This window comes from Panthera onca, chromosome B4 (assembly GCF_046562875.1).
Source record: "Panthera onca isolate mPanOnc1 chromosome B4, mPanOnc1 haplotype 2, whole genome shotgun sequence".
NCBI lineage: Eukaryota > Metazoa > Chordata > Mammalia > Carnivora > Felidae > Panthera > Panthera onca.
In genome coordinates this window covers 43,241,622-43,363,807 of record NC_138345.1, presented here as the reverse complement: position 1 = coordinate 43,363,807, position 122,186 = coordinate 43,241,622, and the positions used below count along the sequence as shown (strand labels likewise).

At 39.2% G+C, this 122,186-nt stretch overlaps 1 protein-coding gene across 2 annotated transcripts; it reads left to right on the top strand.

Annotated features, from left to right (window-relative positions):
* The first annotated feature begins 30,208 nt into the window (after window positions 1-30,208).
* LOC132694753 (ovostatin homolog 2-like) lies at window positions 30,209-90,592 on the top strand. Of its 2 annotated transcripts, XM_060658437.3 has the most exons (36): window positions 30,210-30,507; window positions 30,825-31,008; window positions 32,015-32,171; window positions 33,684-33,736; window positions 34,193-34,213; window positions 36,829-36,997; window positions 37,489-37,573; window positions 41,383-41,500; window positions 45,437-45,548; window positions 46,835-46,944; window positions 47,287-47,445; window positions 48,327-48,554; window positions 49,308-49,362; window positions 49,798-49,943; window positions 50,324-50,473; window positions 58,940-59,110; window positions 60,103-60,247; window positions 63,253-63,358; window positions 63,778-64,006; window positions 64,576-64,705; window positions 67,010-67,128; window positions 68,070-68,121; window positions 68,898-68,981; window positions 71,346-71,522; window positions 72,313-72,394; window positions 73,017-73,173; window positions 75,645-75,719; window positions 76,447-76,612; window positions 77,621-77,832; window positions 84,748-84,957; window positions 85,624-85,748; window positions 86,858-86,948; window positions 87,539-87,607; window positions 89,102-89,204; window positions 89,910-89,985; window positions 90,440-90,592. In XM_060658437.3, the coding sequence occupies exons 1-35, from the start codon at window positions 30,443-30,445 to the stop codon at window positions 89,960-89,962; spliced, it is 4,368 nt and encodes a 1,455-aa protein (XP_060514420.2). In that variant the 5' UTR covers window positions 30,210-30,442; the 3' UTR covers window positions 89,963-89,985; window positions 90,440-90,592. The 2 variants fall into 2 exon arrangements, with proteins under 2 accessions (XP_078306232.1, XP_060514420.2); XM_078450106.2 differs by lacking the exons at window positions 87,539-87,607; window positions 89,102-89,204; window positions 89,910-89,985; window positions 90,440-90,592 and adding an exon at window positions 87,668-88,611 and having other exon boundaries at window positions 30,209-30,507.
* The last annotated feature ends 31,594 nt before the right edge of the window (window positions 90,593-122,186 follow it).

Genomic DNA, 122,186 nt, shown 5'->3' with positions numbered 1-122,186 from the left:
CTCCCTTTCACTCTGCCCCTCCCCATTCTCTCTCTCTCTCAAAATAAATAAACATTAAAAAAAAAAAAAGTCTTTGGGAATGCAAGCTGGTGCAGCCACTCTGGAAAACAGTATGGAGGTTCCTTCAAAAACTAAAAATAGAACTACCCTGCGACCCAGCAATTGCACCACTAGGTATTTATCCAAGGGATACAGGTGTGCTGTTTCAAAGGGACACATACATGCAGCCCCATGTTTATAGCAGCACGATCAACAATAGCCAAATTATGGAAAGAGCCTAAATGTCCATCAACTGATGAATGGATAAAGAAATTGTGGTTTATATACTCAATGGAATACTACGTGGCAATGAGAAAGAATGAAATATGGCCTATTGTAGCAACGTGGATGGAACTGGAGAGTGTTACACTAAGTGAAATAAGTCATACAGAGAAAGACAGGTACCGTATGTTATCATCTTATGTGGATCCCGAGAAACTTAACAGAAGTCCATGGGGGAGGGGAAGAAAAAAAAAAGGTTAGAGAGGGAGGGAGCCAAAACATAAGAGACTCTTAAAAACTGAGAACAAACTGAGGGTTGATGGGGGGTGGGAGGGAGGGGAGAGTGGGTGATGGGTATTGAGGAGGGCACCTTTTGGGATGAGCACTGGGTGTTGTATGGAAACCAATTTGACAATAAATTTCATGCTTAAAAAAAAAAAAAAAGAAAACCCAAAAATGAATAAACAGAAAAAAAAAAGATGTGGTATATATATACAATAAAGTATTACTCTGCAATCAGAAAGAATGAAATCTTGCCATTTGCAACTACCTGGATGGAACTAGAGGGTATTATGCTAAGTGAAATTAGTCAGTCAGAGAAAGACAAAAATCATGTGACTTCACTCATATGAGGACTTTAAGAGACAAAACAGATGAACATAAGGGAAGGGAAACAAAAATAATATAAAAACAGGGAGGGGGACAAAGCATAAGAGACTCATAAATATGGAGAACAAACAGAGGGTTACTGGACGGGGTGTGGGAGGGGGGATGGGCTAAATGGGTAAGGGGCACTAAGGAATCTCCTCCTGAAATCATTGTTGCACTATATGCTAACTAATTTGGATGTAAATTTAAAAAATAAAATCAAATTAAAAAAGAAAAAAAGTCCTGGTCTAAAGGAGCTCCTACCCAATCATTTAAGTCATTACAGTACATATGCATTCGGTTTTTACGTGTCTCAGCAAAATGTTTCAATCTGGAAAATATTGTCCCTCAGTGTTACATATGAGCACTGTCTGATTTTTAATATCAGTCCCAATTCATTTATTTTTAAAAAATTTTTTGTTTGCTTCAGAGATGAGATAGGAGTTCTGAGAGACTGTTGGTTAGCTATTATTTTGTTTTCCAAAAATCTTTTCTAAACAGAAATGTCATATAGGTTATGCAATGAGACAATAAATGGGTCCAAGTCCTAATCCAGCAAGAGGAACTGTATGATCTTGAGTGAGTAAACCTCTTGGATATTTAACTTGTTCATCAGTAATAAGAACACTCAAGACAATGACCGTCTTTCTGGGTAGGAACTTGGCCCCAATCCTACACTTGGCCCCTATCCCAGCAATGCTGTCAATATCATTTATTGTAAATACTCTGTAGTTATTGTTTGAAACTCTCTTCAGTTCAGGAATGATTTAAAAGAGTAATTTCCTTTTTCCAAGTATTGAATTTTTTGTTTAAAATCTTTTAGTGGTTTCTAAAATAATGACAATACATTTAACTTTATGCTTTGCATTTTTTGAAAAAGAAATGGTGTATTCTCTGAGGTACAGAACTTAAAGAGTACATAAATCTGCCTTAGTAGTTGTATTACAGTCTATTATATCCAAAGAAGTCTTTAGTCAAGTGAACCTAAAAACTACGAAGTCTGGTGGGTCAAAGCTTCCCAGTGTCATTCTGATTCTACACATTCCACACCTATTTTTAAACATTTCTGTAGGTAATCTGTATGGGGTCCATTAAAGTTCAGAATTAATTCTTCACTGAAAAAATACCGACTGACCTACGATGTCTGCCAGTTTTTGTCACTTGGGACATGTCAGTGAATACAGTGGAGAAACATCCCAGACCTTGTAGAGCTTACATCCCATAACGGTCAGATTAACAATAAATAATTGCTATAAGTAAATGCATAAAAGGCAATAAAATAAGAAAAAAGGAAACAAAGGGTGAAGGATTTGAGGGATGGTGGTGGTTCTAAATAAGATGGTCAAGGGGCGCCTGGGTGGCTCAGTTGGTTAAGCGTCCGACTTCAGCTCAGGTCTCACAGTCTGTGAGTTCGAGCCCCACGTCAGGCTCTGTGCTGACAGCTCAGAGACTGGAGCCTGCTTCAGATTCTGTGTCTCCCTCTCTCTCTGCCCCTTCCCCACTCATGCTCTGTCTCTCCCTGTCTCAAAAATAAGTAAAAACATTAAATAAATAAATAAATAAATAAATAAATAAATAAGATGGTCAAGGGCAGATATGTTGAGCAAAACTTTGGAGAGATGAGGAGATAAGACAGGCAATGGAATATCACAGCAAAAGCAGATCTAGGTGAAAGGAAGAGCCAATGAAAACCAAAAGTATGGCCAGCATATTCCAGGAACACCAAGAAGGTGAAAATGGCCGATCTATGTAAATGAAGGCACAGTAGCAGGAACTGATGTCAGGGAGATAACAAGGTGAGATCAGGTAAAACCTGTCGGTCACTGTGGAGACTTTGGCTTTTCCTCTGTGGAAAACGGGAAGCCATTGTGGGATTTCGAGCACAATAAGGGCTTGATTTGGTTCACGTTTTAGTTTTCGGTGTTCAACTGGATTTCTGTATTGACAAAAGACTATGGAGGGCAAAGACAGAAGCAAGGAGGCAGGTGAGGAGGCAGTTGTGATAACACAGGAAGGCAATGATGGTCGCTCAGAGCAGCGTGACAGCAGTGGGGATGGTGAGAGGTGTTTAGATTCTGGATATATTTTAAAGGTAAAAGTAAGGGGCACCCGGATGGCTCAGTCAGTTAAGCATCCGACTCTTGATTTCAGCTCAGGATATGTGGGCTTGGTGTGGAGCCTCCTCGGGATTCTCTCTCTCTCTCTCTCTCTCTCTCTCTCTCTCTCTGCCCCTCCCCTGCATGTGTACCCGTGTGTGCTCTCTCTCTCTCTCAAAAAATAAATTAACAAATAAATGAACTTTAAAAAATGAAGGTAAAATTAAAAGAGTTTTCAGACAGATTGGTATGGGACACGGAGAACAGTCCAGAATGGCTGCAGATTTTATGGCCCGAGCACGGCAAGGGGAGATTTGTTTTCAAGTGAAACAAGGGAAGGCTTTGGGTAGAAGCAGGTTTGGGGTAGATTGAGAGTTCTGTTTTGAACAAGTGGGACCAAGATGTTCATTAGATATACCACTAAAGATTCCCTGTAGGTAACTCAATACACAAATTTCAAATTAAGGTGAGGGCTCTGGGCTGCAAGCAGAAATATGGGGGTTATTGGCATCAAAAGCTAAGGAACTACATGAGGCCACTGAGAAAGGGAATGAAGGGTTATAGAGAAGAGAAGAGGGCTTAGCCCTGGTGGCACCCCACACTGAACAACGGAAACAGAGGACTCAACAAAGACTGTGGATAAGACGCTAATGAGAAGAAGGAAAACCACAGAGCGCGGTGCCCCAGTAGGCAAGTGAACAAGGGCATCAGGAAAGAGGAAGCGTGTCAAATGGTGACGTTTCTTTTCCACGAAAGATACCTTATGGTTTACGTTCTTAAATCGGTTAGGTAGAAACTAGATAAGACCCGGAGAAGGAACGTCCAGAGGCAGAGTCCCGAGTCCGTGAAGGGGAATGATGGAGACCTGAGCTGGGACGTAAGAATGGTGATAAATAAACTACACATTATAAGCCAGGGAGCTCAACATCCTGACCTTGTGGCTTCCCAGACCTTGGGCCTGACAGATCAAAAATGGCGGTGGGGAGCATGCGTACTCCTCTTCCACCCCTGCCCCAGGATAATCTCTAGGCTCCTTACGATGCATTTGCATTGCAAGAACAGCCCAGCCCCAAGGAGAGAGGCTGCCACTCCTGTTCGGTACCTTGTAGGGTCAAACCCCCCCCCCCCCCCAACCTGTGGGAGGGACTTCCCAAAAGATTGGAAGCAGCCTCCGTTAGAGTTAGAGACCACTTGGGTGAGCCCCCCTTATACAACCTGCCCCCTCTGCTACCTTGAGAATGTGCTTTCGCTTTAATAACCCCAGGTGTGATTGCTGCTTTCCCTCTGGCTGTCATTGTTCCCAGCCCGATCCCCATTCACACGCCGCGGACTCTCACCCCCCACAAATCCATGAATAATTTGATAACGCTCCGTGTAGTATTCTCAGGTCAAAATCTTAATACCAGCCTACACAAAACCTCTGTGGGGGTTCACTTGTAGACTTCTGGTTATTATAGCCTCGAAGTGGAGACCAGCCTTGTTTTTGTCCTTGGAAGCCAATCTGTGTGCTTCTCTGCTAGCCCCCAGTTTCCAGGCCCACCTGTACCCTTTTCTTAAAATAAAAAGGCAATTGTATAGTCTATGATTAGGCATCGATCTCTCTTAAGGGAGAGCTTTAACTGTATGCTGATTTTCAGTTTGTGTCAGCGAAATCCAAAGACGGACCTAATTGCTCTGTTTTGCGGATCTATACTTGATCCTAAAATAGAGCAGTATTAGTGGGATTATGGAAGAGTCTTCTAAACATTTCCCCTGGGTTTTACTGCTCTTCTAAATAGAGACCATCAGATCAAGGTCTTTTTTGCATCTTTTTTTTTTTTTTTTTTTTTTTTTTTTTTTTTTTTTTTGTCTTTCTCCACTGGATCTCATATACCTACAGAAGACAGTCTAGTGTCCACTACTCATGCAAGTTTTCTATTTTTGTTGTTCATTCTTCTTTATATTTGAGGGTTCTGGAAGAGAATAGTTCTGTGGCCACATTTACACTTCATCTCTATCCTCTAGCTAGCTAAATTGCTGCGTCATTTCCAGCTGTCCTATTTTACTATCCTTCAGGAAAAACCAAGAAAAAAATATCTTAAGTCTCTTTTTTCTTCCTTTTTTGTTTTTAGAGAGAGAGGGGGAGAGGGAAAGGGCCAGAGGGAGAGAGAGAATCTTAAGCAGACTCCACTGTTCAGTACAGAGCCCAAATCAGAGTTCAATCCCACACCCTGGGGTCATAACCTGAGCTGAAATCAAAGGTCAGTGCCCAACCGACTGAGCCACCGAGGCGCCCCTAACAGTCTTTTTTTTTTAAAACGCAGAGCAATTCAGTTCTCTTTAGCTGTCTCCACGAACATTTTTCTTTTATACATGCAATGATACATTAACGTTCTCTTCTAAACTCAGCCATATGCTACGGTTCCACCCGTTTTCTCTCCAAACACTTTGTTCAAAAAGTAAAATGTAGTATAGATATACGTTTTCCACTGATGTAACCTATGTCTGTCTACTTTAGTGCTGAGATTTCTACCCTTGATTTCCCACATTGACGTCTACCAGCTTCAGACAAGAACAAATCTGAGTTAGGGGCGCCTGGGTGGCTCAGTTGGTTGAGTGTCCGACTTCAGCTCAGGTTTGTGAGCTCGAGCCCCGCGTCGGGCTCCGTGCTGACAGCTCAGAGTCTGGAGCCTGCTTCGGATTCTGTGTCTACCTCTCTCTCTGCCCCTCCCCCACTCACGCTCTGTCTCTCTCTCTCTCTGTCAAAAATAAATAAACATTAAAAAAATTAAAAAAAAAAAAAAGAACAAATCTGAGTTAAAGCTGGGTTATTATGTGCTATTGCAAGGGATGCCCACACCATGGGTGCAAGATTTTGGACACTTTGAATAACTGAGCAATTATAAGACTCCACAGAGCATACGCATGTCGGTCTTTCACCTAAAAGCCACAGATATAGTGCAGCCAGAGAAAGAATGTGTAGGAAACATTTGGGGCCCTTGGAGACTTCCATGGTCAGTCACCCCAGGGTTCTCAGTCACACATGGTTTGCATTCCATTTCCAGATTGAACTACCAATATCTATGCAAGGGAATGTAACTCTGGGAAAGCTGAAAACGGAAGTTTCCACCTATTTCCCATCCCTACTCCATTGGTGACATTATCGTCAGGCTGCCTAATTGGTTGGACCAGTTGAAAACCATCAGTCAACACACTAGCCCTAGGGATCACCATGGACGTTTTGAAGTTTAAACAGCACATCACAAATCCTACTGAGCTTTTTTTTGCCAAGAGTCAAAGACGGACAATCAACAGTCGTCAGAGATAAGGCTACAGTTTTCTGTTCCAGTTCACCTGTGAGTCAACTTTATCCTTCACGGCAGACTATTTTAGTAGGAAAGTATTAGGAAGGGCTTGTTAAAGGACTTGGCGTTATGCTACGTGATTTGGGGGAGGGTTCCATAAAGTTGATCTTGCTCTATATTTGATGCTTTCAGAAACTAGCATTTGGGTCCACAAATTTGATTGTTGAGTGTTGATTTTGATTATTGAGGGATAGAGCTAACTTGCAGCTGTTTTGTGGTAGCTCTATCATTGTGTCCAGGGGTGCCTGAAGAAATTCACTAGTTTATAATTTATAATGTGAGGTTTAATGTGCCAAAAAGCACATGCATGTGCCCTCTATCAGCTCAAATACATTTTTTACTGAAAACGTACAGATTGATGTTCTGTGCTGGGTTTACTTGGTTTCACTGGTAGGTTTTGGCTATGTGACCAGTGGGAGATAAGACACCTCTCAATAGACTTGTCCCTTGATTTCCCTGAGACGGAAATATCATCCACATGTCATGGTGGTTCATGTTCCAGAGACAAAGCATGTTCTGTGTGGATGGAAGAGGACCCTGGAAGATGTGCACGGATATCTAGAATCTTCGGGGTATTTGCCTATGTTTTCTTTCTCCTGTAAGCATAGATCTTCTGTCTTTATCAAAACTTTATTTAAGTATGCTCTTTGGAGATTCTTTTCACTGCGTAATTCCTGAAGGTTTCTTAACAGTCTTAATGTAGGAGGCAGGAAGAACACAGCAAGGCGTGAGGTGTAATTGAGAAAGAAGCTGGAATCACGTATGTAGCTGAGAGAAGGAGATATGTGATCAGTTTGCCCAATGTGCTGATCTGTGTCGGTCCGAAATATGATTAGGCCTTGCTTTTGTCTTACTTTAACATGATCCCAGAGTGATCTTGTGTAATGTTTGTATTCTGTAAAATTATTATGTTCAGCAGGAACACCAGCTAAGAGCTGACAGGGATGTTTTTTTTTTCTATCTTAAGCCCCTGCTTTTGGTTAAAGGAAGATGAATTCAAACCAGAGGACATTAATCTGTGATATCCAGGTCTTTGCCATTGCTGAAATTCTGTGAATCTGGAGATTTTCTAGAGAATGTTGCTTGCACTCGTTCGTGCTGTTGTTAGAAGTTGTGGAATCACGTGATGTAATAATAACTATGCAGTAGCACCTAAGACCCAGGATAAAACGCAGTCAACCACAACACAGACTGCCAACAAAATGATATTAATCCTTGAAATAGATCACAGGGCAGGATCCTAGATAACTAAACCCAGACCATTAAAACATGTCTCAATATCCTTCTAGGTCGGTTTCAGAGAACCATGTGCCTTTTTCTGTTAGTTTAGTCATGCGCTGTTTACTGACTATATTCGTGAGGTACAGAAAGAAGATTTGCCAAGGCACAAACACCCCCCACCTTGGGAGTTCCTTAAGAGGAAATCATAGGCCATGCTAAATCTGGTTGTGAGTTTAAAATGGCGTGTTGGGTTTTAAGAGACGAAGTGGTATCGATGTTAAGCAGTGATGCCTTAGATGGGCACCGTCCCCGTTGGTAGTAGAAGTGTCATTCATTTTAACAGGAGTGAATCAATCATTGGTCCCTTAAGGTGGTCACATTTTCTGAGTAGAGTTCAATAATTCCTGCAAAGCCACCAGGGGTGTCTCTGAGAAAACAGAAGAGACGCTATTTTCCAATGATAGTTCTGAAATAAGCACACTTCTCATGGGCTGGATTTAGCTGATTAGAATGCAGTGACCTCAATAGAAGTATTCTGTTGGGGAATGGGAGAGTCAAGGCCCAATTTTTACAAGACTAAAGGTTACAATGAATAATGTAACGGTAATTTAAGTAGCGGACAAGTCCTGCAAAACAAAATCTACCTTTTGAAATCTTTTCACAATGTTTCCCAATCGTTCTTCAATTTTGTCCCCCTAAGGAGCCCTTTGAAGTGGTTTGTTTCTAATTGTCATACCCAAGAAATTTTAATACCATAAATTTAGATATGCTGTATATCTATTTATGCCCTGTATATATAATCATGCTTAAACTTAAAAAAGTAAGACATTTTCAACCCATTAGAACTATTTTTGCTCTCTTAGAGGTGATGTCACTCCTGTTGAGAATGTATACTTTAAAGAAACAGCTATTGGTTGTGTGACAGGAAAACAGATGGGGGATAATAGACCCGCCAATCAGTTCTTTGCTATGGTCTGCAGAAAATGCATAAGAAAATTTTGCTTTTCTTAATGACAGAAGGCCACAGCGTGTCAACAGTAAAAAGATGTAGAAAGACTCCCTTGGCTGAGCTTGTTGGGAAATCATTCAGCCAGTCAATATGGGGTGGTAAAATACAGTCGGAGGCAAGGTTAGAGAAGAGAAAACAGAAAGAAAGGAGATGGTGGGTAATCAAAAATTTTATTTTATTTTATCGCCTTGTGTGGGAATGTTTTACTCCGGGCAGCTGTCTCTTTTTAGAGGACTTGTAGGAATCTCCAACTTCAAGTCCCTCAATGAAGAGGACAGCAGTGATCAGACCAAGAGGATATCTGGTATAAAGAGAAGATGGCGTCTGTCTTCTTGGTTGGGAAACATGGATCCAGTGATCAACAGTTTGGAGCTTTACTGCTGTCCTAGTTGTTCCAATACCAGGTAAGATCCTTTTCTGGCGCTTAACCAGACCAGGATGAATTGTTTGTATAGCGTTTCTTTGAGAGGACTCAATGTCCATGTTCAAGTTATGAAGGGATGTGTTGAGTGGTTATTCGAAAAAAACTGTACCTATTTAATAACACTGGTTGTATCTTGTTATATCTGTTCATAATAGGGAAGTCACCTAATACATGGGGCGGCCTGTTATTAATCTATAAGAGAGAGTCTGTATCCTGCGTACCATCAAGGTTTGTGGCAATCCCTGAGGCAAAGGAAGTTCTAGACTCTCTAAGAGCTTTACCAATTTTTGGTGTTTTTTTTTTTTTAATTCCATTTGGTCTACTTTGCACTGAAGATGGAGGATAGAACAATGAAACTTTTTAAGCAAAAAGTAAAGCCTTACAGAGGGATTTAAGAATCTCTCAGTGAGGGGAGCCTGGGGGGCTCAGTCGGCATCCGACTTTGGCTCAGGTCATGACCTCACAGTTCGTGGGTTCAAGCCCGGCATCGGGCACTGTGCCGACAGCTTGGAGCCTGGAGCCTGCTTCGGATTCTGTGTCTTCTTCTCTCTCTGTTCCTCCCCTGCTCTCACTCTGTCTCTCTCTCTCTTAAAAATAAAGATTAAAAAAACAAAAACAAAAACAAAAAAATCTCTCAGTGAAAGGCATTTCTGAAAATAAGCAAATAATGGCCAGATATACGGGAACATGATCATTGTGTAAATGTTGATCTTTATCTTTTTTTTTTTTTTTTTTGACCTTGGAAAGCCCAGATGAAGATTATTAACTCCGTCAGGTGGATTGATTTAAATGCAGGAAGCGTATCAGGTTGCAAGATTGAATTTGAATCCTTAATGGATAGAGGATGATTTCAAGTTTTTGTTTTGAAGTGTAAACCACTATAAAATAAAATTAAATCAGGATTATCTAAGAGAACTACAAGAGGCCTGTGTACAGGATGGAACATTTTCTAGCGGAGATTAAACCACTGAGGAATTTCCTCAAGTAGAGAAAGGAACACTCCTGAATTCAGCATGCTACCATGGTGGATCTGATATGTAAGGAAGAATCAAATAAAATGGGGACTTGAATATAACTCCAAGTGCCTGCAACTAACAAGAGTATTTAAATCCAGAATCCTAGAAGCAAAAGCTTTTTGTAAATAATTATTATACCAGTCTTTGTGCTGAAACATGAGTGTCCTTTTTTTAATCTTTTGTTTTGTAATCCTTTTTTACAATCGCTGTTAATTCACATTAAGTTATTTGACTTTTATGTAATAAATCCAGAAAGCTGTACTTTCTTCTAGATTTACCAGGTCTTTTAAGTTCAGTAAATAAAGTGTTCTCACGGTACTATGAAATACTCAAATTTTGAGGCTGACAAACATATTTGATTATTTTTATTATTCCTGCCTTATCCCTTTCAATAAAATTAAGGAATAAATGTGTTACCCGGGGCATTGCCAGGACCCAAAAATTGATTATACATAAAAAGATATCTTAACAATTATATTATTATTCCAAATTTGGGACCTAAATTTGAGACAGGCAGATTGACTACAAGAGAGAAACAGCATACTGTGTTTTAAAAACACATCTCCACAGAAAGCAAAGATTAATAGGAACTTTTAATATTAAAAGAAAGAATTTTGTTAGAATACATCAAGATCAAGTTTAACAGAATAGATTGGTAAACAAACTGAGCATTTGTTATCTGGGCACAGAAAAATAATCATTTAAGGGGCGCCTGGGTGGGCTTAGTTGGTTGGGCATCTGACTTCGGCTCAGGTCATGATCTCACACTCTGTGAGTTCAAGCCCCATGTCGGGCTCTGTACTGACAGCTCAGAGCCTGGAACCTGTTTCAGATTCTGTGTCTCCCTCTCTCTCTGCTTCTCCCCTTCTTGCACTCAGTCTCTCTCTCTGGAAAATAAATAAACATTAAATATATATAACACAAAGTATATTAAATAGAACATTGTCTATAGTATATTACAATATAACAATGTTACACTGATAATTCATATTATACTGAAATCACCATCTTAATAAAGTGTAAAATGTCCTTGAGGAGCAGATAAATCATATCATCTTGTGTATAAATCCATGTTTCTCAGCAAACACTGGACCAAAAATATTTAATCACTTACATTAATAACCATGTTCAACCTCGCTGATAATTCTCTATATTATGGATAGGAGTTGAGTAACTAGTTTCTGGATTTCTCTCAGAGAGAAGTGATCCACCGCCTAACTGTAGATTTGGCACATCCACAGGAGCAGGAAATTCAGGAACTGCCTGTGTTTCCATCTTGGTGACATCTGTCTTCAGTGCATTACTTGAGCCAAGACTTTAGAGCAGCCTTTCTCAACTGGGTTATAAGAGAGAATTAAGTCCTGGGGTGCTTGACTGATGGGAATTATTTTATCAATACTTCCAAAGATGACACATACAAAGTACCATTCTGAGTGCATAGGAGGGAAGTTAACTCATTGCTTCCAGTAGGGATTTGGGGATGACTTCTGTTACAGACGTAACAGATGGGAAAGGTTGATTTATTAAAGTTCTGGACTTGTCATCCTTTTTCTTTAATTTTCTTAGCACTCTAAGAACTAGTCAGCCCAGTCTTATACCACAGTGGTGGAAATGTGGTCCTCACTTACTTGTTCTTGATGAGTACTTCATTAATGGGGAACAGGAGATTATTTAATTAGCTTTTTCACAAGCATGTGATACGGACTGCTGAATTTTTATCTAACAATAGCTACATGATTTTTACTAGTTTCCACCTCGGTTAGGGTGGATAAGCCATACCTATGATCTTCCTGCTAGCTTTCCCAAAGATAAGTGGCCTGATCAGAGCACAGATCTGTCTCCTGATTATAGATCCAGTTTCCAGATATGGTTATAACTGATAGGCCTAGCAGTGATTAGAACCCCCCGCCTTTGGCTCATCGGTCTGTGAAACAAACACATTGGACTAGACGTGAAAAGGTTCTTATCTGATCCTCAAGGAACTGGAAGTTGCCTCTCACATCACACGTTGCCCCACTCCCTTCTCATTTCACTCACTTTTGATTTCCAAGTCTCACAACAGTGCCTGTGATTGGTCAAATTTACATTACCTCCCTGCTCCCTGAATTCAAGCTAATCCAGGAATGGAGCTTTCTAACTTCTTTTTTGGAAGTGAACCACATGTGTTGGAAAATTACCCAAGTCTATGAAAAACCCAGCAAATGGCCCGAAGTAAAGGTCTACACCATGTTATGAGCCTTGACAAATGTGTTGCAAGATGATTATAGAATTAGAACAAGATTTATTGGGGGATTACTGCAATTGTGACTTAGGGATGAGAAATGTTGGAGGGCCTGTCCTTTATGCCAGAGATGGAATGTGGGGTGATTCTGGGAGCCAACGTGTGAATATGGCAGTAGCTATTGCAAAATGCTTGTTTTCCATTCTTTGGGAATATGAACTTTTCTGGTTTAGATGTTTTAGGACCCAGGAAAGAAACGTATTTAATGTTTATGTTTTGTTAATGTTTATTCATTTTTCTGAGAGGGAGAGAGAGAGAGACAGAGACAGAGCACAAGCAGGGGAGGGGCAGAGAGAGAGAGGGAGACACAGAATCCGAAGCAGGCTCCAGGCTCTGAACTGTCAGCACAGAGCCCGACGGGAGGCTCAAACTCACGAACCGTGAGATGATGACCTGAGCCCAAGTCGGACACTTAACCAACTGAGCTACCCAGGCACCCCTATTTTTGTTAATAGGCTTAAGAATTCCATTGTGTTGGAAGCTGTTATCTGGATATTTGTCCACGTCTCTGGTATAACACATACAAACTGTCAAAAAACAATAGATTTCCTGACACACAATGGGAGTAGGTGTATGAATGGAACCAAGATGATCTCAAGAAGCCCCCTCCATGTACCACCATGCAGTAATCACATTTAACATGTGCCCCTGGGTGCCCCTGAATCATCAATTTCAAATGCAATGTAATACAAAGGAGAAATCATAAGTAGTGCCATGGGTACAAATATTAATTAATTAATTAATTAATTAAAGGGGGGAATTATGCTAGTTTGAAGATTTAGTTTACTAATATATTATCTTAAACCTGATGTCTAGGATAGGTTTTCCAAGAAATGAAAAATAAAAGCATCTTTGTTATACAGCATAGCATGGGTAAAAACCATGTGGTGAAAAAGACTTTCCTATTTGAGGAATTGAAAGAATTCAGTTCCTTAAGGTTTTAAGAGTGGCAAATTTAAAAAACAAACAAACAAACAAACAAACACGTTTGCTGTGGGGCGCCTGGGTGGCTCAGTCGTTTAAGTGTCCAACTTCGGCTCAGGTCATGATCTCGTGGTTCGTGAGTTGACAGCTCAGAGCCTGGAGCCTGCTTCAGATTCTGTGTCTCCCTCTTTCTCTGCCCCTCCCCTACTCACACTCTGTTTCTCTCTCTCTCTCTCTCTCTCTCTCTCTCTCTCTCTCTCTCAAAAACAAATAAACATTAAAAAAAATTTTTTAAATAATAAAAACACATTTGCTTTTGTTCCAGACTTTTGTTGAGCTTGGACTGTGTTATTATAAATTGGAGATTGAAAACTAAAGGCAAATTTTACTAGAAAACTTATGTTATTCTAAAGCTATGTAAATGAAATCTGTATAAAGCAAAGAGTGCCAGTTCTCCGTAACTTCAAAGAAACAGACAACCTTTGTTTATTTAGGTCCTGACCTCCATCAGTTACACTGGGTTCATGCAAGGTCAGCTCCTCCTGTTCAGCACCTCAAGCCTCAGGGTTATTCTTGGTAATATTCATAAGTACAGTAAAGTCAATAGTCCAAGATATTATAAAAGTGAATGCGATTTCACTTAAATATTGAAACAGGAAGTATTTTCGTCTATTTTTGGCTAACATTTTTTGTTCAATTGCACATGCAAAGGCATTATCAAGACTGCATTCTTACAGATACGATGAGGCAAGACCTCGTTGAGTCAACATATTAGCTTTTTTCAACCATGGACCAATTGTTTAAGAAGTACAAGTTCAAAGACACGGACAGAATGGGATCCAAAATACAAGTAGAGGAATATTTAATCTTCTGACATCATAAAAAAAAAAAAAGGAATTGAGGAAAAACGAATTCAACTGTATTTGAAAGTTTGTGAGAGATGTGGAGTGATATCATATGCGATGTTCTCAACTTTACTGATGCAATGGGATAAAACTGAAAAAGTAGAAGAATTCACAGGTAATACTGAATGTCTTGCCTACCTCCACCATTACCAGTTTTGCTCTACAGAGGATTAATTTGTGTAGTTGTGTTATTTCTTCAGAACTAGGTCATGATTAAAAAGAATAACACACTTCTCTTGGTCTAGAATAATCAGTTTTCAATTAAAAAAAAAAAAGCTCCATTTCTTTCTTTTTGTTTAAGATAAGAGATTGGTGGCTTCTCTCTTTACTTCTTTATAATAAAGATATCACAGGTCAACAGACAAAAGAAAAAAATATATACACCATTCAGATCTTTAAGAGGCTTTCAACAAAGGCTTAGCGACTTGTGACTCTAGAATGTTTTCTCATTTACACAGTATTTAGTTTGCAAAGGAAAATGCTTGGCTTTCTGAAAACTCAGTTACCTTTAGATTTTTTTTTTTTTTTGTCCCAGTGGATGGATTGGTAAGGAAATCTGCCCATGTTTGTGTTGGACTAGATTAATCAAATATGGCTGTACTAATTTGCACAATTCCAGACCAACTAGGCTGAGCCCATGTCATAGCAAGCAGCTTATTCTCCTTCCTCCTTCCTGGAACAATGCAAATCACTGTCCTGGCACCAAGCAAATGACCACCTGCTGTCCTAAACAATTGATTCTATTTATTTCTTGGAATATCAATTAGTCTAACTTCAGAGATAGGATGTATAAACATAGAAGGAATGATAGACATTATGTATGGTTCAATGACCACATTCTACAAAAGCAGACATGAAGCCAGGTCAAAGAGTTTTACTTTGCTTACGCCAAATGTGTTAGCTCACCTTCTATGTCCTAATATTTACTGAGTTTTTATTATGTGACAAGGATTGTTCTAGGCACTGTATCTCTAATAACACATTTAATCTTCATAGGAACTCTAAAAGACTGATATTCTGTGCATTTTGTCAACGAGGATGTCAGTTTCCAAGAGGTTTCAACATGTCCAATATCGATCGGTTTGTAAGTGAAAGAGCCTAGATTTGAACCCTGTCAGGCTCCACGACCCATACTGTAAACACAATTATTCTACCTCTCTTAATACTAGCAATATTGTCTAAAGAATTTACTATATGTGTAAAATCATACACACGTATTTCCATTATTGTATCAATACAACATAGTCACATTTTACATAGCTTATTTTTCAATGGTAGGAACATCATTTAAACTATACTTACTTAAATCTACTTTAACATATATTGTTTTTATTTGTTAAGACAATCGTCAATCCCTATCCAATGTCTGTACTAATCACAAATGCATTTGTGAAATGTAGCAAGCTGTTTACACTAAATCCATTAAATCCATTATCCCACAAAAATGTGTCTTTAGCAATTTTACACTACAGAATTTTCTCCCTTTTCTAGTCAGTTAATACCAACAAATCTCAATTACAATGAATATGAATTTTTTTTTCCTAAGGCATAAACAAAACCCAGCTTTTGTTAAGTTTGTTTACTTATTTTGAGAGAGACAGAGACAGTACAAGTAGGGGAGGGCCAGACTGAGAGGGAGACAGAGAATCCCAAGCAGGCTCCGCGCTCCCGGCTATGTGGGGATTGAACCCACAAACTGTGAGATCATGACCTGAGCGGAAATCAAGAGTCGATCACCTAACCAACTGAGCCAACCCAGGCACCCTTAGAATACATTAAAAATTTTTATCATGTCAGTGGGTGCTTGTTAATTTTGCATAAGTGGATAGTTAGACCGAAGAAATGAAACAGCAAAACAAGAAATAAACCCATGTATATATGGAAGTTTAGAACTTGATATAAACAACATTCAAAAAAACAGTGAGGTAATGAATGATGTTTGAACAGCTAGATAGTCATGTGGAAGTGGAAAAAGTTGGAACTAAACCTGACACCGTACATCAAAATAAACCCCAAATTGATCAAAAATGTAGATATTAAGAAATACATATATATATATATATATATATATATATATATATATATATATATAATTCTAAAAGACAATAGAGGGTAATCTCTTCCTTACCTTGGGTTGGAGAGCTTTTTAGAGATAACTCAAGATCCAGAAGCCAAAAGAGAAAAGATTTTTAAAAAATTCATCTACGTAAAAATAAAGGTGGCTGCATCATTTAAAGAGGTCATTAGCAATGTCAAAAGACAAATGAAAAAATCTCAACATAAAGAGCTAATTCTGGTCCCCATATAAAAAAATTATGTGAGAGGTTATTGCAGCCCTGTTTCTAAGAGAAAAAGATTTGAATTAATCTAAGGGTCCACATAGTTATATCTCTGTTCCTGCAAAAGTCAACGACGGTGCACTCCATGTAATGATTCAGCAAGATTTCTAAGACAGATTAGCAAATGAAGAAAGAAAGAAGCAAGACAATGCATGGAATGTGCAAATATTATTGTTAGGTAATTCTCCACAGAGAATTACCTCTGTGCACATTTTGGGAACAGAGACACTAACGATATTTTCTTCTGGACTGTCTTTTCAAGGATACTTGTATAGCGAACAGCCTTGGATAATACAGACGGTACTTCTCTCTCTAGAGCAGAAAGCAGATTCATTTGCCATCCGATATAATAAAAAGAATGTCTCCTTTATTTTTTTGATTTTATTTATTATTATTATTTTATTTACTTTTTTTAGAGAGAGAGAAAGCATGAGCAGTAGAAGGAGAAAGAGAGAATCTCAAGCAGGCTCCATGCCCAGCACAGAAACTGATGCAGGGCTCAATCCCACGACAGTGAGATCATGACCTGAGCTGAAATCAAAAGTCAGATGCTTAACCGACCCTGCCACCCAGGCACCCCTCCATTATTTTTAAAATAATTTATTTAATCTATTTTTAGTATTTAAAAAGAATGACCTATGTCTGAAGTAAAGAACAGGTAGGCTTGTTCAAAGCCTACTGCACAAGATCAAGGTTTCTTAAGGTGGGGACTGCTGAGCTGTGACTCAAACCCACTACTTATGGAGAATATCTCTGGGTCACTCCTTGTTGGCCCCGTGGAGCTAGGAGGGACCACACAAAACAAAGTGAACATGTAATTTACACAGCTTATCACGAATAATAAAGTTGCTTTGTCTCTGCCCCACGAATCTAATGTCTTCTGCTAGCATTCCTGAAATAGATGGCTACCTTGTTCCCCTGGAAAATAGGATAAAATCTCAGATTCTTCACAGTTTTTGACACTTTTGGAGGTTGAAATGGGATACTGACAGAAGCGTGCCTTCCTAGAAGAGAAAGGACAAGAGTTCCATGCATCAGGCTAGGGAATATCAGAAAAGTCCCTAGGATCTGCTAGTGAATGCTCTCATTCAAGTGGTCAGTGAGTAGAAAGGAGCAAGGGTACTTCACCATCCTAAATGTTAATGAATGCTTAAAGGCTGAGGGGCTAAGAGGTAGAATTGAAACAAGTCGTTTGAATGGTACCTTACTTGTTGCTTACTCTCTTCCAGGTAAGAGGAGGAAGGGACGTGTGGTAAGCAGAGGTCTCCAGAGCAACAAAAACAGTAAGGGGTGTGTGTGTGTGTGTGTGTGTGTGTGTGTGTTTTAAATAATGATGCCAGATCATAGATAGATACATGGATCATATATAGATAAAGTAGAGATGTATTATGGGAATCGGTTCACTTGATTGTGGAGGCTGGGATATGCCACAATAGGTTGTCTCCATCTGGAGGACCAGGAAAGGCCAGTGGTAGAATTTAATTGGAGCCCAAAGACCTGAGAACCCAGAGCTCTGATGTCTGAGAACAGAAGAAGATGGATGGGCCAACTCAAGAAGAGAGAGAACTTGCCCTTGCTCTGCAGTTTTGTTCTGTTCTGGCCTTCATTGGATCGCATGATGCCTGTCCACACGGGCCAAGGCAGATATCTTCTTTACCCAGTCTACTGATTCAAATGCTAATCTCTTCCCAAAACACCCTCACAGACACGCCCAGAAATAATGTTTACTGCCCATCCTTTAGTCAGGCTGACACATAAAATTAACTATCCGGGATGCCATTATGAAAATAAGGCCTGAAGTCTTGTGATCCCAGCCAAACTCCAATGTGGTTGTAGCTGCTAAGTCAGAGTCCTTAAAGTTGAAACAAATGGTGTCGGCAATAAATATGTCTAGCTTTGGGTGGGTAGAAGTCACTAGTACTTCCTTTGGTTGAGCCAAGAGCATTCACCATCTTCTCAGAACGGAAAACAAATGTTCCTTCCTTACTAATACGGAACTTATTTCCTTCCATGCTCTCTGACCCCTGCCACACCTTTTACTGACCTCAGCGGCTCTAAGAGGAAAAGTGATGGGAGGTGGTGCAAAGGTCCCTCTGGCCCCACGAAGGACCAAAGACCATATGCACCTGTATGAGTATGCTGGGAACCTCTGGAGAGGGGAAGGACTCAAACTTTTTTGACAGCCCATTTGAAACCAGGCGGACACCCAGACCATCATCCTACCCAATCCTTTGGAGAGTGGGGACATCCAAAGTCAACTGATAAGGGTCGAGCCTAAGGGATTTAACCTTAATTGTGCTCCAGCCATGTGGATTGTCTTTTTGGACTGACAAGGTCCTGGATTGGAAGAATAATGACCACTTGGCTGAGGATATCGCTTGCTGAGTTCCCATACAATAGTCCATGTGGGCCAAAGTACAGCACATAATAGGTCTCTGTAAATTCTATTCTTAAAATGCCCTTATTTGTCTTGTACCTGACAGTTTGGAACAAAAGATCAGGGTACACCGAAGGGATGATTGAGAAAAATATATGAGGTTATAGCTACTCTAATGGGACACACTTTTTGGAAGCTGAAATAGAGTATGAATTCTAACTCCTAGGGAGAACATTTTGCAGACCCCAAGATGTATGGGGAAAGGAGGAATATTAGTGATCTTTGTCTTTCCAAACACCTAGGTGTTTCCTCATGAAGGAACACGCCCTGGGTGCAGCTCTCTCCAACTGCTTCAAATGCCCTACTTTTAAATCGGTGCCTCGCCTGTCATCCTCCACCAAATAGTTCTAACCACAATTGGTTGTCCTTTCCCTTAAGTTTTCTAGGAAGTCCATTGGAAATGAGAAGGGATGGCTTCAGCTCCTGTATCTCTCATGTAAAACTCCTGCCACCCCTCCAGTGTATTGCCCATGCCTGTCCGGTATCTTTTAGTAAGTGGCATCTATGCTGCCCAGCTGTCGGCTTGGACAAAGGGAAAGTTGGTATGACTTTCTTCGGGCAGTCCCTCCAAAAAGAAAGAGTAGCCTCAATTATTAGAACTCAACTAGGACTCTTAAGGTATGTCCGGGCACTGTCAGTCTATGCCTTAAGACTGATAGCAATCCCACTTGGGTGCACCAACAATGATAAATAATACTGTCTTCTTAGGCACACCCTTAGAATTATGCCCCCTGTGTGGAAATCGGGCATTAATTTGCCTTCCTCCCCAATACACGGTGACTGTCATAAGGGTAGTTAGATAGACTGAAATGTATGGGGTGCTAAGGGAAACTTTTGCTATTTCCTATTTAGTTAGAATTAGCCCAATTATTTTCCTCCCAGATATTCTAAGAATACTTCTGCTTTGATAAGATGGTCATTACATTTCCTCCATAGATGAGGACAGTTTGGATTTCATAGCTCAATAAAATAATATAAAATAAAATAAATAGGAAGTTGACAAAGGTGGCTGTTTTTTTAATTTTGCTGCTTAAGGAATGAAAAATTAAGAAGAACGATCATTTATTTTTACCATTATTCTGTAAAAGAAAGGACATATGATACCAAACATGCAGGAAGACCATAAGCTCAGAATAAAGAGCTTAATGTTCCGTCAGGTGTCCTTATCTCCCCAAAGATTAACGCACACTCCGTCCCCAACACCAGTATCTGATTTTCAGCTATTCTTGCATTATCATTTGACAAATACTGTTCCTGGTGGTTCTCAACTGGGGAAAATTTTGCCCCCAGGGGATACTTGGCAACGTCTGGAGACATTTTTGGTGGTCATGACGTACCAGCCGCTAGTCAGTAGAAATCACGGATTCTGCGTAACATCTTACAAGGCACAGGACAGCCCCTGCCACAAAGAATTATCCAGCCTCAAATGTCAGTAGTGCCGAGGCTAAGAAACCCTACTCCAGCGGATAAAAAGAGTGAAGAAATTCCTATAAAATTACTATAAAAATGGTAGCTCAGTTAGCACCACAAGGTAGCACTGTTTAGAAAGGAACGTTGATGTCTTGTTTCCTGGGATTTTATGACTCTAGTTAGGGACTGTTACCTGTCCCTGAAGCCACGTGGGTCAGAGCTAGTTATCATTGAATCCAGTTGCATTTCTTATTAGCCAACTTTCCTCAGGTTAAATTTGCAGGAGAAAGTATACCTGAAAGACTCCGGCACGATGTCTGGTAGGTAATTAAGTCTCAGTAAGTGTTGCTTTCCTTTTTTTTTTTTTTTTCTAAACCTTTTTTTCTAATAAACCTTTTTTTCATGTATAAATCCATTATGGAACTTAATAACCTATATGAAACAACTCATCAAACATCCCCTCTCCAAGGAAAAATGATCATCTTCCCTGCCGAAAAGATGAAGGATGGATGGACAGATGTAAATTTGTCCAGGTTTATCCGACACGTTCTGAATATTTTAATTAGCAAATTTGAATGCTAACCAGCCTTAGGACTTCTTTGAACACAATTTGAAACACCTGTTCCTGTCACTCCCACAAGGAAAACACTTTCACGGATTACAGTTGCCCTTTGAACAACATAAAAACAAAATGGCCACGTGATTTGGCCCCTCACTTTGCTGGCTGCCTCATATTTCACTACACCCTGTTCTCTCTTTCTGCGTTCCACCTACTCTGGACACTCTGAATCCTTGTACTTGACAGACTTTCCCTTACTTTTATGTTGTGCACACTTTTTACCTTCATTCGAGACCGACTACTTACCCCAACAACATATGTCTACATTACAAACATATACCTTTCACTTGTATCCTACGTTTAAGGAGGTAGACTTCCCTGATGCTCTGGTCTGTGGTGGGCACCTCTCTTACTTGCTCCCTGTACACCTTGCAATCCTATCAAGACACTTATCACACTATATTATAACTGCTTTTTAAAATGTCTTCCCCCACCCGGGGCACCTGGATGGCTCAGTCGGTTAAGCATCTGACTCTTGATTTCAGCTCAGGTCGTGATCTCACAGTTTGTAAGATCGAGCCCCGTGTCTGGCTCTGAGTGGACAGCATGGAGCCTGCTTGGGATTCTCTCTCTTCCCCTCCCTGACTCTCTCTCTCTCTCAATAAATAAATAAACATTAAAAAAATTTTAATACAAAATTAATAAAATAAAATGTCTCTCCCATTAAGTTGTAAAAGCTTTTACAGTGGGAATCACACCATGCCTTGTTAATTGTTAAATTCCCAATACATTTTTCAAGGTTTACCAGATAGTAAATGTCCAGTTATTATTCGTTAAATAAATGACAAATTCTCTTAAACAAATTAACCTGCTTTTTACAGTCTTCCTTAGTTAATTCTTTGGAGGACTTCTCGAGCAATACTTAACTGATAGGCATTGGCAGGAGTCCAAAGACAAGAGGGAAATGACAAACTCTCACACATTATACAGAAGTAGGAGTTTGGCAATCATGCCCCACAGGTATCCCTGAAAGTTCATGACCAGTTATGAATGGAGTGATTGTAGAATGGCATTTGAGCCAAATTACTGAAGTATGTCTTAATCTTGTTCCATGAATGTCAGGGTAGCAACTCAGCTTGTAGATTTATCATCAGAGACACAGAGTCAGAGTTAGAAAGATATTTGGACCAGCCTTGGGCCAAACAGACTGTTAGAAAATATATTTGAAATTATAACTCAGGCCGTACCAACATATATTTCCATTTAATGTATCTTTCCTGTATTCCTGTGATATTAGGAAAGAGTAGAAAGACTGATTCACAAAATTACATGACATAATGTGGCAAGAGTCATATATAAACCTATTCTTCTATCACCATGGTCATCACTATGAGCTAGGTGTCTAGACCAGAAAGGTCTACCAGAATCATCAAGGTAGCTCGATGATTGCCCAGATAGTCACAGTGAACTAGGTCAGATCCCCTCAGCTAAGGTTATTTTACTTTACTATCTCGTCATTTACCCACTAAGGAAAGCATACACAAGAAAATAAGGATACAGCCTCCCAGGGCCTCCCTTGTTCTTTGAAAACCTTATTTGGTTTTATCCATCTTGTTGATGATAGAAGGAGAAAGAGACTGCTAGTTCAGAGGAATCCAGAAACCTGGATTTTATACCCTTTTATTCTGGGGAAGAAAGAGAAAATCATACCTTATCCCTCATGCCTACCGTCCAGGTTCCCCTAGCCTTTCATAACCTAACTTCTTCCAGGTTCCATGTACTGCTACAACTTCCGGTCTATTCAAGTTAAAATGTAACAGCAGTTCTGGGTAAGGAGTACATCTAGTTGAGGCTTCTGATTTTTAGCTAATAATAAAATTAAAAGCCTGAAGATTCTTAAATGACCCCTCTTTGGTGGGATCCTCTTTGATCCTGCTCTCCTCCAGGCAGAAAGCTTCCTAAAACCCATGCTTCCTTATTATTCCATTTGCGTGATCTGGAGTTGATTTTGCATTTATCTCAACAATTCAATCACCATATTCTTGAAGAAAATAAGCTTTGTGGTATTATTATTACTATTTGATTCTACCCAATCACAAGACCTATTACTGATATGCAGTCATATGAAATGTATTCTGAATATTTTACAAAGCAATCAACAAGTCTCTGTGTTGAATAATGTTAGTTGGAGTCTAAATGTCTTGCTAAAGCCATGTTTCCCCAAGGACAGTCACAGAAATTTCCAGGCGGATGGTTGTTCCAGTGAAGAATAACGTAACTATGCATACTGTACTATATTGTTACCATCATTACACATCCTTTCTCCATCTCATCTACCCCTCACCGCAACCTTTTAATATTTTCTCTAGTAAAGAAAAGGGCTGTAGAACTAAAGATGTCTGAACCACAATATGGGTGATAGCATTTGGTAAAGACTCCATTTGACATTTGTCTGCTTGGATGGAGTGATATTATTTGAGATTGGTAGTGGGTGCTTAGGCAAACAGAAGGGCACAATTGACATTAAACAATCTTGGATAATCTTATCTTTGACACTGTTGAGTTTGGTTTGCAGAGTTGAAAAACGTGAAAAACGTGGCTTTGTAAACGTAGCCATGCCCTAAGTATTCAAGTGGTCATTCATCATCCATCTGGTTTTTTCCCCATTACTTTTTTTTTTTTTTTAATCACTCATCCACAGGTGGGTATTGTGTGGTTAGAAGTTTCTTGGCCACCTTCCCAACCAATCAGTGAGGCAGGAGATAAACATCTGAGAATAAGAAAGGCAGTTTCACTCGTCAAGTAGGTTGTTCCTTTAGGAGGGAAAGGTGACTTCCCTTTCAATGGATTGCAACATCGGGAACTGAACAGCTTTATTTTAAAACGGAATTAACTGCCTATATATTACGGGTCTTGGGCAATGCTCTTATTTCTAATGTTGACTTAAACGTTTCACAAAGGTGAACTAGACGTTCAAGACTTTCTCAGGAACGCTGAAATAGGCTTTACACTTTGCACACGTAAAATGCGCCGTTATTAGTTAGGTAGCTAAGAAAATCAAGAAGTTTTCTTGCTGTTGAAAGAATTCGTAAAACGCATCGTGTCAAAACATTTTAAGGCATTGCCTCAGATTCATCTCATTCCCGCCCAGGTGAGATATATGTGATATTCCTCGGACACTCGTGGCTGCCCAAGAACAAAAGAAAGGAAAGGAAGCAAATGGTTGGCTGATAGAGATCACAGTCATGCAGGACAGGAGTCTCCCTCAGTTCACGGATAACTCAGTAAACTGCAAGAAAAAGACAATCTTATCCATAGCCTAATCTCCAGAAACCTATAGACTCCGTTGCTGGGGGCCCTAGTCTTGTCCTCATCAAGATGTGAGGGGGTTTAAGTGCTTGCTATGGTGGTGTGGGAAACAAAGGCAAATGAAAAATGATATTCCCTTACTGCCTACAGGCAGATTGACCTTTCTCAAGGAGCTCAGCTGCCTCGATGATGACACTTTGCTCTGGGGCAAAAGGGAATCTTAGCTTAACACTATCTTGACCCCCCCCACCACAGCCCCAGGATCCTGTGAGTCTCCTTAAACACATAACAATTCCTTTGCAAACCTCTTTTATCTTTCACCCCCAAGTATATGTTGGCAATTATACTCCAAGCATATGGCCCCTGATATACATCTGAAGGGTCTCATGACTGAGGTTTTACTAAATGGTGATAAATGACGTCTTCCTAACAACAGCTAGCCTCTCAAGGTCCTGGAAACCTTACTTCCAAAATTCCTTGGAGATGTACACTGTCCCCAACCCCCTCCGGACCTAATCAGTCATTCTTCACAACTCAGGTGCAGCTCTTTCCGCCCACGTGTCCTGTCCCCGTGCTTTAATAAAATCACCTTTTTGCACCAAAGACATCTTCAAGAATTCTCTCTTGGCCATCACTTCTGAACCCCACCATCACCACAAGCCCCCATCAATCTCTACATTCATTTTGCCTTTCCTGTCTTGTCTAATTACAATGGCACTCACGCTTCGTGTCCATCTCGCCCTCTCCCATTCCTCATCTCCATGTCAAAACTCACCAAGTTCTAACACCTGCAGTATCGAAAATGTTTCTTGAGGAGATACTGTCATCGTTCAATCCCTTACCTGTGTAACTTAGAATAGTCTTTGAGCAGACTTCCACATGGTTCTCTTACCACTATTTTGCTCACTCCCGTTTTCCAAGGAGCCCAGTCATTACGTCCGTTACCCTCCAAAGTGACATTCAATCTCCTTGGCACAAGGAAAAGACTTCTCCTAAGCCAGCCACAACCTTTTTCAATCTCCTTATCGAATGTCATGTCATACCACCACCTTGTTTTCTCACCAAAACTGAACCTATTATTTTGAAAATATGCATAATATTTTATTACAGTCTTACAATTTTCTTCCAAAAGCTGTTGCTTCAGAAACAACAAATGTTGGTGAGGATGGGAGGAAAAAGGAGCTCTCAAGACAGTATGGAGGTTCCCGAACAATTTTTATTTATTTATTTATTTATTTTTTATTTTTTTATTTTTGAGACAGAGAGAGACAGAGCATGATCAGGGGAGGGGCAGAGAGAGAGGGAGACACAGAATCTGAAACAAGCTCCAGGCTCTGAGTGGTCAGCACAGAGCCCGACGCGGGGCTCGAACTCACAGACCGTGAGATCTTGACCTGAGCCGAAGTCGGACACCCAACCAACCAAGCCACCCAGGCGCCCCTCCCGAACAATTTTTAAATAGAATTAAAATATGATCCAGTAATTCCACTACTGGGTATTTGCCCAAAAAAAAACAAAAAAACAAAAAAAACTAATTTGAAAAGATATATGTACCCCTATGTGTTTTGCAGCATTCTTTGTGACAGCCAAAATATGGAGGCAACCCAAGTGTCTACTCACAGACAAATGGATACAGAACTTGTGGTGTCCATATATACGATGGCATATTCCTCAGCCATAAAGGAGAATAAAATCTTTCCATTTGCAACAACAATGATCGGGTCTACAGGGTATAATCCTAAAGGAAATAGGTCAGTCAGAGAAAAACAAATACCATATGATTTCACTCATATGTGAATTTAAGAAACAAAACAAGTGAGCTAAGAAAAAAAGGGACAAACAAACAACAGACTCTTAAGTATAGAGAACAAACAAGTGGTGGCCAGGAGGGAGTTGGGTGAGGGGATGGGTGAAATAGGTGAAGGGGATTAAGAGTACTCTTATCATGATGAGCCCTGAGTAATGTAGAGAACTGTTGAATCATTATATTGTACACCTGTTATAATCTAACACTGTACAGTAATTATACTTGAATTAAGAAAAAACTTTTTTTAAAGCTGTTATAACAGTTTCTTTAATTTCTACTATACCTGGAAAATTCATAATCATGTTAATATTTCCAACTCAAACCTTATTAAACTTGTTTCCAGCTTTCTAATTTATCATTTTAATATGATTCCACTGAGCATTGCTCATAGTTTCAGTATAGGATAGTCTTTGTGCCACATGGCATTGTAATTTATGTTTACATTTCCTGATGAGTGGACAGGGAACTCTTCTAGGAAAAGAAGTGATAGTACTCGGGGCGCCTGGGTGGCTCAGTCGGTTGAGCATCCGACTTCGGCTCAGGTCACGATCTCGCGGCTCGTGGGTTCAAGCCCCACGTCGGGCTCTGTGCTGACAGCTCAGAGCCTGGAGCCTGCTTCGGATTCTGTGCCTCCCTCTCTCTCTGACCCTAACCCACTCGCATTCTGTCTCTGTCTCTCTCAAAAATAAATAAACATTAAAAAAATTTTTTTTAATTAAAAAAAAAGAAGTGGTATTACTCATCTGTTTATCACCAGGACTTAGTTTAATACTAAGTACATCCCAACATACATTCTCATGGTGCCCTATAGTTGTTTCTCCTCTGTGAGACTTACCGTGATTTTAATGACTTATTAGTTGTTAAGCCTCTGCCCTTCCTGATAGAATGATAACTCCAAAACCTACATTCACCTCTTCCTTTCTACCATCTACCACAATTCTAGCAGATAGTAGTTACTTAATAAACATGTACTGAGTGAATGAGTCAATAGAGGTATTCCCACAGCAGTAAATACCAATAACTTAAATAGTATTGAATCTGCCAAAAGATGTTGATGTAATATCTGTTTTCTATTACATATGGCTTTGCTCAGCAGAAACCTACTGAGAGTTTAGAACAAAGTACACTAATCCATGTCCTTTCGTATTCTTACCTATGAACATATCCTTTGATCTCATTCAATTTATGATTGCTAAAAGAAATTCTTCCCTTGGGGCACCTGGGTGGCTCAGTCGGTTGAGCGACCGACTTCGGCTCAGGTCATGATCTCACGGTTTGTGAGTTTGAGCTCCACTTCAGGCTCTGGGCTGATGGCTCGGAGCCTGGAGCCTGTTTCCGATTCTGTGTCTCCCTCTCTCTCTGCCCCTCCCCCACTCATGCTCTGTCTCTCTCTCAGAAATAAATAAACATTAAAAAAAAAAAGAAATTCTTCCCAACCCCACTTAACTGTCCGGGAGACCCTATGAAAATTAATGATATTTTCCAATACTGTATTTTTCTTATCTGTACGATGAGAATAAGTGATACATTTAAAATTGTATTTTCTGAGGATTAAATGAGATACTGTCCATATCAGCACCTAGTACACTGCCTGCTATGTATCAAGTACTCAGGAAATACTCTCTCTTCTCTATCATATCCCTTCCTTCATCTTCACTCTGCCCCTTCCCTTCTCCCATGTCTTTCCCTCTCTCCTTCTCTCCCTTTCTGCCTCCATTCTTTTCTTTCTTCATTCTCTTCTTCTTTCCTCCCTTCTTCCCTTGTCTACTAGAAGGTAAACTGCTTTAGAGAATTGTGTCTTACTTATCTTTTTATTTCTAGAACTAGCACTTTTGCCCATATATAGCAAGTCTTCAGTAGATAAGTTTGAATCCATACCTGAATTCTCTGGAGGAAATGTTCATCAGATAAAATTATATTTGAGGAAAGAAATGTCGTAAAACCCTGCTAGTCTTAAGATGAATGAAAAGAATGCGAAAAACCCACATTCTTGTTAGCAGTAAATTCCCTCGATTAACGTTAAGATCAACAGGCATTTACCCAACATAAAGTTTTACATTTGGAGGGACGCCCAGATGGCTCAGTGGATTAAGCGTCCTAGTTTGGCTCAGGTCATGATCTCACAGTTCGTGGGTGTGAGCCCCACGTTGGGCTCTGTGCTGACAGCTCAGATCTGGAGCCTGCTTCAGATTTTGTGTCTCCTTCTCTCTGCCCCTCGCCAGCTCACACTCTGTCTCTATCCGTCCCCAAAATAAGTAAATGCGAAAAAGAATTTTTTACGTTTTACACTTGGAAAAATGCAAATATTTTAGAGAAGTTTCAAGCTCTTTGGATTTATCATCCTTGGGAATAAAGAATTCGTTGCTTTGATCTATCAACAATCTGGGAAGCTAGTGATTTAATTTATCTTATGATACCAGTATGGGGAGTGGAGTGGAAAGAGTGGTTCTAATAATAAGCCTAAGGGGCTATCAGAGGGAAGGGTGTTGGTCAAACACAGAGATTAACAGTCTGGGGTTCCAGTGGAAAAAAAATTAAATCTTAAAAATGATTGGACAGGTCAACAAGTGAGAATTAGTGCCGAAGCAGAGACTTTATTTTTTTTTTATTTTTATTTTTTAAATATTTATTTATTTATGAGAGACAAGGAGAGACAGCATGAGCAGGGGAGGGGCAGAGAGAGAGAGGAAGACACAAAATCATAAGCAGGCTCCAGGCTCCGAGCTGTCAACGCAGAGCCCGACACGGAGCTCGAACCAAGGAACCGTGAGATCATGACCTGGGCTGAAGTCGGGCGCTTAACCGACTGAGCCACTCAAGCCCCCCCACCCCCCTGCATGCAGAGACTTTAAAAGAGTTGGCTTCCTCTGCAGGAAGAGTTGGCTTCCTTTCTCTTCCTTTTAGAGAAAAGACAGACAAACACAAAAGTCTTAACGTAGAAATGAGGAAGGGAGCAAGGTCTCACTTGTACTGAGAAAGCAACATGGTCAGAGTTTTGGGGAACACACTTCTGCACTGGAATTCGAAATGGGGTCAACCAGGAACCCTTAGTCTCCCATTCCTGAGGGCTCTTACTACTTCATTACAGCTTCTCATCTATTATAACTGCTATTTTTTGTTTGTTTGTTTTGACTTTGCATTGCCTTTGCAGTGTCGTGGGCCTATTTCTTTCAGAAACGAAGACTGAAACCAGCTCCCTTCATCATACAACGTAACATTCTTCAAGCCAGATGTACTAACTCCATCAATACTTGAAATAGAAAATATGTTTAAAAAAAAAAAAAAAGGAAAGGAGACAAGTGGGAAAAATAACACACCAGAGACACAAGTCAAGAGGTTGCCAGTTTCTTTGGCATGGCTCATTTTCCATTTAGAAATGCTTTGCAATCAAAATAAGGGTGAAGTGACTACTGGGCGTGTATACACACGTACATGTATTTATTACTTTTGCTTGAATTTTTTTCTTATTATATTTAAATTTTTTTTTAACTTTTTATTCAGTTTGTTGAGAGATGGAGAGAGACAGAGCATGAGCGGGGGAGGGGCAGAGAAAGAGGGAGACACAGAATCCGAAGCAGGCTCCATGCTCCGAGCTGTCAGCTCAGAACCTGATGCGGGGCTCGAACTCACCAACCGTGAGCTCATGACCTGAGCTGAAGTCGGACGCTTAACCGACTGAGCCACCCAGGCGCCCCTTTTTCTTATGACATTTAGGGTAGAAAAGGATATTGAACATTGTCAAAAAAACCTCCCTAAGAAAATCATCGTAAATGTTGAACACACGTCAACATTTTAAAGGTTCCATTCTGCATTTTGAATTTATAAAAGAATAAAAACAGTATCAATTATCCATAAAACGAGCCTGTATTGAGATATCCATTTCCACCTGTGTTTTGATAGCATCGGATATTGCTACTTTTCTCAGCAGCTTAAAAAATGTACCTTTTGGCAATCAGAATGATAACAGCTTTTTGGAGGGGTATTTTTCTGCCCAGTGCTAATTCCTATCTATCAACGCTTTCTGATACTGCGGTCAGCCCCGGGAGGGAAGTGCTTAATTAAATGAATGAGCTCTTAAGTGTTGCACAACTGTTTTCTTTGTTTTCTCTTGCTTCCTGTCCAACCTGTGCTGCTGATTCCAAAAACAGAGCAGCATCCAATGAACTTAAGAAGGAAGTTTTATATATAAAGCGATAACACGCTCCTCCTTGCTCCAGAAGTAATGGGAGAGGCTATTCTACGTGTGATTGATGGGTCCCAAGTGACTTGTTCCAAAAAGTAACTGATCCTTCATCGTGCCTGACTATAAAAGCAACAACGTACAGGGAAAGGCAGAGTGGAAGGAAGAAAAGAAAGTGGATAATTGGGGCAGCTAACATCGAATAAGAAGAAAAGAGAGAGAGACATTGAATATTTACCTTGAAGTCTTTATTGTTCAGACACTGGGATAAAATGGTGCCCACCATTTTTCTGAGCACCTTCTTGCTTCATTTTACTGTTTCTGTGGCTTCAGAACCGTAAGGAAATGTATACTCTGTATTCTTACCCTGAGTCCTGGCAAAGTGACCAGGGGAAATGCGTGCTGTGTTAAAATATGATTCTACTTGACTGTTTCAACTTCTGAGACTGAGTGCTGGTTTGCCTTATAAATTTTAAACAAGCATATAAGGGAATTAGGACCTTTTTCTTAAGATGCCTCTCTCTACATACTCAAGTTTATCGCAATGCTATGAAAAATGTTTCAGAAACATTTCAATACGTTAAAATTGTTTCTTATGCGTGTTCTGCATTTCTGCTACACTTGTTTAAAGCCTTGGTTACTTTCTTTGCACAGGCAATATATCCTATGGGTGTCCTCCGTGATGCAGAGTCATTCTACAGACAAGGCTTGTCTCCACCTTTCAAACCTTAACGAATCTGTATCCTTGAGTGTTGTCCTAGAATATGATGGATACAACACCACGATTTTTGACCAGTCTGTGGACGACGATAACTTCTACGCTTGTGCAGATTTCAAGGTGAGGCACTGAACTTGCCGTTTCCGAACTTCAGCGCGGATGAGGAAATTATTACTGAAAAATTATTTTTAGAGAGGGGTCCCTGAGCGGCTCCGTCGGTTCAACGTCTGACTTCGGCTCAGAGATCATGATCTCATGGTTCGGGAGTTCGAGCCCCACATCAGGTTTGCTCCCGTCAGCGCAGAGCCTGCTTGGGACCCTCTGTCCCCCTCTCTCTGCCCCTTCCCCAACTTGCGCTCTCTCACAAACAAATAAGCATTAAAGCATTACTTTTAGAGAGATAACAAACCTTGATTTTGGATGCAATGTGGAAGCTAGGGAATGGGATCAGAGACTTCCTGAGAGGCAAGAAACAAAAGGAAAATTTACCCATGCAACAAAACCTGTGAAATACTGCCATTATTCTTTCATAGGCAGTGATAATCAAGCACAATCACTGCCCTTTGGATAGAACCGTTTAACAATATGAGGAAAGAAAATACAGGTAAAAAGAAGCAAGATTGACAGTGAGGGCAACACACACACACACACACACACACACACACACACACACAGAAAATAGAAGGCTAGCGGACGTAAAAATAAGTTTGTCAGAAACAGTCCTCATGCTAACTAAAGCAATTGTAAAAAGTGGTCTCCGAGTCTCCCTTTAAGACATAAGGTCCTGGGGCGCCTGGGTGGCTCAGTCGGTTAAGCGTCCGACTTCAGCCCGGGTCACGATCTCGCGGTCCGTGAGTTCGAGCCCCGCGTCGGGCTCTGCGCTGATGGCTCAGAGCCTGGAGCCTGCTTCCGATTCTGTGTCTCCCTCTCTCTCTGCCCCTCCCCCGTTCATGCTCTGTCTCTCTCTGTCTCAAAAATAAATAAACGTTAACAAAAATTAAAAAAATAAAAAAAGACATAAGGTCCTCTCTAGAGGCTCGCGGCCGGAGAAGCCAGTTTAAGACCTTATTTACCAGCTCAATGTCTACAACTTGTTTTCCCATTCTCTGCTCTTTAACATGAACAGGTGTCTCAAAAGTCCTCTGAGCCCTTGGCCTTTGTGACATTGCGGGCTAAGGGAGAGACTCTTAAAATCTTCGAGAGGAGGTCCGTAGCACTCGCTTCAGAGGAGACCGTAACCTTTGTGCAGACAGATAAGCCCATCTATCAACCTGGACAGAAGGGTAAGTCAGTGTTCTTGTTTCCTTTGTTTCACTGGCCTCAGGAAAACATTCCTCAAATTTAGAGCACCCCGAACGTGTGAATGTCAGTCTCAAGTTTATTCTGAATGGTACGGGATCACAGATTTCTCGAATTTCTACTGGCCGCCTAGGTCAGTTACGTAACAGTGCCCTCCAGCCCCAGGAACTGAATGCTTTGCTTCTTAAACGCGTGCATGCCACTTTAAAAGTTTAAAAGTTCTAGTGACAGACTTTCGTAATAAAATGGATACGAGCCTGGGATGCAAAACGTTTGGTTTCACTTCTTGCTCCATAATTTACCAGTTGGGCCAGCCAAGTAAATCTCTGTGTAGACTCAAGTCTTTTCATCTGTAGAATGGAGGGAATAAAAATGCCTCCCTTCTGGAAATAGTGTGAGAATAAAATGAGACAGTCAATGTAAAATAGGACCTAGCACAAAGACTCCTTATTATTATTATTATTCGTGCCAGTAGAAATAATCACTAATCTGATAACCTAAGCAGAGTTCTTCTATTTTCTTTAGTATTGTGGTAAGTAAAAGGTGGCAGAAAGAACACCAAACTAGGATTCTGTTTTTGTTTTGGCTGTACCAGTAAATTATTGGATTTCGCCAAGGAAATTCTGCTCTTTGAGATCTTTAGCTTTCTCATTTGTAAAATTAGGGGGTTGGATGACAGCATCTATGTATTTTCTTCTAATATTACATATTTGTATGATTTATTTTGAAAAGAAATAAAAGAATTAAAACAGAATTCCTATACTGAGATTTTTTTCCCTGCATTATATTCTCTCTGTACTTATTAAAATGTTATCATGACTGTTATGTATATAAAGGTAGTTAAAATGATCTTTCTGGAATTCTGCTAAAATTAATTTAATGTTTGCTAACGTTACTATCCTTTTCCAGAAAATTATGTTTAACTTCTACTATACATACTTCACATTTTTCTTTCTACAATTAATTCTGGCACCAATTTTTTATAACGTTTATTTATTTTGAGAGAGAGAAAGCACGTGCGTGCATGTGCACACATATGCAAGCCGGGGAGGGTCAGAGAGAGGGAGAGAGATGCCGAAGTGGGCTCCACACTGTCAGTGCAGAGCCCCTTGTGGGGCTTGAACTCACAAACCGTGAGATCATGACCTGAGGCAAAATCGAAAGTCAGATGCTCAACTGACTGAGCCACGCAGGTGCCCCGAGGCTCCAATTTTTAAGGTGTCCCTGTGGGCCATTTAGGGCAAAACTTTCCAGTTGGTGGTAGCAGCTTTGGTAATAATAGAGCATCGTCAACAGTCAACAGAGGAATTACAAATGTGTAACGAGAGCTCTTTCCAAATAGGACCCAAATTTCAAAGGGTCACATCAGAGCTAGGGGACACAGGGCAGCATTCCGTGACAGCAAGACAATTAATTGCTATGTCTATTTACAAGCATTCGTAGACATACCTATGTCTATTTACAAGCATTCATCCCTTCTTCCTCTTTTCTTTTAGTTCAAATTCGCATCGTGACGCTGGATACCAAGTTCAGACCTGTTGAGGAATTGGTGAGTTCATTAATTTCTAACGGTACAATGAAATCGAAGCAAAGTAAACAAATCCATTACCATCTAAAGTGTCACCAGGAGGCTTTGCATAAGTACAGAAATTGATTCTAACATGGAATACTGTACAGGTGGAGTTTCAATGCTGACCCCCAAATTTAGAACTTGTCTTTACTGGGAGTTAGTTTGTACTTCTTTAGGTCTTTTCATCATATAAGGGGGAAAAAAATGGGTTGCATGGAACCTGCTTTCCACTTCCCTGATGAGGTTCAGGATCTCTCACATTTGGGGTTTTCTTGGCACGCTTAGCTACGGAAACTTGGTCTTCTGCGAAACTTAAGGCCGTCTCAACACAAAGCCAGACGATCTTAACAATGCAATATCTGGCAAAAAAAAAAAAAAAAGAAGAAGAAAAAAAAAACACTACTACAATATTAACCTGCATTTTTTTCTTTTCAGTATCCATTGATCACACTTCAGGTAAGCGATCTGCTTTATCACACTCATTATTTTGAATATTCAGATAAATAAGGATGTGTGTGTGTGTGTGTGTGTGTGTGTGTGCGTGTGTGTGTAGTTTTCATTACGTGTAGTTAGAAAGTAAGGGAACTGAAATAAGGGGAAGAGAAATGTTTATCTACTTACAATGTAAGGCATCAGCCGAAGATGTAAATAAAAAGCTGCCACTTTGGTATTGATCCTGTGTGGCAAATGCAGTAATGGATTTCCACAGAAAATGAACGATTGGGCTCCTTCTAAGGGAGGTTTATGTTTAAAATTGCTTCATTTTGGCTACTGGCCCTTCTCAATGTTAATTTAACCATATCTTATTTTAAGGAAATAGAAAACACAAACACCTAAAGGTTTGAAATAGAGTTGGTGATATTATTACAAAATGGACCCTTTGCTTTCAGAAAATAGTTAATGGAGTCTCCTTCTACAGTTCAAAGCTCTAGTGCAGTAGAGTGTGACTTAATTTCAGATCTTAAGTCTGTCAGTAAATCTTTTGTGCCCATCAACTCCAACATATGTACTTTAATTTCTACGTGCAATATGTATTATTACTATTAACTAAGTCTAAATGTTATACTGAGGGGCGCCTGGGTGGCTCAGCTGCTTAAGCGTCTGACTTCGGCTCAGGTCATGATCTCGTGGTTCGTGAGTTTGAGCCCCCCGTCGGGCCCCGTGCTGACAGCTCAGGGCCTGGAGCCTGCTTCGGATTCTGTGTCTCCCTCCCCTCAGCTCCTTCCCTGCTCACACTCTCTCTCTCTCAAAATAAATAAAGATTAAAAAAAAAGTTAAATGTTAATACACTAGGATCTAGGTTCATTGTCATTATATATGTATATAAATATTCCAAATTGTCTTTATAATACGAATTTTTTTGTCTTTATAATGCGATATATAATATAATTTTGTATATATATATATATATATATACAATATAATTTTGTCTTTATAATACGAATTCCTTCTTACGTGGGTGGCAAATAGCTCATCCTTCCAGTAGGATAAATATCAAGTCAGCCATTTTCATGTTTTCCGCATCCTTCGTAATCTGTAAATAGCATTATCTTCACATCCTAGTGTGAACACTAGGATTCTACCTTCACAGTTACCTTCACAGCTAGTGTTCCACTGAAAGCAACAGAAAGCTTAACCAACATTGGTTTAAATGAGTAAAAGTTTTATTGTTTTCACAAACCACTAAGTCTGAGTGCAGGCACTTTAAGGTCTGGACAAGAACAACATAATATTACGAAGGATCCGGGCTTCTTCTATGTAACCTCTCGGCTGGCCTCAGTGTGTTGTTTTATTCTCAAGGCCAGCCGCATCTGATTCTTTTAGAAATAATGTCTACTCGGTGACTTCTACTTACATTTCGTTGGCCAAGCTGGTTACATTGGTCATTTCATTGGCCAACTTGGTTACATTGGTCATATGGACAATCCTTACTGAAAGGAAGCCTGGAAAATTAATTTAGTTTTCTAGGTTTTATTGTAAAGGAGAGAAAAAAAAATTAAATTAAGTGAGTAGTAAATAATGTTTTTGTTTCTTTGTAGAAATCTTTTTATCAGGAATTCTTTAATCACAACTGGTTGATATCTTTAAATAGGCTTATGGAAGCAGGCTCACATAAGATGTAATATGCTAAAAACAAATAAAGAAGAAAATGTAGAACTCCCATTAAACAGCTCTTGCATGCATTGTGTAAATTCATAACCAGTTTATTTATAGACCAAATAAACACCAGTGACAAATAGAAGTATTTGTTAGAATAAATCCCTCCTTATGCATCTGTTGGAGTGGGTCCACTCTACTGTGGAAAGTACTACTCTGGGGCAGGCATGTTGCGTTTTATTTTTTTTAATTTTTTTTGTGTTTAATTTTATATTTGAGAGAGAGAGAGAGAGACAGAGTGTGAGCAGGGGAGGGGCAGAGAGACAGAGACAGAATCTGAAGCAGGCTCCAGGCTCTGAGCTGTAACACAGGGCCTGAAAAGGGGCTCGAACTCATGAGCAGCGAGAGCATGACCTGAGCCAAAGTCAGATGCTTAACCGACTGAGCCACCCAGGCGCCCCTGTGTTTTATTTATTTTTTTATTATTATTATTTTTTTATTTATTTTTGAGACAGAGAGAGACAGAGCATGAACGGGGGAGGGGCAGAGAGAGGGAGACACAGAATCCGAAACAGGCTCCAGGCTCTGAGCGGTCAGCACAGAGCCCGACGAGGGGCTCGAACTCACAGACTGTGAGATAATGACCTGAGCTGAAGCCGGCCGCTCAACTGACTGAGCCACCCAGGCGCCCCGCCCCTGTGTTTTAAACTTAACTATGGAACTCTGGTTCAGAAGGACAAAAATCCAAAGCAATAGTTAGAGATTGTTGTTCTTATCCTTTTGGGGCTTAACAGACATACTGTAATATTGAATTTGTATACCCGAGGAAGTTATGTTATTGTCACAGTGCAAGATATTAGTGCAATAAAATGGTAGTTTTCTTTACTTCCAATAACTATAGAAGGTACTCAGAATAAAGAAAGAAGGGATAATACTCTTCATGACCTCTAATTTTATTTCTTCTTTATTTCTAGGATCCTCAACACAATAGGATTTTTCAGTGGCAAAATGTGACCTCCTTTCAAAACATTACCCAACTCTCATTCCAACTGATTTCAGAACCAATATTTGGAGATTACTCTATTATCGTGAAAGAAAAATCAGGAAAGACATTGACACACCAATTTACTGTTGATAGATATGGTAATGAATTACTACTTATGGTTGTTTCCTTATAAAGGAAGAGTTCAAAGGGCTGAACAAAACAAATTTTATGTTAGATTTAGCCAAAAGATTTAGGTGAGGCTTGATTTGATTTTCTGCCATTTTCCTTTCTTGGGGTTTTCTGCTTTATCATCCTTCCTTCTTGCCCTGTATCCTTATTCTAACCCCTGACCTTCCTACCTGGGAAATGTCTCATCTTCTAGAATCCAGACAATCTTCTAAGACGATCTAAATGATTACGATAAATAACATGTGAAGTTCTGAGAACAGGGAAGATAAAGGAAAGGCCCTATGACTTACTGGTGCCACACACAGAATTGGGGGCAGTTGAAATGTGGGCTATCGAGATGCATACATAGGAAAATGTTGTGCACAGAAACCTACCTAGTTACATGATTAGTTACGTGATTGCCATAAGTTTTTCTCACCAGTGGTTGTAGGGGCTGAAGTCTATTTCTTTTTGTTTCCAGTGTTGCCCAGGTTTGAAGTTAAGGTCAGTGCACCACAAATAGTAACTATTTCGGATGATGAGTTCCAAGTGAATGTATGTGCTAAGTAAGTATTCAGGAGATTTGACTCCAACGGTCAATATAGAGCTCAGAAAGAATGAGAAATGAGATTAACCATGTAACTTTATTTATATGCTTCCTTTAAGATTGTTAGAGAAAGAGTGAATTCTTGTTGTAAAATATTTTAAAAACAAAGAAAACCATAAGAAATTACCTGTAATTAATTCTGCCGATTCCCATTTACATTGTAAGGTATTTTCTTCTAGTCTTGTATGAATCTTTTCATATTCATCAACTGCAATCATCCTTTTCTATACACTATAATTAAGAAAACATGTCTTCATATTCAGCTCATCTTTTACTAATTCCAATTCCTTGCTGCATAAACATAACTCTATGTGGCCATACCAAATTAACTTTTCTTTATTATATAACATGGAGGCTATTCAGCTTTTTTCCGTACTATTATAGTATATGTCTTTGTGTATAAGTGTATAAGAAGTATCTTCTGAATTAAAAACGATTTACTTAAGAAAGATGTCCAGAACTGGAATTGTCAAGACAGAATGTATAATATTCTTTTAGTTTTTTGATTGCCATATTACTCACTAAAAACGTTGCATCAGTGTAAAGTTCCAGCAGCTGATACAGAAGTACCTGCCTCACTGAATCTTCACCATCATTGATATTTTCATTTTAAATAAAAAAGAAACTCTTCAAAATGTCATAGTGGGAAAAAAGGTATTTTTAGCAATTAGAATTAATTTGAATCTTCCTCGTGTGAAAAAAAAAATCCTGTATGATTTGAGAAATTTTAGTTTTCTTTTTGGGAAATGATTTCGAATGCCTTTTACATTTTTAAGAGTATGATGCCTTTTCTCAAATTTCTAATAATAATTAATATAGTTAATATTTATTGAATGCCAATTTCTGTGCTGAGCATTGCCCTTATTATATTCTTACCCCCATGTTATGTGATAGGAGCTGTTATCATCTTTGTTTTAGAAAAAAAAGATAACAAGATACAGAGAACTGAAATAATTTATCAACAGTAATGGCGCCTTCTGATGGCCGACTTAGGATTTAGACCAATACTATTTGATGTCAGAAGTACTCTTCTAACCAAGACCTCTGTTATAATTTATATAAACAATTAAAAATTGTAATATATGACATATTTGTTCCAACTTTTTATTTAATTGGCGACATGGAAATAGTTTGCTTTAGAGCATCTTCAGAGGGTTTCAAAGTAGATTTTGACTTTCAAAATATTCTTGAGTAGAGTCAAGGTACTTTAAAGATATATTGGGTGAAAGGCTGACAGTATCTACAATGTTCTTTGGACTCTAGCACAACTGTACGAATATTTTCTTGTCTCGGTGAAGAGTAGCTGACACGTGCTAGAATTTCATAAACGTAATATATGAAAGATGTAGATATGTGTGCTAAAAATAAGGAGGTAATCAAATACGCTTCAAAAAATCCAGGCTCCTAAACTAGTTTCACTCATAAAATCCCACACAAGCCAGAATTGTCAATGGGATTAATACCTATAATTTATCTGCCCAGGGGTATGCTAAAAAAAAAAGTACGACACAGATATCAGGAGAGCCAAAGCATTTATCAAGTATCGCCTTCATAGGAGACTTGCTAAACTAACTGTTGATACAGAATTGGGAGTTCTCAAAAACTTCTTGAATGTTACATTTCATTTAGATTTGACATGACATGGTATTCAGTTATCAGCAATCATGATGCCCTGCAACAGGACCAGGCAGTTGAGACAGAAGCTCTCGTGGCTACAGAAATATTTCTGGGCAGGTTACAGGAACAGGATGAATAAAATCAGTATGTCTAGGAGTGAACATCCATGCATGAGTTGCCTACTTCAGGTTGCACGCACTACGTCTGTGCATTGTTTCTTCAGGACTCCCTGGCACTTGAGAAAACAACAGCAAGCCAGGGTATTTTGGCAAACGGCCCCCTTTTAGCAAACAGGGAAGAAAACGCGCCTATAGGCAAAGACACCTTAATAAACCGCATTAGTACCCACCAAAAGCTTTTCAAATCACAAAGGGAAAATGTTTATTCTTTCTGATCTGTACGAACATTTAAGCTACATATTTCACAGGCATGTGTTAACCCCTAGAAAATACGACAATGAGAGTTTTATTTTGTAAGCAAAAGACAGTAAGAAGCAATAATAAGATATGTTCAGTTGTGTCACCTGTGGCCTGATCTGAGTCTTGCCGCTGTGTTATATGTAATTGATCTTTAAAGCGCATGGATGATTTTAGCGATTTGGCTCGAATCGAATTCTCAGAAGCATTGACAATTTTTAAGTAGGGAGAGAAAAGCAACTTAGTGGAAGAGCCCAGACTGTGGGAAGGGAGGAAGATCAGAGTTTGAATTTCAATTCCGTATCTTACAACGTAGGCGAGTTGCTTGACCTCAGTTCACTAATCTGCGCAATGACATTATACGCCGACATCTCAGGATCGCTTAAAAAATAAATTAGATCATCTGTGTAACCACCAGATACATAGTAGTGCCCAAAAATTAGAAAAAAAAATATTATCATTGATAAATTTAATTATTTTCAGTTTTACTACTTACTAATTTCACAGGTGCTATGTTTTTCTAAATGAAGCAATCCTCAAATAACAAAAAATTTCAAATCAACTGTATTTGCCTTTGATTGAAATTAAAAAAAAAACCCACCTTGTGTTGTGGTTTTCTGTGTGTTTTAGGAGAAAATGAGATATTTATTTAATCTCACCCCACAAGACATACTTTTGATCAAAATTTATCTAGTTTATGCCAATCTCCCTACCTGCTGCATTTGTTGGATGTACAATGAGAATTGTTGTTTAAAGTATTGATCTGGGGGTACCTGGGTGGCTCAGTCGGTTAAGTGTCCAACTTTGGCTCAGGTGATGCTCTTCCGGTTCGTGAGTCACAGACCAGTGTCGGGCTCTGGGCTGACCGCTCAGAGCCTGGAGCCTGCTTCAGGTTCTGTCTCTCCTTCTCTCTCTGCCGCTCCCCTGCTCGCATTCTGTCTCTCTCTCTCTCAAAAATAAATAAATATAAAAATTTTTTTTTAAGTATTGATCTGGAAGTATTTTAAGATCCTAAATAATCCAGGAGCGCCTGAATGGCTCAGTCGGTTAAGCCTCTGACTCTTGGTTTCTGCTCAGGTCATGACCTCACAGTTTCTTGAGTTCGAGCCCCACATCGGGCTTCAAGATGACAGTGCAGAGCCCGCTTGGGATTCTCTGTCTCCCTCTCTCTACCCCTCCCCTACTTGCACTATCTCTGCCTCTCTCAAAATATAAATAAACTTAAAAAAATATATCCTAATAATCCAAATATAGATCCATATATATTTTCTGCTAAAAAAAAAATGGTGCTGCAGACAAATTTTATAATATTTCTATCAGGCTAAAATGTAATTTAAAAAACTCGATGTGATCATTAAATCCCTTTTGCTGAGACTTTAGGTTCTACATTTCCCTGAATTTGATTTTTGTTTTCTTTTAAGTAGGCTCTGCGCCCAACGTGGGGCTTGAACTCACAGTGCTGAGATCAGCCGACACATGCTGTATCAACTGAGCCAACCAGGCACCCCTTGAGTTTGATTTTTAAAAAGGCAGCCGAATCCTCATAACAGATCACATGCCTAATTGAATTCAAATTCTGTGGGGAAGATAGCACTAATAGATGATGATTGCTAATAGAATTCAGTCATTGGGGTAGCCATACGTTCCAGATTTCATATACAATTTCTGAAAAAGCCCATAAAATAGGCCCATGGTATTGATCATCTATAATTGTCACTACATTTTCTCCTACCAGGTACACCTATGGCCAGCCGGTGCAAGGAAAAGCTCAAATCCGGGTGTGCAGAAAATTCTTTTCCTCCGAGAACTGTGAGAACAACAACAATGAAATATGTGAACAATTTATTGCGCAGGTACAGATCATCATTATTATTGTCATTATCATTATATTTCATTATTATTCTTTCTTCGATTCTGTAGAGAAGGAAAAAATCCTCCCTCTACCCTTTAAAGTCTTCCACTGGACTAAATAGAATTAAGTTTACATGAAGCAGGTTAACAGGAGAAAAAAACCCAAAATTTTATTAGGTACATACAGCGGTCCCATAATGAAATTGAGGTCCAAAAAGATGACCAAGGCAAGCAGCTTTTATACTTTTTGACAGAGGGACAATAAATTTGTGAGGAATTGACAGGACAAAGAAAACAGGTGTTTGTAAGCTTTAATTAGTAAGGAATTCGAATTGGAATTTGGGTCAGGGTAGTAGATTAGAAAAAAAGCAGCAAGGTTTTTTTTGGGGTTTTTTGGTTTGTTTGTTTTTTTTTTCTAGAGCTTTCTTGGCTTTAAAGTCCCTGTCTCTGGTGGTAAGGATGTCTTTTTACTTTTTAGTGCAGCGAGGGTGTCTTTCACCTGGGAGTTTTTTTCCCTTCTTTCAGGGGGACCAAGGAGGATCTAAGTGTCCTTGCACCGGCTCTTCTTTAAGTAACTTTTATGTAAAATAATCAATATGCCTTGGGGCACCTGGGTGGTAAGTTAAGTGTCCGACTTTTGATTTTGATTTTGACTCAGGTCACGATCTCATGGTCGTGAGATCGAGCCCACATCAGGCTCTGTGTTGACAGCATGGACCCTACTTTGAATGCTTTCTCCCTCTCTCTCTATCCCTCCCCTTCTCTCTCTCTCTCTCTCTCTCTTTCTCAATAAGTAAACATATAAAATAAAATAATAAAATGAAATTAAAATAAAATGAAATTAAATGATAAAATATCGATAAGCCCATGTGGCATGTTTGGGGGGAACCTGCCCTTGGCCCCTACAATTCCATTTATAAAAGGGACTTAAAAACATTATTTTCATTTCGTGGGTAATGGAGGCTGCAGCTAGATAAGGTGAAGAATAAGGAGCAAATACAACGTCCACCAATAGTCTCTTTCTCTAGGCCATGTAAATGGTTACCCACCTATAGATTCATAGAATTTTTAAATTTGAAAAACCTTATTGGTTTTCTTGTTTTATATACCGTCTAGATGATCTCTCTGGTCTTCCCATGTGGAATTATTAGTCATCTGTTAAATTAGCAAATCCCTGATAAGACCCACCATGCAATCAGAATTGTCCTTGTGAAAAAAGTTCATTCGCACACACCTGCGATTCGGAGTATCTACCTGCATTGCTTTAAATTTGAGGTTCATTTCTGAAGCCGCCACCTGCTTTCCTGATCTGTGGCATCTTAATCTCAGTAAACAATCCTGCCCATTTATTTGAGAATCAACTTAGGACCTCGAAAATGAGATTTGCATATATTTCAGTTTATAATTTAAGCCTGATCGTCCTGAAGTTACTCACCAAATTGATGAACATCAATTGGTAAATATCGAAATTTGCTAAAGACAAGCAGAACTCCTGTAGATAAGAATTGCAGGCAAAGAAAGGCTGAGTCGACTTCTTCCATATCAGCAGTGCAGTTTTCTGTAGTGTGATTTTAATGTAATTTAGTCATTTTACCAAGTGATGGGTGTTCTCTCAGCGAATGGCTTTTTGCTCCCCAGTGTGACAAATATAGCAATAAATAATCTGCTAAAACTATCTTTCTATATCAGTGGTTTTATGTATTTCATACAGATTCCTTCGCTTGGGTCTCATGAATCAAAGTAGATGATAGATAGATAGATAGATAGATAGATAGATAGATGATAGAATCACACACAATTTTACATTTAAAAAATATTGTCAAAAAAATTTTTAAGCATTTAAATTCCTGTCAGCAATGTGTGAGAGGACTATAGTTCCCAAGTTACTGCCGGCAATATATATAGCAGGTTTTAAAATGTTGCCATTTTGAAAGAAGTTTCTTTTGCTTTAATTGGTATTATTTGTGAACTTGAGTGTATTTTCATATTTTTGTTATGAGTTTGAATTTGTTCTTTCAAGAATTCTTAATGATCCTTGTTTTCCCTGTTTGTGTGAAACTGAAACTTTCTTTTAGTATAAATATTGCCCTCTATCCCCTAAGCAAATATTTTTTCAAGTCTGTTATTTAAATATTGACTTTGATTGTGTTATTTTTGAAATACCAAAGTTCCTGATGTTTACAGGTTCTCAGCCTTAGAAAAAGTTCTCACCTATCACCATGTTGTACGTGTAGCTATCTAAGCGTGATTTTAACATTTTAAAAATTTCTCTAATCAACATAAAGTAGTTTTTATTATGTTGTAAAATAACACATTTCGTTTTCTTCTAAATGGATACTAAGTTGTATTAGCATCTAATCTTATACAACTTTGGTCTCCCTCTTTATTCTAAATAGTGCTCGTAAAAGGTTATTCTGTTTTGTTGGACTTCCTCTGACTTTTGTTTTATTATTTCCTTTCCGATATTATTTTTTTGTTCCTAAATCATTTTTTTTTTAATGTTTTATTTCTTATATTTGAGAGAGACGGACAGAGGGACAGAGCACAGGTGGGGTGGGAACAAAGAGAGAGGGAGACACAGAATCTGAAGCAGGCTCCAGGTTCTAAGCGGTTAGCACAGAGCCTGATGAAGGGCTCGAACTCATGAGCCATGAGATCATGACCTGAGCCAAACAAAGGAGGATGTCCAACCGACTGAGCCACCCTGGCGCCCCTAAATCATTTATTTTTATAGTCATCATATTCTTTCTTTTCCCTGAAATTTTAGTTTATTTTGGTGGTTTTAAAAAATGTTGTTTCTTCTCGTTAAAAACACATTGTGTTTTACTTTTTCTTTTAACCATAGCTTAATACCATAGATTTTGATGCAAAACACTTTTTTCCTTGTCTTTAATGTCGAGATTCTTATTGATTTACATTATATTTTCTCTTTGACTCAGGTATTACTGAAAAATGTTTTTTTTTCTTAATTTCAAGGCATGTAAGATTCTTCTGATTACATTTTATTTTCTTTTTTTTAATTTTTAATTTTTGTTTTTTTAGAGAGAGAAAGAATGCATGAATGGGGGGGGAGGAGCAGAGAGAGAGAGAGGGAGGGAGAGAATCTTAAGCAGGCTCCACATCCAGGGCAGAGCCCAAGGTAGGGCTCGATCCCACGACCTTGGGATCATGACCTGAGCTGAAATCAAGTGTCAGACGTTCAACCAACCAAGCCACCCAGGCGCCTCTATCATTTCTTTGTAATTTGATTGTATTATAAATAGACAAAGTAAAATTGCCTGTTTTTATTGTTAACATTATAGTTGATGGTTCAGAGGAGCACATGTTCTGGGATCAGAATGCCTAGCTACCACTTTCTATCTGTGTGACCTTGGGCAGATTATATATTTCAGTTTATTCATCCATATAATGGTGATGACAATCGTGTCTCCTCATGTGGTAGTTTTGAGAGTCAGATGAATTGGTCTATCCCTCTACCATTTTAAATTTAGAATTAATAGTACCGTTCATTTTAAAATATAAGTACATCTACGTTTCTCTCGTTCCTGATGTCACCAATGAAAGATAATCTATAGATTTGTTCTTCATTTTAAATAACAATTTACCTTAAAAAGAGTTCTTGTGTGACACACTTGAAGACTCAAGATGATTTTAGTCTCTAATTCTTAAAATAAGATTCTCATCTTTAATTTATTGCCATCTACATTGTTGTCAATAGAATATCCCTGAAGTCTGTAAAATGCACATTACCTCCTTCACTTGTTGTAATTGCTGATGGACTCCCAGCCCTTCTTTTGGAATTCTTGGTCATTTCAACAAGTTTGTGAGATGAAACCATAGGGTGGTGGGGGAAGGTAGAAATCTGTGCTAAAAGTCTATATCCCTTTAAGACTTTTGAATCCCTAATCTTTTCGTTATACCTTCTCTTCATTTTTCAGTTGAGAAATGGTTGTGTGACTCAAATTGTGAATACGAAAGTCTTCCAACTCTACCGTTCAGGATTTTTCATGTCATTTCAAACCTCTGTAACAGTTACGGAATTTGGGACAGGTAATGATCATGTTTTATGGGCAACCTGGGGTATATGCAGCTTCCTAGGGAGAAGGGTATCTAGTAAGCAAGATTCACCAAATAGAGATCAATAATTGTTCCACATAGTAAAGTGGAGTACATTTACCAATAGGTCAACTTGAAGGTTGCTTCTGAAAAAAGATTTTCCTCGTAATGTTTAAAATAAACTTATTATGTAAATGTTACAGGTTTGTCTCTACTTCTGTGCCTGCATCAATCAGACAGAGATTTCTTCTGAAGTAGCAAGCTAAGCTAATAAAGTAGGCACTCTTTTTAATTTTGGGTAAATCAGTTGATAACCAATAGACCGGGTCTGAGCTTTGATTTAATACAAAAGTTCACAATTTACAGCTAGAATGTCAAACCCAGCTCCACGCTTCTTTATGTGAAGTTTACTAGAACATGACCCCATTCGTTTACCTTGCTTAACAGCTAAAATGCCAAAGTTGTGTAGCTTATGGTTCACAAGCTTAGAATAATAACTGTGAGGTCCTCTTCACAGAAGTTTGTCAACTTCTGATTTAATACAAATGGAGACATTTGCGGGTATAAAATATCATTGAGAAATTTACAAGATGGCACATGAGTGCTCAATAAATCATTGTTAAAAGAATAACAAAGAAAAAGAGGAAAGTGGAATTTAATTTGGAGTGGAGAAAGCCAGATTCAATTGCTATTTTTGTTGCTTAAAAATGAGTGAGATAATATTATTTATAAAGTGCTTTGTATAAACACACTTGATCAATAGAGTGATGGCATTTGTTATGGGTATTTGTCGCATTGTAACTTAGCTAGGTATGTTTACCTCTGCTTATCACAATCCGTTCCTATTTACTTTGCTTTCAGATATTTTTCTTATCTGGGAAAAGTCTAAAAGCATAGTTATCTTGACAGGCTAAAGAAAGATTTAAAGGAAATGAAAGCCTTCTCTCAAGAGATGTCTGTGACATTCTCTGCTATAAAAGGAGTTACAAGCCAGAACTGAGTAGAATGGTCAGAAGAAAGAAATTAAAAGCATTTTCTCCTGCTTCTGGTCCAAACATTTTCACATTGATTATGTTATTAAGTTTGATGTATATTATAACCAGATAGATACAGAGTATTCTGAAACATACTCCAAAGCACCTACGCTTTCCTTTCAATGTCGAACAAGAATGTAATTCTCTGCATAGAAGTTTGCACATATCCCCTAAGCTATTTGTTCTTTTGAGATTCTAGATTAAACAATTCATCCTCCCTCACACTATTTTTTTTATTTCTTACAGGTGTGCAGATCAGTGAAAAGACTTCCATTTTTCTCACTCAATTGCTTGGGAGTGTGAGCTTTGAGAATATGGATTCTTTCTACAGAAGAGGCATTCCTTATTTTGGAACTGTAGGTTTGACTTAAAAATACATATTCTCATTTCATTTTCTTGGATCATGGATTGCCCTTTGAAAATTTCTGGACATCTTTTTCCTACTTTTATAACATACTTGTAGCCTCACGATGTCTGATAGATGAGAGAAAGTCCCCCACGGGGGAAGGAAAGCGATCAACACAATTATAGCTGTTTCCATTTTATGTATCTATTTAATAGACCATCTTTCTGTCTATTGGATTTTAATAAAATTACAAATAAGCGATCACATTTATGAATAGAAAATTCTCTATAGAAATGTGATGTTTTGAGTTTTAAAAATTAATGCCTTTTTTTTTTTTTTTTTTTTGGCACAGCTTAAATTTTCTGGACCTGATAATGTACCAATGGGGAACAAGCCATTGCAATTGGAGCTAAATAACAGATTTATAGGAAACTACACCACAGACGACAATGGGGAAGCTCTGTTTTCCATCGACACTTCAGATATATTCGATTCAGAGTTCAACCTGAAAGTAAGACACCAAAGAGTAGACAAGATCCCACAAAGTATTTGAGTGTTAGGAATTTTGAACATTAGGAATCTCTTAAAAGATCATTTATATTAAGAATATATTTTAGGGTCACCTGGGTGGCTCAGTCGGTTAACTGTCGACTTGGGCTCAGGTCATGATCTCGCGGTTCATGAGTTCGAGCCTCATGTCGGGCTCTGTGCTGACAGCTCAGAGCCTGGAGCCTGCTTCAGATTCTGTGTCTCCCTCCATCTCTGCCCCTCTGCCACTCGCACTCTGTCTCTCTCTCTCTCTCTCTCAAAAATAAATACAAACATTTAAAAAATTTTAAATATATATATTTTTAAAAAGTTGCAAAATTTCACGTATTTTATATGTCTCCTTGTTCATTAAATAATATGTAAGAATACTTACTCAAGAGGATGAGATAATAGCCTGGTACAATTGTTATAAAGTCTGTAACATCCAATATTTTCCTCTGAGACACCAGAAATAGTTCATGAAGATGATTTGGCCTTTTTATCCCCTTTGATTTCCATTTTTCTGCTTCTTGAACAGAATTTTAGAGTTAAACAATTCATCCACGTTCAAATATAGCTGAAAGATACAGGGTGTAAGACTATTCCCTGACTTCAGTTACAAAGTAAAAATAAACTAGCGTAGGCCTAATAAAATATACATACAACTATGGTCATGTTTTGTATGCCAAAAAAGAAGAAAGCGTAATTATTATTTTACTTCCAATAACTTGATATTTGAAACGTCAGCCACAAACTAAGATTCCTCTCTACTGTGAAGAGATAAGAAGCCTTCCATTCTGGAATAATCCCTGTCCTTAAAAGTCTTTATAGCTCTAACATCCTTTACTTCTCTTTTCCTATTAGGCCACGTATATTCGACCTAAGAACTGCTATCCTCCCAGCTGGTTAGCGCCTGAGTATGTGGATGCTCATTTCTCAGTTTCACGCTTTTACTCCCGAACCAACAGCTTCCTGAAGATTGTTCCTGAACCAAAACAGCTTAGATGCAATCAGCAGAAAACTGTTACTGTGCATTACACCCTAAACAAAGAAGCATATAGGGATGATTCCAATATCAACTTTTTTTATTTGGTAAGTCTCCACTGATGGATCCTTGGGTCTTGTCTGATTGTCTGCTTAGCACAGGGCGGCTTGGAACGGGGACATCAATCATGTCATTGTTCCTGAGTGTGCAGACCCCACATGGTTGTGACTACCCTTGGATCTGCTAAAAACAAACACAGAAGCAAGTAAATGAACACATAAAAACATCCAAGGCAATTTCAATTTCCCTAAGGTTGAAAAACCTGCTACTCAGAGTCTGCTCTTTTAAACATTCGGTTATAATTCACATCGAGTATCCATGACCCTTCATGAGAGTACAACATTAGGCAGAGACAAGAGAGTAAAGGGGAAGGCTAATTTTGATAAGCAGTAAAAGGAATGAGCCCTTTTGGCTCTGTCTCCATATTTATCCATTTTGTCCTTTTGAGGCAAAGGGAAAAAAAAAAAGTTACACTTTTCAGTTTACAAATAAGGGAACAGTGGTGGAGAAGTGACATGACTTGGCTTCCTTGAAGCGAGACAGTCTAAATAATCCAGGGCTTTGTACACTCCCTTGCCTGGTGAATTGCATATTATTTACCAAGTTTCTAGCACATAATAGACTTTCAATTCATCGTCGTCAGTTTCTGTGTTCTTTTCCGAGTGGTGCAGAGTTTTGCATTTGTTCATAGAAGCTACCCTATCTTTGGAACAGAATTATCATCAGACCGTCATTAGCAATTTTTCAGATTCTGTTAGATAGCGTGATGATACACGTCATGTTTCCTGTGTTCTGTCCAGGTGATGGTAAAAGGGGCTATCTTCCTCAGCGGACAAAAGGAAATCAGAAACAAAGGTAAACATAATACATTCTTTTTTTTTTTTTTTTTTTTCAAGGTACTCTGCCTTCATTTTTCTTTCCTTCTAAGAAAATGTTATAGGGATAGAGTCAAGAGCACTTAACGTTAACGATTAGTGGGTGGAAAGCAATAGTATGACCCCAGGGTATTCTTCCAAATATTGCAGAGAAAGTGATTTCAACTCCTTTCAATCGTTGCCAGGCTGTCAAGCCCATTATAGAAACGTGCTCCGCCAAACCCAAATATTGTTGCCGCCTAAATTATGCAGTCTTTTTTATCTGCCCACGTCGTTCCCACTATTTAACTTGTTTGCCTTTAACACAAAGCCCAATTCGCTCCCGCTATCCATCAGCCATTCTCTTTTATCCAAGTGTAGCCAGTGAGCCAGGAAAGTTTTGGCACTAAAGTTAATGACATCTCCTACTACACAGCCTGGAATGGAAACTTCTCATTCCTGATCAACGTCAGTGCCGATCTTGCTCCTGTGGCTGTCATGCTTGTCTACACCCTTCACCCCAGTGGGGAAATTGTGGCTGACAGTGTCAGATTCCAGGTTGACAAGTGCTTTAAAAACAAGGTGATGTTTCTTCTATTTCTTTCCTGTCCTGAGAGAGATGAGCGAAGCAGTTCTCTCCCCGCTGTCTCCTTCTTTACATGACTACTATCGCCTTTACGCGGTGATCTCACAATAAATGTCGGTGTGATTAAAACAGGAGGGATGAGGGGCGCCTGGGTGGCTCAGTCGGTTGAGCGACCGACTTTGGCTCAGGTCATGATCTCGCGGTCCGTGAGTTCGAGCCCCGTGTTGGGCTCTGTGCTGACAGCTTAGAGCCTGGAGCCTGCTTCGGATTCTGTGTCTCTCTCTCTCTCCTTGCCCCTCCTCCCCCCAAAATAAATAAAGATTGAAAAAAAATTTTTTTATAAGTATCTTACTCTCCTTTTCTTCCTCCACTTTAGGTTAGCATGAAGTTCTCTATGGAGCAGGGGCTACCTGGCTCCAACACGGATCTCTACCTTCAAGCAGCCCCTGACTCATACTGCGCACTCCGGGCTGTGGATAAAAGTGTTCTTCTGCTGAAATCAGAACAACAGCTGTCAGCCGAAAGTGTAAGCTCTCTGATCTCCTCCTGTTCCTCGTTTTCATCTGGACTCCTTGCCTTTCAGCAGATGTGCTTTATTTGAGACGAAACAAGTTTTAGAATATCAAGTATTCTCCTCCTTTGTTCTCTCAGGGATTATACACTTTATTTTTCTTGAAACTTAGAGTTAAATCTCTGTGTTGGATGAGATGCTTGGATACAGTCTACAGTTGTCTATTACCTATTAAGAGATCTTATATTCTCGTAAGCATTTCCAGACCAGCAATTCTAGAATTTCACATCAAAATTGTTTCCATTAATAACTGTTGGCTATTTTCCCTTTATTTTTTTTTTTTTTTTGGCACGAGGACATATAAATATTGAAAGGTATGATCCCATTTATAACTAATTGAATAACTAAAAATTTTTCTTCTGATTAAAATTATACTTATTGTCTTAAGCTATTTGAACTGCTACAAGAAAATACCCCCAAACTAGGTAGCTTATAAACAATAGAAATATTTCTCACAGTTCTGAAGGCTGAAATTCTGACATCAGGGAGCTGGCATGGTCAGGCAAGGCCCCTCTTCTGGTTTGCAGACTCCTTGTGTCCTCACATGGTGGAAGGGACAAGGGACATCTCTCAGGCGTCTTTGATAAGGGCATTAATCTCACTCTCTACCCACTCCACCGAATCACCTCCCCAAGGCTCCACCTCCCAATTCCATCACTCCGGGCATGAGGATTTCAACATACAAGTTCAGACCACAGCACCTGTGTCCTGTGGAAAATGTGCAAAATACACAAAGGCAGAAAGAAGGAAATCTTTAAAATCATTCATAATCTTAACACTATGATAATTTGTTTTAATTTCACAAAATGGACTTTTATTATATAGATATGGACATTTCTGATGTAATTGTTTAAATCTCTTTTCTGAAGGCATATATATTTTACAAATGGGATCTCACTGAAAAACACAATTTAGTATTCTGCTTTTAACAATCTATAGTACATCCAGCTTTAAGTATAAATTATAAAAATTATTGACTTAATATACTAACAATTAATCATGACATAAGCTATACATTTTTTCCCAATGTCAAAGTTGAATACATTTAAATTTCTTATTGGGGTTGAGAAGCTTCTTTTTTTTTTTTTTTTAAGTTTATTTATTTTTGTCAGGGGAGGGGCAGAGAGAGACAAAGAATCCCAAGCAGACTCCGCACTGTCAGCACAGAGCCCAATGCAGGGCTTTCGAACTCAAGAACCAGGAGATCGTGACCTGAGCTGAAATCAAGAGTCGGATGCCTAATGGACTGAGCCACCCAGATACCCTGGAGCTACGAAGCTTCTAACTGACTTCAGAGTCAGAAAAGTATCAACAAATAAAGGATAAACTTACCTATAAACACAGAAAATCTATATATACTTTTCTTCTAAGAGTTTCATGGAGCCAGAGTAAATCATCTCTACTCATTCTTCCTACAACTGGAGGTAGCAAGGTCTTAGAAAAACCACCTTGAGAGGGGTGTCTGGGTGGCTCAGTCAGTTAAGCCTCCGACTTCAGCTCAGGTCATGCATGATCTGTGGCTCCTGAGTTCTAGCCCCGCATCAGGCTCTGTGCTGACAGCTTGGAGCCTGGAGCCTGCTTCGGATTCTGTCTCCCTCTCTCTCTCGGCCCCTCCCTCACTTATACTTTGTCTCTCTCTCTCTCAAAAATAAACAAACATTAAAAAAATATTAAAAAAAAAACGCCCTGAGGAAAAACCATCAAGGGTCCACCAATAGAAAATTCCAGAAGCATTTCACCAGACCAGAAGATACAAGTGAATCAGAATATATCAGAGCCAAAGGAGGTTGCCCTTGTTTATTATCTATGGCCATATTAACAGTGTAAATCAAGCGATGTTATATAAAGGAGAACGTTCCTATTCATATTAAGTTTATAGTACTTTCAATATTATGTTATATAAGTTTAATTTTTAGTTTTAAATAATGTTAAAAGATATAAGGATTGTATAGAGAACTCTCATGTACTCTCTACCCAGATTCACCAGTTTCTAACATTTTGTCACATCTGTTTTCTCTTTCCCATTCTCTCTCCCCCCTTTCTCTCTCTCTCTCTCTCTCTCTCTCTCTCTCTCTCTCACACACACACATATGTATATAGCATTTCAATTTTTTTTCTAAACCATTTGAGAGTGAGTAGAAAACTTCATGCTATATTATTCCTTAATATATCAGTGTTCATTTCCTAAAAGCAAGGATATTTTCCTGCATAATTACAATACAGTTATCAAATTTAGGATACTGCACATTGTTTCAGTACTTTCGATCTAATCTGCCAGCTATGTTCAAGTTTTGTCAGTTGTCCTCTATACCACACATTTTTCCTAATTTAGTGCAAGATCCAGGGCAGAATCGCATACTGCATTTGGTAGTCATGTTCCTTTAGTTTCCTTTAACCTGGAACAGAATTTTTCTTTGTCTCTAATGAATCTGACCTTTTAGAACAACATAAGCCAAGTAGTTTTTTAAATAGGATGTTCCTCATTTTAAGTTTGTCTGATGTTTCTCATGTTTGGGCCAAGATTATGCATCTCTGTCCGGAATACAGCGTGTAAGATACTGTGTGTTTTTCAAGGTACACAAGATTCAGCCGCGCATTTGGTGATGATAATTTTAGTCACCTGATAAAGGTGTTTCCATATATCTCCACTGGCTATTTTGTTCCTTAAACTAATGAGCAATTTGTGCTTATCAAGACTCTTTGTACATCCTGCTTCTCATCAGAATTTCCTTGGAGTTAGCATCCATTGATAGTTTTTGCCAAAACCAATATTGGTATGAGAGTTGGAACATGATTTTCTAGTTCTCCCTCTTCCTCTTTACTTATGGATGCAGGAATATTTATTTCTCAACGTTTATAACTTTGAATTAATAATTCACAATTCAGGGGTGCCTGGGTGGCTCAGTCGGTTAAGCGTCTGACTTCGGCTGAGGTCATGATCTCATGGTTCAAGAGTTGGAGCCCCGCGTCGGGCTCTGCGCTGAGAGCTGAGAACCTGAAGCCTGCTTCGAATTTTGTGTCTCCCTCTCTCCCTCTTCCCTTCTCCCACTCATGCTCTGTCTGTCTCTCTCTCTCTCTCTCTCTCTCTCAAAAATAAAAATAAACATCACAAAAAAATTTTAAATAATAATTCACAATTCATTACTATCCTTTATTTTTATGTTACAATTATCTTAAATTTTCCCAGTGGGAGCATCTTCAAGTCGGTGCCCGTGTTCTTGTGACGTGCCCACATCATGGTTTTAGCAATTGCTGACTTTCTGGCGCAAGATGCTAGAGGCCCATCTTGTACTTTCTTTGCTCCAGCCTTGAAAATAACTATTTTTCCAGGGATCCTTAATTCACTAGACAATGGAATAGTATTTATTTTATTTCTCTCTTCTTAAAATTTAGTATCTATCCAGTTGATACAACATTATCTTTGCTGTGCTGGTTTGCAATACTTTTCCATAGACTGTATTTCTATTTGCAATTATATTTATTTCTGGAGTTTATATTCTATTCCACTGATCTGCCTGTCTATTGATGGGTCAGCACCACACTTTTAATTATGGAAGCTTTGTAGGGTGCATTAATTTTTGGGTAGAAATCAACTCCTCATTCTCATCCCCCAGCTCTTATATTTCAGAGTTTCCTTAGCTATTTTGCCATGTTTGATTTTCTGTAGCAATTTTATCTTCAACTTGTCTAATTCCAGAAAACGTTCACTGATATTTTTTTATTGTGATTGTATGGAATTTATAAATCACATCAAGTACATCTTGATGGTGAAATGTCACATCAAGAACATGAAATGCCTTTTTCATTTGTTCAACTGTACTTTTACGTCTTTCATGAATTTTAATTTTAAATAACTTTTATGTAGTTTCTTGTTAAGCTTATCCAGAAGCGGGTTAACTTCTTTTGTTGCTATTGTGAATGAAGTTTTCTCTTCTATAATACATTCTAACTTGTTATTATTTGTGTATATGAGAGGTATTTTTTTTGCAGAATAATTTTATAATTTTGCTAAATTGCTGAAATCCTTTAGTGATTTAGTTCTAGAAGTTGTTCTCTAGGCTTTCTAGGGATACTGCCATATTACCAACAAATAGCACAGAGCCTGATGCGGGCCTCAAACTCACTGACCGCGAGATCATGACCTGAGCCAAAGTCGGACGCTTAACCGACTGAGCCACCCAGGCGCTCCCCTGATGATCTATTTTTTTTTTAATTTTTTTTTCAACATTTTGAGACAGAGAGAGACAGAGCATGAACAAGGGGGGTGGGGGGCAGAGAGAGAGGGAGACACAGAATCCGAAACAGGTTGCAGGCTCCGAGCGGTCAGCACAGAGCCCGACGCGGGGCTCGAACTCACGGGCTGCGAGATCATGACCTGAGCCAAAGTCGAACATTTAACCGACTGAGCCACCCAGGCGCTCCCCTGATGATCTATTTTTAAAAAATTGTTTGCCTAATTGCAGTAGAATATTAAATTGCAGGAGGAGTAGCATCCTTGCCTTGTTCTGGACTCTAGCAGAATATCCTGTGCCTGATGCTTTGCGCATGGTAGCTTCTTAATAATTTTATTTCTTTTGTAGAAATTGGTCTGCTTAAGCATTCTCTCTCTACTGGTGTCACTTTTGGCAATTTATATTTTCCTAAGAAATTAAGTCTTTCTATATAGGCTTTCAAATTTATTTGTACTGAGAAGTGCAAAGAAATCTCACGATATTTAAAAACTCTGTGCTGTATATCAATCGTTACACCCTTCTTTTCTTTAATTTTTTCCTCTTTATGTAACTTTTATTTTGCATATTTTTAGTTTCTTCCTTTTTTTTTCTCCTTATTAATATGTTAGTGGTTTACCTGTTGTGTTGATTTTTTCAACTTCAGATTTTGATTGATTAATTTGATCTAATATGGGCTTTTTGAAGTATTCTAACACATTAATTTTTGCTTGTGTCCATATAACTTCTTTATTGTTGCTTGTTTCGTTGATGTTATTTGTAACTTCTTTTACTTAGAAATTTGCATAATTTTCATTTACTTATATTTATTGGTTTAAGCGTTAAGGCCTATGAATTCTCTGATCTCTACTTTTAAAGTATCTCTTAGATTGGATCTGTAGCAATTACATCATCATTTTTCAGAAATTCTATACTATCTGCATTTAGCCTTTCCCTGAAAACTTACTTAGTGAAGCATTCTATAATGTATATGTAGACAGGCCTACCTATATGGGGATTTTCGTTTTAATTTCAAGTTATCCTGCCTCGTGATCAGTAATCTTTCTACTTTATGGAAACTACTGATTTTTTTTCTGCGTGCCCAAATGTAGCAACAGATTCTGAGAATGCTTCACTTGTATTTGGAAGATGCAATCTCTTTTATCGGTTCGTTTTCTATCCGTAAGCTCTAATTTGTTTCCAAGTTTTTATTTATATTCCAGATAGTTAACATACGTGCAATATTAGTTTCTGGTGTGCAATATAGTGAGTCCACACTTTCCTACAACAACAGGTACTCATCACGGCAAGTGCACTCCTTAATTCCCTTCATCTATTTAACCCATCCCCCATCCGCCTCCCCTCTGGTAATCGTCCAGTTGTTCTCCACAGTTAAGAGTCTGTTTCTTGGTTTCTCTCTCTCTTTTTCCCCCCCTTTGCCCATTTGTTTTGCTTCTTAAGTTCCACATAAGAGTGAAATCATATGGTGTTTATCTTTCTCTGACTTATTTCGTGTAGCATAATACTCTCTAGCTCCATCCACGTCATTGCAAATGGCAAGATTCTGTTGTTATTTTTTAAATACACTTGACTTGTCTTGTACTGAGAGTAGTGTGTTAAACTACTCTGTAAAGAGTGTTTCTGTCTACCTCCCCTTGCACCTTCTGCTGTTTCCACTTTGCATAAATGACTGCTGTATTATCTGGTGCACAGATATTCATTACTCTTGTCCCTTTATTGTGCAATGGGGGTTTTAGCACTACAAAGTTCCCTTTTCTATCTTATTTGATGCCTTTTGTCCTTAATTCTACTTTGTCTAATATCAAGATAATTACAACCTCTGCTTTCTTATTAATTTCATTTACCTACACTTTAGTCCTAGTATCTTGAAATATTGTATTTTATAGGTTTTTTCTAGAAGTATAGTGCTGGATTTTGCTTTAAAAAAACTTTTTAGAAAAGAATTAAGTCTATTTACTTGTATTGATATGAGTGATATCATCAACTCTATCATAACAGGCATCAACTCTATCATAACGTTTTTGTTATAATTACTGTGCAACATTTAAATTTACTTTATTTCTTTTTTTAAATGTTTATTTTGGAGAAAGAGAGTGAGCGAGGGAGGAACAGAGAGAGAGGGAAACAGAGGATCCAAAGCGGGCTCTGCGCTGAGAACAGAGAGCCGAATGAGGGGCTCGAAATCACAAACTGAACCTGAGACCATGACCTGAGTGGAAGTCGAAGGCTTAACTGACTGAGCCACCCAGGCACCCCAAATTTATTTTATTTCTTTAGCTTTTTGAGTTTTTCTTTGCTCTAGATGGTTTCAAATTTCTTGCATTTAACTGAGGTTTAATTTTTATTTTAGTGATCGTCTTTGTGTTTATATCTTTTATAAAACTCTAATCTCACTTTTTTCTTGCCTAACCTTTAAATCTAAGCAGTCATTTTTAAGTAGTATCTTTTGACTCCTTCCTATTGTCTCTACCACAGTCAATAATTTTATTGTACTTTCACCTTTTCTCTCATGTTAAAGTTGGATCTTTACTTCTTTGTCAAAACATCCTATGTTTACATTCTACTTTTCTCTTCAAACGCACCGAGTTTCGCCCATTGCCTTAGCCATCCTTTGGTTGCCCAAAGCTCTTTTATACTAGATTCCTCAGAAGGTCACCTGGGTAGAGAATTCCCTGAATTTCGCATTCACAATTCTTTCACTAAAGCTTTGTTGTGGGAAGGACAAGTTATCTATATTTTAAATTCTTGGTTCCCACTTTCTTTAAATTTCTTGAAAATGCTGCTACCCTATTGGAATTGCTTCAAATCTTCCTTTTAAGGACACTGACATAAGTCTAATTCGTGTGCCCTTGTAAATTATTTGATTTTTTTTTTTTTTTTTTTTGCCTGAAGGGCTTGGCTTTTTCCCTTTATATTTAAAATCTAATATTTTTAGTAAAACACCTCTCAGAATCTGTTTGGGAGATGTTTTACCAGCTAGTCAGTAGACCCATGCATTGAGTAAACTCATTTTTTATTTCCAGAATTTGTCTTGAATTATAATTTTAAATATTAGTTTTTCCATTTTCCTCTTTCTAGAAAAACTCTGTAAGCAATATTGGATCTTCTTTGCCTGCTTTCCAAGTCAACTGCTTTGCCTATGACTCATTTTAATTTATTTTCCTCTCATTTTTATTCTTTTGTCTTTATTTTTATGTTGCTTTTTAAAGTTTTCTTTCAATCTATTTTTTCTTGAGCTCTGTATAATTTGGAGTTTATATCTGATATTAATTTGACTATTTCTGACTTTAATAAATTATCATTTTATTTCTTCCTAGGTCTTTCTCATTTCCTTTCTTTCTTTATTGAATTTCCAATTCATGGTGCTTTTTTTAGTACCCCCAGTGAATGTTTAAGAATATTTGATTTAGGGGTGCCTGGAGCCAGTTAAGCGTCCAACTTTGGCTCAGGTCATGATCTCACTGCTCATGGGTTCGAGCTCCATGTGGCAGGCACTCTGTTCGAGCCCCGTGTGGGCTGACAGCTCAGAGCCTGGAGCCTGTTTCAGATTCTGTGTCTCCCTCTCTCTCTGACCCTCCCCTGCTAGTGCTCTTTATCTCTCTCTGTCTCTCAAAAATAAATAAACATTAAAAAAAATTTTAAGAATATTTGATTTATATGAAATGTTTTTGGTTTTTCTTTTTTTTGGTATAGCTTTTTCTCTATTTGTTCGGTTAGTGACTTTAGCAGAGAAGTTGCATCAGCTGAAATGTTTTGATTTTCATTTTCTCCTTTATCTTATAGCAGTTTGGTATGGAATTAATTTTTTCCAGTTCTTGATATGTTTGTGGACAGTGTTCATTGATAAAGAGTGCCTTTTCCAGTTATTTTAATGAAACGCTATTTGTTTAATTACAAATATTGTTGCTGATGGAAATAGGAGTGGAGAATGCTACCCTACATGCTATCCTAAATCCTGAACCAAAGCTGAAAACTTTATGAACATGACATTGACCACCTGAAACAAAATTGAAGTTTCTCTCTTCTGGAAGGATGAGTTGACAAAAAATGTTGGATTAAATATTATGACTATGCTCTTAAAATAAAGAGAAGATTATTATGGAACTAAAAAGTATTTAAAATACTTGCCAATTTTGTAAAAATAAAAGAGGAATGCTTAAAACCATTGGGAACCATGTGATTTTTCTCATAGGTGTACGATCTGCTTCCACGTGTAGAACTGTATGGTTATTTCTATCATGGCCTCAACCTTGATGATGGCAAGTTTGACTCTTGCGTTCCTCAGAAGGATATATTCTACAATGGTTTGTATTATATACCTGTAAGCAACTATGGGGATGGAGACACCTATGATATTCTCAGGGTAAGATCACTTAAGACTTTAAAAATTATTTCATTTCAATTTTAACTGTAGTATTCATAATGCATATCTGTGTTTTATTAAATGTGTCGTTTTCTTCCTATTCTTGGAGACTGGTGTCAGTAATCTCTTTCAAGATGACTCAGAAACTATCTTACAAAAAGATATTAAGGGGTGCCTGGGTGGCTCAGTCACTTAAGGGTCTGACTTCGACTCAGGTCATGATTTCATGTTTCATGAGTTCGAGCCCCACGTCGGGCTCTGTGCTGACAGCTCAGAGCCTGGAGCCTGCTTCGGATTCTGTGTCTCCCTCTCTCTCTGCCCCTCCCCTGCTCATGCTCTGTCTCCCTCTGTCTCTCAAAAATAAGTAAAAGATTTTTAAAAAGGTATTAATTTTTGTTGATTTTCTCCCTCTTTTGTTAAAAATAAGTGGCAGTGAAATTATAAAACTTTGTGTTCGAAGTAATGAGCCAGTCTTCAATTTATTGCAATAAGTGTTACACAGAAATTACCAAACCAAGAAGCTGAAATATAGCCCAGGCTCCATCAGTTAGATCCGCTGAAGTCTCCATAAGAGGAGTCAGAAGGCATGGAAGGAAAAGGGCTAGACAGACTTTAGTTTAATCTACAAGGGACTGTGCAGTGCATGTGTATATATCTATGTGTTTGCATCTGTTTGACGTTAATTAGGGTGATGATAGTGCTTACCTCATAAGTATTTTTCCCTCTGCATTAAATGGAGAATGACTTAAAATACTTAGCAAAATCCTGGCACATACACGCTAGATAAATCATAATGCTTATCATTTTTGTTCCAAATTAAAGACTTTCCATACATCAAATAGAGCTGACTTGACTTCTAAAATCCCACACCCTTGCTAGCAGAGGAAACTTCTATCATCTGTTTATCATTATAATATATAGTTGGTAGGCCTTTTTTTAGGTCTTGCATGAAAGAAACGCACAGCTTTCTTTTGTTGTTTGTTTCTTTGAAGGCTATGGGTCTGAAAGTCTTTACCAACCTTCATTACCGGAAACCGGAAGTATGTTCAATGGAGGGAAGGATGCCATTCCTCAGGCCATTGCATCTAGACGCAGAAGGATATGGGCCAATATACAGTGCCCCACCTAGAATTGCATGTGGGTATCACCTCACGCCAGTCAGACTGGCTAAAATGAACAAATCAGGAGACTATAGATGCTGCGAGGATGTGGAGAAACGGGATCTCTCTTGCACTGTTGGTGGGAATGCCAACTGGTGCAGCCGCTCTGGAAAACAGTGTGGAGGTTCCTCAAAAAATTAAAAATAGATCTACCCTATGACCCAGCAATAACACTGCTAGGAATTTACCCAAGGGATACGGGAGTGCTAATGCATAGGGGCACTTGTACCCCAATGTTTATAGCAGCACTTTCAACAATAGCCAAATTATGGAAAGAGCCTAAATGTCCATCAGCTGACGAATGGATAAAGAAATTGTGGTTTATATACACAATGGAATACTACATGGTGATGAGAAAGAATGAAATATGGCCTTTTGTAGCAACATGGATGGAACTGGAGAGTGTTATGCTAAGTGAAACAAGTCATACAGAGAAAGACAGATACCATATGTTTTCACTCATATGTGGATCCTGAGAAACAACAGAAGACCGTGGGGGAGGGGAAGGGGAAAAAAAAAGTTAGACTTGCATGTGGGTAATCTAGAATTTTATGTCTTAGAGATGGCTAAAAGAGTTTGTGGAACTGGGTGTATTTGTGATAAAACTATAAAAATTGGGATTTATATGTGAATTAGGCCATGTTTTTGACTACAACTAGACATCCTGCAGGATAAGGCAGACTAGAAATGGTTTTTGGGTTTTGGTTTGGGTTTTTTTGTTGTTGTTGTTCAAAGGAAGAATTACCTTCGGATGTACAAGGAAGTTTATTTTTATCGGTAGAACACAGAATCAGAAGTGTTTAAGAGCAGGCAATGTGTCGTGATGCGGGAGGGACAATCATTGTAAGTGAGTGTGATACAGGAGAAGGTGTCCTGATGGGGCCCTTATACCTGTATTACGTGTAAACCACAATCCACAGGGTTCAAGACAGAAGGCATTTTGATTCCCAGGTAGCCAAAAAGCTGGCATCAGAGACGTGAGTTCAAATAGTAGTCCGTTTTCTATTGAAAGGGCTGTAAACACAAAAATCAGCCATCATCTTAGGCGAATGAGGTAATGAGACAGATGTTCAAAACGGGAATGTAGTCGGGAAAGCAAATGAAACAAGATCATCGGAATGGGACTAAAATCAAAGCTGAATTCCAGATCTGAAAATACGTGAATGACACCCACAAATCCCCCTACACAATATCGAGTGAGTCCAGTAGTCGAAGTGGGGCTGATCCTGAAGATGAGTACCAGAAACTACTGGAGAAAAATGAAAGCCCTAACAACTTCATGCAAGGGTGGATTCAGCAGGTACTCAAGAGACCCTAGAAGTGTAGAGTTTAAAACCTAGTCCTAGTCAAGAGGTTGAAGCTCTGTACTTTTTTTTCTGCTACTCGATGACACTACATTCAGTAATCTTTATCAGACACATTTAAACTGCTTAGTATCTTTCAATGAAATATACTGAACCCCAAAGTCATTCCCTGTAATGTCCTCCTTCTTCAGTTATTCATTTGTTAACTCACTCAACAAACATTTATTGAGGCCAGGAACGGAGTTACGCATCGTAAAGGCAGTGGCTTCATCTCGGCTTTTCTGGAACTTTTAGTCTCACAGGGAAGCATGACAAGTGAAGCAGGAACACCAAAAGCCTGGGAAGAGTGCACGGAATGGGAAGAATATAAACAGGAGACATAAATTCCTCCAGGGCCTGTTAAATCCTTGGCATTTATGCCAAGACCTGAAAGATGAATGATTGTACATCGCAAAGGAGTTAGAAAACGCATTCCAAGCAGTGAGGGAAGCACTATGCAAGACCAGCGAAGAAAACAAAAGTGTTTCAGGGTGGCAGAAGGATGGCTCAAAAGCAAGAGTAAAGATAGGCCAAGCAAGAGGGATAGACAGCTCAGGAAGACCTTGTAGGGCATTGAAAGCGCTTACAATTCATTTCAGTGAAATAATATACGATTGACAAGTTTTCCGCCATCTAATATGTGTTTTTAAAAGATATCTCTGGCTGCTCTATGGAAAAGGGGATTGGGATTTGGGCTGCTTGTATGAAATATTCTAAATGCTAGTAATTAAACTGAGAGACGGCAGTGCTGGGACTACCATAAAAAGGCAGTGGAAATAGAGAAACATGGATAGATCTGAGAGCTGTTTTCAGAGATTGGTTAGGATAGAAAACACAGAAAGGGGGTCTGGGATCAAGGGCAATTCTTAAGTCTCTGATTTGGGTGAGTGAGTGGATTTTGGTACTTTTCAGGGAGACAGGAAATACTAGAGAGGAGAAGGGGGTGTATATAATGAGTTTGCCTTTGGAACAGATTCATTTGAAATGCCTGTAAAGTATCCAAGAAGAAATGTCCAGGTTGGAGATGCAGAGGTGGGGGGGGGGGGTGCTGGGGGAGACCTCAGCACACGTATTGTAATGGCACCATGTGTGGGGATGTCAATGGGGAGACAGTGCCTAAAGAAGAGAAGAGGTCTTAGAAACCAGAGCTCTTAGAAACCAGTCAAAGAGGGGGAGATCACAAAATGGGGAGAATGGGAGAATGGGAGTGGCCAAAGAGAAGAAAACTAGAAGGATGTGGTGTCACGAAGGTTAACAGGAGTGACTATTTAAAAAGGACGCAGTGATTAAGAATGCCGGTTACAGCCTAGAGGCCAAGTAAGTGCAAGATACCAGAATGTCAAATGAGAAGCTCAATTCAGGAACAAACATCACTTTCTCTAAATCTGGCCCTGGAGGCACAATGTAGCCCGGTTGTTATTGTTGTCGGTTTGTTGTGGTTTTGAATAATGGCAGAGATTTGAACATCAAAATGCCGATGCCTAGGTGTAGATATACATTTATTGGCAATGAGCCCCGGGAGCAAAGCCCTATTTTGCTTCACATTAAGCATGTGTGATTAACGACATAGCTTATAGGTGTGTGCCTTTGAAACACATACCTTTATTCTCTTGTCTAAAGCATTTCTCTTGTCTTTTAGCTGGTGGAGGCCTGAAGGAGAATTTTGACTATGTAGAACAGGCTATAATAGAAACGGTAAGAACAAACTTCCCAGAGACGTGGATATGGGACCTCGTCAGTGTCGAGTGAGTTTTTGAGTTTTCTCTCCTGTGTTTATTTCTATTTTCTTTTCGTTGTTATTTCTTAAACTTCACCATCAGCTGTATAAAGCAATACCGTATTTGTAAAATAGAGACGATCATTCATTGTTATGTCCTGATCACGTTATTTTTTTTTTCTCTAGCATTGTTTCTCATTTATTAATCTCATGCAGGCAGATGTAAGCTGCTTCAACTTTTTTTTAAATCGTGCAGTGTTCAAAGAAATTTGCCATTTTTAAAGATAAATTTGATAAAAATACGGCTTTCAAGATTGTTATCTAATGCCCTGTCTAAACATTTTAACTTACTTTTAACCTTCAGTTAATACGTTTTTGCTTGCTCTGCACGACGTTTAGCTTCCTTGTTTAGACAAGGAATGCATTTTATCAATGATGTCTCCTTAGTTCCTCAGGTTCAGCAAACATGTCCTTCCTCGTCCCTGATACCATAACCCAGTGGCAGGCAAATGGCTTCTGTGTGAATGGTGACGCTGGATTTGGCATTTCATCAACAGTCACTCTGGAAATCTCCCAGCCTTTTTTTGTTGAAATGACTTTGCCCTTTTCAGTTGTTCGAAATGAACAATCCGATTTGGTTGTCAGTGTCTTCAGCTACCTGAGTACATGTGTAGAGGTAAGTTGTTCCCTTCGATCTGGACACGAAATCTACCAACGCCAAAAGATCTCTCAATATTTTCCTTGAATATTACCCTAGTCTCTTTATTCTCAAATGCAAAAATGGCACTATCAAGTTATAAGACCTGTTCCCATATTCCTCAGGGAGAAATACTTACTTTAGGGAAGCCTGGATGGCTCAGTCTGTTGAGCAACCAACTCTTGATATTGGCTCAGGTGGTGATCTCCCAGTCGTGAGACCGAGTCCCACATTGGGCTCTGCGCTCATGCTCTGCTTGGTTTTTTTTTTTCTCTCTTTCTCTCAAAATAGATCAATAACCATTTAAAAATTTAAACAACAACAGCTGTTTTAATTCACAGCATTGATTTGAATACAACTTTGAGAATATCATATCATACTGCTGTGTGTTTTACCATTGTTTATCTTCTTGTGAGAAGTAATTTGGTGTCTTTTGTTTTTGCTAGCAAATTGGCTAATTTTCTCAAGATGGGAAGAGGAATCGTAGCAGCAAAGTTTTTAGAATGCCACTCTCATTGCTTGACTGTTTTTTTTTTTTTTTTTTTCAGATTTCGGTTCGGCTGGAATCATCTCAGTATTTTGAAGCAAATATCAGCACCCCTAAAAACAATGGCAGTGAGATTATCCAAGCTGGAGAGAAGAAAACGTATGTCTGGACTCTTCTACCGAATACATTGGGTAAGTCAATGGGTATGCCAATCCCTCATGGAAAACCAGCCCTTTTGTTTTTCAACCTTTTTTTTCTTTACTTTTATTTCCAGTATAGTTAACACAAAGCATTATATCGGAGTCAGGTTTACAACAGAGTCAACAATTCTATACATTATTCAGGTCTCATCATGGTAGGTGCAGTCTTAATCCCCAGGATGGGTGAAATAGATGTAGGGAAAAAACAGCCTACTTTTATGGCCTTCATTTATTTTCCTTAAATCCTCTATACAAACATAGTTTTCTCCCTCACATTTTGTAAGTCTCATTTTTGTAAATTTTCTTTTAAAAAATTTTTTAAATGTTTATTTATTTTTGTGAGAGAGCACACAAGCAGGGGAGGGGCAGAGAGAGCAGGAGTCACAGAATCCAAAGCAGGATCCAGGCTCTGAGCCATCAGCACAGAGCCTGATGTGGGGCTGGAACCCCTGAACCATGAAATCATGACCTGAGCCAGAATCAGACGCTTAAATGACTGAGCCACCCAGGTGCCCCTCCTCTTTGTAAATTTTCAATTAAAAATCCTATTTTGATAATCTCTTTTCCAGTTGCTAATGCAAAGCCACCATTCATTTGTATAAAAAATAACATGATTTAAATACAATATAAATGCCAATTTCCATGATCTATCAAATCCGTATGTCATGTCCCAAAAGGAGGTTATATTGTTATTAATGTTGCTCAGGTCCTCCACTTCTAACTTGCTCCTTCACCAATCATCAAGGACATGCGTCACCTATACCAAAATTACTCCTCAATCATGATGATTGCCAGGACTTATAAATTTGCTAGATATATCATGAAACATCAAAAACAGTGAACCCTTGGATGGAGATCAGACACTGAGAAGAGTATTTTCTTCATGCATGTGTTATCTGCAATATAGAAAAATAAATTTGCAAGTATCTTGTTGAAAATATAAGGGAAGGGAAAGTTAAAAAAAAAAACTAGTAAACAAAATGCTAGATGTGATAGAGCCGTGATACTCGTTATCGCTGATGTAAAAAATTGTCATTAAAATTTCCTTTATTTCATGTTCCATGTTCATTGTGTTATTGCAGGCAGCAAAAAGTTTATTTATAGATCATTTTGGTTCACCTGTGATGTTGGTGTGACTAAAACTACTTTCCCTGTTAGATTTTGTTTCTCGATTTTTCTGACTACACTTAAGTCTTCAAAAATCTTACCCTGGCAATTGAGATAGAATACTATATGGCATTTTTTTATGGTAAGTTTTATGGCATTAAGTGGGGGACACAGTTCTAAGAATAGAGAATCAAAGTCGTTCTTAAAAGGAAACAAATGAAACAAAACACAGCAACAAGTAAAAACAAGAACAGTAATTGGTTATATATATTGGTATATAGGCATACAGTAATAGGAAGCCAAAAGAATTATCTTTTTCAATCTTCCAATTTTTACAATGAAACTGAAGATCAGTGTTAATTACATGACCCATGATTCATGGGGAGTTAAAAACAATGGATTCCTTGCTAGCACTGACTTAAATCCAGTGCCCCTTCCACTATGTCATATTTTACTATTTGTGTTTGTTCAAACTTGGGAAAAGTGAGGATCCCTGGTTATTTGATGTTCTGTCCCCATATTGGTATACGTAACCTTTATCGACAACCAATTATCAAGGAATTTTCTCTGGTGGCTTTGCAAATTATTATTTTTCCTTAAAATATTTTACTTTTTAATTAAATAAATAAATCATTTATTATCTTTGTTGGGTTGGTTTTTAACTTCTTTTTTATTTGAGTAGAGTAGGCACACTGTGCGACATTAGTTTCAAGTGTAAAACTTAGTGATTGAACATCTCTATGGTATAACCACCATCCGTCTCCATACAAGGCTACTACAGTGTCATTGACTATACTCCCCATGTTGTGCCTTTTATTCCCATGACTTATTCATTCCATGACTGGAACCCTCCCCTTCACCCATTTTGCCCATTACCCCACCCCCTTCCCTCTGGCAACTATCAAGTTGTTTGTATTTAGATCTGATTCTTTTTGTTTGTTTCTTTGTTTTGTTTTTTAAATAATGAATCGTGTATTTAACATAAGGATCTTGAAACAGCTAAAACAGAGCATATCAAATCATCTTCAGGCAGGAGAAAGAACAAATTATTTTGGTCAAGCACAAACACGATGATAGTATGTATTCAGGTCATCCAATTCAAGATGTGGTTCGTAGAGTCTAACCATTTCCCATTACAGAAGAGGCCTATGGTCAACAATTTAACTTACATTCAGGAATGTTTTCCAGGTAAAGTGAATATCACGGTAGTTGCTGAGTCCAGACAAAGTAGTGCCTGCCCCAAAGAAGCAACTGATCAGCAGAATCTAAACTGGAAAGATACTGTGGTCAAAAGTCTATTGGTGGAGGTATGTACATGCAAAACTGTCAGGCTCTTTCAGATAAGCAATGGGTTAAATACAGGGAGGCATTCTTCTTGAATATAATTAATGAATTGAGTATAGTGACTTTTGACACAAAACATATCATTTTAGATGAATTAAAGCAGCAGGAAAATTCATCCTTTCTTTAATTAATATCTGACCCAGGATAGTAAAGCTTAATATTTGAAACAGGCTTGATGATTTTTTGCTTGCTCCCAACTCGTGGTTCCTGTAGACCTGTTGCTCTTCCTTTCCTTTTTTTTTTTTTTTTAATTTTTTTTCTTTTTACATTTTATTTATTGTTGAGAGAGAGAGAGAGACAGAGCACAAGTGGGGGAGGGGCAGAGAGAGAGGCAAACACAGAATCCGAAGCAGGCTCCAGGCTCTGAGCTATCAGCACAGAGCCCGATGCAGGGCTCGAACCCACGAACCGTGAGATCATCACCTGAGCCGAAGTCAGTTGCTTAACCGACTGAGCCACCCAGGTGCACCTTCCCTTCCTTTTTTTTAACCGACTCTTAAATCCGAGACAAATCTACTTGTCCTACACTCCGGTGTAGATCCCATCATCCTCAAAAAGAATTAACAATTCTCAGTAGATAATTCTCACCTCGCCTCTTGGTCCTACTCCACAAAACACTGTCATTTGTCATTGGAGATGCTGGACGGGATCGGGGGGTTGACAGTGTCCCACGATGATATCGAAGTTATCTCTGTTCAAACAACGGGAACACAGGGTCTAAAGTAGGTCTTGGTACTATACAGTGACTTCCAAATTTAAACAAAAGGGGTCAATGAATGGATCATCTCCCGGGGACAAACATGGGCCAGTCATGCCTCTCTGAGCTGATTCTGGATTACGTTTCCTACATGGAAGGTGCCCCAGACTCATTACTTTGTGCTTGTCTTTGTTTACTCTTTGACAGCCTGAAGGTATTGAAAAAGAAATGACTCAAAGTTTCCTTATCTGTACACAAGGTAAGAGACTCTTTTAGGTGGTCAAATTAGTCCCAAAGAAAATTTGTCAACAGAGTCAACTTATTTCCTTTCCTTACACATTAGTTCCCTGGCCACACTGAGTAATTTCAGTGATTTCATGTTAAGTACCTAACGGGGGATGATTTTATTTCATCCCTTATCTTCATTGTACAATTTTGGCTGAGCAAAAGTATAATTTGTGAGAATTTTTTTGTCAGTTCATCTATGACATTGGTCTGCCTCAACCCGTTTTCCCATTTTACATATTTTTTGGCTCCTCTTGCCATATGATGTGTTGCACAGCATTGGACAGAGGAAGATCAGGACGGGGAGAAAGCAACCCACAGACACATCACCACCCCTCAGTCACCTGCTTTGTGGCCATCTTGTTGATGATGATCTGATGTTAGTGGGAATCTCCAAACTTTGCCTTCTATGTGTGCTGTTTTATATGTCATAGTCAGTAGCTTTTTACATTTTTTTTCACACATAAGGAGTTTAGGCACTCTACTAATGGAAACTAAGGGCCATTATCTAATACACACACACACACACACACACACACACACACACACACAGACACACACCATTCTCTGAATGTATTATTATTCTAAATGAGATCAGAGATTTCAATTTCATCTTTCTAATAAGCAACTTGCAAAAAAGAAGTCAATAATGAAATCTATTTCCTAATATGTTTGTCCCACGTATCTGGCTGCTATTGTCTGTAAAAGAAAGTTATCACATTATCTTTTTTATCAATATTTTCCATCTAGGGACCAAAGTCTCCAATCAGGTCTTTTTGGACTTGCCAAACAATGTGGTAGAAGGATCGGCCAGGGCCTTTTTCACTGTTGTGGGTAAGTTGGCTAAATCTTGTCTTTCACAATGAGTTGAAAATTTTGATTGAGGTGATCTTAAAAAAAATAATCCTCAAAATAACAGAATGGAGAGATTTCTCTAAACTATTAGTTGGAGGGAAGGATTGTTGAAGGTCATTCTCTATGCTTATTTCCATGTGGGATCTGAAAGGAGAATGGTACCATTTTTTTTTTTCTTCCACATTTTTTATTTAAATTCTAGTTAGCTAAGGAGCACCTGGGTGCCTCAGTCGATTAAGTGTCCAACTTTGGCTCAGGACGTGATCTCGTGGTTGATGGGTTCAAGCCCCACATCGGGCTCTGTGCTGACAGCTCAGAGCCTGGAGCCTGCTTCAGATTCTGTGTTTCCCTCTCTCTCTACCACTCCCTCACTAGTGTCCTGTCTCTCTCTGTCTCCCTCTCTCAAAATAAATAAACATTAAAAAAAATTCTAGTTAGCTACATATAGTGTAATATTGGCCAGGAGGAGTAGAATTTAGTGATTCATCACTTACATATAACACTCAGTGCTCCTCACAAGTGCCCTCCTTAGTACCTATCACCCATTTAGCCCATTCCCCCCCCCCACCTATGTCCATCAACCCTTAGTGTCTTCTCTATTGTTAAGAGTCCCCTGGGGCACCTGGGTGGCTCAATTGGTTGAGCATCCCCCTTGGGCTGAGGTCATCTTCTCCCAGTCTGTGAGTTCGAGCCCCACATTGGCTAACAGCTCATAGCCTGGACCCTGCTTCAGATTCTGTGTCTCCTTCTCTCTCTGCCCCTCCCCCACTCATACTCTGTCTCTCTGCCTCTCTCAAAAATAAACATTTTAAAATTTTTTAAAAAGAGTCTCTTATGGTTTGCTTTCTTCTCTCTCTCTCTTTTCCCCTTCCCATATGTTCATCCATTTTTTTTTCCTAAATGTCACACATGAGTGAACTCATATGATATTTGTCTTTCTCTGACTTATTTAGCTTGCTTGGAATAATACACTCTAGCTCCATCCACATCATTGCAAAGGACAATATTTTATTCTTTTTGATGGCTTAGTAATATTCCATCATATATGTATATATGTGTGTGTATATATATATATATATATATATATATCTCCACATCTTCTTTATCCATTCATCAGTCGATGGACATTTGGGCTCTTTCCATATTTAGCTATTGTTGATAGTGCTGCTGTAAACATTGGGTGAATGTACCCTTTCAAATCTGTATTTTTGTATCCTTTGGGTAAATACTTAGTAATGCAATTGCTGGATTGTGGGGTAGTTCTGTTTTTGACTTTTTGAGAAACCTCCATACTATTTTCCAGAGTAGATGCACCAGTTTGCATTCCTACCAACAGTATAAGAGGGTTCTATTTTCAAATCTATGCCCTTAGGAAACACTTGTTCTGCTGGACGTTAACTGCCATTTAGAAAACAAAGGCTTCTATTACAGCTCATCAATCAGAAATATTATACATATTTATGTATTTCCCCTTTGAAAAATCAGAATAAACTTTGCTTGGTAAAGATGCTGAGAATTTCCTCAGTAACAGGCAAAACCTATTTTACAAAAGGCAAACTTCTTTTTCTAACATTAATGCTTTTGTGGGAGGGATGGATTGCAGTTATAATTCACAGGCTCAGTTTCTCAAAAAGCTAACAAGCAAACAAGCAAAGACACACTTTTCTAACTTCCCCCTGTCTCTGGTAAGGAGATTTTCAGAAATATTTTGTATGCTTTGGGGCACCTGGGTGGCTCAGTCGGTTAAGCACCCAACTCTTGGTTTCGGCTCAGGTCATAATCTTGCAGTTCGTGAGTTCGAGCCCCGCGTCGGGCTCGGCGCTGACAGTGAGGAGCCTGCTTGGGATTCTCTGTCTTCCTCTCTCTCGGCGTCCCCCCCTCTCAAAAATAAATAAACATTTAAACAAAAAAAAACATTTTGCATACCAGAAACTCCTTTAACTTCACTGGCTACGCCTATCTCCTCTTTAGAATTACCTCAGGAGAACGTTCCTTGTTTCCACCATTTAAATGCAATTTTAGGGACACCGAGGTGGCTCAGTCAGTTAAGCATCTGGCTTTGGCTCAGCTCATGATCTCAAGGTTCATGAGTTCGAGCCCCGTGTTGGGCTCTGTGTTGACAGCTCGGAGCCAAGAGTCTGCTTCAGATTCTGTGTCTCCCTCTCTCTCTGCCCCTCCCCTGCTCGTATTCTGTCTCTCTCTCAAAAATAAACAACCCTTAAAAAACAATTGTAATGCGATTTTTAATATTTCCTACTTCCACTGTGTGTCTTTTATCTGCGGTTGTTAATGCTGAGGTACCAACCATAAGCGGTGGTAACCTTCTGCTTTTCTTATTTTTAGGGGATATTCTAGGACTTGCGATGCAGAATCTGGAGAATCTTCTCCAAATGCCCTATGGATGTGGAGAGCAGAATATTGCCCTACTCGCATCGGATACCTATGTCCTAGACTATCTACAATCTACTAAACAGTTGACCGAGGAAGTTAAATCTAAGGCTTTCTTTTTCTTGTCTAACGGTGAGGCTATTTGCGTAATTTCCACCCATAATAAATAAAATCAATTGTCCCTGATACCAAGATGTCCTAAAGCTATTATTATGAGGTGGTCTCTTGGGGGGGGGGGGGCAGGTAGGTATTTATTTTTGACCCATAATAGTGGGTCTGGACTCCGAACTGAGGTGCTCTGAGTCCTAGCTATTTTTTCTTTTTACTTCAGTATCTATGCGGTCATTCGGCTTCACAGATTAGAACAATAACTTTTAAAATTATGAGCCCAGTTTTTTTTTCATCTGAACATTGTGCCACCCTACCTAGTTTGTTGTGCTTGTTACTAATAGGTATAAATAGCTCACTCATCAAGGTCTGTATTCGTTCGCCCAGTTGTATTCCATTGCAATGAAGTGACTGGATTTGTATGTAAAAAAAAAAAAAAAAAAAAAAAAAAGGATATACAAACCTTGCAAAATGTGACACCAAGGAGAGATCCCAGGGGATAATTTCTCCAGGTTCACTTTTCAGAAAGATATCACAGAAATAAATTAACCTTAAGGAAAAGGTATTAAATAGTTAAGTGCCACTTATTAAACTAGGCATAGTCACATGTCATATCTGGTCATTAAAACCCTGTAAAGCATGACTTACTTTTTCTCACTATGGATAGAGAACCCAAACTTCAGAAATTATACTTGAAATGATCCTGCTAGTAATTTCTGTCTAAAACCCAAACACAGGGCTTGTGCTATGCCGTTCTTTTTTTTCTAATTTTCGTAGCTTGAAAAACTAATTTCCTATTTTTTTTTTATTTTAGGTTATCAAAAGCAGTTGTCTTTCAAAAACTTTGATGGTTCATATAGTGTGTTTTGGCAGAGTAACCGGAAAGGAAGCCTATGGTAAGAGATGAACATTTTATTTTAAATAATGTAAGAGTGATCCGAAGAGGGCTTGTGACAGTCTGAGGGGGCTGAGTTCGGTGGGATTTGGAAGCAAAATGAGTTTCAAAGTGACTTTACAGAAATGAATCACGTTGACTAAAATGTTTGACTATGCTATCTCTAATACAACCATATACCTAAAGTACCGTGGCAATTTGCCTAGCAGTCTGATCATTTAATGACACCCCCCTGTACCGCCACAGCCTAACATTGTGGCAAATGACACAGGTTGGTCTACACTTCTCAGAGAGCCATGTAGATTCAGGAGAGAGGAAAGTAAAACCAGAAGGCCCCAGAGCATCTAATTAAACCCATTCTGTCTCCGTGTATAGATAATCCAATGAACCACAAAACAAGAATTTTGAGTGGAAACACGCTGGAAATTACCTACGTTTATGTTCACATATTGACGTTCACAGCATTTTACTGACCCATCCACTCTCAGTAAATGTTCTTTGCGGTCAACATGAGCCAAATCAGACGCAGCCACTCTTGAAGGGGAACAATGCTGATGAACCTGTTGGAGAAATGACATCTCTTTCTTATCTAACTGTGGTCTAACTAGTGATTTGTATTACAGGCTCAGTGCCCTTACTTTTAAGACATTAGAGAAAATGAAGGAATATATTTACATTGATGAACAAGTTCAAAAACAGACCTTGCTCTGGCTTTCAAGCAAACAGCAAATCGATGGCTGCTTTAAAAGTGATGGCAAGCTTTTCAACAATGCGTGGGAGGTGAGAGATGAACAGAATTAGGCCTTCTTCGTGTCATTGCATTGCCTACCTTTCCTACTTCTGGTCTAACTCATCTAGAACAGGAATATTTTTCCTGGGAATATTACCCCTTCTGAGTCCACCAGAGTCATAGGTCCCTGGTGTACTGGTCAACAGCCTCATTCCCCTGCATGCATGTTAACCACAGCTAGACTAACTTTTCCTGAACCTGCTGTTTGCCTCATGGTCTTTAGTTCTTCCATAGAACTTCCATAGAACTAGTCTCCTGCAGTGGATAAACTAAAAATAGGAGAGAAGGAAGAAAAAAGGAACCTAGAAGGGAAACATTCATAAATTTAAAGTCAGACAATATGTTAAAGAATGGGGCCCTAATTAGGGAATTCATTCCTATTTATGGATGGCAAGAACGTTCAGGAAGAATATCCAGTCATTCACAGCATTTCAGTGAAACTCTTTCAATGTTTTCTCAAGTCAAAGGATGAAGGCTCTTAGGTTGCTGTAGGTCAAAATACAAATGAGATGAACTATGTCCTTGAAGGTATCCACCCCTTCCCTTCCCCTGTGCATATGTAGGTAAATCACTAGGCATTTTCCCTTCTGGTTTCCCTTCTTTGAGGATACCTGTACATCTCCATTCCATCCTCTACATTCTTTTTTTTTTTTAATTTTTTAATGTTTATTTATTTTTGACAGAGAGAGAGAGAGCATGAGCAGGGGAGGGGCAGAGAGAGAAGGGGACACAGAATCTGAAGCAGGCTCCAGGCTCTGAGCTGTCAGCACAGAGCCCCATGCCGAGCTTGAACTCACAGACCGTGAGATCATGACCTGAGCCGAAGTCGGATGCTCAACTGACTGAGCCACCGAGGTGCCCCTCCGTCCTCTATGTTCTTTATTCTCCTAACCTTTGTATTTCCCTCTGAAAACAAGCCCTGATCATGATTTTTTTAGCATGCCATAGTATCGCCTAAAATATTCGGGGCTTTCCCTCTTCATTGTTCAGAGTCACCACACCTATTCTTGGATTTGAAACCTAAAGCTAATCCACTTCAAAATATGGACAAATGGCCACTCTGTATGGTATTTCATTTTAATGCAATTTTCTTCAAATTGTTATACTGTTTGTAGTGTAGAAAAATGTCTTTATCTTTTTACTGTTTTAAAGTTTGTTTTTGAGAGAGAGCACGCACGCAAGCGTGAACAGGAAAGAGACAGAGAAAGAGGGGGAGAGAATCCCAAACAGCCCTCGCGCTGTCAGCACAAAGCCCAAACCTGTGGCTCGATCCCACGAACCGTGAGATCATGACCTGAGCCGAAATCAGGAGTCGGACACTTAACTCGCTGAGCCACCCAGGCTCCCCTAGACAAATGTCTTTAGATTATTTCAAATCTCTTCTTCACAGTAGGAGCACCCTGGTAGAGAAGAGCTCTTGTCCTTACGTAGAAAATGAGAATTGTGTATGTTCTTTTCTAAAACATCTCTGCAAGCTTTCTTCTTACTGGGCCCGTTACTGATCACTGCTTCCGTTTGTCTGATCTTACCCAATCCCTTTTCCAGGATTGTGTGTGTGTGTGTGTGTGTGTGTGTGTGTGTGTGTGTGTTGAGTTGGGAAGGATTAAGAAGCAACAGAAAAACAAGAACCCATACTGCAAGAGAATGGTGATAGAACCTGTTATAATTTAAATGGATTCCCACAGCTTATTTTGGTGTTCCTTTCTACAGTTATTTGCACCTTGCAAACTGAGCTCCTCAGATGTTCATTTTCTGAAGAAGAAAGAGGTCACCTTTTGCTTAAATAGAGAAACTGAGAGGTTTATGCCAGATCAGAGGATCTCAAAAGCCATCTGAAGGCTATGCACCTATATCATTAGAGCACCCATTCATTTCCCTGTGTCTTATTCCTAACTTTTTGAATCAGAATCTCTTGTGTGAATGCTGGTTTATCTAATGCTTAAGTTCCCCACTGCATTTTTATGCATTGTCAACTTACAAATTGCATAACTTACAGATGCTTTTCTGATTTTACACTCTACGAATCCTTGAGACCTGACTATCGTTACCTCCTAGGATACGTCCCCAGGGATGTTCAGGCAGCTTCGCAGCAACCTTCTGCTAGAGGGCAGCAGAAATTCTGTGTTTATTTTTCCAAATGAACAACAAATAAAGGAAAATAGAGCCATGGGAGTTATTTGGAATTCATGCTCAATCCTGGGTCATGTAAACAGATTGTCATTTCGTGTACTTGACATTAATTGTATTTTTGTTTATTTCATTAGTGTAATGAATCTTGGTGGATTCTCACTCCGATAGCATAGTTATTAACCATCACATTTTAAAATTACATTTAGGATGTTTTCATAAATAAGAGTATTGGTTCCAGTGTTTCTAGCATACTTAGTTTCACTTCAGAAGAATAGCTCTTTTTTGTGTGTGGTCTACTATCCTGTGTGATTAATTGTTCCCTTGTGTTTAGGGTGGAGAAGAAGAGGACGTTTTACTCACTGCCTATATTGTCGGAGCGTTCCTTGAAGCTGGACTCAATTTCACCGTACGGATTCTTATCATCCTTGAGTTCCAGCCAGTTGAATGCACATTAAATGCATTATGGGTTCAGAGCGATTTGAAATCCTTAGACTGAATGAAAATCGGGAGAGCATTTAATTCATTACCCCTCCTTAAGTTAAAGCTGCTCAAAGTTTTTCTGATTCATAGAAACCTCTGATGAACGCTTGCGTTTCTCTCTAGGGAAAATACACATAGGCACACATCCGCAAGCTTTTCATACCATTTCAGGTATTGAGATATCTCCTTATGTCCAGCCATGAATTTCAGGTTAAGAAGTCCTGTTTTAGGTGTAGACGTAACCGAAGAGTCTGTTTGTCAAACCAGTTTAGTATGTAAACATGTTCAACCTAAGTGTGATCATATTGGCTACCCCCGAATCCCAAATTCAGATTATCTGACTGAAAAATCTATTCCTGAACTAAGTGAAATAGCAGGAATTTTTAGTCACTAGTATATCTCGAAAAGCATCCTTAGAAATATAATGCATATTACTTAGCTTTTATTTCCCAAACACTAATATTGTCATTAAAACTGAATTTTAACAATATTTATGAACTATCATACATACGTGTATATGAATAAGTTTATATGTAAAATATACTTCAAGGACATATTGTATACGTTTTACAGAATGATTAGTTTAAATAGTCAGCAAGCTTATAAAGTATTCAGGTATTATTTTAAAATATATTATTCTTCGCCTTGACTAGTTTCCTGCTCTACGAGATGGGCTTTTTTGCCTAGAGGAAGCACTTCAACACGGCGTCACTAATGGCTATAATCATGCAATTCTAGCTTATGCTTTTGCATTAGCTGAAAAAGAGGAACAAATGGAATCCTTACTCCAGATCCTGGATCAATCTGCTACCAAAACAAGTAAGCATTATTATTCACTCTTACTAATGAGGATGGCCTTGAAAATAAAGAAATGAAGCTTACTTATAATCATATAGGAACCCTGTCTTCACTGGTCTGCTTCCATTTCTCTTGTGGAATTTCTCGGCGCCCCTTTATCTTTAAAGAACATTCCATAGGGCACCTGTTGGCTCAGTCAGTTGAGCATCCAACTCTTCATTTCAGGTCAGATCCTGATTCTGGAGTCAAGGGATCAAGCCCTGCTGAGCGCAGAGCTTGCTTAAGATTCTCTCTCCCTCTCTCTCTCTCTGTCTCTCTGCCCTTCTAAAATTAAAAAATTAAATTTAAAATTAAAAAAGTTTTAAAACAATAAAAATAAAATCAAGAACGTTACATGTTTTCTATTTCCCTCTTTCTCCTTTCTGTTAGTTTCTTTTCCAATGAGTAAAGTAGAGAAAATCAAGCATGGTGACCATGCCATCGACCAAAATTACTGTTTGTGTGACTTAATCACATACTGCTTTTAACCTTAGGGAATTGCTGTTGGAAGCTATATGGGTTTTCTAAGACTGCCATAACAAAGTACTGCAGACTAGGTGGCTGAAACAACAGAAATTTATTATCTCACAGTTCTAGAGGTTTAAAGTCCAAGATCAAGGTATCAACAAGTGAGGTTTCTCTTCTTGGCTTATAGATGGGCATCTTCTCCCTCTGTCTTCTGCTTTCTTCTGTGCACCTGTCTGTCTGGTGTTCCTTCTGTGTATCCAAATTTTCCCCTCTTATCGGAATACTAGTCATACTGGAGTAGGGCCCACGTTAACAGTGTCATTTTCACTGAATCACCTCTTTAACAGCCCCATCTCCAAAGAGAGTCACATTCAGAGGTACTGGAGATTAGGGCTTCAATATGTGAATTTTGAGAAAACACATCTCAACCCACAGCAGAGGTCAGAAATGGAATTCGCACTGTTCTTATGTGTAATCAGCGGTATTTATAGGGACTATGTGAAAATTCTTCCTTTTCCTTAGATAATGTCATATACTGGGAACGAGCAAAGAAACCCAAGACAGAAGCATCCCGGTTCTTTATTCCTCATGCACCTTCTGCTGAGACTGAGAAGACTTGTTATGTGCTCTTGGCTGTTCTTTCCAAGAAAACTCCTGATCTCACCTATGCGAGTAAAATTGTGCAGTGGCTTGCCCGGCAGATGAATTCCCATGGGGGTTTCTCCTCCACTCAGGTGATTGACATGGGCCTGATATTAATCATATGTTTCATGCGAAAGATGCTAGCCTTCAATAATCTAGATAGCAAAGGTAATCATAGAAAATACCTTCTGAGATGAATATTTGATATTGTGTATGCCCAACGATTTGTTAGGCAGTTCTTGTGCAACAGAGACTCTACCAAGAATTCTTCATATACAGATGAATAAACTAAGGCCTCTGTTCAAGGAATTTGTGACTGATTTTTACCTCCATTTGCACAGTAAAAGTAGAATATGAGTCTAGAATGGATTGTTACTGTAAGCACCAGAGTCTTGATGATGTTAGATATCCAATAATACTATGATACTACATATAGGCCAAGAAAAAAAATTTCTCTCTATTTATGTGGTGTAGACATTGGGAAAAACAAGTGGAAGTAATGAGTAACAAAAGAAACGGGTATAAAAAACAGTGGCTTGGTAGGTGCCGGAAGATGGCGGCGTAGGAGGACGCGGGGCTCACAGCGCGTCCTGCCGATCACTTAGATTCCACCTACACCTGCCTAAAGAACCCAGAAAACCGCCAGAGGATTAGCAGAAGGGAGTCTCCGGAGTCAAGCGCAGACGAGAGGCCCACGGAAGAGGGTAGGAAGGGCGGCGAGGCGGTGCGCGCTCCACGGACTGGCGGGAGGGAGCCGGGGCGGAGGGGCGGCTCGCCGGCCAAGCAGAGCCCCCGAGTCTGGCTGGCAAAAGCGGAGGGGCCGGACGGACTGTGTTCCGACAGCAAGCGCGACTTAGCGTCTGGGAGGTCATAAGTTAACAGCTCTGCTCAGAAAGCGGGAAGGCTGGAGGACAAAGGGAGGGAGAGCTGCTGAGCCCCCGGACGGCAGAGCTCAGCTTGGCGGGGAACAAAGGCGCCAGCGCCATCTCTCCCGCCCATCCCCCAGCCAAAATCCCAAAGGGAACCAGTTCCTGCCAGGGAACTTGCTCGCTCCGCGCAAACACCCAACTCTGTGCTTCTGCGGAGCCAAACCTCCGGCAGCGGATCTGACTCCCTCCCGCTGCCACAGGGCTCCTCCTGAAGTGGATCACCTAAGGAGAAGCGAGCTAAGTCTGCCCCTCCAGCCCCCGTGCACCTTGCCTACCCACCCCAGCTAATACGCCAGATCCCCAGCAACACAAGCCTGGCAGTGTGCAAGTAGCCCAGACGGGACACGCCACCCCACAGTGAATCCTGCCCCTAGGAGAGGGGAAGAGAAGGCACACACCAGTCTGACTGTGGCCCCAGCAGTGGGCTGGGGGCAGACATCGGGTTGGACTGCGGCCCCGCCCACTAACTCCAGTTATACACCACAGCACAGGGGAAGTGCCCTGCAGGTCCTCACCACGCCAGGGACTCTCCAAAATGACCAAACGGAAGAATTCCCCTCAGAAGAATCTCCAGGAAATAACAACAGCTAATGAACTGATCAAAAAGGATTTAAATAATATAACAGAAAGTGAATTTAGAATAATAGTCATAAAATTAATCGCTGGGCTTGAAAACAGTATACAGGACAGCAGAGAATCTCTTGCCACAAAGATCGAGGGACTAAGGAACAGTCACGAGGAGTTGAAAAACGCTTTAAACGAATTGCAAAACAAAATGGAATCCACGATGGCTCGGCTTGAAGAGGCAGAGGAGAGAATAGGTGAACTAGAAGATAAAGTTATGGAGAAAGAGGAAGCTGAAAGAAAGAGAGATAAAAAAATCCAGGAGTATGAGGGGAAAATTAGAGAACTAAGTGATACACTAAAAAAAAATAATATACGCATAATTGGTATCCCAGAGGAGGAAGAGAGAGGGAAGGGTGCTGAAGGGGTACTTGAACAAATTATAGCTGAGAACTTCCCTGAACTGGGGAAGGAAAAAGGCATTGAAATCCAAGAGGCACAGAGAACTCCCTTCAGACGTAACTTGAATCGATCTTCTGCACGACATATCATAGTGAAACTGGCAAAATACAAGGATAAAGAGAAAATTCTGAAAGCAGCAAGGGATAAACGTGCCCTCACATATAAAGGGAGACCTATAAGACTCGTGACTGATCTCTCCTTTGAAACTTGGCAGGCCAGAAAGGCTTGGCACGATATCTACAGTGTGCTAAACAGAAAAAATATGCAGCCGAGAATCCTTTATCCAGCAAGTCTGTCATTTAGAATAGAAGGAGAGATAAAGGTCTTCCCAAACAAACAAAAACTGAAGGAATTTGTCACCACGAAACCAGCCCTACAAGAGATCCTAAGGGGGATCCTGTGAGACAAAGTACCAGAGACATCGCTACAAGCATAAAACATACAGACATCACAATGACTCTAAACCCATATCTTTCTATAATAACACTGAATGTAAATGGATTAAATGCGCCAACTAAAAGACATAGGGTATCAGAATGGATAAAAAAACAAGACCCATCTATTTGCTGTCTACAAGAGACTCATTTTAGATCTGAGGACACCTTTAGATTGAGAGTGAGGGGATGGAGAACTATCTATCATGCTCCTGGAAGCCAAAAGAAAGCTGGAGTAGCCATACTTATATCAGACAAACTAGACTTTAAATTAAAGGCTGTAACAAGAGATGAAGAAGGGCATTATATAATAATCACAGGGTCTATCCACCAGGAAGAGCTAACTATTATAAATGTCTATGCGCCAAATACCCGAGCCCCCAGATATATAAAACAATTACTCATAAACATAAGCAACCTTATTGATAAGAATGTGGTCATTGCAGGGGACTTTAACACCCCACTTACAGAAATGGATAGATCATCTAGACACACAGTCAATAAAGAAACAAGGGCCCTGAATGATACATTGGATCAGATGGACTTGACAGATATATTTAGAACTCTGCATCCCAAAGCAACAGAATATACTTTCTTCTCGAGTGCACATGGAACATTCTCCAAGATAGATCATATACTGGGTCACAAAACAGCCCTTCATAAGTTTACAAGAATTGAAATTATACCACGCATACTTTCAGACCACAATGCTATGAAGCTTGAAATCAACCACAGGAAAAAGTCTGGAAAACCTCCAAAAGCATGGAGGTTAAAGAACACCCTACTAACGAATGAGTGGGTCAACCAGGCAATTAGAGAAGAAATTAAAACATATATGGAAACAAACGAAAATGAAAATACAACAATCCAAACGCTCTGGGATGCAGCGAAGGCAGTCCTGAGAGGAAAATACATTGCAATCCAGGCCTATCTCAAGAAACAAGAAAAATCCCAAATACAAAATCTAACAGCACACCTAAAGGAAATAGAAGCAGAACAGCAAAGGCAGCCTAAACCCAGCAGAAGAAGAGAAATCATAAAGATCAGAGCAGAAATAAACAATATAGAATCTAAAAAAACTGTAGAGCAGATCAACGAAACCAAGAGTTGGTTTTTTGAAAAAATAAACAAAATTGACAAACCTCTAGCCAGGCTTCTCAAAAAGAAAAGGGAGATGACCCAAATAGATAAAATCATGAATGAAAATGGAATGATTACAACCAATCCCTCAGAGATACAAACAATTATCAGGGAATACTATGAAAAATTATATGCCAGCAAATTGGACAACCTGGAAGAAATGGACAAATTTCTAAACACCCACACTCTTCCAAAACTCAATCAGGAGGAAATAGAAAGCTTGAACAGACCCATAACCAGCGAAGAAATTGAATCGGTTATCAAAAATCTCCCAACAAATAAGAGTCCAGGACCAGATGGCTTCCCAGGGGAGTTCTACCAGACCTTTAAAGCAGAGATAATACCTATCCTTCTCAAGCTATTCCAAGAAATAGAAAGGGAAGGAAAACTTCCAGACTCATTCTATGAAGCCAGTATTACTTTGATTCCTAAACCAGACAGAGACCCAGTAAAAAAAGAGAACTACAGGCCAATATCCCTGATGAATATGGATGCAAAAATTCTTAATAAGATACTAGCAAATCGAATTCAACAGCATATAAAAAGAATTATTCACCATGATCAAGTGGGATTCATTCCTGGGATGCAGGGCTGGTTCAACATTCGCAAATCGATCAACGTGATACATCACATTAACAAAAAAAAAGAGAAGAACCATATGATCCTGTCAATCGATGCAGAAAAGGCCTTTGACAAAATCCAGCACCCTTTCTTAATAAAAACCCTTGAGAAAGTCGGGATAGAAGGAACATACTTAAAGATCATAAAGGCCATTTATGAAAAGCCCACAGCTAACATCATCCTCAACGGGGAAAAACTGAGAGCTTTTTCCCTGAGATCAGGAACACGACAGGGATGCCCACTGTCACCGCTGCTGTTTAATATAGTGCTGGAAGTTCTAGCATCAGCAATCAGACAACAAAAGGAAATCAAAGGCATCAAAATTGGCAAAGATGAAGTCAAGCTTTCGCTTTTTGCAGATGACATGATATTATACATGGAAAATCCGATAGACTCCACCAAAAGTCTGCTAGAACTGATACATGAATTCAGCAAAGTTGCAGGATACAAAATCAATGTGCAGAAATCAGTTGCATTCTTATACACTAACAATGAAGCAACAGAAAGACAAATGAAGAAACTGATCCCATTCACAATTGCACCAAGAAGCATAAAATACCTAGGAATAAATCTAACCAAAGATGTAAAAGATCTGTATGCTGAAAACTATAGAAAGCTTATGCAGGTAATTGAAGAAGATATAAAGAAATGGAAAGACATTCCCTGCTCATGGATTGGAAGAATAAATATGGTCAAAATGTCAATACTACCCAAAGCTATCTACACATTCAATGCAATCCCTATCAAAATTGCACCAGCATTCTTCTCGAAACTAGAACAAGCAATCCTAAAATTCATATGGAACCACAAAAGGCCCCGAATAGCCAAAGTAATTTTGAAGAAGAAGACCAAAGCAGGAGGCATCACAATCCCAGACTTTAGCCTCTACTACAAAGCTGTCATCATCAAGACAGCATGGTATTGGCATAAAAACAGACACATAGACCAATGGAATAGAATAGAAACCCCAGAACTAGACCCACAAACGTATGGCCAACTAATCTTTGACAAAGCAGGAAAGAACATCCAATGGAAAAAAGACAGTCTCTTTAACAAATGGTGCTGGGAGAACTGGACAGCAACATGCAGAAGGTTGAAACTAGACCACTTTCTCACACCATTCACAAAAATAAACTCAAAATGGATAAAGGACCTGAATGTGAGACAGGAAACCATCAAAACCGTAGAGGAGAAAGCAGGAAAAGACCTCTCTGACCTCAGCCGTAGCAATCTCTTACTCGGCACATCCCCAAAGGCAAGGGAATTAAAAGCAAAAGTGAATTACTGGGACCTTATGAAGATAAAAAGCTTCTGCACAGCAAAGGAAACAACCAACAAAACTAAAAGGCAACCAACGGAATGGGAAAAGATATTTGCAAATGACACATCGGACAAAGGGCTAGTATCCAAAATCTATAAAGAGCTCATCAAACTCCACACCCGAAAAACAAATAACCCAGTGAAGAAATGGGCAGAAAACATGAATAGACACTTCTCTAAAGAAGACATCCGGATGGCCAACAGGCACATGAAAAGATGTTCAACGTCGCTCCTTATCAGGGAAATACAAATCAAAACCACACTCAGATACCACCTCACGCCAGTCAGAGTGGCCAAAATGAAGAAATCAGGAGACTATAGATGCTGGAGAGGCTGTGGAGAAACAGGAACCCTCTTGCACTGTTGGTGGGAATGCAAATTGGTGCAGCCGCTCTGGAAAGCAGTGTGGAGGTTCCTCAGAAAATTAAAAATAGACCTACCCTATGACCCAGCAATAGCACTGCTAGGAATTTATCCAAGGGGTACAGGAGTACTGATGCATAGGGGCACCTGTACCCCAATGTTTATAGCGGCACTCTCAACAATAGCCAAATTATGGAAAGAGCCTAAATGTCCATCAACTGATGAATGGATAAAGAAATTGTGGTTTATATACACAATGGAATACTACGTGGCAATGAGAAAAAATGAAATATGGCCTTTTGTAGCAACATGGATGGAACTGGAGAGTGTGATGCTAAGTGAAATAAGCCATACAGAGAAAGACAGATACCATATGGTTTCACTCTTATGTGGATCCTGAGAAACATAACAGAAACCCATGGAGGAGGGGAAGGAAAAAAAAAAAAAAAAAGAGGTTAGAGTGGGAGAGAGCCAAAGCATAAGAGACTGTTAAAAACTGAGAACAAACTGAGGGTTGATGGGGGGTGGGAGGGAGGGCAGGGTGGGTGATGGGTATTGAGGAGGGCACTTTTTGGGATGAGCACTGGGTGTTGTATGGAAACCAATTTGACAGTAAATTTCATATATTAAAAAAAATAAATAAATAAATAAATAAATAAATAAATAAATAAAAAAACAGTGGCTTATGTCTTTCCTTAACAAGAAAAAAGTAAAATTCAAAGAAATGCAGTTTCATTCCTATGAAGGAAATTGTTACTTCCCTCCTTATTTGCTTTAGTCTTAGTATCTGAATAAAATCATATGTTAGTGAATCTCCCAACATCCTTTTCTGATTCTGACTCCTTTTCTTGAAGATTGTTGGGCATAAGCATTATTCAAGGCAACCAAAGTACATAGAACCTTAATTTTTAGAAAAGATTTGACACTATTTCAACAACAGAGACTACATTTCATTAAATCCTTTAAACTAAAATCTAATTAAGATGGGTTGAAGAAGATTAAATGGCAATCATTGCTTAAGCAAATGTATCTTCCTATGACTTAAGATTTGTTTCTTGGTCCGTTGACCTGTCTTAGGGATATTTTTACAGATTGATTTAAAGTTCATGGTCAAGTGATGACTAATATTGCAACATAACAGAACTTAGATCTTGGCTTCTACTGTTCTTTGCAGGACACTGCAGTCTGTCTTCTTGCCATGACCCGCTACATGAAGTTAACCTTCTCTGATGACCAAAACACCGTCACCTTACACAGTGAAGAATCCAGTGAGATTTTCCAGGTTAACAGTGACAATCGCTTACTGGTCCAACGTTCTGAACTAACAAAAGCACATGGACAATATACAGTAGATGTGGAAGGACAAGGTTGTACATTTATCCAGGTAATGGAAATCTACCTGAGGCAGAAATAAATATTTGCCAGTTAAAAAGCAAGACTATCCTTTTAGTTATAGATAGAGTGTTATTTTACCGTTGTATATTTTCATTATTATCTCCATTCTTTCTCTCACTGATATTTCCTAATCAAAAGCTGAAAATGCAAGTTATTTTATGAAGAGACACTTACAACTAAAGATAGCTGGGTAACTGAGAAGTTTCTCGAGGAATGTCACTGTTAGAAAAAATTCTGATATTTCCATTAAATTATGTAAAGGTTCTTACATCTTCTGAAAACTGAACAATTACATTTAGCTTTATTCCCTGATGGTAAAGATATAAAATAAAGTGCATTAGAAATAAATATAGAAGGGGGGTGCCTGGGTGGCTCAGTTGGTTGAGCGCCTGACTTCAGCTCAGGTCATGAACTCACAGTTTGTGAGTTTGAGCCCCACGTCGGGCTCTGTGCTGACAGCTCAGAGCATGGAGCCTGCTTTGGATTCTGTGTCTCCCTCTCTCTGCCCCTCCCCTGCTCACGCTCTGTCCCTCTCTCAAAAATAAATAAACGTTTAAAAAATTAAATTTAAAAATAGAGGAAACAGAAGTCCTTCAATTTTTACTTCAGGATAAATTTGTCTTATGATTTTCTTACGATTTGCTTTTCTTTTTAGGCTACCCTGAGGTATAACGTACTCCTACCTAAGAAGGCATCTGGATTTTCCCTTTCCTTGGAAATGATAAAGAAAAACTCATCGGATACATTCCAGAGCAATTTTAACCTGACCGTAACCCTCAAGTGAGTGTCCCATTTTGACATCAACTCCCAGCTTAGACAGAGGGCGATAGATCAAACAATAATTATTTTAAATAGTAGCAAAATAAATATTAATGATGGCATCCTCAATGAGTTCATATGTTGGTGGTGATATTTCTACAGCATAGTTACTTTATAGCTCTCTCTGTACACACCAGTTTAGTACTTATGCAAGTATGATTTGTATTATAGGCAAGTATAAATTTGAAAGCTTCTGCTGGAAATATATTCCAGCAATGCTCCCATTTGTGTGTGTGTGTGTGTGTGTGTGTGTGTGTGTGTGTGTGTAAGATCTGTCAGATTTGGGCAACAGAGATACTATTTTTTTTCCTCCTGAAGACCACACAGTGGGGCCAGTACAATGAAACTTACAAATACTGGTTCTCTAACTATGCAGAGCAAAATTTTATATTTTTATTATTTGGAGTAGACAAAATCATTCTCTTGAATTAAAATATAATTTATCGATGCCGGAGAGCTTTAATCCTAGTTAATATGTGGAGAAACACCGAGTAAAATTAGTTTGGGGGATTTTTCTTAGGATTTCTGAATGAAAATCTCTTAAACATCAGAGCTAAGATAAGAACTACATACGCTGTGGAACCCTCAACTTCATGTCCAAACAATGCTGTCCAGAGTCAGGGACATAATCTAGGGACATAATCTAGTAGTCAGGGCACGACTACTCTAAGATTCTGCCAACATCTTGCTTTCTAAACAAAGATATCCTTTAAGTATTGTGCAAATCTAAGGCTAACATAAGTATATGTCATATAAATTTATCAGCTTTGTTTAAAATTCATGATTTTGAGGCCTCGGGTAAACTTAAAACAGACTGGAGAGATTCTGGGTCCAGATAATTCACTCTTTACTCCAAATTACGCTCCTTTGTATCTTCTCATCCATTATTATTCTAGTTGTGCCTATTCTCAGATGTTTGAGAATGACTTTCTTCGCCCTGTTCCCTCTTCAGTTCTTGCCTTTGCTCCAGACGTACAGACAGTTGGCATCTACGTCTCCATCATCCTTGCCTTAATATAGGTCACTTTTCCAGACAGTTGTCTCAACTTGTGTTTGTTTTTAAATTTCAGATATACTGGAATCCGCAATAACTCCAATATGGCCCTTGTTGATGTAAAAATGCTGTCAGGATTTACTCCAGTCATGGCATCTATTGAGGAGGTAAATAATAGAAGCCTAAAACTTGAGCACGGGAAAGGCTATAGTGTATACACGGAATAATTCGTTAACAAAACAAAATAGTGCAATTTTTCCTTTAAACGAATATATGCAGAGTTCATTTATTTTTGCTGTCACACTGGAGGGACGGTGTTCTTAATTTGTACCAATTAGAAGTCATTTTTTCCCATAGTTCATAATTAATTTCTTTATTTAGTTCTTACTTGTGTTTATAAAAATATCATGGCATGGAACACCCGGGTGTCTCAATTGGTTAAACATCTGGTTTCAGCTCAGGTCATGATCTCACAGTTCATGAGTTCGAGCCCTGCATCGGACTCCACGCTGGCAGTGAAGAGCGTGCTTGGGATCCTCGCTCTCTCCTTTCTCTCTCTCTCTCACTCTCTGCCCCTCCTCTACTTGTGCTTTCTCTCTATCTCAAAATAAATAAACTTTAAAAAATATCATGGCATGAGGGAACGTCCATAAAATGGATTCCTGACAATCAGTTAAGTAAAAAGCATGAAACATTCAATACTAGAAGATATTCTTTAATATCTATTCTCCATCCCTCCCTGCCAATTTCTTTAAAGCTTGAAAATAATGGCCAAGTGATGAAGACTGAAGTCAAGAATGATCATGTTCTTTTCTACTTGGAAAGTGTGAGTTGAGCAATAATTGTTTTTTTTTTTTCTTCCGTGGCTTTCTTTTGATTTCTGAAGGTAATTGGATGCTTGTATTTTATTCATACATATATGAATTTTTATCCAGTTGACCTTTGAATGACACAGGTTTGAACTGCATGGGTCCATTTACACAAGGATTCTTTTTTTTATAAGTGCAATACAATACTGTAAGTATATTCTCTCTTCCTTATGATTTTCTTAATAACATTTTCTATAGATTTAATGTAAGAATACAGCATATGATATAACATACAAAATATATGTTAATTGGTTATGTTATAGGTAAGGCTTCTCTTCAACAGGAGGCTATTAATAGTTAAGTTTTGGGGAGTCAAAATATATATGCAGATTTTCAACTGCACAAGAGGTCGGTACCCTTAACCTCCATGTTGTTCGAGGGTCAACTGTATATCTGATGGGGTTTATTAGAAAATATGGGACATTAAAGATGCTCAGTGTTCTTCCATTCCCACTTCTCCCTCTTAACTCTAAATGTAATTAGATATTTAAGATATTTAATGATATCTAAATATCACTAGATAATAAGAGTTAACAAGCGTGTTCATATATGCTTTAGCTACTTTACTAGAACGACTCAAGTCAACAATATCATTTTCCTGTTTTTCATTCCTCACAGCATCTAACATAGTATGGACACAGAGTCGTAGAATTCATGTAGAGTTTAACTGGAACTCCTAACAAAGGCTGGCATAAGTTTTAGAGTCGTCCCTTCTATGTGTACATCATTACCTTTCACATAAATGCCTGCATTACACTAATGTTCTGAACTAGATTCTTTTCACTTCAATATAAGCAATGGGACTTCAAATTTCTTATAATTTAATGTCACCTAACACATGATTTTGGCATTATGTGAGATACTGATACCCTAGTTCTTTTTTTTTTCAATATATGAAGTTTATTGTCAAATTGGTTTCCATACAATACCCAGTGCTCATCCCAAAAGGTGCCCTCCTCAATACCCATCACCCACCCTCCCCTCCCTCCTAGCCCCCATCAGTCCTCAGTTTGTTCTCAGTTTTTAAGAGTCTCTTATGCTTTGGTTCTCTCCCACTCTAACTTTTTTTTTCTTCCTTCCCCTCCCCCATGAGATCCTGTTAAGTTTCTCAGGATCCACATAAGAGTGAAACCATATGGTATCTGTCTTTCTTTGTATGGCTTATTTCACTTAGCATCACGCTCTCCAGTTCCATCCATGTTGCTACAAAGGGCCATATTTCATTCTTTCTCATTGCCACGTAGTACTCCATTGTGTATATAAACCACAATTTCTTTATCCATTCCTGATACCCTAGTTCTATTTAATTGGGTAAATCATGAACTTCTGGATATGATTTGCTCAATGATTTTCTCTTTGCAGAACTGCTGATGTATTTGTACCTAATGTATTTATCATTTGCGTCTTCGTGTGATGTAAACCTGATATATTTACCATTTGTATCTTTCTAGGTTTTTAGTACAGTGAACAGTTTTACTTTCTCTGTTGAGCAAAGCAACCTTGTGTCCAACATACAGCCAGCCCCGGTTATGGTCTATGATTATTATGAAAAAGGTAGGCAAGCAACGCCCTTGCCCTAAAGCTACTGAACATGACCATGATATCTAGATCTAAGACTCCCTGAGCCACTAAATTTTCCAAAATCAACCTCAGTCATCAAATACTAAACAGTAACTGGTTTTACTTTCTATATTGCTTTTTTCCCCTCCCTGTTATATCTTCAGACTGGGCCATTTTCGAGTTACCAAAGATTTTCGGCACCGAGAATCTTTTTGATATAGTGTGAGAAAGCGCCCCTTTAACTTGAAATACAAACCATTCGACACTTCCAGTCTCTTTGTTGCTCTTACCATTTCATGCTACCTTTATGGACTTTGATTTGAGAAGGAGAGTGGACAATACTCTGAAATGTTATAAAAAACTCTTGATAGATTAGGTTCCAAAACAGTTGCTAAGATGTTGTAAGGACCATAAAAATTTTCCATGGAAGCTCAGTGCTATTAGTTTCTCATTGAATGACACATGAAATTTGTCAAGTAGCATTTGAATTCCTGCTCTTGTCACTTACTAATTGAATGTACTTCATCAAGCGCTTTAAACTTTAATACGATATTTTTGGATTTAGAAAATGGAGAAGTGATTGACTGTCTTACAAAAGTATTGGAAAGATAAGACCTAATGTATCTATATAGTCTGACATAATCTGATTATAGAAAGTTGGAAACTTAATAAGGGGCGAACTTTCTCTTTATTTTCCAGATGAATATGCCCTTGTTACTTACAACATCAACAGTGTTTCAGATTCCTCGTGAGAAAAAACAAAGCACCGGAAAAGGTAAGGAAATTACAAATACTGAAAATATATCTGCAACGAAAGCCTAAAAAGATAAAAACAAAGATGAAACAAAGGGAAGTCTGCCATATGTCACAGGGTTTGAGTAGCTATGTGTACTAAATGAGTATCCTGATAGTCAATAAGATTTTATTTCTTTCTTTAAAATAGCTTTAAAGAATTTCCAGCTGTATACGTGGCTTTTGTACATGACTCATTTTTTAAAACCTCTCATCTTTGTTTTATAAGTTGATAAGTCATCAAATATAGATGCACATACATTTATACACATTCACATATAGATTAGATGTGTATGTGTATTTGTGTGTGTGTATATATGTATGTTTGTTCAGCAATGTCTATACCTGTCTATCCATCTGTCTATCTATCATCTATCTATCTCTCTCTCTATGCACACACAGTTATTTATTGTTTAACCTATGTTTTTAAATTCCAGATGGAAAGCTATTTACTTTGAATAAACTCATCTTTCTGTATCAAACTTGGAAGAAAGCCATGCATCACCTCCCATATTGAAGAGACCACAGTCTTCCGTGACTTCTTATCAGATTGTATTTTTTATTGTCCCATAAAATGCTTTCATTTCTCATCTGAGTCTGTGAGTTTCTCTTCTTTCAATACATTATATGTAATTTTCATCCTGGGAAACTTAGGACTTTCTTTGATAGCGGCTCTCATAATTTGCTTTACTGGTGTCAATTCTGAAGTCAAGTTTCTAGACGCTATGGTGTACAGACTATGGGATCCTCCAATATCCAGAGAAAGGGCAAGAAAGCCAGGGTCAGTGGACGTGAGGGAAAGAGATGAAGTTAAAGAGGACTTCATATGGGCTCAAGGAAATAAAAGAAACACAGGCAACACAAAACACACAGACTCTTCTCCATGAAAGATCATCAGAGAATAAGAGGAAAAGTACTTAGAAAGTCACAAATTAATTGATGAATTTATTAATTTCCTTTATATAATTGAGAGAGAAGTCCAATGGCATTTGATCTTTTGAAAAATTATTATACTGATTAACACAGGCTTATGACTCTGCTGAGATACTACTACAAGTAAGAAAAAGATACAGATAAATTCTCCAGTTGCTGAGCTGAAAAAAAAAATGGAAACAGAGTATCCTGGACTCTACCAGTACCCCCAAAATTAAAAATATAGTGTTTGAAAAGAAAATGGTTAAAACTTATTTTTGTAGTATCTCTGCCCAATGTATATTGCTCACAGGGCGTCAATTACAACTGGGCCCTTACTAAATGTTTATTAATTGATTCATCATAGATACACTGTTGGGGTGAGTCCACAGGTGGTGCCACAAAAGTTTATTTGATTGGGTTAAGAATTGCTTTATACCTTCTCAGTTCGCTTATTTTACCAAAACATGGCACATCAGATGTGTAGATACAACATCAGTACTCCATGCTTTTAAAGACACCCTAGGCTCTATTTAAATTAAAGAGTTTCATTCAAGGAAAATATGACTCCTTGGTACATGGTAAAATAAGGGGAATTTACTTTGTGGTAAATAATGTCCCTATGTGGGAAACTTTTTTTTTTGTGTGCCTAAATAAAGAATTCTCAATCCTCATTTTACGTGGCACGTATTCAATAGTCTGCGGACATAATAAAATCGTTTCCCCAATTCTAAGGAGGCAAGGAGGGCACGATGCAGTCTGCTAATGGCTGTATTTCAAGGCACAGAGAAATTCTAGAATTTAATGTTTACTTTTCCAAAATGTCTTGGTGTCACAGTGAGGATGAGAGGTAACAGGGAACTGAGATCTATGTATCTTCTAAAGAATGAAAGACTATTGATGAACAATATAGCTCTGTTACTTGCCCTTTTCATTGAAACCTCTGTCCAGTTTATGTTGGACAGAAAACCAAAATAATTTTCCTGGTCCACATTTCAATATAAAATGGGGCCTAAAGGAGTACTTGGGTGGCTCAGTGGGTTAAGAGTCTGACTCTTGATTCTGGCTCAGGTGATGATCTCACAGGTTTGTGAGATCGAGCCCCACATTTGGCTCTATGCTGACGGTATGGAGCCAGCTTGGGATTCTCTCTCTGCCCCTCCCTTGCTTGCACACGTGGGCATGTGAACTCTTTCTCAAAATAAATGAATAAACATTAATTAATTAATTAATCAATTAAATGGGGCATACCAGACATTCCAGTTTAGGAGTATTGAATGGGAAATGCCAAGTTTTGATGCGATTGTGTGTGTGTGTGTGTGTGTGTTTAAGAAAAGATCTTTAGTAAACTAGACCACCATGGAATATTTAACGGAGGATATACAGCTTTGATCTAGGTGACACTTGCATTATCAAAGCATCATATGACACTTGTCCCCCTTGCCCCTCTACACAAAAGTACTTGGACAACAGGAATAATTCATTCCATCATGTTTTTATGTAGCCATCACACTTTTTTGTGTTTGCAGTTTGCTATGTTGTGTTTACATTTAACTGGTACATGAAATACTTAACCCTAACATCCCCTTTACTGTCTTCTAGAAATCTCATCCTCTTTGGCCTCCTCCTCATTCTATCAATTTTTCTTATTTCTCTTGTCTTGGCCTCTTGCCTTTTATTGTTTTATTTTTCTCCCATCATCCCTTAAGGATTTGATCCCCTCCCATAATATACACCTTTTCCTTCTCACTCTCTAGATACCAATTGATCTTCTTCTTTTTGGCCCCACTTTCTTTCTCCAAACACTAAATAATATTTTTCATCATGATTCTAGCAAGCCCTCTTCTCTTCTCTTTATACATACTAAAAATCCTATGATTTAATTTGCATCTATATTTTTTATGTTTCCCAAATATATGCCTCTCTTTCTACATTTCAGCCCCGTGAATCCCACTGCCTACTGTACTTCGTTAGCCACATGTCCCACAGGCGCTTCAATAACATTCATTATTTACCCCCAAACTAGCTTATTTGACAGAGATCCTTATCTCAGTGTGTGACAATATGATCGCTAAACAGTTATCTAAGTCTCAACCTTAACTCCTTCCCTGTCTCATCTCTTTCATTTTACTTATTTACTGTTGGTAATGGACCTGTGTTGACCTATCACATGAATGATTCACTGATCCATTTGCTTTTATCCACATTGCCATGTCGCCTTAGGTCAGACCACCAGTCTTGAGGGCCCACATGTGCCAAAAATCTCTTCGAGATGGTGGGGCTATAGCAATGAATGAAAATAGTAAGAAATGGCTATCCTTGTGGAGCTCACATTTGAATGGGAGATATACACAATATATGTAATCCAATCAAACAATATATGTAGGCATAAAATTAACATCAGAGAAGCAAAATATAGGAAATAGGAAGGTGATAAGTGTTAGGGAAAAGAAAAACTGTAGAGATGAGTAAGAGGACCCACAACATCCAAGGAGACAGGAAGAGGAGAAGGACTGAAATACTGAGTAGATTTAGGTCCGACCTCCTTAAGGCAGTGACATTTGAAGAAGGGTCTGGAGGAGGTGAGGGAGTTAACTACATAGATGCATTGCGGAAGAATCTTCCAGGCAGTGAGAGCAACTAGAAAAGCAGGAAGGGAGGAACATGTGGTGGAAACGTGTCTTCTGTGTTCACAGAGCAGCAACTACTTCAGTGTGACTAGAATTGAGAGAGCAGAGGGGAGCATATAGCAGGGGGGAAGGAGGTGGGAATCATAGCGGGGAGTTAGATCAGGTAGGGCATTGAGGGTCACCATTGGGACTTTAGCTTTCCCATCTCTCGCAACTTTTCTTTCTTTTTACAAAAAGCATGCATATATACACAAGATATGGTGGTCCTGGGGGAGACCCCCCCAACACACACACACACACACACACACACACACACAGCTTTCGGATGTAAAAGTGCAAGAGTAGAAGTGTGGAGATCTGATAGATGCAATCATGTAATCCAGACAAAAGATGACAGTGGTTTGGACCAGAGTTTGTAGCAGTGGAGACGGTAAGAAGTGATCAGATTCTCAGTGTATTTTGAAGGTAAAACCAGTAGAATTTCCTCCCGGATTGTATATAACAAATGAGAAAAAGAGCGGTCAGAAATTATTTCCATGCCTTTGGTCAGAGCTACTGGAAGAAAAGAATCACCATCACCTGAGCTGGCTGTGACTGAAGGTTGAAGGAGGAATTCGTGTTTGGACTTGGTGAGTTTGTGATGTTTATATACTCAAGTGGAGATATCAAGTTGGAAACTGAACAATCGATACAGGAATTTGGGCGAGAGCTCTGGGTTAAAAAAAAAAAAACTAATTTGGGAGAGATTAGAACCTGGAGAAGAGTCAATGAGAAGAGATTGCTCAGCAGTTAAGTCTGCTGTGAGTACTCGAACCTTAAGAGGTGGGTTAGGGGCAGGTTAAGGAAGAATCAGTAAATATGACTCTGAAAGAGAGACCAGCGAAATAAGAAAACCAAAACAGTGTGCTCACGAAGGCCAAATGAAAAAATGTATCAAGGAACAAGGGGTGATCGACAGTGTCGAGCGCTCATGATTAATCAAGTAAAAGAAATATTGCAAATTGATCATTTACCGACTTGTAAAAAAACATTACCCACAAAGGGACATCATAAACCAAAGTAAATTGCATTCATTCTTTAGGACAAACGTCTTAGAAGAGTCATGTTTTGGGAGGAGTAAATTTTTCCTAAACTTCCTAAGAGTCTGTGGTGTTAATAAATAAATATATATATATATATATATATATATATATATGGGTGCTGATCTCTTACCTAGACCAATTTAATTAGAATCTCTAAGGCAGGAGTATTGCCAAAAGTCTATTGGAAATGCAGAATGTCATGTTTTACCCAAACACATGGAAACAGAATCCACATTCAGACAAGACTGTCAGAGGACACACGTGCATCTGAAGGTTTGCACAGACCATCCCTGAATTATTCCCTTGGAGAAATCTGCAAAAGTTAGGATAGCAATCATTCTTGCTGGTCCTCGATCTTTGAGAGCTTTCACTCTCTCCCTGCTGTGCCAAATAACATCTCATCACTTATCTTGCTTACAACTGTCTTACTTCTCCTCTTCCCCAACCATCTGCAATATCTGAAATAAAACATGCTGGAGAATGCACCCTTCTGTGTTTGCGGTTGCTCGCCCAAGAGTATCCTTCCTTCTTCAATTTAGAGAACTTGTGTTTTGCTCCGGCCCCGGGGTGGTTTGGGATGAATCATAATTTTAAGCCAATCACATTATCACAGTTCTCACTGTGAGTGAGTGGTGTCCGTGGGTCAGGTTCCCTGGGTGTAGACTCTGGGTGGAGGGGGTTTACTGAGGAGAGCTTTAAAGAACAACACCCGTGGAGAAGAAGAGAATCTGGATTGTATAGAGAGAGCGGTTGAGCTGCGATGGGCCCCAACAGAAGTTTCAGCCCCCAGAAAGCTTTGGTGCTGGGATCGGCTTTTAGAATTCTCCCACTTAAGGCAAGGGAGCCAGGTCTTGATATCACCACTGTAGTGGTTATTGGATACCAAGCTTACCCTAAGGAGAAGGGGGAACTTGGATGAAAAGTCTCTCTGACACTGAGGGAAATTTTCAGAGCTGAATTCATCGGAGAGCCAACAGTCGCCAACACGTCTAGAAGCTGGGATTAGGAGTATTTCTGTCATAGAGAAGAGTATCTAAAGGACACATCCCAGGTCGCTACTCTGGTCTAGCAGTGAGATACAAGAACCAGATCCGACTAAGGACCTACTACGGGGATGTCTCCTGGCACAGCATCTGGGATGGTTTTGCTCCTGGGTAGAAAAAGAGAAAGAGAGAGGGAGGGAGAGATTCAGGAGATTTAGGAGAAGAAAATTCTTCTTCTGCTGCCCCCTCCCTTTAAGATCGAGATATTATTGGGAATAAATCACCTTTGGTAGCGCGGAAGCCAAACTGGGACTAGAAAGGCAAGACGATGCTGACCCATCAAGTGGCAGAGCAGAAAGAATGACAGAAAGGGACAAGCTGCTGAATCAGGGCCAATACCACCCTCCTCAGAATTTGTGCCACATGAGGTAAATGTTTGATATTTTTGAAGTCTCTGTTAGTTAAGCATTCTGTTCCTTGCAGCTGGTGAAGATTTTCTCATCGTTTTTTCCCCAATTCTTCATCTTTTTTTCCCCCTGTCGTATCTTTCTAGAGAACTTGTGATATCTCCTTTTTTAAGTTCTTTCTTGATTCCTAATCCCGGGGAGATCATGTTGGAGAGGGGCCAGTACAAGGCTGACTGACTGACATGAATCATCCGTTGTTCACAGTATTGTTCTTTACAGCTAGAACTTGAAGGATGGCAGGGCAAGTGCATGTGTGCGTGATATTTAGTCTCGGTAGGGACTTATCCTATGTTTTCTCTGTGCCAGGCACTGGGCTAATCACTTTAAATATATTAATTTAGGGGCACCTGGGTGGCTCAGTCAGTGAAACGGCCAGCTCTTGATTTCCGCTCAGGTCAGGCTTTCGTGGTTCGTGAGATCAAGCCCACATTGGTCTCTGTGCTGACAGCACGGAGCCTGCTTGGGATTCTCTCTCTCCCTCTCTCTCTCTCTGTACCCCCCGCCCCCCGCACTAGCTCTCTCATCAGAAATAAATAAACTTTAAATTAATTAATTAATTAATTTATTGAAACCCCCCCACAAGCTTATAAAGTTTCGTTATTATTCCCATTTACGGACAAAGCAAGAGAAACAACAGGGAATCTAAGTGACTTACTCAAGGTCACTCCTCTAGTAAGAACCAGGATCGAAACACTGGCTTGGAGGCCACAGAGCCTTCGCACTGTAACCGCTTTGCAAAGAAAGGGAGGAAAATTCCACACACAACCCAAGTCCTTAACATACGACTATTTAAAAGACAGGGTGTGGGGGCGCCTGGGTGGCTCAGTCGGTTGGGCGGCCGACTTCGGCTCAGGTTATGATCTCGCGGTCCATGAGTTCGAGCCCCACGTCGGGCTCTGTGCTGACAGCTCAGAGCCTGGAGCCTGTTTCAGATTCTGTGTCTGCCTCTCGCTGACCCTCCCCTGTTCATGCTCTGTCTCTCTCTGTCTCAAAAATAAATAAAACATTAAAAAAATATATTTTTTTTAAATAAAAAAATAAAAGACAAGGTGAGTAAATGGAGTTTCCCCTGGGCTACAGCAAAAGTAGAACATCATTTAGGCAAAGGGGTTGTAGTTACTGCAAACCGGTCCCAGAGGGGTGCGTTTGCTCCCAGTCCCGCTCTGCCTGAAGGACGAAGTCGGCCGCGGCTGGCAGGAACCTTCTGGAAATTTTTATAACTTGCTTGCAAAACTTCGATGCCAAAATCAAAACAAGTTTACAGACACCTCGTTGTTTTCAGGAAGAGCAATTCAGAAGAGAACACCGTGAGCTCACTCCCCCTGACAGAGGCCCACCACAGGTACATACTCTAGTTCTGCACACAAAGAGAGGTCTGAAGGGAGAACACGGGTGAACATCGCCTACCATCGACTGCCCGAAATGTCTGCCTGCTGGGGTTGTGGGTAGACTTCTCCTCAAGAACAGGTTCCACAGAGGAAAGGACAAGTTCTCATTTGTTACCTGACTCATAGCAAGTTCCTGGCAGATCTCTAAGCCTTTTGGCCTCTGTCCTAACACTCGATGTTATGCAATAATGACAGTCAAGGTTTGCAAAAATGGTTAGGGTTCTTCCCAGAAGTTTCATGTTTTACCATTAAAACTTATGAACAACACCTGAGGAGCCCCACTTTAAAGAAAGTGAAACAGGGAAGGTGCGAAGGACATAGCACAAAACAGAAGTTATACTTCACAATTAGCTTTGAAACTGAGAATATATTTTCACTAAGATGGGAAACATAATTTCATCCTTTTCTTTCTTATTTTGACTTTTTCTTTAAGTTTATGTATTTTTAGAGAGAGAGAGAGACCAAACGAGGGGGGGCAGAGAGAGAGGGAGAGAGAGTCCCGAGCAGGTTCCACACCGTCAATGCAGAGCCTGACGCAGAACTTGAACTCACAAACTATGAGATCATGATCTGAGCCAAAATTGAGTCGGACACTTAACCGACTGGGCCACCCAAGCACACCTTATTTTGACTTTTCATGAGTATTTATTACCTGCTTACTTTTTAACAGTATCTATTGCCTATATATTTTAAATCCAATATAACTGGATTTAAAATGTCCTTGTATGTCGCATACACAAATATATTGAAATAAAAGCACACAGTATCAATTAATAATATTATTATAATATATTCAAAAACATACAGACTTGGACTTAAGTCTTGTTTATATCTCATTTTGACAATTACTGGACTCATTTTCTTGCTTTCGTAAAGGAAGTTGCTGTTGTTCTTTTGAAAACATTTCCCATAAAGGGAATCCCAAGATGCATTTTAGACCAGAGCCATGATCTTGAAATTAACGGCATTAGTTTAGATTCTGTTCGCACCTCTTTATTAGTAACTACAAGGAGGCCTTATCCCAAATTTACTCTTTTATACTTCATGATGATTTCATCTCTACTTTACAGGATGAAAAATGAAAATTTCTAGGTAAATAGAAAAAGAGGGAGGGGCACCTGGGTGGCTCAGTCGGTTAAGCGGCTGACTTCGGCTCAGGTCATGATCTCGCGGTCCGTGAGTTCGAGCCCCACGTCGGGCTCTGTGCTGACAGCTCAGAGCCTGGAGCCAGTTTCGGATTCTGTGTCTCCCTCTCTCTGACCCTCCCCTGTTCATGCTCTGTCTCTCTCTGTTTCAAAAATAAATAAACATTAAAAAAAAAAATTTTTTTTTAAAGAAAAAGAGGGATTTCCCACATGTTGGAAAGATTACACCAGTTTTGCCTGATGCAAAACCCAAGCCATCATTTTCTCCACTTTCTCCACACCCTGAACTTTACAAATGAAATCCTTCCTTGCTGGCAAAAGCTTTCCCAGGATAGAAGGGAATTTCCCCATGCGATGGACTGAAAATCAGAAGCCACCGTTCTGCATTTCCTATGTAAACAACATTCTTTTTTTTTAATTTATGTATTTACATTCAAGTTAGTTAACATACAGTGTGATATTGCTGAGTACATATGACACCCAGTGCTTCTTAGTCATTGAATTTATCCCAAAAACCTTGTGTGTATCTGGTTTTTTGTGCACATACATTTCTGTTATTGTTACTGTTTCACATTTAAATTTCACACTTAAACATCTAGGTAACTTTTACCAAATTTAGAGGGTGTGTTTGAGAGAGACACTCACGCACATGTGCACGCGCACACAATTACACACAACGTCTACCGTGCAAAATTCACTTTGGAGGTCCGCGAGGGACATCTCAAAGCAATAAGCAATCGTAGTCTCAGTCAGATGCAACTGAATTACAATCACAGGCAAATATAAATAACATTAAGAGGATCATTTTCTAAGTTATTATAATTCCATGAAGAGAGAAAATAAACCATAATTCCAAACATGAGCCCCAAACAAGAAAATTATAGGGTAGATACTACAAATTTTAGTTGCTAATTGTCAATCTAGAGAATTCTCATATGGGGAAGTCAGTCGAGTGGGCTTAATGGTAGATATGTATTTATTTATCAGAGGGGTATGTATTCCAATGTTTCATAATTATGATTGTCTCCACCAAATCAGATCAGATTACATGCATGGGTGTAAGTACAAACTCAATTCACCTTATTAAAAAGAAGTGCTATGTGAGGTTTTTCTCTCACTTAACAAACTTAAACATTTACAGCAATTACCTTGTGTTTTTGAAACTCTTCATGTTGAATTTCCTCTTACTGATATTAGATTTCAGGCATCCAAATTATAATATGGTAAAAAAGTCTTAGAAAGCATTTGACTTCCAGGTATGCTGGCTGCTGCTATGATTGTGTTCTGCATTTTGATTAACAAAGGTGTTCTAAATATAGACACCACTTTGGAATCACAGCTTAGAGTGAGTGTTATAACACGGGGCAAAGAAATCCCAAGGAATCAATAATGGAAAAGCATGGAGGGAGGTAGATTTTTGTTGTCGCTTTTTATAAGGGATAACATAAAGGATCACCAGCCCGAAACTAGATCCCATCTGTGATAGAAAGAAGCATGAGGTTAAAGGCATAAAGACAGTCTTCATCAACTAAATGGGACCAAATTTCTTTAGGTTTGGCCAAAATCTAGAAGGTAAAGAAATATACAATACAAGGCTGTCTTTTTTTAGAAAGAGGTGAGTGAAAATATAACAAGAAGAAAACGCAAGTCGATGCCTCATGAAGTTGACCATACCGTGCGTCGACCTTGTAAAAGAAAAAGGTGAGCGATTCAGCCAGCAGAATTGAGTTTATTAAAAAAAAAAAAAAATGGGGGCGCCTGGGTGGCTCAGTCGGTTAAGCATCCGACTTCGGCTCAGGTCACGATCTCACTGTCCGTGAGTTCGAGCCCCGCGTCGGGCTCTGTGCTGACTGCTCAGAGCTTGGAGCCTGTTTCAGATTCTGTGTCTCCCTCTCTCTGACCCTCCCCCATTCATGCTCTGTCTCTCTCTGTCTCAAAAATAAATAAACGTTAAAAAAATTGAAAAAAAAATGAGTTTATTCAAGAATAGCAGAGGGATTGCAATTCGAGACAAGCAAATTATGGCCAACCATAGACAAGTCCAGAGAACAAAGGAGGAGAGCATCCTTCCATAGAGGAAAGGAGGAAGGTGGAAGGAGTCGTTTTGAGCAAAAGTGTATTGAAGGAAAATGAGAGTTCGAAGCAGTGGTGACTTCTCATTGCCGCCAAAAGAAAATGATCCTACTTCCTGCTGGACTATGCAAGCTGGGACAAGTGCAGGTGCCTAAAAGCCCTCCTTTCATGGCTTGCCAACTGCCATTTGACTTAATATATTTTTATACCTGAGCACTGGATAATTACTGGCTTTAGTCCTTTTCATTGTCTGGAAGGTGCAACAGTCAGAATCCAGCAAAAACCACTATTGATTGGAAAGGTGCATCTTTCTGCATTAAAAGGACAGTGTCTAATTCTGGATTACACTGTCTAACCACTATAACACCACTGTCAAAATGGGTTTTTGCTTTTAAAATTGGGGGATCAAGAGTGCTTCCTTCATTGTGATATATATATAGTGAAACATTATTCAAAAAAAGAGAATGAAGAGAATCCTACCATTGTTGGACCCTAAGGGCATTATGCTAAGTGAAATAAGTCAGAGAAAGACAAATGATGTGTGCTCTCACTTATATGTGGAATCTAAAAAAAGAAAGAAAAAAAAAAAGAAAAAACACAGAAAAAGAGATTGGATTTGTGGGTACCAGAGGTGAGGGATAGGGGATGGGGGGTTGGAAGAAGGTGGTCAGAAGGTACAAACTTCCAGTTAAAAGATGAATAAATACTAGGGATGTATTGTACAACATGAGGACAATAGTTAACGCTGTTGTACGGTGTGTTTGAAAGCTATTAAGGAAGTAAATCCTAAGAGTAAGAAAATAAGAACGTTTTTCTTCTTTTTCTTCTTTTTTTGCATTTATATGAGATGATGAATGTTAATGAAACAATATGGTAACCTTTTCATAATATATGTTAAGTCACATCATTATACTGTATACCTTAAGCTTACACAGTGCTGTATGTCAGTTATACCCTAATAAAACTTTAAAAAAAACAAAAGAGTACTTACTTCAAACACACATAAGCTGAGTTCAATGAATAGCAAGAAGTTTTCTTTCTTGCTAGAATTAAACTCTCCTACTTTACTCCCTAAGAATATGCTCCCTTGTGAGCAGAGGCAAAATTCTATGGAAAATCTGAAACTGACTAAAAGCCATAAGTAATTCAAAAGGGGCTTTTATTATACAGAGAAAGACAGATACCATATGTTTTCACTCTTATGTAGATCCTGAGAAACTTAACAGAGACCCATGGGGGAGAGGAAGGGGAAAAAAAAAAAAAAAGAGGTTAGAGTGGGAGAGAGCCAAAGCACAAGAGACTCTTAAAAACTGAGAACAAACTGAGGGTTGATGGGGGGTGGGAGGGGGGGGAGGGTGGGTGATGGGTATTGAGGAGGGCACCTTTTGGGATGAGCACTGGGTGTTGTATGGAAACCAATTTGACAATAAACTTCATATATTGGGGAAAAAAATAAACATTTAAAAAAACAAAAAAAACCAAAAGGGGCTTCTATTAATTTATTTTAATTATTATTTATTTTAACTAATAAAATATTAACTGTTTTAATTATTTATTTTTATTAATAAAATATTAATAACTATTTTAATTATTTATTTTAATTAATAAAATATTAATTACATATTTAAAATAGCATTAGCGTTTATTAAAGGCTTGTGATAGTCTAACCATTGGAAAGTTAGCCATGAATGAAAACATACCAGCTGTGCGTTTGAGATTCTGACAGTCACGTGCAGACATAACATAAAAGCAATCATTTATACGGGAATATGATATTCTATAATGGAGATATCTACCTGGAGTAGATACCTATCTACCTGGAGTCTAAAACAGTGTCAACTAATTTCATCTGGAGAATCATGAAAGTAGAGCTGGCAGAAAGAAATTCATAGGGAGACATTCTAGATAGAGGATTTGGCACATTATACATATTCATGGAGAGGTAGAGTGTGTGGTTCATGTAAGAAATTGCTCATGTTTTCATGGAAATTAGCAAAGAGTGTCTTAAGGGAAGTGGAAAGTGCTGAAGGGTGGGTAGTTAAGGACTTCTTAAGAAGAAACACGCTAAAGAGTCTGGGATTTATCCTGTAGGTAATTATGGACCATTAAGGAGTTTTTAAAGAGGACGTGATATTAATTTACCTTTTTGGGGGGAAAGTTGATCTATTGGCAGCATAAAATGATCTCCTGCTGTTTTCAATAAAAAGGCAGTATTCGAAGCAGAGCCCAGCAGAAGAAATCCTTCATGACCCGTGATGACATCACAGCCATCACGTGAGTGGCTTCCAAGAGTTTCTTACTTGGCAATACTCTTGGAATGGAAAAGAAGATAATACAATGCAAAAAAAAGGGGGGGGGGGAGGGGTAATGCTTCAGTGTCCTGCCAAGATACCTTTATTTCACAGATCACGAGGCCTTGATAAGGCTTACCTCGCTCCACTCAGATTCATCTTTCCATGTTTCCCTAACTGTGAATGCTAAGGTGATGTCTTTATCTCCCAGAAGTCTTCTTATGGTTCTATGGCATAATGTTCCCACGACCTTCCTGACCTCTGTCTACTTACCAAGGAATAAAAAGAGACGTACCTTGAAAAAGTATTGGGGTGGGGGACACATTTAGACTGCCGTGACCTCGTACGTGACCACCATCTATCTGGGTTTTGATATTTGGACATTCATCTCGCCCTCTTCTTCTGCAAAATTACAGAAGACATAACATCAACCCACACTAAAGATTTTACAGGAAGTTACTGATGGCGAAGTAGTTGCCACTTTAGCCATTTAAAATTCTTAAGACTCGTAAATCATCCAGATGCTTCTTCTAAGTTTACGTTTTCCAGCTTCACATTTGGCATTTACCATACATGGAAATTCCCTACGTTTGTAATTAATGAATTCTTGGAGAGCCGGTTTCACTAGAATCATCTGCCTGGCTGAAAAACTGAATATGTGTTTAACTCTTCTGGAGTGTTATCACCGCTTCTGCCCAAATTTGCCAAGGACAAGGAAAAAGCAAACAATGAAATTTCACTCAGCGATCAGAAACAAGGACAGGCTGACTAATGTATTTGCCTGTGCTCTTACAGGCAGTGACAACAGGGTAGGCCTCGAGAAATTTACAGTCTGTTTCACCTTGTATAATTTCCGGTTGCAAGGCCCTCTGACAAAATGATCACCACTACTAGTCCTTGAGTCCCGAAATTCTGTAGCAAGAGCTTCAGTGCATTTATTTAAAGTGTTTATCCTGCTAGAACACAAACTTAAGACAACGAGCTATTTTCTTTATGGAAACTCAACAAATTTTAGTGTTTTTCTTAAAAATACATACTCACAGGTAAAGAGAGAGAGAGAGAAAAGAAATGCTCATCAAAAACTTGAAAGATGTTTTAAGCTCCGAAAACAACCATCTAAATGTCATTGAATGAGGAAGGGAAGGTTATTTGCACTTACCCCTAGGAGCCCAGAAAAAAACAATAGGACTGCCTAGAAAAGAGTATTATGTCTATACTGACAAGTATTGTCATTCTATCAAGAGAGTTTTACCCTATTTTGGCAATTTTGTGCTATCTGGTTGTTATCTCACTAGAAATATCTGTGAAGTATATGATTTCGAAAGTGTTGAGGTGAGTGTGTGTGTGTGTGTGTGTGTGTGTGCATGTGTGTCTAAATCCCACTCTATCTTCATAGTCTTAGTGAATGAAAATACCCCCTCATATTTTTCAACTGACAAAAATGTTTCAGTGCTCATAGTTTTAAAGCTGGCAAACTGAGTGTTCTATAAGCTATTTATGCTATGGCCAGATGGGGACTAGAATTTATTCCACAAAAAACACATGTCATGAGCTCATGACCTGGGCGGAAATTAAGAGTCAGGCACTTAGTCAGGTGCAAGAGTCAGACTGAGTCACCCACGCACCCCCTGAATGAGTTTTAAATTGAGATTTTCAAGAACATATCTCTTACAAGAAGGGTGCCCTCTTATAAAAAAAAAAACAGTAATAAAATGTATCTGTTGTGATCTAATATTACGTAGCTGTCTCAAATGTTTCACACAGTGTTAACACAATTCTAAAACACCTATTTTATTCTGTTGTAAGTTTTAAAAGAAGGAAAAATGCAGTATCATTAAGGTGAGTCTACATGGAAAATATACACACAGGTGTAAGCCCCCAAACCATGAACCAGTTTAGATACTGTTTCTATAATTCATTCATAATGAAGTTGTTTTCATCTTAGGACTTTTCTCTTAATTTTCTTTAAGGAGCATGTGTTATGTAATGTTAAACTTCTATAATAAAATATAAATATCACCGAAATCATTTGACACTATAAAAAGCATTTATTCATTATTCAATAAAAATCTGTCCTTCAGGGGCGCCTGGGTGGCTCAGTCGGTTGAGCGTGGGACTTCAGCTCAGGTCACGATCTCGGTGAGTTTGAGCCCCGCGTCGGGCTCTGGGCTGATGGCTCGGAGCCTGGAGCCTGCTTCCGGTTCTGTGTCTCCCTCTCTCTCTGCCCCTCCCCCGTTCATGCTCTGTCTCTCTCTGTCTCAAAAATAAATAAAGGTTAAAAAAAATTAAAAAAAAAAAAAAAAGAAATCTGTCCTTCAAATCAACAGTGAATGATGCAGTAATAAAATAGCTGGTAGAATTTCCATTTTTTAATATGGTTAAAAAAATCAACGAACTGATTGAACACTTGTTACGTGCTGGGTAAGCCGACATATGGTAGCAATACAAAGGTGAATTAGCGATACAAAACTCATAAGCAGGAAACTGATCAGGGAGCCCAAATAAAAATATTTATAATTTATAATTTACCATGGTAACTGCTGTATACTGGCATGGACAAAGTATAATGGGAAAAGTACAGTTGAAAAAAAAATAAAATGACTAATTCTTCAGGCAATAAAGAAATGTGTTAATGGGAATGTATAGGAGTAAATTTGGAGAGATAAAGGATAAGGCAGTTAGTTAATACACAAAGTCTTTAACAGATTCCAGTTGTGTTTCGGAGAATTAAAGGGGCTGTCCCATGCTTCCAATGATAAAAGAGAAAGTGGCCCCTTGTATGGAAGGAAAAGGGCAGAATACATCATATTTATAGCAATGAAAGAAGTAAAGCTAATTCTAAAGAAGGAATAACTATAGGAAACTGTGGCGTCAGTTTAGGTGGCATCCTAAGGAATGACTGGATAGGAGCTTTCGGAAGATGGCCAGGCCAGGACTCGAACAACAAACAATGTGTGACCGGCTTCCTATCAAGGTATGAAGACACGGATATTTACGCAATGGAAGGCTTTCATCAGAGAAGAGATAAGATCAGGAAGTTAGTTTTTGAAAGGTTAACACTGATAACTATGGAAGAATTAGCTGATCCAGTTAGAGACTTTTGCAGGAGACCAAACAAAAGAAGATTATGTCTTAAACAAAGACAATGAGTAAATGGTGTTAGAGCAAAGGAGAAGTCGATTGTATGTCACAGATGACAATAATCTAATGCCTTCTGATTTATCTAATTAATTTCGTAAGAAAGTTCTTAAGACACAAAAAATAAACACTTTCTTTACCTTACCTTTATTTCCTTCTCAGGGGGTGTGTTGGGTTGTGTCTCTAGATGATCATTTGAAGCCTGTTGAAGAAATTGTAAGTTATAACTGGAAATACGTAGGTATTCATTATGCACATTTTTGTTTCTCATGTCTTAAAAGTAATTCACAAAAAATGAGGTAGGCTAGTCTAAATTATTGATTCTGTATTCTTAGTAGCCTTAGGGCCCATTAGTCAGTGGAGCATGTGACTCGATGTTAAGGTCATGAGTTGGAGCCTCATGTTGGGGGTAGAGTTTATTTTAAAATAAAAACAAGTAAATAAGTAAATAAATAAAATTCACTCCTTTCTTCTTTCTTTCTCTCTCTCTTGGGTGAGCAAAGTTAAATATATTTCCCAATTCCTACAAGGTTCCTAATTTACTGAACCCTTACTACATATAAAGCAACGTGCTAGCTAAGGTGAAATCAAAATATAGGGAAGATACTGTTTCCCCCTCAAAATGATGTCATAAGAAGTACATGGAGACCAATATAAATAACCACAATCAAAGTGACATTAGGAAAGTATAAATAAACAAAATGTATTTCTGTATCCTTGATATCTGGAAGAATAGGACTTGGCATATAGTAGTCTCTTAATATTATATAATGAATAAATTATATAATGAGTAAATATTACATAGTGATTGAATTATGTGATAAGTAAATGAAAGCCCTAGGGATGCTTCATATTTTAGTTATCAAGGAAGTTATTATCTTAGATCTGTGTACCCAGAGTCAGATTATGCGACAGAAAGAAATAAGCCAGTGAGTTATTAAGAAAATGCTCCCAACAGAAACCAAAAAGAATGCGGAGGAAAGCAAGACAGGGACAAGAGGAAGTCAGTCAAGTGGGCAGTTGATTTTGGACAGTGTCTTAACTTCAGCCTGATCTGGCCGGAAGTTCCAAGGCATAAATTACACCTCAGTTCATTCCACATTTAGGTAAGGTAGCTAGGTTTTTATACTGTAGCACCAGGCAATTACCAGTGATGGGCGATTCCCAAGGTCGAGGTAAACCCTTAGGGACTTGCCAACGGGCTCAAGGACAGGCCTCTTAAAAAAAGTTCACAGATGCAAGCTGTTAGAAGCAAGCAAAGCACAATGAAGCTGGGAGTAGGACAAAGGGCTAGTAAAAAGGGATCTAGGACATGCGGGTGGGGGATTGACCATAACAGCTACGTGCATCACCGGGCAGATGAAGTTTAAGAGACCTTAGAGAATACAGATGATCAGTGTTTAAATTAGGGATAGGAGGATATTGTGAACAAAGGAGCAATGTTAGTGAAGGCACAAGGGTGGAGAATCAAGAGAACCTTGGGACTAGTAATAATCCAGCTTTGCTGAAACATACAACAAACAGGAAGTCACGGTGAAAAAAATTTGGAAAGGAGACTTGGTGCCGTGTTGTGAAGGCTCTTGATTTACAGTTAGTCATAAAGGCACCCTTTGTGATTAGAGAAGAGGGATAAAATGATTGGGGAAGTGTTCCAATGGCATTACTCATTATTTATGCTAGGATGGTAAAAGAGGGAAGTGTTTTTATTCATTCAGGAAAGTGACCCCACCTTACAGAAATACTGGGGAATTATTTTAGAGATACTGATCCACAGTTAAGGGACTAAATAACAAGAATATCGTGAGGATAGTCTAAAACGAGATTTTTGTCAATGGGAGAGTACTATCCAGCTAGGGGGTGGTAATAATGAAAATGGTCAAAAGAACATGAATCATGACTAAATGAATCACGACCTCGAAGAGATAAAGTTGTGGTAACAGGATACCTGACGTGTTTTACAATCCAGTATGTTAGACATAACCATTGTACTTTGGTCTCCCATGTCAATCTGTCAGCTGAACACAATTACATAGATGCCTGCTAAGCTCGCTCGTAGACTTACGCAGAAAATAGGCGTGTAAAAACTGGAAGCTTAAAATATACCAAGTGTTATAATATGTAGCTGTGTGAACCCAGACAGGAGAGTCATCAATTCTCCCTGGGGAATCAGAGGACATCCCCATGGTTTCAATCAGTAGGCTGGAATCTTAATAACTCGGAAGCTCCTTACTGACATTTTCCGATAAATTAAAAAATCCAGCATGCAACGAAATACACCTTCTTTTTTTTTTCTCCAGATCCACATGTTAATCAAATTCAGCGGGCGAATGGGGAACCTCTGAGAGGCAACTCTCCTTCCAGTTACCCTCAGAGCCCATCCTTGGCTTGTGTGAAATCACCATGGAGATGCTCTCGGAAAAGAAAACACGTTATTGCTTCTCAGGGGGAGGGCCAGATGTAGTAAATAATAGCTATGGAGATGTTATCCACCAATGATAAGAAAAATAATGAAAATCTGTCCCGTTTTGGAAGGGCATGATTATTAAATAGCACTTTTACGTGTGCATTTCTTCCTTGCCTCCTTCCTTACCCTTTGTTATTATTTCAGCATCCTTCACCTGGTATGTCTTTATCCCCTAGTTCAGCCTATAATTTTCGTGTAGTTCTCTGCTAACCTAGGATCCCCATCATAAGTTCTTTTTGTGGTATTTGGAATCCCGTTTATATGATGGTTTCTAAAGCTTTACCTCTCTTTTTAAGGCAAGTTTATGCTTCAAAGCACTCTGTATAAAAGGACTGGAATTAACATTAGTTATGGAAGAATGTACTCCCTTTTTGTTGTCTCATAAAATCCTCATAAAATTTCTATTTTGGTGTCATTATTCCCATTCTACAGACAAAAATATTGAGACTCACTTTGCCAAGACTAATACCTGAGAAGTGATGGATTTGGAATTCAAATACGCAGTTTTCTAAGCAACTCCAAAATTCACGTAGTGTCCTCTGAACATCATTTAATAATAGCAAACATAACAAAAGCCCATGGTTTGTTAAGGGGAAAATAACCTCTATATGAACACTTATGTTATTTTTTTTCTTTTTACTGACGGTGTCCCCCAAATGACTACGGATGTGCCAGAAAATGTCTCCGTTGTGGACCCTGAATTCAAAGTTGATGTCTGTGCCTTGTCAGTTTAAATTGCACACAGTAAAATAATGCATTTACAGAGTAAGATGAAGACAACTAAAAAGAAATATAGAAATAGATAGAAATAGCAGACAAGGGGGAAAACGTGTGAAATGGTAGTGCTGATTTTATGAATTCTTGCTATATGTCAGTAATTATTTACATATGGGTTGTGGCACATGGTTTTAGGTAATAGTTTAAGACTATTGGGGCGCCTGGGTGGTTCAGTCAGTTAAGCGTCCGACTTCGGCTCAGGTCATGATCTCACAGTTCGTGAGTTCGAGCCCCGCGTTGGGCTCTGTGCTGACAGCTCAGAGTCTGGAGCCTGCTTCACATTCTGTGTCTCCCTCTCTCTCTGCCCCTTCCCTGCTCATGCTCTGTCTCTCTCTGTCTCAAAAATAAATAAACATTAAAAAAAAAGAACTTTAAAAAAAAAAGACTATCAACTACTCTCTGATTTACATCACGACATAATACAGTGATTTGCACTGTCTCACACAACTGAGATTCAATTAATTAAAATTGAATAAAATTTAAAATCCAGTCTCTTGGTTGCACCAGCCACATTTCAAGTACTCACTAGCCACCTGTGAATTGGAAAGCACAGGTATAGAACCCAGAACATTCTCATCATTCTAGAAAGTTCTATTGGACAGTATCATGTGATTGACTTCTTGATTAAATCCTTACACGTTACATGATTAAAGAACAAAACTGTAGGTCAGAATTCTTAGAAAAAGCCATGAGCAGAGCTGGAAGTGACTCTTGGGTAATGCTGATGCACTGTGTGGAGGGGATTAAAGGCAGACAGGGACTTTGGCGCAAATAACAGGGCATTTTATTCGTGTATGATGGAGTACTAGCCAGGTAGTTCGAACTGATTTCTTCCCCCCTCCTCACTAAGTGCAGAAGCATTCGCAGGGCCTGTGTAACCAGCAATGACAGCTAACTAGTGTGCAAACAGAAAGCATTGTCTCCTCAGACCAGATGCGAGGATTAATTCTTTCTCTACGAATCAAATCTCATGTCTATTACATTCCTTTTCCTTTTCCTTTTGGATAATTAGAAAGAAAAAGTACCTGGTGATTGCTAGTGATAAGGACAGTCTCATTCTAATAATATAAAATTCCATGCTAAACTTCCAGGTTAAAGCCTTGCCCCCTCTCTAGCTTCTCTGCTTTAGGCTGGAAGTCCGTAATGGTCAAGAAGGGGCATGGCCGACCTTTTTATATCCCTATCGTGTGCTTCACCTCCAGAGTTGGAGTTGGAGCCACGGGAGGCAAAAGAAGTACCGGAAAGGAAAGTCCCATTTTAATCAGGTGGAGAAGGCAGGACATTACCAGCTTTGCTGGAAATACCCCTGGGCAAAGGAAATCCCCAAAGCCCAGGATGAGGTACCACCAACCATGCTTGGCTGAATGTAAGCATCTGTGTGGTCTTGTTGGAGAAATCTTGCAATTAGCAGACAGGTACTCTGAGACCGGCTCCAAACATAAATGGTTGAAGACTCTAACAACTTGAAATAAAAGTATTTAGCTGAAAAAAAAAAAAATTGAGCAGCTAATACCTGAGAAAACGGTTGGAGACCAAATAAAACAAGAACTTAGAAATAAGTAAGATTTGTATACTCAGAAATGAAGGGGCGACGTACCTTTTTAAAATACTCAATGAAAGATCTTGGAATTCAGCATATCGGTTTTTAAAATAAAAATATATAGATGGACTGATTAGGAGAATGGATAGCGCTGAAGAGAGAATTAGTTCGTCGGAGGATGAAACCAGAGATTTGTCACAGAATGTAGCCCAGAGGAATCTACTGTTATTCCTTACAGACAATTTTGTTCTTTGCCTTTTCTACCCATTATTTAAATTTTTTAACAATTAAAACATGTATGTAATCTGTGTAATTAAAAATAAAGGTAATTTATACCTTTTTAAAGTAAACAAGAAACAACGTATGCTCATTATAGCATATTTTGGAAATGAAGAAAAGCTGAAAGGGGCGCCTGGGTGGCTCCGTCAGTTAAACGTCCGACTTTAGCTCAGGTCATGATCTCACGGTTCGTCGGTTCAAGCCCTCTATCGAGCTCTATGCTGACAGCTCAGAGCCTGGAGCCTACTTTGGATTGTGTCTCATCCTCTGTCTGCCTTTCCCCCACTTGTGCTCTGTCCCTCTCTGTATCTCAAAAATAAATAAATGTAAAAAAAAAAAAAATTAAAAAAAAAAAAAGAAAAGCTGAAAGATGCAAAATATTATCCTAAAAACTTAAAGCCAATGATCATTTTCTTTCTTTTTTATTAATATTTTTTCTGTTTATATTGTGCTTTCGCTACTTAGACATATGGGCTCTACATGTTATTGCTAACTTTTTAATTAAAATCTATCTTTGTCTAAGGCATTTAACTCAATTTAAATCGCATTGTTTTAGATTTCCTCCAGAAAAATAAAACTTAAAGTAATTAGCTATTTAAATATAAGTGCACTAATGGTTTTAGCCACTAAAGAAAGGTTTCACAACAGGCTGCACAGATTAGTAACGCAATTAATCTCTGTAATTTTATTGTTTTTATTTTCCTTTGTTAGATATATAACAAAGGGCAAACCTGCAAAGGGAAACATTCAGCTTAGTGGGTGCAAGGAATCTACTTCTTATTGAAAGTAGCTCAGATGAGGCGCCTGGGTGACTCAGTTGGTTAGGTGTCTGACTTTGGGACAGGTCATGATCTTGCAGTTCATGAGTTCAAGTCCTGCGTTGGGCTCTGTGTTGACAGCTTAGAGCCTGGAATCTGCTTCAGATTCTGTGTCTCCCTCTCTCTCTCTGCCCTGCTCTCCCTTGCTCTCTCTCTCAAAAATAAACATTTTTTTTAAAAAAAACTTAAAAAAAAAAGAAAAAGAAAGGAAAGTAGCTCAGAAAATTGAAAATAAAGAATTAACCAAAAAGTATTTATGTCAACAACTCAGAGATAACCATGATTAATTTTTGGCATATTTTCCTTGTGTCTTTTTTTCTTGGCTGTATAAACATAATTGAGATCATCCTGTACTGAATTTTTAGTCTACCTTTTTTAAAACCTCATGTTATCTATAATGACTTTGCCATATTATTAGAATAATTTAAAAACAAGAAATTTATACCTTTGTGATATAGTATCATATGGATAAGCCATAACTTAGGACTCTTGTTGAACTTTCCGTAATGTTAAAGGAACTCAAAATTATGTTGTATAAACATTCTTACAAATAATTTTTGCCCCTACGTCATTATTCACGTAGGATAGGTGAAATTTTTAAAGTTCTAAGATGATGTCACCAGACTGATATCTAGTAAAGTCATGCACGTGTATACTCCCATCACATATGCAGCGTCTATCCGACTTACAGCACTGTCAGCAGCATTGAGTAATGTAGGTATTAAAACAAAAATCTTCACAAAGAGCAACAAAGGGGATGCTTCACATCCCTTTTGATTTCTAGGACGAGTCCAGAAAACAGATGTTTTTTTGTACAATTATTTTCAGTTTTAATTTTCTCCTTTGTAATTGCCCTTGAAACTTTTGCGTCTACTTTGATTTTATTTATAACTAATGCTATGGACCTAGAATTTATTTCAGTGTATTGTACGATCTATACATGATTTATTTCTAAATAAACCTCTTGTTCGTTAATGCTGTCTGTCCCAACTGAGTTTTGAAGCCAACTTTATTATGTTGCTTACTAGCTTCTCTACCAGTTCTGTTGTTTGACCTGCCTTTCTATTTTATACTCTACTCTTTTAATGACTGTAATGACATAGCACACATTTCCTGCGCTACTTTCTACGTTATTTCTAGGGTGAGGGTGAGGATGAGGTTGGATGAGACCTTTGCAGAATATTCTGTGCTTCCTTTGATTCTAAAGATCTCCATAGGCCCATAGTTATTTTTAAAAATTGGGTTCCTGCTCCTATAAATTCCCTGGACTTTTGGGGTTTTTTTTTATTTTTTTTAATGTTTTTATTTATTTTTGAAGGACAGAGAGAGACAGGGCATGAGCTGGGGAGGAGCAGAGAGAGAGGGAGACATAGAATCCGAAGCAGGCTCCAGGCTCTGAGCTGTCAGCACAGAGCCTGATGCCGGACTAGAACCCACGAACTGTTGAGATCATGACCTGAGCCGAAGTCAGATGCTTAACCGCTTGAGCCACCCAGGTGCCCCGGTTTTTTAATAAATAAAAGATCAAAATAAATTTTAAAATATTGTAATGAACAAAATCCTATTTTCCTGATGTTATAAGCAGTACCTTTTGAAGACATGAAAAACCTCAGCCCGAAAGTGTGGAAAGAAAGCAACCAATCTGAGTTTTCACGATTTTTCTTTTATTACGATGAAATGTAGTCCTTCCTCTGAATTCTGTGTTACTGGCATGTCACCCCTATGCTTTATTCAAGGGGAAGAGAATAATGAAATCTCTCTCGTGGCAAATGTTATCGATACGCTGCTGGAAGCTGGTTAGCCCAAACTCAGCACATAGCCCACTGGCGATACTCAAAATTTGCATCCTATGACTGAAAACATTTTACCCCAACAAGCAGTAACCGGAACTAGAACTAGATGTTTGCAGCCACCACAAAATAATGCTCAATCAGTATCTTTCTTAACAGTCAAATCACACTTTGTAGGGGCAACTGTACAAAAATTAAAATGTGTATGTTGAATTTGCCCTTTGAACTTTTCAGCACAGACAAGAATCATTGCTGATTTGTCTCCGGTGATGAACCCATCTTCATATGTGTTTGCACATTAGTTTGTGTGCATGGTGGGGGGGGTGGTCATCAAGAAGACATGACCACAGGTTGACCTGTAAGCTCAACCTCCTTGGTTGGAAACTCCTCAACCTTTCCTCTGTCCAAAGACATGGCCTTGAGACAGTCATGTGGTGTTGAGAGCGTCTGGCTGGTATACAAGACTGAACCCAGGTAAGACCTCCACATAAACTTTTGGGGCGCCTGGGTGGATCGCAAAGTTAGGCATCCGACTCTTCATCTCAGCTCAGGTCATGATCTCACAGTTCGTGAGTTCAGACCCACAAAGGGCTCTGTGCTGACAGCGCGGAGTCTGCTGGGAATTCTCTCTCCGTTGCTCTCTGCCCCTCCCCGCCTCATGCTCTTTTTCCTTCTCAAATTAAATAAACTTAAAAAAATTTTTTAAAAAGAAAAAAAAACGCCACATAAACTTTTAAGATTTGGTGGATGGGTGCGGGGACTCATCCGTCCTACGGTTGCCCAAGACAAGCCTCGTGTGTAAGTCCCCTTGTTTATTAAACCTACCACCTACAATCCGGAGTGGCTTGCCCTTTTCTGTCATCTCTCTGTGCCCTCCACGTATGAGGGACTGGTTTCAGATTTTACCCGAGAAGTGCCCGAGGGGATTGTGAACCAATTGGTGAGGCAGCCAGGAGACTGAAGAAATGGGCCTTGGGAAAGAGGCATCTGTGGGTGAAATCCCATAATGGCCACCTACCTCTGTGTGGGAAGGGGTGGCTTCTGTGTTAGAAGTGTGAGTCCTGGGACACCGTATAAATACCAGCTCCTGATACGGTACACTGATACCCACGCTGAGTCCCACTGTGGGACAAGACCTTACGATGAGGGGTAATCTTTTGCTGATCTGGGGGAGCCCGACAAATCCTGGGAACAGACACAAGCTGTGAGAAAGACCGGAGACATAGAAGGAACTCAGAAAGGCAAGGGGCTATCCTGATCGACTGTAAAGGGCCAGGTGAAAAAAATAAAATAAAATGTGGTTGACCTCATTGCTGTGGGGACTCCATCTGAACAAATGGCCAGACAACCTAATGCTGTGTTGGTTGTCCTGTGGGAAGCCTTAAAGCCTGAGCAACAGTTCAGACCCGCTGCACCTGCCTCTGTCATCTCATCTGCTCCAGCAGGGGCCTCAGGGATACAGTGCTATTCCAGGTGGGTGCCTCCCACACCCTGGGTATAGACTGCAGGCCGAGACTGCCTCCGGATGAGGGCCGTTAAGGGTGACCAGAAGCCTTACCAAGGGCAGGAATAAACAAAAGGTGATGGGTGTGGCAGACACTGGAGCTGATACTCTAGGTATACGGTAACCCTCAGACGTTTAGTGGCTTCCTTGTGCCATTGACACATATGAAGGGCGCAAGGTTATGGCCAAGAAGTTCCTTCTGACACTTGCAAATTGGATGTCCCCAACTCCCGCCCAAGAATATGAGATGTGTATCTCCCCGATACCAGAGACCACGTTGGGCATTGATATCCTCCAAAGTCAAACTCTGCACCCTTGTATCAGTGGATCTGACAGCTCGGTCAAAGGAATCAAACCAGTGCTGACGGGAAATGCCGACCGGGAACTGGTGAGCTTGCCACTCCTGTGAGGGGTGGTAACGGTCAAGCAATGTAAATTCCCTGGGGGCAAAAAGAGATAGGAGAAACTATCCAAGAACTGCCCTGAGTGGGCATTGTGTGCCCTGCCCACAGTGTTTTCAATAACCAGGTAGGCCCTATAAATAAGCCTCATGGCAGGGGCGCCTGGGTGGCGCAGTCGGTTAAGCCTCTGACTTCAGCCAGGTCACGATCTCGCGGTCTGTGAGTTCGAGCCCCGCATCAGGCTCTGGGCTGATGGCTCGGAGCCTGGAGCCTGTTTCCGATTCTTTGTCTCCCTCTCTCTCTGCCCCTCCCCTGTTCATGCTCTGTCTCTCTCTGTCCCAAAAATAAAATAAAAAACGTTGAAAAAAAAAAAATTAAAATAAGCCTCATGGCAGATGACAGTGAACTACTGAAAACTGAACACGAAAGTGCCCCCCCCCATCCGTGTCGCCGCTCTATGTTGTCACCATCTTAGCTACCTTGGCCAGGGTCCTAAGAGTATGTTATGCTGTGCCGCACTTAGCAAATATCTTTTTTCAGTATACCCCTAGCCACTGAGTCACGAGACGAATTTGTCTTCTTCGCGTGGGAGGGACAACAATTTTCCTTTCAAGTGCTTCCCCAGAGTTACCTGCACAACCCCTATGTCCTAGGACAGTAGCCCCAGATCTGTCCCTGTTCTCCCTTCCCACATCAGTAAAATGGGCCCATTGTGGGGCGCCTGGGTGGCTCAGTCAGTTGAGCGGCCGACTTTGGCTCAGGTCATGATCTGGCAGTCCGTGAGTTCAAGCCCCGCATCGGGCTCTGTGCTGACAGCTCAGAGCCTGGAGCCTGTTTCAGATTCTGTGTCTCCCTCTCTCTGACCCTCCCCCGTTCATGCTCTGTCTCTCTCTGTCTCAAAAATAAATAAACGTTAAAAAAAATTTTTTTTTAAAAATGGGCCCATTGCATTGATGGTGTAATAGTAACATGTGAAGACTTGTCTCTGCTGCAGGACCCTCTGAAGTTTTTGCTGGAACATCTGTGAAGAAGAGGTTGGACAACGCACCCGCAAAAAATTCAAGGGCCAGGCACCACTGTAAAGTTGAGGGCGTTGCTTAGTTGGGTGAGACCCACGTTGTCCCAGAAGCTGTGATGGATAAGGTGCAAGCCTATCTGACACCCAAGAATGTGAACAACATCTGTAGGGATCTAAGGGTTTGGGAGGACTTTTATTTCCTACTTGGTGCCCATCCCTTATACTGTCTGGTAAATAAAGGGCGTTTGTGGGACCAAAGATAAGAGCAACAAGCTGCCTTTGAGAAGGCAAAGGTACTAGTAAAACAGATGAAAGCTTTGGGCATCCCCCAAGCAAGGCTACCATTTGAGTTAGATGTTTCCATGACTCCAGAGGTATGGGTTGGATACTGTGGCAGAAACAGAAGGAGTGAATACTCCCAGGTTTTGGTCTCAGCTCTAGAAGGAGGCAGAAACCTGATATACCCCATCAAGTTCCTAGCAGTGCATACAGCCCACCGAAGTAGAGCCTCTCACTAAAGGACAGCACATTATGGTAACTTTCCGGTCGATGGGTTGACAATATGTTCCACCAATTTCCCTTTGCTATGGCTCAAACCCCTACTTTGACTAAACGACACGTATCTTTGCAGCAGAGGAGCACTGTCTCTAGAAAGGGCGGTGCTACTAGCCCCTGTAAATTATGTAGATCTTGCAGAAGGATCAGGATAAATTCCTTCTGATGCTTGGTATACAGTGGGGTCTAGTCAAGGAAGCCTGTCCACATGAACTAAGGACGCTGTTCAGCCCAACACTGACACCATCTGGGTGGAAACAGAGACCAACCATAGCAGTCCGTGAGCTGAGAGCTCAGAGTTGTCTGACTGGTTCATGGATAGGAGCCCTGGCCATTAACCCTTAGTACTGACAATTGGGTTGTTCTAAAGAGATTAACCGCATGTCTTTCTTGGTCGATGGAAAGCCACAGGGTAAATGATCATGGGTGGGCCCTTATGGGGTCAGGATGTGTGTGGAGACATTTGGGTCCACCTGCAAGAGCCTGAAACAGTCCTCATTGTCTTCTATATCTTGGCTCATAAGGCCCTGACACCCCTTGGTGTCACCTAAGGAAGTTGACACCCTAGATCAGATAAGAGCCTTAGCAACTAACCCTCCAGTAGGTACAGCAGATTGAGTGCCTAGAAAAAAGCGACCACTGCAGTACCAAGGTGGGATGGCATATCACCAAGAATGCCAGACTTTCCTTGAAGTAGAGTAACATGATTCAAGAAATGTCCCGTGTGTTGTAAACAATGCCCAAGACAACTGCCAAAGTAGTCAGGGCCATTCACAGGAGTTCCCAACCAGTAAGAGATTGGCAAAACGATCGTATTGGCTCCCATCTTCTAAGGGAGGCTTCTAAATATTGTTTGGTTTGTGTGGGCAATGCATCACAACTAATTTCAGTTTGTTATGAAATTATTCCAATATCAGAGCAATGAAAGCTATAAAGGCCATGATAAATGTTTGCAATAAAATACATTTTTACAAATTTTTTTTAATTGTTTATTTATTTTTGAGAGTGAGAGAGAGACCGAGTGTGACAGGGGGAGGGGCAGAGAGAGAGGGAGACACAGAATCGGAAGCAGGCTCCAGGCTCTGAGCTGTCAGGACACAACCCAACACGGGGTTTGAACCCAGCGAATGGTGAGATCATGACCTGAGTCGAAGTCGGATGCTCAACTGAGTGACCCACCCAGGCACCCCTATTTTTTTTTTATCTTTTTTTTTAAAGTTTAATTTATTTATTTTGAGATACAACCAGTAGGGAAGGGGCAGAGAGAGAGGGGGGAACAGAGGATCCAAAGTGGGCTCTGTGCTGACAGCAGAGAGACTGATGCGGGGCTCGAACTCACATACTGAGAGATCATGACCTGAGCTGAAAACAAGGGTCGATCGACAGAGCATATTTTTAAAACTCACAACAATTAATTATTCTTCGTAATTCTATGGATCAGCCAGACTGACAGGGCTTGACTGGCTCGACTCTGCTGTTTAAATTACTCCTTGTATCTGATAGATCTGGTTGTCTGTGTAGGTAGCTATTATCCATCCTTCCAAACATTTCCCAGTACACTGGGACTTATCAACTAAAATAATTTTTTTTTAATAATCAGGGCTACTTTGCCAAGTAATTTGGAGTTTCTGTTTTCTTTTTTCACCGAATTTTTATCATGTTGTTTGTTTTAACCAAAGCTCAACAATGATTTCTTACTTACATCACAAAACAAGTAAATGACAGAGCAAGGGCTCCAGATTGGGTATTTTGACTTGAAACTGAAACTTATCTGTACAACAACAACACTTTGCTTTCCTTAGACAAAAAGTTACATGTATGAAATCTCAGATTTCATTTTTAATATTTTTAACTCCTTAAAACTGCCAGTGGATACTTTTACTAGTAGTTTTTCTTGATGAACACATTTAACACATTTAAGATTAGGAACATTCCTTGAAGTATTGCTTTCTCTTCTCCCCTGTAGATTTTGATAAAAATGTAAAAATTTGTGTGTCCAAATTTCCTCTTGTAAAGACACTAGACAGATTAGATTAAGCCTACCCTAAAACCTCATTTTACTAGCCCTCTATGTAAATACAGTCACAATCTGAGACACGGCTCAGCCTATAATATCATCACCATAAATAAGCTTCTATATTGCAATAAAATATCTTCTCCACTCTCCCTGTAACCATTTATTTCTTTAAAAAGGGGGGGGGGCAGAGAAGATAATGCTAGTACTTTTCTTTAATATTCCATAAAATTGTTAAGGTAGGGTTTTCCACCCCCCTGTTTGCTTTGAAGCCTAACTTTTATTTTCTTAGGTGCTCCTAGAGAAGAATGAGAAGGATTGTCTCTCCAAATGACCAGACAGTAGAATCTTCAGACAGTCTGGCAGTCAGTTGCAAAGATTTTGATTTATTTGATAATAACTGAGATATTTTGTGAAGACTTACTTTCCTTCATAAAGAATTTCGTGTCTGTGACCGCAACTGCTTCTATTTCACCGTAAAACTTTAGTAATCCTACAAGCATGTTATTCTCCATAACATTATTCTTAATTTTTAAAAAAAAACTGTTTTCGTAAACTGCCCTTTATTTTCGCTTGTATCTGTTTTTTGTTTTTTTGTTGTTTTTTTTTTTTTTTTTTTGAGTATATTAAGACTCTTGGCTTGAGTGTATTTACTTTTGATCAGATAATTTTATGGAATCGTCTTATTAACTCTAGTATTTCTTTTCCCATTGCTGATGTCAGCTTTACCTTTAAATGTGGAAGTTAAAAACATCATCTTTGAAATGCGTCTGACTAGGCTCAAATCCCAGTCTGAGCAATTTGCCCGTCTATCTGTGCCTGAGATTTCTTGCTAGTAAAACTGAGATAATAGTATTAACAACAGCATTGGCCTACTGTAGGATTAAATGTGTTCATAGTGTTACATTCTTAGGAGAGTACCTGTTCTATGGCAAGCACTTAGCAAATTATCTTTGTAGAGTGCTATAGCAAAATGACGACAAGTTAATCTCTTCCTTATTAATTTTCTGCTGAAAAACAGATACATTGTTTGAGAAAAAAAAAAGGCTTTTCAACTAATTATCTTTCTTACAGCTCTGAATAAATAAGAAGTGGATGAAAGGGCATTTATTGCAGAAGCTACTTGTTTATCCTGTGACCCTCTGTTCTGCAAATCGAGCAAGTCTGTAAGAGTCTGTTTCGTTTGGTTGTTTTCTGTTTTTGTTTTTGCTTGAGTGTTTGCTTTTCACTTTCAAACTGAGTCTAATGTGTTCAGCAGATGTTTTTAAGCATGGTAAGGTTAGATCTCAGAAGTTAAACTATTTATTTTTAGAATATTTCCCTCCCCTCTGCTTTTTCTCTGGCACCTTAGATCATTCCAAGACCAAGGCAAAAAAGAAAACAGACTCAAAAAAATTTGTTGACATAAGAGCAGGGCAATAAGATCCTCATGCAGAGCCAGATTTTTCTCTCCCAATGTCTCAATAAGAGTAGATACCCTAACGGGACGCCTGGGTGGCTCAATCGGTTAAGTGTCGGACTTCAGCTCAGGTCATGATCTCATGGTTCGTGAGTTCGAGCCCCACATCGGGCTCTGTGCTAACAGCTCAGAGCCTGGGGGCTGCTTTGGATCCTGTATCTCCCTTTCTCTCTGTCCCTCTCCTGCTCATGCTCTGTCTGTCTGTTTCTCTCTCTCTCTCAAAAATAAACATTAAAAAAAGAACAAGAAGAATAGATACCCTAGAGTGACCAACAATCCTGATTTACCAAAGTCTGTCCCACTAACAGTAATGAAAATCCTGTTTCCCAGGCAGTCACTCCCCAGGATGGAAAAACATCCAGAGTTTGGTTTTTTTTTTAATTTTTTTTTAATGTGTATTTATTTTTGAGAGAGACAGAGAGACAGAATACGAGTGGGTTAGGGGCAGACAGAGAGGGAGACACAGAATCTGATGCAGGCTCCAGGCTCCGAGCTGTCAGCACAGAGCTCGACGTGGGGCTTGAACTCACGAGCCGTGAGATCATGACCTGAGCCGAAGTCGGATGCTCAACCGACTGACCCATCCAGGTACCCCCAACATCCAGAGTTTTAGAGATGAGTGTGAGAAGTTGGAGAGAAAGTACAAACCACATATGATGATACAAAATATAGGGGTTGGAAGCAACACTGTTTTGAATGTCAAGTGGGTAAGGCATGGATTATCAGCCTTTTGTTGTTACTGGTTTTTCCCAACCACTGATCTATAAGCAACAATGATCCATGGGTCACAAAAAGGGACCCTCCATTTTTCTCATCACTCCAAGCGATGTTACTTAAACATACAACTTAAGTGTGTTGTAATCATAAACGTGAACCATCCATCTTTAACTTGGACGGTGAACATCAAAGTTGTGCCCTGAATTAAGGTAGTGCTACTTTAGTTTTTGACATTGTGAATACTTTACATATCATAAGAGCTCAGATAATGAAAATGAAAATGGTTATAGTATCGTCTTAGTCAGTTTGGGCGGCTATAACAAGACATCATAGGCTGTAGGGTAGACAACAAACATTTGTTTCTCATAGCTCTGGAGGCTGGAAGTCTGACATCAGAGTGCTAGCGTGGTCCTGTTCTGGTGAGATCCCTCTTGCTGGTTTACGTGGATGGTTGCCTTCTTGCCATGTCATCACCTGGTGTAAAGAGAGATTTGGTGTTTCCTTCTCTCTTAATAAGGGCAGTAATCCCACCATGAGGGTCCCAGTGTCATGAACTAATCTAACGCTAGATGCCTCCCAAAGGCCCCACCTCTGACAACCATCTCACTGGAGATGAAGGCCTCAACATGTGGTCTTTGGGGAGACACATTCAGCCCAGGGCGTATACCAAGGCCGGCATCCCCCAGACGTTACCAAGAAAAATAAATAAGTAAAAGCTAAATGTGTTGTTTTAATGACA

Coding starts and splice junctions, on each gene's coding strand:
- LOC132694753 (XM_060658437.3), top strand. CDS start 30,443: ATGGTGCCCACCATTTTTCTGAGCACCTTCTTGCTTCATTTTACTGTT. Junction 30,508..30,824: donor GTTTCTGTGGCTTCAGAACC/GTAAGGAAATGT, acceptor TTCTTTGCACAG/GCAATATATCCTATGGGTGT. Junction 75,720..76,446: donor AAGCTGGACTCAATTTCACC/GTACGGATTCTT, acceptor CGCCTTGACTAG/TTTCCTGCTCTACGAGATGG.